Genomic DNA, 144179 nt, shown 5'->3' with positions numbered 1-144179 from the left:
TTGCTCAGGCCATTGTCTTTTCTCCTCTCTTGTCCTTCTTGGCTTCTAAAGTCATACTCATTCTTCAAAGTCCAACATATGTGCCATTTCTTTGATGAAGCCTCCCCCAACTCCAGCCCTCTTCATGAGAAGTAGATATTCCTTCTCTCTGTTCTCCTAGACTTTGAACCCACCTCTATCAGAGTATTTGACAGCAATTTCTTTCCTATTTTTAACCTTTTTAATTAAAGCATTATAATTATATATAGTGGTTGGGTTCATTTTGACAAAGTCATATAATGCAAGGAATTAAATTATAATCCCCATTCCCCCCACCTTTTCCTCTCCTCCCTCCCCCATTCTCTTTTCCTCTTCTCTACTGATCTTCCTTTTGCTCCTTTATTTATTTATTTTGATTGGTATTTTCTACATATGTATAAAGGTGAAATTCCCTTTGGTACATTTATATGTGCACATAGTTTTTATTTTGTTAAATTCATTCCATATTTCTTCCTCTTTCCCTTCCTTCCTCCTCCCTACTTCTCCTTCTCCTACTTATCCACTGATCTTCCCTACATATTTGTGATATTTGATCCCCTTCCACTGACAAAAGAACTAACATCAGCATGCTCAAAGTGATGTAGCCACTTCAATGTCCATAGCAGCATAATTCACAATAACCAAATTATGGAACAGCCCAGATGCTGGTCAATAGATGAATAGATCAAGAAAAGGTGGCATATATACTCAATGGAGTTTTACTCCGTCATAAAGAAGAATATAATATTGCATTTGCCAGTAAATGGATGAAAGAGGAAAACATCATGCTAAGTGAAATAAGCCAGACTCAGAAAATGAAGGGTCCAATACTGAGAGCAGTTTTGACAATCTTACAGAATACCAGGGATCCTTCCAAGGACTACTGTTCCTTCTCAATTGCTAACCCCCTGAGGGTAAGTGATCACTCTGTTTGCCTATAGGATTTATCCCAAAGTCTTCCAATCGCAGAGATTAACGCAGAGATTAACGTACCTACTGATTTCAGTAAAGGGCAGCCTCTGCTCTGGGGCAGAGTGTTCTGGGGACTCTGCCCTGCAGGCAAAACATGGGTGACTGCGGGAGCCAAGTTAGAGCCCCCAGGAGAGAGGCTACTGTCCTTGGTCCACCCTCTGGCCTCAGCTATCATCTTTCTCTCCAGAAGTTGCTGTGCACTCACTGCCACCTGCCAGGTGCTCCCCTGCCTGCCTCCCTGCGCACCATGGAGAACCGTGCAAAGCAGAGAGCACGATGGGACCACCCGGTGCTGGGACACATGTGCAGAGGGTGAGGAGCTGTGGATTCCTCTCAAGGTGAAGTTTAGGCTCTGATGAGCGCCAGTTCACTTCCTTTTCAGAGATGGCAAAACAGGTCATTGTCCTCTAAAACAAAGCACCCCTGTGTGCTCATCTGTGTGGCTTTTTTCTCCCATTTGTCAGATTTACTAGTTTCTCTGTGTGCAATACCTGGAATAAAAGACCACTCTCAGAAGCTCAGGGTTCAAACCAACTTTAGAAGGTGGCCTAGGCAAGACCAGGAGATGTACAAGTGAGGCAGCCTTTGGCCAGGAGCCAAGTTAGAGCCTCCAAAATTCCTATTTAATCATGCATTCCACAAATATTTATCCGTCCTTCCCAGCTATCTCACATGTGGCTCACATGGTCAGCAAAGATGAATCAAACACAATTCAGGGTTTTTACAATGTCCCCAGTGGAAGTAGGGGAGACATAAATTAACATTAAAATACAATGCAGTGAGCAGTATTAAATTGATGTTTTGCACAAAGCTCAACAGGAACAAGAAAGACTCTGCCCCTGCCCAGGGTTTTAGAGAAAACTTCATGCCCCTCAATTGAAGGATGAGGTCAAGATGGGACCTGCTCATCCCCAAACTTCCACCAGAATGAAGTTTGAGAGGTCTGTCAAATAGCATTTATACCTACAGGACCCACGATGTGCAAAGAACTCAAGGACCAACAAGAGACAGTCTCGGTGAGGGAGGAGTCCTGCAAAGCATGAAGAAAACCTCCTCACAGCACTGAAGGTCTAATTCAAGCCTCCCACAGACATGATAGCACAGATACTGCATACCTGGCCACGGGCTGGTTATTAAGGCTAGGGGCAAGTGAGGGGACAATCCTAAGCTGAGATGCACAATCACCTGCCTCAAACACTGGCTGTTGGAAGAACAGGGTCTGGCATGGGCTGCATGTGGATGGAGGGAGAATGCACCAGACAAATGACCACTAAGGAGGGAGTGGGCAGGATGTCTGGAGATCCTTACAGCTGAAGCTCTGCAGAACTCGCCGGGGGATGAATACAGACCGGGATGGGAACACCCACCAAAGGTCCGGAAAGGGAGCCACAGAGACATTCCAAGCTAAAAGAGAGATATGCTCTTACTTCTTTGCTTCTTCTCTTTCCCTGATGTGGGGGACTAGAAAAGAAGTGGTGAGTGGTAAAGACTAGAGACACGTCAGAAGTCTCAGCAATCGAGTGGGTTGCAGCTTAGGTCCTGTAGGAGGAAGGTGAGAAGAGGTGGAGATAAGAGGCTTGAGGAGGTGAAATTAGCAGACTTAGGAGGAGAGACAAGGTCTCAGGGAGACTCCAATTTGTTCCCTTACAATTTGAACCTTTTTTAATAGCTTCTCAGAGATGTTTCCCTTGACATATCCACCAGTCATTTATGCAGCCTTCAGGGGTGGTTTGTAGATGAAAAACTTTCCAGGCTCATGCACATGAGAAAATTACTGTATTCTTGCTCTCACATTTACACAATAACTTGGCTGCAAACAGAATTAGTTTTCTTCAAACCCTGTAGATGTCCTCTGGCAGAAAATTAATCTGTTTTTGTAGGCATTATTCCATAATTTTAATTAGAATTTTGATTTAATTAATTTCTAATTAAAATTTTAATGCCCCAGAGCTCACAGGATTTAATTATTTTTTAGTGCATTTTTATCCGTGGTGTCTTGCATTTTTTTTCCAAAGATACCAAGTTTTCTTTTCTTTTTTAACCTAATTATTTTCTAATCTAATCTATATACATTACTCTATTAGGATAATTCATAATTTCCACTAAGCCCCAGGAGCATTATCCAGGAGGCACAGTACATTTTCTCTTTCTCTTTCTCTACATTCATCTTTGAGTGAGGACGGCCATTATCTAGTTTATCACTTGCAAGCAGACGAGGGACATGAGACAGGAATAGAGAGACCTAAGTGTGTGGGTTGCACAAAAGTTATCTATAGGTACACCACGGATGTCCTTGCACTCAGTGGGCATGAACTAATTATCTTATCATTCACATGGGATCTGTGGCTCGGGAGCTCTGACAGGGCACAAGGAAAATGACCTGCCCCTGCTAAGCTTCTCCATTGACAAAGCTGGTGTTAGGATGGTTATGACCCCAAGACCAAGCTCAGAGGATTAGGATAGGGTTTGAAATCCCCCAAATGTTGCACTGAAACTTAATCTCACTCTGAGTACTATCAGGGTAGAAATATAACCCAAATATGGTATTTAAAGGTGAGGCCTCTAGGAAGTGATTAGAATGAGAAAAGTTCATGAAAATAGTACCCCAGGATTGAATCCTAGTGAGACAGCCCAGAAGAGTCACACACACATACACAAACTCCCTGTCTCTCACCACGCGGTGCCTTGAGCCACTCAGAACCCCTTCAGCAAGAAGGTCATCACCAGATGGCCTGTCAACCCAGGACCTTGGACCTTTAGAATCATGAGCCAAAACAAACCTCTTTTCTTTGTAACTTAATCAGGCTGCGGTATCGTTGTTAAAAACAGAAAATGGACTAATACACAGGGTCTGTCAACTGAAGCCACTTCACGTAGCTTCACATCAGGACAGCTCTGTTACCAGAAGTGTCCCAAAACCATGCATATCAAAAGAACCAGGTGACATCCCTTTCCCTTTTGCCCTACTGCATGGATAGAAGCAGTCAAAACCCACCCAGATTTAAGAAAAGGGCTCAAAGACCCACCTCTTAACAGGAGCCATGTCACAGAGCTGGCAGCCATATCAGAAGGACCCTGGTCCCATGCTGAGGCACTATTTCTCACTGATACTGTGCACCATCAGCTGCCAAATCCCAACCACCTACCACCATATGTGTCCTGCTGCAGAGTGCTGGTTGATTGCCAGGCTCAGCCCTTCCCCAGACCAGCCCCTCAGAGCTGGGGTCCTTCTCTCCTTTGTCTATGGTGGATGGTAGTAGAGGCTGGAGTTGGAGAGTGAGGTCTAGTTATCCACCCCCAGCTCTGCACTAGGTTCACAAAGCAGCTACCAAATCTCCCCATCTTAGAGTTGGACCTTAGCATGGGTTCATGTGCACAGCAGCTGCACCTTTCTGTGCTAGAGGCACTTCTCTGTTGCAGGGCTGCTGGGCCTGACCGACCACTCTGCTGCAGTAGATGCACTGGCATTCCTCTAGATAGTCTATAAAATCCCTATCTACCTGCCCCTCTTCCCAAAGCTCTCATTTTCTCCCTTATCTACAACACTTTACTGGAGGCACCTACAAATCTTAGAATGCCAGACCTCCGTTATTCCACTCCTGCTATAGTATGTAGCTATAGTCCCCCGTTTGCTTGCTTTTCTTTGTTTTCTTGAGAAAATTGTCCTGAAAGGGGGAAAAAAACAAAAACCATAGTCCTCTGGTATTCCGGGTCAGAGGAGGGATTTCTTTTCCCCTAGTCCTGTGCTTTTCTCTGCCATGTGTGGTTTCAAAACAAAATCTCCTGGGAAATTTGGGTGATTTGGCTATATAATCATAAAATCCTAAGCGATAGGATAAGGAAGTAGTAAAAGACTTTAGAGAGCTCTAATTAATTTTAGGCTAGATAAATAAGAAAAGTAATTTCCCTTCATGTGCTTGCCATAATTCCAAGACTTATCAGAAAGTCAGCAGTGTCTTTACAGCCAAGAACTCTGCTTCATGTGTCACCAACTTGGTGCTGCAGAAAAGTACAGAACCAGGCTCCGTGGCGCCACTATCATCTCTTGATCTAACTTGGTAGGTTTTGAGACCACTCTGGCAAGGCAAGGAAGGACAATCCCACACTATCATCAGTAAAATCAACCCCTCACAGAACGGTTCTCAGGGACAGAGGGGCTTGAACTTGGGGACAAAACAACCTCAGAGGGTCCTTATGATGCATCATTTTTCACAGAAAGCATTTTTTCCTTTCAACAAAGCTGAATCTAACACAGTCTTCAAGGTCAGGTTCAAGTCCAGCTTTGTCAGAGAAATAGTCCCTGATGACCCCATTTCTCTACTCAAATTGAACTCAAAGACTCACTGTTTGTGTTTTCTGCATGTTGAATGTCTTCACCCCATTTCGTCACCTAGATGGTGAGATTCTTGAGATCAGGGATTTAGCTCAGTGTCACCCAGGGCTCCTTCCTGCAGAAATGGAATTTCATTTAAAACTGACATGCAGTAACAACACTGCTACCAGGTCATCATGTCTGGTGAGTGAATGGCTGATTGAAGGCTTTGGGGGATGTGATGTTGCCTGGGCTTTCCCAGGATTCCCATTTACAACTCATTTTTCATGCTCTTGGAGTATCCAGTCTGTAAGATACAGGAGCCCTGGCTATAGATATTTCTTTTTGTAGATCAAGCTTTTCTTTTCTTCCTTCTAGTTTATTCTGGGGTGTCTTCTAGAGACCAAGAAGAATTCATCTCCTCATTTTAGGAAGACGGAACATTAAAGTGTCCACTAATCCCTTAGATATGGAATGTCATAACCAAAGGGGGGAAAAAAAGCCAAAGCCTGGTTCTGGAAGTTCTATGATGAACCACAGAGCCCCTCCAACTTCAGTGGGAAGCTCAGAGGCAGCTATGTTTATAGAAAAGGCCAGCTGTCATTTGTTAAGGGGAAGAACACTCGTTTCCAGAATGCTCGACCCAAGATATTTGATAATGGGATCATTAATCTACTCTTTGGTGACCACTCTGACTACTTTCCCTGCCTATAAATTACTTGTAAAGTTCTGTGAAGTTATTTCATTTGGAGGTGTCTTTTGCAAACCATGACCCTGGCCGCCTGTGCCTCTTCATTTGACACCAAGAGAGGGAGCTGTTTCCCACAGTGAGCCCTTCTAGCCCTTCCAGACACACCCGTTAGGGGCACCTAAAATTCCCCTTGGGGTGGCCCACTCCACAGAAGAGGGCCCAAGCTGGCTGGCCCACATGGCTCTTGGAGTATCCAGTCTGTAAGATACATGAGCTCTACACTGTGCCGCTGGACCCAGGCAGGCCCATCCAGTGGCCCAGGGTCACGGGGCTGAACGCCAGGAGGGTTGGGTTTCCCAGCCTCCCTCCTGGAGCCTAATTGTCTTCATTCCTCATCTCTCCGGTCAGAGCATCAGCCTCAACAATCCCCAAGTTCACTCCTTCCCCTCTGATGTGCTATGACTTTAATCTACGACAGGATCTCAGTGTAACTTTAGTCCTTAGCACAGGCAGACTTATAAGTTCTGCAGAAAATAACCCCTTCTATGTGATGAGTCTTCCCTGTGAGGCCTCTCTCTCTCTCTTCGAATGTTTTCTGCTGCTAAACAAAATACCCAAGACCAGGACATTTATGAAGAACAGAAGCTTATTTAGCTCACAGTTCTGGAGGCTGGAGAGTCCCAGAGCATGACATCAGCACCTGGTGAAGGCCTTCTCCCTACATCGTAACATGGCAAAAAGCATCACATGATAAGACTGCACAAGCTTGCCAGAGGGAGCTCTATTTTATAACAAAGCTAATCCCTCAATAGCACATTAACCTAGGAATGATTGATCTATTCATGAAGGCAGCAGGCTTATAACCCAAGCACCTTCCAAGGTTCCCACCTCCAAGTAACATTAACATGTGAATTGGGGGGTTAAATACAAACATGTGGAATCTGAAGAACTTGTTCCAACCATAGCAGTCTCCTGATCACCATCTCCTACCCTCAGGATAGCTGTGCCAGTCCCCAGCCAGCCACCTGCCTGGCTGGCTGCACAGCATTGTCTTACCTGGGCTACTGATTTTCTGCTCACACCCTCTGGCTCACACCTTTGGGCTATGCCTAGCTCCACATACCCCGAGATAGATGACTTTTTAAGATCAGGTCTGGGTCTTACTGTTTCACTGTCAGGGACATGAAGCACTGGCCCCAAGGAGGGAGAGGATTTGCTTGGCCTACAACTGGCATCTAAGTCCTCTGGCTAAAAGAGGACCACCTACAGCTCTCAGGATCTTCCCGACACAGGAAAACTCTGACAGGCCCAACCTCACTTTGATTCTTTTTATCACAAGGACACAAAAATGTCAAGACTAAGGGGCTTTAGTGTCCCTTTATTTCTACAAAATTGGTAACAAGGGACATCTGGATCTCACCCTCAGTGATCCCTACTCTAAGTGGCCAGGGCCCAGAACCACAGTTTACCTCCTCTTTGACACAAAGCAGACGGGATGCCTGCTGCCAAAGGTAAACTGGAGATGATCTACTGAGCAGTGACCGTTTCAAATGGGGAGAGGGCCTTCTGAGCCCTTTTATTTCTTTTATTAGGACTAAAATGACAGGTCCATAGTGACACCCAAGCATAATTCTTGTTATCATTTGGGGCTGATTCAATAAGGACACCCCATCAAAAACTTTCTTATCTCATTCAGGAAATAGGTTTTTCTTTCTGTTCTTCCAGAAGCTTTATAAAGGGAAGCATAAATAATTCCCAGGCAACGTGAGACTTCTCCCAGGACACCTACAAACATCACACATCACTTTCCCCCATGCAGTCTGCAAAGTCCATCTTCCATGAGGAGGCATGTGGCCCTTTGCTGTTCTTTGCTTAAGAACAAAAAGCCGAGTCCTTGCCTGCCACCCACATTTTCTTCCCAAAGAAGGTAATTGGTGTCTCTCTCTCTCTCCCTCTCTCTCCCTCTATTTCTTTCTCTCTCTCTCTCTCTCTCTCTCTCTCTCTCTCTCTCTCTCTCACACACACACACACACACACACAAACACACACACACACAGGCACTTTGCACTAGTGTAAAAATATAAATATCTTAAGATGAATATCAATACAAATGGAAGAAATGATTTAATACAAATGGAAGAAATGATTTAGAGTAGAAGGGGTAGAGAGAGAAAAGGGGAGGGGAGGGGAGGGGAGGGGAGGGGAGGGGAGGGGAGGGGAGGGGAGGGGGGATAGTAGACAATAGGACAGACAGCAGAATACATCAGACACTAGAAAGGCAATATGTCAATCAATGGAAGGGTAACTGATGTGATACAGCAATCTGTATACGGGGTAAAAGCGGGAGTTCATAATCCACTTGAATCAAACTGTGTAATATGATGTATTAAGAACTATGTAATGTTATGAACGACCAATAAAAAAAAAAAAGAACGTTAATGGACCATTGAAGAACACAGATTGTGGTTTCATGGATGCATATTCACCTCCAAATTCATTCAACAGTATACATTGAATGTGCTTTTTCTGGTGTATCAATTAAACCCCAGTGGTATAGTTTAAAAAGGCAGAAGTTATAGAAACATATTACTGGTAGTATGAAGCTTAGAATAAAATGCAAAACTTTTTTTTTTTTTTTAATTGGTCGTTCATAACATTACATAGTTCTTAATACATCATATTACACGGTTTGATTCAAGTGGATTATGAACTCCCCCTTTTACCCCGTATACAAATTGCTGTATCACATCAGTTACCCTTCCATTGATTGACATATTGCCTTTCTAGTGTCTGATGTTGCCGCAGTCTGGCTGGGCACAAATCACGAGCCACCACACAGCTCTGTAGGTTCAAACAGCAATTCTTTATTCCGGATCTCACACCAGCCTCCACACACGTTCAGGGGCAGTCTCGTTCTGCCGCACACTTCACCTACTCCACGAGGCTTTTTCCAAAATCCCATTTGAATCTCACGAGAACTCAACGGGAACAAGCAACAGGAACACCCTAATCCCAGCAGCAATAATCTTCAACCTCAACTTCCCTAAAACCCATATTCTTAAACCGGGAAACGCCTTAAACCGGGAACACCCTAAGCCCAAGGACCGGGATACTTCCTCAAACCTGCAGGATACTTCCTCAAACCTGGATCCACCCTCGATCACCTTGAGCAGGGTCATCTTTCTCAAACACACAAGCAAGGTCGCAGCAAATTTCCAAGGCAAGTCCATTTAACATGGGGTACACTGGCAAGGATTACGATGCGTCAATACCTACTTGGTAATGGCCCTCAGCATCTCCCCCCTTCTGATTAATTAAACAACAAGCAATGTGGCTTAGGACCGTGCCTGGTAGGTTGTCCAATTCAACATGTGGTTCTTACCCGTCATGGGAGAGCTGACCTTTGGGCGTCAACTTCCTGTCTTAGGTTGAATCCACTGCAACCAGATCAACCCGTCACTGACTACCGGTCCAGCATTCAGCCATGCTTGTGGATAGGCCTAAGCACCAGTGGGGGGGTGAGGTTCTTGCCTCACCTCTGTTGGCCCCCAAATTTTAGACCATCACTAGTAGAAGGGAGGAAGACACAGAAATGCCAAGACACCAAGCCAATTGACGGCTCCTTTGGAAAAATTGCGTCACTGGTGACACCATCAGCAAAGATGCCAGTGTTACCACAATTAACATGGGGTGCGCTGGCAAGGAAATTGCATCACTGGTGACACCATCAGCAAAAATATGCCAGCAGTACCACAATTCGCTGCACCAGACGATAGTTCACAATGCATGCAACTGATATATAGTCCAGGCAAGTTCTGCAGGCAGTTCAAAGTGGAAGAGTCTATCAATATGTCCATTTCCTCCCAAAGTAAATCAAGTCCTTGATTGAGCATTACTTGTTGAGTTATATTCATTGATGCATCAGTTTATACAGTTTACTGTGATCATAGAAGCTGTAGTTTGGTTTTCTTAGTCTTCACAGGCACTGGGATGGAGATGGGAATTCTGGCAATGATGTTAAAGAGACATTATCCTGAACAGAATTATTAAATATAATGAAAAGGAAAAGTGAAAGTAAACAAACAGATCTGTTAATCACTTTTAAAAACAATAGCAAGCAAACAGATCTGTTAACCAGCTTTGAAAACAATCATTAACAGCTGTTTACCTAATTTAGATTAAACCACTTAAATCACGTGAATAAAAAAAAAATTCGGATCCATTTTTTCATGAGCGCTCCTCAAATAAAAATATGGACATACACACATACTGACATGCAACACAAAACAGTACACACATAACATACAACACATAAGACAATAATAAGTAAAGGCCTTGTAGCTATACCTAAGTGAAATCTCCATTGCAATGTTTAAAAACTCCACAGTCAAAAAATAAAACACAGTCAAAAAACAAGACTGATCAGAAAAACATTAACCTAGGTTTGTATGAGCTCAAAAAATAAAATAGAACTTTATGATGTGGGAAAAATGCAATAATAAAATAGATATTGAAAAAAAGCACCGTGGTTAATCACTGTCGCAGATGTAAGAATAGCCAAGCTGGAGCTCTGGATATCAGTTGTTATGGATTTCAGTCAAATCATCTTCTTTTTCTGTAGAAATTGTTTTGGTTAACCTCTCTGGAATCCAAATCGGCTGCTGTTCTCCCTGTGGGAACACACAAACGGAACCCCGACTCCAGACAATAACTGGGTCGGGACCTTTCCATTGTCCTGTTAGAATATCTTTCCAAAGTACCTTAGGCTTATGTACATTTTTCGGATACATATGTCTTTCCGCAGCACTAAGTCCTGATGAATCCAAATTTAGAAAGTTTAGAGTAAAAAGGGTTATTTTAAGTTTATCTTTGGGGGATATATACCCCTTTCCAATTCCCTCTTTTTGCTTTAATAAGTACGTTTTAATAGTTTGATGAGCTCTTTCAACTATGCCTTGTCCCTGTGGGTTGTATGGGATTCCTGTTATATGAGTAATACCAAAGGATGAGCAAAATTGTTTAAAAGAGTTAGAAGTGTAACCAGGACCATTATCAGTTTTTAACTGTTTAGGAACACCCACAGTGGCAAAATTTTGTAAGCAATGAGCTATAACATCTTTAGTTTTTTCTCCGGCATGAAGGGAGCCCATCAAAAATCCGGAAGAAGTATCAACTGTAACATGTAAATATTTTAATTTTCCAAATTCTGGCAAGTGTGTGACGTCCATCTGCCAAATATGGTTAGGTATCAGTCCTCTAGGATTGACTCCAAGATTAACTTGTGGTAAAAAGGTCACACAATTTTGACATTGTTTTATTATATGCCTGGCTTGTTCCTTAGTTATTTTAAAACGCTTTTGTAAAGTATTAGCATTAACATGAAACCTTTTATGAAAATTTGTAGCTTCTTCTACAGTAGAAAAAATATGTATATCATGTGTAGTTTTATCTGCTAAATCATTGCCCAAACTAAGGGCTCCAGGCAATCCTGTATGTGCCCTGATATGTCCTATAAAGAATGGATCTTTTCTATCCCAGATTAGACTTTGTATAGTGGAAAACAAAGAGAAAACAGTAGAGGAAGGGGAAATCCTACCAGCATCTTCAAGGGATATAATAGCGTTAACTATATACTGACTATCAGAAAATAAATTAAATACAGAATCTTTGAACATCAGGAAAGCTTGTAAAACTGCATTAAGCTCTACCTTTTGAGCTGATTGTTTGGGAACTAAAAATGTAAAAGTTTGATCAGGGGTAACTACTGCAGCTGTACCATTATTAGACCCATCAGTGAATATATTTGGAGCATTCACGATAGGTGTTTTTCTTGTCATTTTAGGAAAAACTACAGGATGCTTAGACCAAAAAGACAACAAAGGATTAGATGGTAAATGATTATCAAATGAAACATTTGATTTACACATGATTATTGCCCATGTATTTAACTCATTAGCTAACTCATCAATTTGCTCCATAGTATATGGAGTAATAATTTTATTGGGAGAAATTCCAAACACTCCCTTTGCTGCTTTTATTCCTTTGAGTATTAATTGTCCTACAGCCTCAGGATACCTAGTAAGAATAGTGTTAGGAGAGTAAGATAAATGTATCCACAATAATGGACCTTCCTGCCAAAATACTCCTGTAGGAATATTTTTTGTTGGTAGTACGATAAATAATAAAGGCAAACTTATATCAATTCTATCTAAATGCATATTTTCCATATATGTTTCAATAATTTTTAATGCCTTTCTAGCTTTAGGAGTTAGCATTCGGGGTGAATTTGGATCTGATGGACCTTTTAGAATATCAAATAAAGGTCCCAACTCTCCTGTTGGTATGCCTAGATAAGGCCTTATCCAATTTATATCTCCCAACAACTTTTGAAAGTCATTGAGTGATTTGAGTTGATCTACTCGTATTTGAATTTTAGGTGGACGGACCATGGTTGAGGATAATAGAACTCCTAAATAATTAATTGGAAAATTTAATTGTACCTTATCTATTCCTATCTCTAGATTATAATTTTTTAACAAGTTTGTAAGTGTGGCATAACATTCCAGCAATGTGTTTTTATCTTTATGTGCTAGTAATACATCATCCATATAGTGAAATATTTTTAGTTCAGGATTTTGATTTCTAAGTGGCTGGATTGCTTTATTAACATATATTTGACACATAGTCGGACTGTTAGCCATTCCTTGAGGCCGATGTCTTGGGGGGGCACCAGAATCAGGAGGCACCACACAGCTCTGTAGGTTCAAACAGCAATTCTTTATTCCGGATCTCACACCAGCCTCCACACACGTTCAGGGGCAGTCTCGTTCTGCCGCACACTTCACCTACTCCACGAGGCTTTTTCCAAAATCCCATTTGAATCTCACGAGAACTCAACGGGAACAAGCAACAGGAACACCCTAATCCCAGCAGCAATAATCTTCAACCTCAACTTCCCTAAAACCCATATTCTTAAACCGGGAAACGCCTTAAACCGGGAACACCCTAAGCCCAAGGACCGGGATACTTCCTCAAACCTGCAGGATACTTCCTCAAACCTGGATCCACCCTCGATCACCTTGAGCAGGGTCATCTTTCTCAAACACACAAGCAAGGTCGCAGCAAATTTCCAAGGCAAGTCCATTTAACATGGGGTACACTGGCAAGGATTACGATGCGTCAATACCTACTTGGTAATGGCCCTCAGCATGATGTATTCTGCTGTCTGTCCTATTCTCTACTATCCCCCCTCCCCTCCCCTTCCCTCCCCTCCCCCCCTCCCCTTTTCTCTCTCTACCCCTTTTACTGTAAATCATTTCTTCCATTTGTATTATCTTGTCTTACCCCTCCATTCCTCTTATATGACATTTTGTATAACCCTGAGGATCGCCTTCCATTTCCATGCAATTTCCCTTCTCACTCCCTTTCCCTCCCACCTCTCATCCCTGTTTAATGTAAATATTCTTCTCAAGCTCTTCGTCCCTACCCTGTCCTTGTTAACTCCCCTTATATCAAAGGAGTCATTTGGTATTTGTTTTTTAAAGATTGACTAGCTTCACTTAGCATAATCTGCTCTAATGCCATCCATTTCCCTCCAAATTCTATGATTTTGTCATTTTTTAATGCAGAATAATACTCCATTGTATATAAATGCCACATTTTTTTTATCCATTCATCTATTGAAGGGCATCTAGGCTGGTTCCACAGTCTTGCTATCGTGAATTGAGCTGCTATGAACATCGATGTAGCAGTGTCCCTGTAGCATGCTCTTGTTAGGGCTTTAGGGAATAGACCGAGAAGGGGAATAGCTGGGTCAAATGGTGGTTCCATTCCCAGCTTTCCGAGAAATCTCCATACTGCTTTCCAAATTGGCTGCACCAATTTGCAGTCCCACCAGCAATGAACAAGAGTGCCCTTTTCCCCGCATCCTCTCCAGCACTTATTGTTGTTTGACTTCCTAATGGCTGCCAGACTTACTGGAGTGAGATGGTATCTTAGGGTAGTTTTGATTTGCATTTCTCTGACTGCTAGCGATGGTGAGCATTTTTTCATGTACTTATTGATTGATTGTATGTCCTCCTCTGAGAAGTGTCTGTTCAGGTCCTTGGCCCATTTATTGATTGGGTTATTTGTTATCTTATTGTCTAATTTTTTGAGTTCTTTGTATATTCTGGTTATTAGGGCTCTATCTGAAGTGTGTGGAGTAAAGATTTGTTCCCAAGATGTAGGCTCCCTGTTTATCTCTCTTATTGTTTCTTTTGCTGAGAAAAAACTTTTTAGTTTGAGTAAGTCCCATTTGTTGATTCTATTTGTTAACTCTAGCGCTATGGGTGTCCTATTGAGGAATTTGGAGCCCGATCCCACAGCGTGTAGATCATAACCAACTTTTTCTTCTATCAGATGCCGTGTCTCTGATTTAATATCAAGCTCCTTGATCCATTTTGAGTTAACTTTTGTGCGCGGCGAGAGATAGGGATTCAGATTCATTTTGGTGCAAATGGATTTCCAGTTTTCCCAGCACCATTTGTTGAAGATGCTATCCTTCCTCCATTGCATGCTTTTAGCCCCTTTATCAAATATAAGATAGTTGTAGTTTTGTGGATTAGTCTCTGTGTCCTCTATTCTGTACCATTGGTCCACTTGCCTGTTTTGGTACCAGTACCATGCTGTTTTTGTTACTATTGCTCTGTAATATAGTTTGAACTCTGGTATCGCTATACCACCTGATTCACACTTCCTGCTTAAAAAGAAATGTGAAATTTAATAATTACTTTGTGAATCTACATGAACCCTTAATTTACTCACTCTGTGTTGGAGTGCAGTAACTGATGTTCCATGTTCCTTCATAATCCCTGACTTTAATTTAAAAACAAAGCATACTTGCTTATTCAAGGAAAAACATTCTTGGGAAGAGCAACTCTGTTCTAGTTGTAGCTATTTCAATCAACTAAAACATTGCATTGGTTAAATTCTTAAACCACATGTCTTTTTTTCCTTTTCCTTTTATTTTTTCAGTTGCTCCATCTATTTTCCTCCTATTCCATTTTCCATTTCTTACTCATGGTTAATCTCATAAGCAATAACTTATTCCTTCAAACATTTTGTTGACTTCAATGTGATTATATTTGGGGTATATTCAATATTCAAAGATAGAATAAAATTAGGCTGAGGCAGGAGAAGCACAAGTTCAAACCCAATCTCAGCAACATAGCAAGGCCCTAAGCAACTTAATAAGTTCCTGTTTCAAAATGTAAAAAATAAAATAAAAATAACTGGAGTTGTTACTCAGTGCTTAAATACCCCTGGTTTCAATCCCTGGCATAAAAAAAAACTAAATAAAATGATATGTTGGATTCCTAAAAAAAAAAAAAAAAAAAAAAAAAAGATGAATATCAAAATGAATAGGTTTTGCCAGGCATGGTGGCACTCTCCTATAATCTCAGTCACTCAGAAGACTGAGGCAGGAGGATGGATCACAAGTTCAAGCCCAGCTTCAGCAACTTAGCTCAGTGGCAGGACATCTCTGGGTTCAATCCCCAGTACTGAAGAAAGAAAGAAAAAAGAATACGTTTCTACCAGGGGGAAAAAATATTTACAAAGTGGGGAACCACATGATTTTGATGTGTAATGACCTGTCTGAGACTGGAGGACGTGAGTATAGATTTGACTTCGCTCGTTGTTCATGTGGTGACCTTGCCGGTCACTTACACCTCAGACCTAATTTCAACACCTGTCTTTGAGACTGTGCTGATCCAAGCCCAGGTGCATCAGAGTATAGAGGACAGAAGTATCCAGAAGTCTGAGTAAAGAGTAACTTGCTCAGACAATGTTAGTTGTTTAAAGTTATCAAAGTTTCAGTTATTCAGGTTGAAGTCTAGCATTCAGAGATGTTGAATGGCCACATTTGTACTATGAGTGGCTCAAAATGCAGAAGATTTGGATTCTAGGATGATGAATGATTAGTACTTAGATAAAAGGAATTCATAAAGAATAAAGAGAAGTTGAATTTGTTGAACAACAACTATGTGCCAGGCACAAGATTTTGAGAAGATGATGCTAAATATTTACATTCCATTGATGGGGCAGTGGACACTCTAGAAGACAGATTTACCTATTGACACACACCTGATAATTACAGGAGCCAGGTCTCTGCATTTCCAAAGAGAGTGGATTAACAGAAAGAAAAGAGTAGAAAACATTCCCATTGCACTCACTAAAGTCATCAAGACCCCCTGACAGTTCCACCTCCCTGGGAGCTTCTTACACATGTGTTTTTAACCTAGTTGGGCCTGTTAAATTAAGGGCTATTTTCCACACTCTCTCATACCTCTCTGTCTTCTCTAATTTAGTTCTGGGACCATTTTCCTCATCCTTTGCATCCTTCCTGGTCTTTTCTCCTCCATTCCCATAAAACTCTGTGCATGTTCCTGTTACAGCACCTCATCCTGCTGTAGTGGAATGCATCTGCTTTGTACATTCTTTCAGGAAAAAAAAATACTCATGTCTTCCAAAAATATGGAACCAACAACTAATTATCCCACATCTGCTTTGTTTCAAAAGTGGACAAGGCCAAGGTATTATCTCCAGACTACTCGAAAAAGCTCTCAGCACTCTCAGAACTCACAAAGGATATACGAGCAATCATCCTGTTAATAGAATGCGACCTATTTCTGTAGCACTCCCACAGACAGCCTTACAGCCAGCAATTTGGAAAGATGTAGTAAGAAGAAATTGACTCTAACCTTGGTCAGACCGAGGGCAAAGAAAATAATTAAAAATTTTATGCCAAAGAGGGTAGAAACAAAAGTACAGACTGTCCCCAACCTACGGTGGTTCCACTTAGGATTTTTCCAACTTTACAATGGTGTGAAAGCATATCCACATAACCATTCTGCTTTTCGCTTTCAGTGCAGTATTCAACAAATCACATAAGATATCCAACATTTTATTATAAAATAGGCTTTGTGTTAGAAAATGTTCCCCACAAACAATAGGCTAACATAAGTGTTCTGAGCATATTTAAGGTAGCCTCGGCTAAGCTCAGCTCTGATCTTCAGTAAGTTAAGTGTACATGTCAACTCAGGTATACATTTTCAGCTTATAGTTTCAAGTTAGGATGGATTTATAGAGATGTAACACCATCATAAGTAGAGGGGCATCTGTGATTCTTTGGTGCAGAAAAGGAACAGAGAATCATTTTAAAACCTGCATCCCTAAGAAACTGAAGGAAGAAAGAGCAACAGTCCAGCAAGTATCTGCTTCACGATAGGAAAATCGACTCCTGCTGTCCTCGCCTGCTTCCCCTCCCCGACCAGGCAGCCCTGCTCTGTAAAGGTTCACCTCACCAAGGCTAATCAACCTAAGTCTCTCTCTCTTTAAAACTGAAATGGAGTCCTGGCATGCAGTTCCCCTCACATCTGGATTTCAAACCACCTGCTCACAAAATATAAAAGCATAATGGGACTGAATTCAAATTTTTGCAAACTCGGGGGCTCATAACTGAGCCAACTATGCAAATCACAATCAATGTTCAAAAGAGATGTTTTATATTATTTGTTTATCAAACATTAATGATTCGTATCTCAGATTCACTCTCAGATTTTTATCTAATCCTCTTTATTTATTGAAAAGTAAGCTAAGCATGGTTTAGGAAAAAAAAAAAAGACCAGATCCTATATAAAGGTAAAAAATGGAATAGTAAATCTCCTTCACAAACCATGCCTCCAGGCTCCTTGCACAACTTAACCATCATGAAGTTTTTGTGTGCCTCCAGAAATTTCCTTGCATATGCAAGCCCATGTGTTCATTTGTGTTCATGGTATTTATATCTTTTTCATATTAAATGAGAGCTTTCAGTACTCAACCTTCTGAATCTAGATCTCCCCTTTCTATAACAATATATTCTAACACATTCAGACTCACTCTTTCTTTCAAGACAATGCATTGTCTCAAACCCACATAGACTGGCTTTTAAGTGTTTTCTGATTTTTCTGCCTTTGTAGGTAATGCCACACCCTTGCATGTGTGCCTTCTTCATACATATAAATGTGCCTATGGGCTACATCCTTAGAGCACCAATTGCAAGGTCCAAGAATCTGTCCTTTGTTGCTGCAGACTTCTAAATTGTTCTCCAAAGCATTGTACAAATGTGCACTTCTACCAAGGTATGTCAGGTCCTTGCCCCTTATCTTGCTAAACTGGCAATTTATTCTGCCAGGCTGATAGGTGAACAACAATCTTATATCATTTAAGCCTTTTTATTTTCTGTGAATTGCCTGTACATGAACTTTGTCAATGTGTTGACTGATTTTTAGTATTTTGGTGGTAGACTTCTATTTCTGGCTTATGTTAGTTGCATGTTCTTTTTCTGACATAGTTGGTGAATATTTTTCCAGCTTGACTCTGTAATTTAATTTAACTCCTTCCATTTTTCCCCTTGGTGAATTTTCATTTTATTTTTATGTATTTATATCCATTAGTCTTTTCTCTTAGAGTTTCTGGGTCTTTTTTTGCTTGGAGAGGCCCCACCTACTCTCTTGAGAAATTTACAATAAGACAGAAGAAAATGGGGAGATATGCTTTTGTCTGAAAGGAACCCCAGTACACATCATACAGACTATTTTTTGGATCTTGACCATCACCCAAAGGCCTGTGTGTTGACAGATTAGTCCCCAGGGTGGTGCTATAGAATGGTGGTGGAATTTTTAAGAGGTGAAGACTAATGGAAGGTGTTTAGGTCATTTGAGGCATTCCCTCAAAAGGTAAAGTTCTGTTTCATCATGTGATCCCACATGATGTGCTGCCTTGCCATAGGCCCAAAGCAAGGAGGTCAACATAGACAGGACCTTCTGAACTGTGAGCCAAAATAAACCTTTTCTCCTTATAAGTTGATTATTTTAGGTATTCTGTCATAGTAACAGAAGGCTGACTACACATAGGATAATAATTAATTTAATACAGACACAGTATAATTTTGAAGACTTTCCCAAAATTTGAGAAATACAGTAATTTTTTTGAAAACAATAACAAGAAAATAAATGTAGGTGTAAGATAGTTAGGCTTTCCCTGCCAAATGTTAAAAACTAGAATAATTAAATGCAAATATAGAAATAAAAAGTGGAACAGAATAGAATCGAGAAGTACAACAAAGAATAAATGGAAATATTGGAACACATAAATGTAACATTTCAGTGCCACCAATAAATCAGTGACACCAAAAACAGCTGGATTTGAAGAAAAGGAAAGCATGGTCTCCAACTTATATGCTCATGCCTATTTTATCTTGAGTTGTGGCAAATATTTAAATATAATAAAGGAAACTATTAAAGTACCAAAAAGAATGCATTTTTATAATGCTGGGATAAATAAAGCTTTCCTAAACATGTACAGAATTAATTAATGATAAAGGAAGAAATGAATAAATTTGTCTTGGTAAGATATAGATAGTTCTGCAAAGTTATCGTAATCAAAATAAAAAGACAATGTAAAAGTACGAACACACTAACATATTACCTTTTGCAATTGCTTCCCTCCCACCTACTCCACATCCCTCTCCAGTCCCCGCTCCCCACACTCAAGCAGGGCTTTCTAGCAGCCTGTTGTAGTTATTTCCATAGTCTCACTCTGCTTTTATAATCACATAAAAATGTCCATTCATCTTTGTATATTTGTATATATGTACACATATATACATACAACACCAAGATGGTAGGCCAATAGAAAGACAAGGCTCTTCAATGATTGTTGGATTACTCAAATGGAATCATATCATACGTGCTTGCTTTTCACACTCAACCATATCAGATACCTCTAACTTAGTATCTCTTACTGCCTCTCTCTCTCCTGCATAATAGTTTGTGATAAGGATGAACACAATTTATTTAACAGTTCCCTAACTGAAAGTGTTTAGCTTATATCCAGTGTTTAGCCCCTAGGAACAATGTTGTAATAAGCATCTGTGTCTAAAGATCCTTCTGTATGGTGTTTTCTTTTTTGGGCCATAGAGCACATCTACTTATTTTAAAGTTCTCTGTATTATTATGACAAGATAGTCATGGATTCTCCTATAAAGGACTGGTCTTTGCCTTGTTTATTTGGAAATTTCTTTCTATTGCTTTTTCACCCAACTATGTGATCTGAATGTATAGAATTCTTAGGTCATGATCTTTCACTCTTACCCTCTTTAGTCTTTCCTCCCTAAATGTTGCTGTGGAAGCTGGAGGCAAGAAAGATCTTTTAGGCCTTGGAGATGATTATCTTATTCCTGTTATTTATCAGATTTTTATTCATTTTTGAAGTATAGTTATGTCCCCAGAATATGTCTTATGAATGATGATTTCCTATGTTTTCTTCCTAAGACGTGGTGAACATTCTTGACCTAATAATTTAAGCCTTTTGCCATTTCAAGACAGTTTTTACAACCTTTTTTTAAAAAAAAAGGATCCTCCCTAAATATAATTTTCTACTCCAACGTATTCTTTCCTGTATTTCAAGTACACCAATTAATTTATATATTGGAACACATTTGCCTTTCATTTATACTTACCATAGTACCCAAATTACTCTTCCTTTGCATTTTGTATAACTTCTAAAATCTCATCCATATTATACTTGCATTTTGATGTCAATTCTAATAATTTCAGTAGTCCTGAAATGCTGTACTGTATCTGTTCTCTTCATTTATTTATTCTCCTTGCTTCTCATTCTTTCATCTTTAGTTTACAGAGCTCACAGTTGCACTTCCATGAAAATATAAACATTAATTTTTCTTAATTATCTTATTTAGATAAAATATTTAGGTAGCTTATTTATGCAGTTGTTCTAAAAACATTTTTGAATTTTTTTAGTTTTAATTTGTTATATATGACAACAGAATGCATTACAATTCATATTACACATATAGATGTTCTAAAAACATTTTTATCTGCCTTCTGCAAGCTACCTTTCTAAAAAAAATTTTAGCAGAATGTTTCAGATTGTTTTCTTTTTGTTTCTGCGCCCCCCTCCCCCACTCCCAACCCACTTAATATTTTTTTGCCATTAGTCTCAGGTCTACTATTTGCCCCAAAAGAATTTAAGTGAATTGACCTCAACTTTCCTCACTGTTTACTGAAGTGTTCGGCATTTCATTTTATTTCATCTATTGACTTTTGACAATACTTCATTGCATTGCATTTTTAATGATTTCTCTGGAAATCACAATATACTTCCCCAACATTTTCAGCCTGCTTAGAGTTAGAGTTAATACAGTAACACCTTATATGAAACGTGAAAATCTTGTGACACTATGTATAGGTTTGAGACAACATTTGAATCCTACCTTAACTCAAGAAAATTAATGTTGAAGTTTATGTTTTGTTTTATTTGTTCATTTTCTTTTTTGGTTCTTCAACAGTCTAACAAAATAAAATGAAAGAAAAACTCTTTTTTCAGTGCCAAGTTCTGACCCAGGGCCTTGTAAATGCTAAGCAAGCATGCTACCACTGAGCTACACCCTAGCCCAAGAAGTTCTTTATTTGGGGCATTTTTTTCTAAATTCCAAAGGGAAATAAACCATTCCCTCTCACTTCTTGCGATCCTTTCCTATTTGTGGATAGACATGTGAGCATGCATATTCATACACACATGCACATAAACACACACACATAGGCATTCTAGAATATACCTGTGCAAATGAAGGTTTTCTTTCTACATATTCATGTTTTTAAAGATGATTGTCATCTGAAAATCAATAATTTTAGATCTACCACAGACCACCTCATTGTGATGAGGAGTTTGTCACTGAATCAAATGAGGTGAAAAAATGCACTACAGTATATCACACGTTGAGCAGGTTTACCAAACCGTCGGCCCACATTAATGTCCTTTCCTAGTGTATTTTGATACTGTTTTCCCCTAGATGGAGCATAATTCTATGCTCTTCCAATACAATGTAAAGACCATACAAATCAACTCCAAGAAACAAAATGGCACATTTGAAAAAGATGCAGGATTTCATGAATTCACCAAGAAGTGATGGCAGCCTATCTGTTCCCATACACCTTCCACCAAAGAATATGTCAAAACAGTCATCAAAGAGTTTAAAAAAAGGCACTGGACAAAACTGTTGAAATTCTCTAATGTTATTGCAAAATCAACAGGCTTTTTGAGGTACTGGGAATGGGTATTGTTGGCGGCACCAGTCATGCAGTGTACTCAGAATAATCTACCAAAAAAAAAGGAGTTTATGGAACACAACAGATCAACACAGGCTTTTTGAATGATCTATTTTATCACAATTTACTAGCAAGTTTATAGGGGGAAAAAGTGCTTCTTGATGAGAAGAAACCTTTAAAAAAACAAATTTTAAAGGAAAAAAAAACTTCCTATTCCTAGGCAGTTGTTAGTCTTTTTCCTCTGGGAAGACCTAACTTAATACCTTCAGTGATCCTAGTTCTTCAAAAACAAAGATCTGAATTAACACTTGAATTTGAAATCTAGGTGCCTTGCATGTGAAATCTCAGAAGCAATGGGAAAATCTTCAGATGGAAGAGGTAGAAAATCCTACAACAGAGAGAACAAAAGACATAATATCCCCAAATATCTTGCCACCTGTGTGCTCAGTTGTACTCCCATACATGCACATGTGTGCTCCTGTTCTTCCTGCTGCCTGCCCTCCTCCCCCACTCACCAGGGGAAGGTAACCGTATACCCAATCCACACATCTGGCTGCTTCTACCCTAGCTAACTTGCAAATGTTCCCAAGTCTTGAGCTATTGGTTGACTTTACAACCGTTCTGGAATAATGTTCAGTTGGCAAGAGATTTTAAAGCAACAGAACCCCAAGTTTTGATGGATTTACCATCCCCTTCACTTTTGTAGAATGGCTTCCAGTAAAGGGTTCTACTGGAATTGGCCACTAGTTTATTTAAGGTCCAATGGAAGATGAAAATAAACAAGTATTAATCCTGAGAACTTTTTTTTGTGGAATTATGAAAACAGTCTGTTATAAAACACATCCAGATGTCAGCCAAGGCTGAGTCGATTGGAATAATAGCTTCAAGTAAAATCAGCAAAGGTCAGCTAGTCAGGCTGAGGGAGGAAATCTCCAGAATGCCCCCTTCAAAGAGGCAGGGGAGGGTGCTGTTATGCAGCCAGCCTCAAGCTGTGTCCATGAGACATAATTGTTTAAATGATTTATAAAAGAATCTATGAATACCATGGATCAACATAGTTTTTTCAAAAGATTAATTTTGTCACAGCTTAAGGGCAGGTTTATAGAAGACCAAAACAAAAAAGAAGGTCATTTGATAAAAGAAATTTTAAAAAGAGCAACATTTTTCCTCTCAATTTAACCACTATTAAATTTTTATATTAGTAAAAATGAAAGTTTAAAGACATTTAATTATTTTTTTTCTTTTTGGTACCCAAGGTCTATTCTTCCAAGATTCATGTGTAAGAATATTCACTGGAGCACTTTTAAAGGTTCACTTTTAAAACCTGTGAAGTAATCTACATGTTAGTCTGTGGAATATTAGTTTAAATAAGATAGCTTTTTTTAGAACAAAATATTGAACATTGCAGTAGACCTACTTTTGAGAACTGCTGTGAAAACATGTCTATCATATATGAAATAGGAAAAAGCAAGTAACAGCATTAAGTGTATCATTTTCCAGCTATTGTTTTATTAATCAGTCTATCAACATATGTTTCTCTGATTGTCTTTGCAGGGAAAGTTCTAGAAAGGCACAAGCATTTGTAGTGGTTATCTTTGGGGAGTGAAAAGGAAGAGAACAGAGAATTTTTTTCCTTTTTGTATTATACTTTCCTATAGTGTTTGAATTTTTACATTGAGCATGCAAAATGTGCTTTTGTAAAACATTTTTAAACTAATTTAAAAGAGTAGAAGGTCAGGAAAAAGAATGAGGGGTCTATGGAACTGGAAGGCTAACAGGGCATTGGCGAGCTGGTTCTTAAGAGGAAATGAGACCCCTGTGAAAAATATTAACAATCTGTGAAAATGCTAAATATCAAACAGACTGGTCACAAGAAAAATAGTCTTATTTGTTATGCTTTCTCCAGAGAGTGAAAAACTTCCTAAAATAAAACACAGTACTGTTACATTTTTCTACCACCTATTGAGGGATCTGATGGCTAATAGTATCTCATTTATTTCCTTGGTGCCAATTTCACTTTGAAATCTACGTTTTCTTTAAAAGAGAGCATGGAAAATCTTTGAAGCATTCTAGTCTCTGCTACCTATCTAGAGGCTTTATTGGTTGATGTTGGGAACCATTGACTATCAAAGACCTTGAGCGTTGTAGATGGGACATGGTGATAGGTCCACCTTGTGAGCTCACAATGAAGGCCAAAAGGTTGTAGATGGGACATGGTGATAGGTCCACCTTGTGAGCTCACAATGAAGGCCAAAAGGTTGTAGATGGGACATGGTGATAGGTCCACCTTGTGAGCTCACAATGAAGACCAAAAGGATGGGTGTCCCTTCCTCTGGATGCAGAAGGTCTGGCTAGTTGGCAAAATGCCCAGTATATATGCAGGATAAGGCCAATCTGCTGGTTTAGGCCCAAATGTCCCTCCCTGAATAATCAGGTAGGGGTCTTTGTGATTTAGGTTGGATCAGGGAGATTTTTACAAAGAACATAGGAAGTGATACCATAAAGAGTACAGTGCCCAACAGAAATCTAAATTTTATGAAGCCCCAAAAGTGAGTCTGAGGGTGCTTCAAATTAAGAGCTAAAAGTAAAATACTAATATAATACCCAGATGTGGACAGGAGGATTTAGGAACTTGAAGGATAAGGTAAGAGCAGCTGTGTTGGAGTAAGTAGGAGACAGTAAAAGATTCAGACCAGGTTATTGGGTAGCTTGCCTTTAAGTTCCAGACTGGGACTGGTGGCATGTAAGGCCCAGAAATGGGAGGCTCACTTTCCCTGTGTAGGTCAGGAGTCTCACAGCAAGGTTCTGACATATTCTGGGATATTGCTGAGGAGGGAGGCGGAGTTCTGAGTGCCAACAGTAATGGGGGACAAAAAATCCCTTGCCACTACACCTGCCAATACATTTGTATGGCTGTCTCCTTAGGATACATTCACAAGAGAGAGATTGCCAAGCAGAAGCATATGTCCTTTCTAAATTTTAACAGGTACTCCCAAATTTCCATTCAGAAATGTGCTGTTACCTTTCCAGACAGCTCTACCTCTTGGTGTTGTGTCTCTGTGTGGGAAGCCACATTTCACATGTTAATGGCCATCTTGTTTGATTTCTTTTTTTTTCTTTTGTTATCTATGCTTAAGTTCCTTGTCGGTTTTTATTTGATATCTGTTGTGGTTTGGATCAGTGTCCCCCAAATGCCCACGTGTTGAAAGTTTGATTGCCAACCTGTGGCTCTACTGGGAGGTTGTGGGACCTTTAAGAGGAGGGGCCTAGGGGGAGGAATTTAAGCCTTTGGGAATGTGCCCTTCAAGGTGATACTGGAACCCCACCTCCTTCCTCTCTCTCTTCTTTTGCCTCCCAACAGCCATGAGGTAGGCGATTCCCTTCAACGTGCACTTGCCACCATAATGTTTTTCATCACCACAGGCCCCAAAGCAACTGCGCCAAACAAACAAGCTAAAACCTTTGAAACCCTGGACCATAATAATCTTCTTTTATAAGTTGATTATCTCAGGTAATTTGTCAGAGTAATGAAATTTTAAAAACAGCCAGGTTGTCTGGAAATAAGATTCTAAAAGAAAGGTTTGCATACAGAAGGTTTAGCCGATTCTTGGAGGAATACCTGCAGGGAAAGAGGGCAGAAGAACAGGTGGAAACTCACCTGTGATGCAGCTGCAACAGGACTGTAGTCCATCACTGGGCTGCCCCTGGAACTGGAAAAACCAAGAGAAGTTGATCACTGTATGCAAGCTATTACTTAGCAGGAACTGCAACCTTTGGAGAAGCATCTCTTCAGCAGAGAATGATTCCAGGAAAGAGGTTCCATTGTGTTTTCTTAGAACCCAACACTCCTGTCTGCTGAAAAGAAGAAATTCAATCCTAAAGACAAAATATGAGCATGGACCTTAGCATTTACTGCAGTTTGAAATGTCAGTATTCTTGAATATTGGTTTGAAAGAGCTCTTTACACATTAATAATATTCATCTTTTGTCAAATAGTCCCGACTCAGATATAGGGGGTGGGAATGCGGCTGACTAGTTGACCCCTGGGTTCTATGTCCAGCATCTCATCATCTTTAATAAAGAAAAACAACTTTCTTTTAAAATCTTTATTATGATGTTTTGCATTCTCAAGAGGGTTTTTGTGGGATTTTGTTTGTTTAGGTTTTGGGTTCTTTTTTTTTTAAATAAATTAGTTCTTTCACAACAAAGATTACAGGATTATTGTCCTGCACTTCCCTTTAATATTTTATGACTTTATTATCTTACATTTAATTAAATTTAAAATAATTTTAAAATGAGATCTAAATTTATTACTGTCATAATTTTTGTTGCTAGTATTTTACCAAATACATAATGTGCTGGGCTAATATATTGTACTAGGTGACAATCCCTCGCTTATGCTGATTTGAACATCACTTTTATGGTTTAAGAAATCTTCCTACAGGCATACATCTGTTTCTGGACTGTGTTTCTGCTCCATCCTTCCCCACAAATGGTCTCCCCTGAGGTCAGTTCAAGGCTATTCCGATCACTGAAACACTGCGATATGCCTTAATGGGCTGCAGCAATTACCAGACAATTACCCGCTTCTTTTCCAGAATTTTCCTGGCTTTCCTTGAAAGTTTCAATTCTAGATAAACCTTAGAATCTTTGGGTCAAGTTCCGAAAAGAAATCATCCTGGGATTTTGACCAGAATTATACTAGGTTTGCATATCAATGGAAAGAACTGACATCTGTTATAACACTGAATATATTCAACCTGGGGACTGTGCTACAGTTTTATATTTTAAACCCTTTTATTACACTTTTTATCAGGTTTATGCCACCTCTGTAAAAGGAATTCAGACATTTTATCCCCTTCTGCAACCATTCCTGGAACAGTTTCAGTAAAATAATTATCTGTTCCTCAAGTTTCGGTTAAATACTCTAAAGTTATGGTTATTGCACTCTATATAGTCTGGAATTGTAGCAGTAATTTCTGTGGCATAAACAGCTGCTTTTAAAAAGCATTTTGGAGTTTCCAAGGTGTGTCTGCTTATCCTTTTGCCGCCTATTTCTGGATCTGTTCTATTTGAGAAACTTGAACATTGCATGTGCTGCATACCTACAATTTTGCCATTCTGTATGTGCTGAACATCATCTGTGTGCCCCCTCTGTTATCCCCCTCAATTGCAGGTGGATGTCCTTGAATTGACTCTTGGTTTCTCATTTCTGTCCTCATCCTCTCTGTACCTCTGTGATCTTCCTTTTCCTGTGGAAAGACTTTGGTGCTGTACTTTAATAGACACCAGCAATTACAAGTCAATTATTTGCTCAGGCAAGTTTCTGAATTCCTAATCTCTTCATTGCTGCTTCTGTATCCTTTTAATTTAGGGTAACTATGTTTTTCAATTTAAATCCATCAATTCTTGTCACAGATCTTTCTCTTTCCTGCACTTATAGTACTCTTACATTTTCTTGAGAATCTAAATCTGAATTTTCAAAGTAATTTCTCCATTTTCTCAGGGGAAGTCAGATTCCTGGAAGAACATTAGCTCTCATTCCAGATGAAAACAGGTGTATACTAGAAGACCCAAAAGGGTCTACAAAAAAACTACTAGAACTAATAAATGAATTCAGCAAAGTGGCAGGATATAAAATCAACACGCATAAATCAAAGGCATTCCTGTATATCAGCGACAAAACTTCTGAAATGGAAATGAGGAAAAACACTCCATTCGCAATATCCTCAAAGAAAATAAGATACTTGGGAATCAACCTAACAAAAGAGGTGAAAGATTTATACAATGAAAACGACAGAACCCTAAAGAGAGAGATAGAAGAAGATCTTAGAAGATGGAAAAATGTACCCTGTTCATGGATAGGCAGAACCAACATCATCAAAATGGCAATATTACCCAAAGTTCTCTACAGGTTTAATGCGATGCCAATCAAAATCCCAAAGGCATTTCTTGTAGAAATAGATAAAGAAATCATGAAATTCATATGGAAAAATAAAAGACCCAGAATAGCAAAAGCAATTCTAAGCAGGAAGTGTGAATCAGGTGGTATAGCGATACCAGAGTTCAAACTATATTACAGAGCAATAGTAACAAAAACAGCATGGTACTGGTACCAAAACAGGCAAGTGGACCAATGGTACAGAATAGAGGACACAGAGACTAATCCACAAAGCTACAACTATCTTATATTTGATAAAGGAGCTAAAAGCATGCAATGGAGGAAGGATAGCATCTTCAACAAATGGTGCTGGGAAAACTGGAAATCCATATGCAACAAAGTGAAACTGAATCCCCTCCTCTCACCATGCACAAAAGTTAACTCAAAGTGGATCAAGGAGCTTGATATCAAATCAGAGACTCTGCGTCTGATAGAAGAAAAAGTTGGCTACAATCTACATATTGTGGGGTCGGGCTCCAAATTCCTTAATAGGACACCCATAGCACAAGAGTTAATAACAAGAATCAACAAATGGGACTTACTTAAACTGAAAAGTTTTTTTCTCAGCAAGAGAAACAATAAGAGAGGTAAACAGGGAGCCTACATCATGGGAACAAATTTTTACTCCTCACACTTCAGATAGAGCCCTAATATCCAGAGTATACAAAGAACTCAAAAAAATAGACAATAAGACAACAAATAACCCAATCAACAAATGGGTCAAGGACCTGAACAGACACTTCTCAGAGGAGGACATACAATCAATCAACAAGTACATGAAAAAATGCTCACCATCTCTAGCAGTCAGAGAAATGCAAATCAAAACCACCCTAAGATACCATCTCACTCCAGTAAGATTGGCAGCCATTATGAACCCAAACAACAAGTGCTGGTGAGGATGTGGGGAAAAGGGTACTCTTGTACATTGCTGGTGGGACTGCAAACTGGTGTGGCCAATTTGGAAAGCAGTATGGAGATTCCTGGGAAAGCTGGGAATGGAACCACCATTTGACCCAGCTATTGCCCTTCTCGGTCTATTCCCTGAAGACCTTATCCCTACAGGGATACTGCCACATCGATGTTCATAGCAGCACAATTCACAATTGCTAGACTGTGGAACCAACCCAGATGCCCTTCAATAGATGAATGGATAAAAAAAAAAAATGTGGCATTTATACACCATGGAGTATTACGCAGCACTAAAAAATGACAAAATCATGGAATTTGCAGGGAAATGGATGGCACTAGAGCAGATTATGCTTAGCTAGCCAAACCCTAAAAAAAATACCAAATGTCTTCTTTGATATAATGAGAGCAACTAAGAACATAGCAGGGAGGAAGAGCAGGAAGAAAAGATTAACATTAAACAGAGACATGAGGTGGGAGGGAAAGGGAGAGAAAAGGGAACCTGCATGGAAATGGAGGGAGACCCTCATTGTTATACAAAATTACATATAAGAGATTGTGAGGGGAATGGGAAAATAAACAAGGAGAGAAATGAATTACAGTAGATGGGGTAGAGAGAGAAGATGGGAGGGGAGGAGAGGGGGGATAGTAGGGGATAGGAAAGGTAGCAGAATACAACAGTTACTAATAGGGCATTATGTAGAAATGTGGATGTGTAACGGATGTGATTCTGCAATCTGCATTTGGGGTAAAAATGGGAGTTCATAACCCACTTGAATCTAATGTATGAAATATGATATGTCAGGAGCTTTGTAATGTTTTGAACAACCAATAAAAAAAAGAAAACAGGTGTATAATAGGGAGGGTTTTGCTGTTTTGGTTTGGTTTGGACCTTTTTGGAGGGTGGGAGTCCTTTTGACATGCTTATCTTTTCAAAAAGAGGTCTCCATAGCTTTGTCCAGGATCTGTCAGAGACGGCTGGCTTCTAATTAGACTCTAAGATCAAAGAATAAAAATGTTGGTTCCTAGGCATCCATTTTCCAGATGGGTTTCCAGGAGTGTGTGGGAGGTGATAATGGATTGAGAATCGGAGGTAGAAGTGACGGGAGTTTTGAACCCCTTGCTATTTTTTCCCCATATTTCATCCCTGGCTGTCAGACTGCCCTGTAGGAGCTGCCCTGCCACCCTGTCGGGCAGAAGAAACCGAGAACTCTGTCCCTGGTGCTTTGTTTGGCCCGACCCTCTCCAGAACCCATGTGTTTCCTATGTGACTTTCTGCCCCCATGTCATAGAACACACTTTCTCTTGCCTCTTCTTTGAGGACACCAAGCAGATGTCTTCTAAAACATCCTCCTCCTTCCTGTACAAAATTATTTTAGAGAATTGCTCTTTCTCTATGTCCTCCAGGCAACGTGTTATGTTTTCCCCTTGAGCTATAGAAGCATTCCAAGGGAATTTTTTTTTAATGTTTGCTCCTACTTGAAAAAGGAAAAACATGTGTCCAAGCTGGGCATCTGCTGACAGACACAGGATGTAAATTGTCCTGGGTTAGTGCCCCCCTTTCCCTTGGGGATATCCACAGCTTCCTGTGAGGACTGCCTAGAAGACTGATACACAGAGCCCTTGGCCCATTTTCTCTTCAGGACAGTCACTCAGGGGGAGTGGATCACAGACTTTATTAAGGGTATGATGTCCCAGGTGAAACTGCCATGAAAGGAATTTGTGCCCTTAAAAAAGAGCCCATGGTCGCATTTCCTATCTTCCCTTCTGTCTTTGCATGCAGAGGAACAAGATTGGAAGAAAGGGACTTTGTGAGGCTTCTCTTCCGCCTTTGGCAGCTGCGCTCCTCAGATCTCACAGCACCATGTTGGGACAGAGCATCCAGAGATTCACCACCTTGGTGGTCCATCAGAACCATGAAGAGGAGGGCCCCTGAAGAATTTGCCATTTTCAGTGGAAAACAAGTGGCGCTGACTGATTAAGATGATCTCATGGGATGGGCATGTGGCTCAAGCAGTAGCGCGCTCTCCTGGCATGTGTGGGGCGCTGGGTTCCATCCTCAGCACCACATAAAAATAAAATAAAGATGTGTGACCACCGAAAACTAAAAAATAAATATTTTTTAAAAATTCTCTCTCTCTCCAAAAAAAAAAAAGATGATCTTATACTTTGGACCAGGACTTGCTGCACCTTTTTATTATAGTAAGACACCAACTACTTCAGGAATAAAGATGTTTTAATTCATCCATTTAACAGATATGAAGAATGTTTTAAGAGGTGCACTGTCTGAGACTCATAGCATACTATATATGTTTGTAAATAAACTAATGACATAAAGGGGAAAAAAGAGAGAGAGCCTCCAGAGAGCTGCTTTGCCCCTTGCACTACGTGAGGACACAAAGAAAAGGAGTCATCTGAGTCAACAAATAGACTCTCCCAGACGTAGCATCTGCATGCACCTTGGTCTTGGACTTCCCTGTCTCCAAATTGTAAGACATAAATGTATGTTGTTTTATAGGCCATTCAGACCATGATATCGCTTTGGTCAGGGATCTCTAGAGGAAGAGAATTAGGATATGTAGAGGTATAATGATAAAATGGGATTGATTAGATGAGCCTACATGATCAGAAGCTGGATAATCCCATAAGAGCCATCTACACACCAGGAAGCTGGAAGAACCAGTAGCTGCTCAGTTCTAGAAGCTGGAGCCTTAGAATAAGAGGAACCAGTGATGCAGCCCCAACTACGACAGATGGCCTGATCTCCCCTGGAGAACCGATGCGCAGAGCCTACACTAGAAGAGTTCAAGAGCTGGAGGACATGGCACCCAAATGGCAGCAGCCATCCAGGCACCCACTCAAGAAAAATGGAGCTTGGATCCGCATAGGTATGCTCTTCATTTCACCATTTGTTCCATCTTGGTCCCTCATCCTATGGTACAATGCCACCCACATTCAGGATGGGTCTCCCCCTCCGTTTGCTGTCCCACATGCAGTCATCTCTGGAAAAAACCCTCATGGACCGGCCCAAAAGTCGCTTAATGCTAAGCATCTCTCAATCTACTCAAGTCGACAATTTAGATTAACCATCACAGGTATTGTTACAGCAGCTGAATGGACTAAGACACTTGTCTTTTTTTTCCTCTCACTTTCTCTCTTTATATATAAAAATAATATGCACACTATCATCACGAAGAGCTTGTTGTATGCAAAGCACCATGCTAGGGACTGTGTATGTGTTATTCCACTAATACTCGTGGCAGGATGGAGTGATTGAGCAGAGGCCCCACAGTTTATAACTGGTTAGTATAGATTCAATCCCATTGCCACTTTTCAACCCCTTTTGAAGGGGTGCTACAATCTTGGACACATGCTCCTCACTCTGCCCTTTGCCCCATTCTGTCACAGTCTGAGCATTGTTGTCTCAGAATGGATTGACAAAGGCAGGACTGTCAGCAGCAGGAGAATGGCTCAGCTCACCTCCACTCCAAGTGTTGCAATTTGGCCGCTATAAAAAAGGAGATAACAGAATACGCAGAGTAGCAGTCAGCATAGACTAAATTAATCTACAGTAACAAACAGCCCCCAAAGCTCTGTGGCTTACAATAACAAAGATAAATATCTTGCTCATGCTGCATGTCCATTTCATCTCTGCTCCTCACAGAATCCAGCCTGATAGAGAAGTAACTATTTCAAAGATTCCAGTCATTGGCCAGAAGGCAGAGCATTACAGAGAACTTTACATTGTTGAGTTCAATCTCTACCATGGAGGTGAAGCATCATTTTCTCTTATAATTTGCCAAAAGTAATCACATGGCTCCACCTACCCACAGGAGACCTAGACGTGCAATCCTACCATTTGCCCAGAGGGAAGGAGCAGAAAATGTAGACAAAAATGCATTAATTATAGCCACATCTAGCTAGAGTGACATCCTTATAGTCATTAGTATCAAGACCAGTGAGAACGTCCATGTGCCTCCTAGATAGCTGCACCAAGGGAGAAAAGTTTAATGATGCTCAAGAAGAACCACGGTCCTTCTAGAAACTGTGGGAAGAGAAACTTGGAGAAGAGCTACTTCATGGTTTTAATTTTTCATTTGTTTCCTTCATGTGTAAGCTAACTCTTCTACTTTGAGTTATACTCAACACAAAGAATCAGCTTGAGGATTGACACTAATTTTGCAAATGAAAAAAAATTAAGTCAGTATGTCTTGATAAAATTGATAACAAATCACCGAGAGAACTAAGTTGATTATTTCCTCCTTTGGTGAGGAAGTCAATGTTCTTCTGGGAATCGATCTATCTGTACAGAGCAGGTTGTGCAGACTGACAGGCAACAAGAATTCTCAAATTCATTTTCAATTAGGTGAAGGAGCCAAACTACATATCATCTCTGTTGTTCTGAAATGCTGTGAGTGTGAATTATTTGGGGAGGGTGAGTTTTTAATGGAAATATAATATCTGTACTTATTTATAGGGTAGTGTAAATTATTAAGGAAATTCAATTTTCACTGCTGCTATTGCTAAAAATAATCCTATCTTCTCAGCCAGCACCTCATTCCCCTGGAGCCCTCAGATAAAGTCCAGGAGACTTTTCCTCACACAGAGCCCTTGCCTTGGAAGAAATCCTCCATTCTGTGGCTACAACCTCTCAATGATACATCCAAAGTTTCCAAAAGATCCACCCATAGCTTTCCTATGTCTCCATTTGGATTTTTCATAGGTATTTCAAACTAAAATGTCCTAAATTGATGATTTCTCTCTCCTACTCTTTCTAGGCCCACCTCAGGTAGCCACATATTTGTGCCCCAAACCAAGGGGTTATTCTAAACACCTCCTTCTTCTCTCTCATCCAGTTCACTTCCCATGCAATAAGTCTGACCTTTTCTATCTCCACCCATTCTGCTCTCCAGCCTGACCCCATCTCACCATGATAAATCTATTATCAGCCTCCTGATTTCTATAACTATTCCTGACTTGTCTTTGTGCCTCTGCTCTTATCCCTCCCCAATCCTTCTGGACACATATTTAAAGAGTGAATATTTGTTATTTTAAAAGATGAACTGGATCATACTACTTATATCAACTCTATGGTGGCGATCACTTTAATTCAGGATGGAGTTAAAGACCTGCTGACCATCATCCCCTGTACCTTGCACACACCTCTCACCATCTCTCTTACCACACTTCTCCTTAGCCACAGGATCCAGACTGACTGTCCTTCCTCTGTTTTTCATGTGATCCTTTCTCCTGCCTCAGCCCTCTGTCCCATTCCTTCTGCTACATGTGTTTTTCTTCCACTTCTTTGCCTAGCCTCCTCCCCTACCTCCCCTTCAATAATGCACCCAATGGCCCTTCCTTTTGGAGGCTTTCTCCAACCACTCAATATCAACCAAGTTCCCTCTAGATTTCTCCTTTTATTTTCCCTACATTATTTATTACACTTTTAATTATATACTCATTTCCAAAATTAGTCCCAGGCTCTCCCTACTAAGTTGTAAGCTTCACAAAGGGCAAAGACCATGCCTCTTTTGCTCACTGCTCCTCTTTCCACCAAATTAGCAGTCTTTGGCCCACAGAAAACATTTTGAAATACCTGTATACTAAGTGAATAAGTTGACATACCTAATCCCTGGGATATTATAATAATGATGACTCCTCATTCAAATTGTCCCCCCGACAAAAAAAGAACATGACAGATATACAAAGCTGTTTATTACAACACTATTTGTAAAAGAAAAAGGTGAAATAATTCCCATGTCAATAAATGAGATTCGGGTTGAATAAACTATGAAAACACACAGTGGAGAGAAAGTCTTTATATATTGTTACACTAACAAAGGTAAGTTGCTTAAATAGTGAATATAAAATACCTTTTAATTAAGAAAGGAGACAATATAAGTATGTGTGTGTCATTTAAGAATGAAATTTAAGACAATTTTAAAAAGAGAAAAGTAAAAAAAAAATAGGAGAGAGGAACAGAAGCTAAATTCTCTGAATGCATTTGCTTTGTACCTAACTGAAAGAAATTAGCTATACATATTTAATGAGTTGATAATGACAAATAAGTAAATATGAAAAAAAGAATATATATTTTTCTAGCTTTGTATTTTGAAATTCACTTTGATTTCCAAGAAAAATACCTAGTAGCAATAGAAATCAAGTAGTCATGGTTACACCTAACATTCAGATTTTAGTTTCAAAATATTTTTCCAAGCTTCATTGGGGAAAAAAATAGTCTGATTCCAACTCTCATCAGAAATTGTGTGAGATGATTCTAGAATTTTTTAACATACCAGAAAACAAACAAGCTAACCAAAACTATCAGGGAATTGTCAAAAAAGACCTAGAAAGCAATTTGAAAGATTCTCACTGGCCAATACTAGGATAATTATTATTGAAAGAATAACAATAATTGCAATGAGTTGAACTATATCAAAAAAGTTAAAATTCAGGAGTGCATAATGATAGCAAAAAGACTACATTGGTCACACCAAAACTGATAAATGGAAAGAAAAAAAGCATTTATATGGACTTTCTTGTAAATCTATCTTTTGGGAAGACCAACCAGTTAATGGCCAGAAGTTGATCAATAGAAAAATTCTAGCTAATAAATGCAGAAAGAATTTATTGTCTTAGAATATTACCAACTTATACCCCTAATGAAACAAGGAATGTGGCAATGACCATGATCAGCTACAACTCCACACTAAGTGGAAGATTGAGAAGAACTTTTCCACTGGTGAATCTGCACATCCAAATGGAAAAACTCCATCTTTCTCATGTTCCTAGTGATATGCAATAGGAAGGACACAGCAACAAATAGGAAGCATCTGCAAAGAAAAAAAAAATCCAAAACTGATCTATTATCTATCATCAACTTATACAAAACAAGATAGAGGAACAGCACTAGGGATAACTGGATCATACCTCAACATTGTAAAAGCAATCTATGATAAGCCACAGGCCAGCATCATTCTGAATGGAGAAAAATTGAAGGCATTCCCTCTAAGATCTGGTACAAGACAGGGATGCCCTCTCTCACCACTTCTGTTCAACATAGTCCTCGAAACACTGGCCAGAGCAATCAGGCAGACGAAAGAAATTAAAGGCATAAAAATAGGAAAAGAAGAACTTAAATTATCACTATTTGCAGATGATATGATTCTATACCTAGCAGACCCAAAAGGGTCTACAAAGAAGCTATTAGAGCTAATAAATGAATTCAGCAAAGTGGCAGGATATAAGATCAACACGCATAAATCAAAGGCATTCCTGTATATCAGCGACAAATCCTCTGAAACGGAAATGAGGACAACTACTCCATTCACAATATCCCCCAAAAAAATAAAATACTTGGGAATCAACCTAACAAAAGAGGTGAAAGATTTATACAATGAAAATTACAGAACCCTAAAGAAAGACATAGAAGAAGACCTTAGAAGATGGAAAAATATACCCTGCTCATGGATAGGCAGAACTAACATCATCAAAATGGCGATATTACCAAAAGTCCTATATAAGTTCAATGCAATGCCAATCAAAATCCCAACAGCATATCTTGTAGAAATCGATAAAAGAATCATGAAATTCATATGGAATAATAAAAGACCCAGAATAGCAAAAACAATACTAAGCAGGAAGTGTGAATCAGGCGGTATAGCGATACCAGACTTCAAACTATACTACAGAGCAATAGTAACAAAAACAGCATGGTACTGGTACCAAAACAGGCGGGTGGACCAATGGTACAGAATAGAGGACTCAGTAACCAATCCACAAAACTACAACTATCTTATTTTTGATAAAGGGGCTAAAAGCATGCAATGGAGGAAGGATAGCATCTTCAACAAATGGTGCTGGGAAAACTGGAAATCCATTTGCACCAAAATGAATCTGAATCCCTATCTCTCGCCGCGCACAAAAGTTAACTCAAAATGGATCAAGGAGCTTGATATTAAATCAGAGACATGGCATCTGATAGAAGAAAAAGTTGGTTATGATCTACACGCTGTGGGATCGGGCTCCAAATTCCTCAATAGGACACCCATAGCGCTAGAGTTAACAAATAGAATCAACAAATGGGACTTACTCAAACTAAAAAGTTTTTTCTCAGCAAAAGAAACAATAAGAGAGATAAACAGGGAACCTACATCCTGGGAACAAATCTTTACTCCACACACTTCAGATAGAGCCCTAATAACCAGAATATACAAAGAACTCAAAAAATTAGACAATAAGATAACAAATAACCCAATCAATAAATGGGCCAAGGACCTGAACAGACACTTCTCAGAGGAGGACATACAATCAATCAACAAGTACATGAAAAAATGCTCACCATCGCTAGCAGTCAGAGAAATGCAAATCAAAACTACCCTAAGATACCATCTCACTCCAGTAAGACTGGCAGCCATTAGGAAGTCAAACAACAATAAGTGCTGGAGAGGATGCGGGGAAAAGGGCACTCTTGTTCATTGCTGGTGGGACTGCAAATTAGTGCAGCCAATTTGGAAAGCAGTATGGAGATTTCTCGGAAAGCTGGGAATGGAACCACCATTCGACCCAGCTATTCCCCTTCTCGGTCTATTCCCTAAAGCCCTAACAAGAGCATGCTACAGGGACACTGCAACATCGATGTTCATAGCAGCTCAATTCACGATAGCAAGACTGTGGAACCAGCCTAGACGCCCTTCAATAGATGAATGGATAAAAAAAATGTGGCATTTATATACTATGGAGTATTATTCTGCATTAAAAAATGACAAAATCATAGAATTTGGAGGGAAATGGATGGCATTAGAGCAGATTATGCTAAGTGAAGCTAGTCAATCTTTAAAAAACAAATACCAAATGACTCCTTTGATATAAGGGGAGTAAACAAGGACAGGGTAGGGACGAAGAGCTTGAGAAGAAGATTTACATTAAACAGGGATGAGAGGTGGGAGGGAAAGGGAGTGAGAAGGGAAATCGCATGGTAATGGAAGGCGATCCTCAGGGTTATACAAAAATGACATATAAGAGGAAAGGAGGGGTAAGACAAGATAATACAAATGGAAGAAATGATCTACAGTAGAAGGGGTAGAGAGAGAAAAGGGGAAGGGAGGGGAGGGGAGGGGAGGGGAGGGGGGATAGTAGAGAATAGGACAGACAGCAGAATACATCAGACAAGAGAAAGGCAATATGTCAATCAATGGAAGGGTAACTGATGTGATACAGCAATCTGTATACGGGGTAAAATTGGGAGTTCATAACCCACTTGAATCAAACTGTGAAATATGATGTACTAAGAACTATGTAATGTTTTGAATGACCAACAATAAAAAAAAAAAAAAAAAAAGAATGTAACCAGCTGAAAATTGTACAGGACAAATAACTCAGCTTCTTCAGTTTCTTCAATAAATAAATAACAAAAGGGAAAGGAGAAAGAACTGCTGTGTGTGCATGTGTGTGTGTGTGTGTGTGTGTGTGTGTGTGTGTGTACCAGACATAAGGTGTGCACAATCTTTCCTTTTTCTTTTTTTAATCAACTGTGAAAAGAATCATAGAGCACACTGAGTAGATAATATTAAAGAACTATTTTTCATATCTCTAGTGATGGTAATAGTGCATGTCCTAAAGGTAAAATAGTTTTTAAAATAGTTTCCATATATTAGAGATCATAGTAAGCATTTATGGGTGAAATGGTATGTCTGGATTTTCTTTTTTTTTTTTTACAATTTTTTTTTTAAAGAGAGAGAGAGAAATGGTGGCCCGTACTCGGGATGTCTGAAGCTTGGGGGTGCCTCCTGATTCTGGTGCCCCCCAAGACATCGGCAGGAAGCACAACCAGAGAGGTGATGGGTTTTTTGTATATGTATATAGATATATGACACCATTGCAAATGTATTTGAGCATTTGAAGGTCATACATCCAAGATTATCAATTTTGTTGCCATTTGTCATTTTGAAAAGTATTAACAGAACTTTATACTCATTGTGCAATGTATTCTGTATTTCAAATGTTACTTCTCTTAAGGGTACATACTTTTATTAACACAGATGCACTACCTATGCATGTGTGTTCATTTATGTTCAAGTCATGTTTTAGGTGCATGATGGAAGAATACAATTGGCATGTGCAACATTCTATTCATTATGCCTTCTAATTATCATAGCATCTTTACTATAATGAACTAAGAATCCTTGAGTTATACAATTTTATAGAACCAATAAGGCAAAGAAAGATATTTTTTAACATTCCTAAAAAGCATTGTTTATAGATAGTTAAGTGTAAAAGGGAGCCATTTAAAATGTACTTATTAAAAAAAATAATATGAAAATTTAAAAAAAAATAAATAAAAATAAAGAGAGAGAGAGAGAGACAGAGAGAGAGAATTTTATTTATTTTTTAGTTTTTTCGGCGAACACAACATCTTTGTTTGTATGTGGTGCTGAGGATCGAACCCGGGCCGCACGCATGCCAGGCGAGCGCGCTACCACTTGAGCCACATCTCTAGCCCTGGATTTTCTTCTATGTTATTCCATGAGAAAATTAAAGCAGAAATGGAGGGGGTGAATGACAAATGAAACAAGAAAAAATTATAGCCAAATGCCTAACTTCAGTTTCCCTAATCTAAATCTCTACTTCCATAGATCTTAATCAATTCTTAATTCTATCAAATAAGATGGTTTTATAATAATAATTTTAGATATAAATTTAAGAATATTTATAATATCTCCTAAATATCATTCAAGTGCCCCTCACCCCAAGTGCAAAAGATTGGCAAGAACCATACCTAGATCTCTTGCTGGAAAAATAACTCAACAGTAGCCATGAAAACCATGCCTCCTTCACCCCCTAAGCCCCCAGCCTGGGACCAAGTGCTGCAGTCTGCATGAGCTGCTCTTGTAAGGACAGAAATCAAATCACCTGTCTACACAGCTCTGAGTTGTAGGGTCTCCTCTACTTCCAGTTGAGTCTCGGGGGCTCGAGGCAATGTTTTCTACTCCTTTCCTGACTTGTATTGCTTGTACATGTCCTCATACATTGGAGGTTCAATTTAGACACTTTTCCCTGTTCTTTCCTGGGAAGCCACCTCTCCCTCTCCTTTGAGAACTCCTAGCCATGTCCTTTTCCTGTAAGAAAGTTGCCTCGAAAAATTGGTTAAGATAGTTACTCTGCCTTAGCACATGCCACACTTGGAATTCAGTCTCACCTAACAATAAATGTGTTGTTGCCCATGGCCCATGAACTTCAGCCAATCTGAGATCATTGCCAACAGAGAGGATGAACATCTAAAGATTAGAGGCAAGCAAGAATATCAAAGAAGCATCATCTATTCAGCACCAAAGGCAGTGGGAAATTAAAACACTATCAACCAAAATTAAAATACTGAGATTAAAACACTATCAACCAATACCGTCCTGTTCATGGTGACATGAGGGACACAGGATGGTGAAATAAGGAGTGCCTGAACTTGGGAATCACACAAAGGTTGGTTAGAATCCAAGTCCACATCCTGATAGATAATTTCAATAGAGGCAATAACTTCTGCTTTCTGAACTTCAGGTTCCTCCTCTATACAATCAACTCAGAGACCCGACTGTACCCGGTTTGCTATAAAACACCACACACAAGCCCTGAGCACTGAACCCACATATGGAGTCCTGGTGAGGTTGCTTATGAATTCCAAAAGGGTTACTTTGGCAGCTGAAGTGAACATTTCAGGAACATCATGTCCATGCTCACAGCAAATAGTTTGTTCATTTTCTCATCTTGTTCCAAAGTCTTCATTTATCTTTTGGGGTTTCCGGCCTGGCTCTCCAACCCTGGGAGCCTTTGGCCCCAGTCCCCTTCCAAGTGCAGGGCCCTTGCATTTAGCCAGCATCCCAGTCACTTATCTCAATAAGGTCTTGTGGGAGGGAAAACTCTGGCAGGGGCAATTGTATCTGCCATACTGGTGCAGAAGGAAGGAGGAGAGTTGGAAAGCTGTGCAACTCTCAACTCTTCTGAAAATGATAAACGATTTCTACCAAGGCTAAGCAACTTGCTAATTAATGATCTGGTATTAGCACCCGCTGTCTCCGTCCAGCTCATTTGTCTTTCCTATGAGGACACATTAAATGCAGTTTAAGGATCTTGTTCATCCCAGGGGTTTCTTGTTTGCTGCTGTGATAAGGCCTGGAAGGCTTGGAGTTGATGCCAGTGGCAAAAGGTCAGTGTGCTTCACAGGAGTCCCCAAGGATATATGGAATAGAGAAGAAGAAAGAGGTAATATTAGCTGAGGGTCATTTGTGGACTAGTATGAATGTACAAGATCCTTAACATTTCTTAATACATTAAATCTTCAGGAGGGAGATGAGGTAAGCAGGATTATTGTTATTTGTTGATGAAGAAACTGATGATCAGGGAGGGTAAATAGCATATTCAAGGTCACATAACTAGTAAATGCTTCATCTGAGATTTCAGTACAATCAGTTCGATTACAAAAATTTGATTCCTAAATAAAGTCAGCATCATAGACACTGAACAACACATTTGGAGATTCATAGATATAAGGAAATTATGGGCATTATATATACAAAATTCAGGATTTCATGGAAGGGAGGGATAGAATATGAGAAGAACACTAAGGTAGCTTCCTACATTGTTTGATAAGTTCATGAATGTTCATTCTGTATGGAATTTATTATGTGTATGTGTAAGAAAAGCTCTAATATCTTTTTCAAAATCTAAACAAATATCCTCCTGGGCTAATAATATTCACCAAAAATAAGACAAAAGCAATTACAATTATCAAAATTATTGTGCAGATCCTATACTGGGTGTTATTAGATACTCAAAATAAAAAGAAATATAAAAGAAAGTGCCAGTCTGTATCACACAATATAAGAAGCCTATATTAGCATATATAAAATTATCTATCCTCTTAGAGACTTTGTAAGAAGTCATCTGGCCTGTGGTCTATTTCAGAATTTTTTCGTAAAGAAAGGTTGCCCATTAAAAAAAGTCTTGAATTCTCACCTACCTTCCTGGTACTGCACCCTGCAGGCCTGTGGTCTGTGGCCTTATTCCACAGCCTATGACAGGTCCCAGGGAGCTCCACTCTTTTCACCTGGTGTTCAGCATCTAAGGGGTATGGGAAATCACAGGGTAGAGAGGACTTAATCCCTTCCCAAAGGAACATAAAGTCATCCCTCAGGATGGACCACTGCCACCAGTAAATGAGCCAGAACCATTTGGTCATTCAGGCAATTCACTATCACAAATGCAAATCTGTAATTGCCCATCCTGATTCTCCTGCTGGAAGGCCATGTCCAGCCCTGAAACTCATGAATGGTACAACGTGACATCAATGAAGTGAGGACTGTTAGTATCACTGCATCCTTTATTCTAGATGATTTTGTTGTTGTTGTTCTAGAGGATTTTAATGTTCCTGGCTAGGTCTGGACCCATATGCTGGTGTTCAGCATCTGGGATTTCTGCCAGGTCCATCCCTGCCCTCTGTTAGTGTTGGTCTTATCAGATCATAATTTCTTTCTCTGAATGTGACAAGCTTCATCTCAGAATTTACAGGGAAGGTGTCTATGGCTAATAAGTAATGCCGGAGGGGTCAGGAAAACCACAGCTGCTCCCCTCAGTACTGGGAAGCATGTATTAAGACACAATTCTCTACCTACACACGGACGTTGTCAGTGGTAATGGATATGCAGGACTCCAAGCACTTTTCACAATAAGCAAAATTCAGAGATGGCTGCTATTCTCATAGCAGAGAAAACCATGAAGGGACCCAGTGGAAAACTCAAATAGTTTGGGCTGGGGGTAGAACCAGGATCTTCTCATTCCCGGTCCAGCCCTCCTCACAGCAGAGCATGAAGTAGCCTTGTTCCTTAAGGCAATACTCTCAAGTGCACACAATTGAAAACAGTCTGAGAAACCCTCCTGTGTCAGTGCTGACACCTCTTGCTAGTGTTTGAAAAGCAGCTCCAGGCCTGCTCCTGACTCCTCGGTGACTTCAGATCACATGCAGAACCTGTATCTCAATGGAAGGAGCGCTCCCCGAGACTCCACAAATAACTCCATTCTCTGGTACTTCCCACTCCACATTCCATCTGTGGCCATTCCTCTTTCCTTTTTACTCCCCAAATCAATCTCTCCAGAATAAAGGCCGAGTCCAGACACAGTTACGGTTTGGTTTAGATGAAGACAGAGTAGAAGGTGGTACACGGTGTGTCAAAGAAAAATCAGCCTGAGAGCACGGTGCAGAGTCTTTCCCCGGAATAGGAGGATGGGCCGTGATGGCTGCGCAGTGAGTGGTGCCCCCGAATAGAAGAAGGGGCTCCTTCTCCTGCAGAGGTAGGAGACGACCGATGGACAACGGGAATCTCCCGCCTCCTGGCCTTCCTTTGGTTCTAAGTCTTCCCCTGCCCCCATTCAAAATGTGAACGGCCACTAGCACGATGTCACTCTGGCTGTGGGACCTTTCCCAGAGCTGCAGGATGGGGGTGCCCTGCTACTCCGGGAGGGCTCAGGAAAGCCAAGCTGCCCCCAGGACTGGGAAGCGGGCTGTGAAGACACGGTTCTCCACATACACACGGATGTCGTCATAGAAGGACTCTCAGAGTTGGGGGGGGAGGGGGGAATGTAGTGTCTTAAAATGTTTTAAAGCGCCTTAAAACATCTGTGAGCCTGGCCTGGGCAGGAGAAGGAGGGAGCCAGGCCTCGGAGGCCTTCGCAGAGGCCCATTACTACCTCGTGGTCACCAGGCCGCTTCTTTCTTTCTTCTTTCTTTCTTTCTTTCTTTCTTTCTTTCTTTCTTTCTTTCTTTCTTTCTTTCTTTCTTTCTTTCTCTCTCTCTCTCTCTCCCTCTCTCTCTCTTTCTCTCTTTCTCTCGAGATTGAACCCCAAGGATGCTTTACCACTGAGCTACATCCTCAACCCCCACTCTTTGTTGTTGTTGTTGTTGTTGTTGTCATTGACACAGGATCTGGCTAAATTGCTGAGGTTGGCCTCGAACTTTTGAACCTCCTGCCTCAGCCTCCTGAGCCGCTGGGATTACAGGAGTTTGCCACAGCACCCAGCCCGCCTCAATTTTTAACTGAGGATTGGGCACAGTGTCTGATCAGCCTCCTACATGCCCCACTGAAATCTGGGGTAAAGTGAAGGCAGGAGGTACAGGACCTAAGAGTTGAGGTTGAGCCTTTCAGTAATTTTTACTACAGCCTCCTTGGGTCTGCCAGAAATAAACCTAATCAGGTTCACTTTTTGTAAAGTGAATCTTCCCAAGAGAGAATCCCAGCGTCCTTGCCAATAGTCACTAACCTGAACATGTAAAAGTTTGTTGTTTTTTTTTTTTTTATTCCTTTGCAAGGCTCCTCACCCTGGCTCACAACTTCATGCTTTCTGATATTTCCATCATGAATCAACGACAAAAGATGCCAAAGATGATGAATCATCACATCTACCAAATCCTGGATTGTTTGGATAATTTCTCAAGTGACAAAAGACTCACTCTCAGTTCCAACAGTACCAGAAGATCTTGAAGATCTTGACCTATTATTTTTTTAAGTCAGGTAATTCTGTGGGTTTTTTTGTTGTTGTTGTTTTGTTTTGGTTGGGTTTTCTTTTGTTTTGGGGGAAGGGGTTTTTCTTAATAACTCACACTAGATAGGAAGAAAGTCTTGGGTAATCATTTTGTAGCAGCCTCACTGCCAAGCCAGTGGGCAGTGACGACTTCCCAGAATCTTATCTGCCCAAAATTATTATTATCTGCCCCAAATTAAGGGAAGTTTAGATTTCCGCAAGTTGGAGCTGTTCACAGAATAAACAATGCTTTGACCTTTGGCATAGAAAACTACAAGTTAGTCCTCTATTTCTGCTGTTGACCAAACTTCCCCTTTAGTTTTACAAGGGACACAGATCACTTCTCAGATCTCCCTTGTTAGTGGGCCAGAGAAGGTATCAACCACATAGTGAGAAAAAAAATCACAATTGTCAAGTACACATGAAGCTCCTCTAGATTCGTACTCTGTGTGCCAAACACGGGATTCTGTCAAGGATGGATAAAGGTAATGTATGCTAAGAGCTGACAGACGAGTGAGAAAGCAGGCAGAAGATACATAACTGATCAGGATGCAATCACCAAATTATGGACATCTATAGGGGATGACTGGTGAGATTTGGAAAAGTTCTCAGTGGAGATGAAATTAGAGCTGGGCCATTCAGCACAAAGACAGAGGATTTGGGGAAAATATTTGCATGGAAGTAAAATATCCAGCAAGTTTTTGAAGAATTACACAGCATTTAACAAGTGCTGGGTATAGAAATACTAAAATGTTCGCAGCCCAGAAGGAAATATTTTTCCAAGCAGCATCCCTGACGATCATCACCTATCCCCAGATCTGGGGCATCTAAAAAGAACAGCAAAATCACGAGCAACCATGATATATTTGGACTCATCTTGTTCTACTGTTGATCTAAAAGTATATACCAGCTTTATCTAACCATGTAAAAAAGTAATTTTCAGGCCCATATCAGTGCTAGTGGGGCTATCGCAAGAGAAAATGTTTTGTTTGTTTTTCTAAAATCAGAGCCAGTTATCAAAAGACTCAGAGCTAAATCATGAACTGCAAAGCTAATGTGTTAAAAACCAAAGTTGCCTAAGTGGAAACAAGGCAGGGGTGTTGGAGAGATGGGATTCTTATACATTGAACAGATGGAACAGCTTCTCCTAATAGTCCTTCACCTATAAGGCCAACATGATGAAGAGATTACTATAATTCATTTCTTTTTTTTTTAAATAAAGCAAACACATTAAAATAAGTTCTTATGTAATTCATGACAGAGTTGGTGAAACAGAAATTCATGTGAACATGATATTTGAATGAGAAACTTGCTAATAATAAGTTTAACTTTATGTCCCAACCAAACTATTTGTCTTATTCTCAAAGAACAAGGTTATTTCTCTGGTGATTTCTGAAATGCTATCTCAGCTAAGTTTCTTTTTGTTGAGAGCCACAGCCTAAGGGGCCCCAGCAAACTTCCAGCTGCCGGCTAATGACTGGCTCACAGCAGCCCCAGCAACATCTAGCTGATTGGCTCCTCTGCGGTGATGTTCATTGGGCTGTTTCCCTGCCCTTTCAGACCACGGAGCTGCTCATTGGGAGACGTTTTTGGCTCCGCCCACATGACTCAACCAATCGGCCTCAAGAGCTGGAGGATTGTGGGAGGTGGAGAGAGGCTTGTGTGGGGGAGAAAGGCTTGGGGGAAGCCGGTGGTGGCAGTTGGGTTCTGAGGGTTTTTCCTGAGGAGCTGTTTTGTTTGGCGTGTATGGTTCTAAAAATAAAATTCGTTTCTTTTGACAAGTGGCTCCTGAATCGTGCCCAGCCAGACTGCGGCACTTTTCGCATAGTATCACTTTAATGTGATATCTAGGGGGAGGGTTAAAGAGTTTTCGAAGATTCAGATGTCAATATGTTTTGCCAAATGAACTACATGTTTAACAATGTATAATAACATATATAATAATACAAGTCATTATTCCCCAAAGTGAATCTTTTTTCATTAATTTTTATATTTGTTTTAATTATTTATACATGACAGTAGAATACATTTATGCAATTTGATATATCATACATAAATGGGATATAATTTCCCATTTTTCTGAGTGTACATGTTGCAAAATCACATTAATAATGTAGTCACATATATACATAGAGTAATAATGTCTGTTTCCTTCTATTATCTTCCTATTCCCACATCCCCTCTCCTTCTCTCCCATCACTTCCCTCTACCTAATCTAAGGTAATGCTATTCTTCCCTAGTGCCCCCCACCTTATTGTGAATTAGCAACTGCATATTAGAGAAAACATTTGGCCTTTGGTTTCATGGGATTGGTTTATTTTGCTTAGCATGATATTCTCCAACTCCGACCATTTACTGGCAAATGCCATAATGTTACTCTTTAAAGCTGAGTAATATTCCATTGACTACATATACCACATTTTCTTTATCCATCCATCTATTGAGGGACACCTAGGTTGGTTCCATAGTTTAGCTATTGTGAATTGAGGTGCAATAAACATTGATGTGGATGCATTACTATAATATGCTGATTTTAAGTCCTTTGTGTATAAACCAAGGACTGGGGTAGCTGGGTCAAATGGTGGTTCCATTCCCAGTTTTTTGAGGAATCTCCATAATACTTTCTATAGTGGTTGCACCAATTTACAGTCCCACCAGAAATGTATAGTGTACCTTTTTCCCCACATCCTCATAAACATTTATGTTTCCTGTATTCTTAATGATTGCCATTCTGACAGAGTGAGACAAAATCTTAGTGCAGTTTTTATTTGCGTTTCTCTAATTGCTAGAAATGTTGAACACTTTTTCATATAGTTGTTGATCAACTGTATTTCTTATGTGAAGTGTCTGTTCAGTTCCTTAGCCCATTTATTGATTGGGTTATTTGGTTTTTTTGCTGTTAAGTTTTTTGAATTCTTTATATATCCTAGAAATTAATCAGAGGTGCATGTGATAAAGATTTTCTCCCAATCTGTAGGCTCTCTCTTCACATTATTAATTGTTTCCTTTGCTAAGAAGCTTTTTGGTTTGAATCCATCCAATTTATTGATTCTTGATTTTACTTCTTGTGCTTTAGGAATTTGTTAAGGAAGTCAGAAATTAAAGGGATACAAATAGGTAAAGAAGAACTCAAACTAGCACTATTTGCCAATAACATAATTCTATATCTAAAAGACCCAAAAAATATTTCCTTCTTCATCTTGTATTTTAGCAATTTGAGTTTTATCTCTTTTTCTTTTGGTTAGCATGGCCAGGATATTATCTATTTTATTTATTTTCTCAGAGAACCAACTTTTTGTTTTGCCAATTTTTGAATTGTTTCTTTTGTTTCGATCTCATTGATTGCAGCTCTGATTTCAATTATTCCCTGTCTTCTACTGCTTTTGGTGTTGCTTTGTTCATCTTTTTCTAGGGCTTTGAGATGTAGTGTTAGGTTATTTATTTGTTGAATTTTTATTCTTTTAATGAATTCTTTTAATGAATGCACTCAATGCAATAAACTTTCCTCTTAATACTGCCTTCAAAATGTCACAGAGATTTTGATATGTTGTATCAGTGTTCTCATTTAACTCTAAGAATTTTTTAATTTAACCTTGATTTCTTATACTATCCATTTATTATTCAATATTAGTCTCCATTTATATATATATATATATATATATATATATATATATATAGCAGCTTTTCTTTTTTATTTTATCACTGATTTCTAATTTCATTTCTTGTGGTCTGATAGAATGCAGGGTATTACCTCTGTTTTTTGTATTTACTGAGTTGATTTGTAGCATAGTGTATGGTCTATTTTAGAGAATGAGCCATGTGTTGCTGAGAAGAAAGTATATTTGCTCATTGATGGGTGAAATATTATACATATGTTATTTCGAAATTATTGATTGTATTATTTAGTTCTATAGTTTTCTTATTTATTTTTTGTTTGAAAGATCTGTCCAGTAGTGAGAGAGGTGTATTAAAATCACCCAGTATTATTGACTTATTATTATTATTATTGACTCTTAAAATTGAGAAGAGATTGTTTGATGTACATAGATAGATGCTCCATTGTTTGGGGCATAAATATTTATAATTGTTATGTCCTGCTTATGTATATTTCCCTTAAGAAGTATGAAATGTCCTTTTTTGTGTCTTCTGATTAACTTTGGTTTCAAGTCTACTTTATCTGAGATGAGAATGGAAACTCCTGCCTGTTTACGCAGGCTGTAGGAGTGATAAGTTTCTTCCTGTCCTTTCACCTTCAGCCTGTGGATGTCTTTGCCCATCAGGTGAGTCTCTTGAAGACAGCATATTGATGGGTCTTGCTTTTTTAATCCAATCTGCCAATCTATGTCTTTTGATTGATTTAGACCATTAACATTGAAGGTTATTATTGAGATATTATTTGTATTTGCTGTCAGTTTGATTTATTTATGAGTTTTGATTTTTCTTAGTTTCTCATTTAGTTGAATGTCCCTTTTGTGTAGATCCTCCCTTTGCTGATTTTCACTTTTTTTTCACTTCATCCTCATGACATATTTTGTTGAGAATGCTCTGTAGTTGTGAATTCACAACTTTCTAGTTGTGAATTCTTTTAATTTTTGTTTATCATGGAAGGTTTTAATTTCATCTTCAAATATGAAACTTAATTTTGCTGGATATAAAGTTCTTGGTTGGAATCCGTTTTCTTTCAGAGTTTGGAATATATTATTCCAGGACCTCCTATCTTTGAGGGTCTGGGTTGAAAAATCTGTTGAGATCAGAATCTGTTGAGATCGGAATTGGTTTCCCCCTATACATAATTTGATTTTTTTCTCTCACAGCCTTTAAGAATTTATCTTTATTCTGTGTGTTAGTCATTCTCCTTATAATGTGTCTTGGTGTGGGTCTGATGTAATTTTGTACATTTGGGGTTCTGTAAGCTTCTTGTATTTGATTTTCCATTCTATTCTTTAGGTTTGGGAAATTTTCTGCTATTTTATCGTTGAAAAGATTGTGCATTCCCCTTTGGTATGTATCTCCATTCCTCCATCTATTCTGATAATTCTTAAATTTAGTCTTTTCATATTATTCCATAATTCTTGGATATTCTGTTAATGGTTTCTCACCATTTTTTCTGCATGGTCAACTCTACTTTCAAGATTATATATTTTGTCTTCATTGTCTGAGGTTCAGTTTTCTCATCTAGAAATATGGATTTAAGGCAGCACACATTCTACCCTGTAGACCTATAGTGTCCCTGAAGGTTTCCAGCACTATTGCCTTAGCCCCATCTCTATTGATATTGGTGAGACCAACATCAACAGCACCCAGTGTATACACTTTATAGCCTTAAACTTAATAGCTCCCACTAAGGTGTCCACTGCTTTCTCGCATTAAACTAAAATTATGAGTTCAATAACTATCTATAGTACAAACAGAAAATTTGTTAAAACAATCTAAATTTCAGATGGTAGGTGACAGAACAGAGGTAGTATAGTATGCAGTATTTGTGAGGGAGAGAGAGAAAAGCTAAAACTAAAAGTTCACAGGAATAGTGGAAGAGGAGATGACAGAGGTTGGCTGTTGGAGAAACGTTGGAGAGAAAATAGACAAGAGAGAGGAAGAATACAAAGAGAAAAAATTAAAGACATAAGAATACAATAAAAATGAAAAACGCCATTTATATATCATTGTCCTCCACACACTGATCGTTAAAAACATCCTGTTCCAAATATGGTAGAGAGATTAGCAAAATGAAAAATAAAATAAATCTTGCTGGAAAGTCAAACTGTCTGTGTCAGTGTTCAACAGTTTCTCAGCCCCGTCTCTGACGTCTCTTGGGATCCCCAAACCCAGAAAAGCCCTCACAAACCCAGTCTCTATCCCACCCATCTGGGCTTCATGGTCTTCAGGCTTGGCCACGCTGCAGTCCCAACATCTCAATGCTGCTCCTATTGCAGAGAGACCACTAGGGATCCACTCAGGCAAAGGAACAACTCTCAGATGCAGCAGCAAGACAGGGGCCACCAGCACTCTCAAGCAGAAAGACCCCAGGCCTCTCTAAACCCAGAGGCACCCCCACACTGGATCTGCAGGTGCCAACTGGAGTCCCCAGATGCTCTTGTAGTGATAAACCTGCTGGCACCCAGGACCTGGCTGATGTCCCCAAATGGGTACAGCCACATGCAACCAAACCTGGAGTCTCCCACAAAGCAGTCCTCTAAGCTGTGGTAGCTGCGGTAGTGGTGGTGGTTGTTGGCAGCAGGCAGCAGGTCAGCAGCAGCTACGACTGCAGCTGTGGGGGGGGGGTGTCACCAGGCCATCTCCCAGGGTCAGCAGCAGTGTCGGTTTCAGTTGCATCTGGGGCAGTGATGTCTTCTGCGGCAGCAGCACCTAGAAAGAAGACTTCCAGGCGACCTCAGGTTGGCAGCAGCAGAATAAAAGGCAGCAGCAATGGCGGTAGCAGTGCAGGCAGCAATTGATGGACAGGAGATTTCCTGTTCAGTGGCAGAGACCACGGAGGTAGTGTGAGAAGTAGCTACTGAGGTAACTGAGGCCACCAAGGCCGTGCCCAGAGAAGATACCTACAGCAGGGCAGCTGTATTTGCTGTGCCAGCAGTTTTAAAAGCAGTTTTATCCTATATGATATTCATGGAAAGATTCACTGTTCTCTTTCCTGGCTTCCATGGATCCTTCCAGGGTCAAGAGGCCTAGATGCCTGCGACCTTCCCTACCCAGTCTGCTGAGAGATGTGGCAGGCTTGAACCTCTAAGGAGCAAAGAAGATTTCCTAGCACCCAGGCTGAATGTTGCAAAGTGAAGTCCCAGCAGCCCAGCCGGCCAGAAAACAGGGCAAAGCGAGTTGTTTCCAGTGGCTTCTCACCCAACCTGGGCCTTTCCATGCAAAGTGGAAAAGGGGTCCCTTCTCCCCTGCCACCAAGCCATAAGTTGGAAAATGGCTCCAAGGCTCTGTCCTGGATCTCTGTGCCCAAAGTGTATCTTATATGTAGACAATATTTAATTTCCTCAGTGCTATTGTAGAAAAACCATTCTAAATTAATTATAGAAAGTTATATGCCATTTAACTACCTGAAAGAAGGTGTGGGTAATGTTCCTGATTTTGTAAATCTTTTTTAAATTCTCAGAATTATGATACTATATGAACACATCATTGTGGCATAATTTTTTTAAAATTTTTTTGCATTGCTGGGGATAAAACCCAAGGCCTTGCTAGGTAAATGCTCTACCTTTGAACTACATCCCCATCCCCAAAGTATCTTATTTGTATCATTTAGGTTGAGTTTGTCTGCAAGTTACAGAAGACCCAACAGTGCCAGGTTATTTTTCTTCAGTTATGTGGATGGAATAGAAAGGCTCAACGATGTCATGGGGATCCAGGTTCCATCTACAGTCCTGATCCAAGTGGGAGGCTTCTATGCATGGTTACAGGATGCTCCTGAGCTCCCCTAAACTGTGCCCACTTTTTAAGAGGAGAGAAAGAAGGTGGATTTTGAGGGGAGGAACAGATGCTAAAACACAAACCACCTTTATTATCATCAAAAAAAATTGCCTTTTGCTTTAAGTACTGCCTTACAACTTTTGTTCCTAGCTAAACAGCCAGAATTGGGTCATATGTTCACCCACATCTATTAGGGGGTCTGTAGAGTTGATTGACATCAAGGATTCTACCAATAAGAAGTAGAAAATGGACACAGAGTAAGCAATTGATGGTTTGTGCCACAACATTATTTTATTGACTTCTATGTCTTGTGGTAGAACCTTGAATCACCTGGTATAGGTCAAAACTGTCCTAGACCTCCTCTACTTCTCCTACACAGGAAGGACACTCCCTTTAAACATAAACAGTGTCTACCTGCCACTAAGGAAGAGTGAGCAAAAGGGATGTGTGTGGTTCCCAGGTCCAGAGACTGAGCTTTGATACTTGACTTGCAGCTGTGCCTTCCCTGCTGCAGTGACTTAGGGAATAGGTGTCAAGATGGAGCAAATATGAGCCAAGCTCTCTGACAACCTGAACAAGATACAGCATTTGAGCCAGGCACGGTGGCACACACCTGTAATCCCAGTGGCTCAGGAGACCGAGACAAGAGGATCGGGTTCAAAGCCAGCCTCAGCAAAAGCCAGGCACTAAAATACAAAATAGGGTGGTGATATTCTCAGTGATTTCATGCCCCCGAGTTCAATCCCCAGTATCCAAGAAAAAAAGATACAGTATTTGAGTAAGAACTAAATCTTTGTTCTTTTAAACCATTAGATTGGAAGGGGTAGGGCAGTATGGTTTGCTTATTACCATAAAACCTTGCTAACCTGATAGGTTCAAATTGATAGTAATTTATCCATCGTTCGCAATTAAATATATACGTTCATTTGGGGTTTTTTTTTTTAAATAAATAAGTAGGGATACACCAAAATGTAGTATACATTTAATAAACCAGTGGCATTTCCTTAAAAATGTATTAAAAGTTGCATATACCTAAGAAGTCATGCATATCTCTATAAAGGGTTAAGAGTCTACCCTTTTATGACAGTTCACTTCTTAAGATGACAGTGATTTAGAAGCAGAGATCATCTATAGGTATATGAAGAGGAACATACCAACCTCAAGGAATTAAATTGGCTCTTTGAAGAAGATAAGAAAATGAGACCTGGCTCCGAAGGTTGGCCTCTCCTCCATCCTCATAAGCACTAACAAAGTGGTGATTTTTCTATACTAATTTTGAAATGATTTCAGACTTACAAAAATGTTGCAACAAGTACGCAAAGAATTCTGCCTCAACTTCACTGAAGTTGCTTTTCCTCCTAATCTAAAATCTCTGACTTCTTGACGAGTTTGTCCTTCTTAAGTTTGTAATGTTGAAACTCCTCCTTCTATCCCCAAACCTGCTCTTCTTCTCTATCAACATTTTTTTTCCAAATGTATTCATGTGCACCTAGATTACCACAGTTACCATAAATGGGGGCAGGTGACTAGAAAAAAAGCGCACCTGACGCCAGACCACTCCTCTGATTTCCACATTTCTTTCTGCATAACTCTTTGATAAATCTGATAATATCCCACTGTCTACTTGATGCCAACCCTTCAATGTCTCAAATGTACCTCAAACTGAAGCTTCACACAGAGCTTATTTCCCACAATCTACCCACACTGGTCTTCCTGTCTGCTTCACTGAATTTTATTGTCCATCAAGCCAGAAATTGTATAGAACTATTTAACACCTCTCCAAACTCATCTGTCACATCTGAAGTTGAATGTCCCTTTCCTCAGGAGCCTTCTCTAATACAAACTGTCAACAAATATATGAAAAAAATGGTCAACATCTCCAGCAATTAGAGAAATTCAAATTAAAACAACACTTAGATTTCATCTTATTCCAATCAGAATGGCAATTATCAAGAATAAAACTAACAACAAATGCTGGTGAGGATACTTTGCTGGTAGGACTGCAAATTGGTGCAAACTTCTAGAAAGCAGTATGGAGATTCCTCAGAAAATCTGGAATGGAACCACCATTTGACCCAGTTATCCCACTCCTCAAAATATAGCCAAAGAACTTCAAATCAGCATACTACAGTGACACAGCCACATCAATGTTTACAGAAGCTCAATTTTCAATAGGTAAGCTATAGAACCAACCTAGGTGCCCTTCAACAGATGAATGAATAAAGAAAATGTGGAACATAGGCATGATGGAATATTACTTAGCCATAAAGAAGAATAAAATTATGGCATTTGCTAGTAAATGAATGGAACTAGAGACTATCATAGGTAAGTAAAATAAACCAGTTTCAAAAAACCAAAAGCCAAATGCTCTCTCCAATATGCAGGTGCTAACACAAAATAAGGGAGGTGGGGAATAGAAGTTCACTGGATTAGAAAAGGGTAATAAAGGGAAGGGAGGGGCATGGGAATAGGAAAGACAATAGAATAAATCAGACATAATATTCCTATCTTCATATGTGTCAGTAAAACTCCACGTTCAACCACAGGAATCAGATCCTAAGTTATACTCCATGTATATATAATATAACAAAATACATTCTACTGTCATGTATGTCTAAAAAGAACAAATAAAAAGAATTCTTCTCTGGTGAAACTCCTAGACCTGCCCATCTCTACCTTAACTGCATTGATCACAGTTATAATTTAATATCATGTAAATGGACATTTAATATCTGTGTCAACTAGCTCACTGAGAGAAAGAATGATTTTTTATTCTGTTTTCCCTGCCTCCTAACTCATGGTCTTAGTCAATGCTCAATAGGCATCTATTGAATGAATGGTAACTTTGTTCCTAAAAATTCTAGATTCCTGCCCTCCTCAGTGGATCACTTAAGGAGGGATAATCAGATCACTTGACCCATAGTTGAATCACCCCTAAGAGTTCTCAGGAGATGTATAAGGTCAAACAAACACAATTTATGAAGTTCAAATCAAAACTCTTTCCTATATTACCAATATTCCAGAAATCAAGGTCTTCAGATTAGGTAAAAGGCAGAGAGAGCTCATCCTGGTTCAAGCACATACTGGGCATAGCAGACCATGCACACACCTAGAGAAAGAGCATCCCAGGAGGCAGCACAGCAATGCACAGGCTCCAAAGCAGGAGCTCTTCTGGCATATGGAGAAGAGCAAGGCTACCAGTGCCAGGTGGAGTCAGTGGGAAGGAGAGGCTTTTACTGTGCTGCAAAATGCTCCTGGAGACGTTGAAGCATTAGAGTGGCATGGCCCAACCCAAGTTTTAAAGTTTGACAGTAGCTACGGCATGTGAAGAGACTACAGAAAGTGATGGCAAGGGAAGAAAGGGGGAGGCCAGGGTCTCTCCTATCATCCTGCTTCTGGTCTGCAGTTGTGACATTATTCCCCTGAGTGGATATGGGAAGAGATCATTGAGATAGGTAGGAAAAGGAGGTCTAGAAAACATTAGGGGAAGCAGTTCTCTGGTCAGCTCAGAGTGATTTCCACAGAGAATATGTCAGGGCTTGGTCATGTCCTGGGTTTCTGAGCCAGGAGAGAAAGTTGGGATCTCCCTTGGACTGAGCTGATAGATTTGCTCTGTCTCAGGAAGAAAGAGATCCACAGGTCATGTCAGTCATCAGAGTGCCCAAAGGAGCCTCCAAGAAGGCAGTTTAGACCAATGAATGCCTGGTGGCCTGACAGGCAACCACACAGGAACTATGAGTGGAGAGGAGACACATGGGTCCCAGTTGGTATCCCTCCCAAGCCCTCCTGGGCTCAGAACCCTGCCAGCCTCTGCATAGGGTTCTTAGTTCAGTTCCTTAGGTCCTCACATTAATGGAAATTCCTCTGGAACACTCGGGATTCGTCCTATGGTAGGGACATGACCCCGGGATCCAGGGAGGACTGGACAGAGCACCCACTGTGCTTCTTGCCGACTGGGATCTAGAAGTCACTTGTCCCACTCAAGGGTAAAATAGAGTCAGTTATCCTGTTGATCTCCATGAGCTGTTGGAAATACCTGAATCATATGAATGAACCATATGAATCACAGAATAAATATCCAAGGCAAATCTGTTATTACCCAATTTTTTATTGTTTTTTTCTCATAAGTAATTTCATTAAAAGGGATGCAAGGCTCTATGTGGAACTCTTCCCAGGCACCCTGTTCTAATGAAAATCAAGTTTTTAAATCAGGCAGAGTTTCTCCCGTTTTTCTTTTCTAGAGTTTTTTCGTGGCCTTTTATATAGGTTTTTGCAGATTCCATGACTTGAAGAGTCAGGGTAATCCTGGGTTGAGTTTTGGGTTCCTGGTTGGAAGGTATGAAGCCCGATTGGTGATAAATGACTGATGTCGACATATGGGCCCCCACAAAGATGGAAGGAAGAAGCCAGCAGTGTAGTGGCCCTCTGGGACTTCCACCAAGGGACCACGCCTCACAATAAGCTAAGTATTTGGTAGCTTGGAAACAGAATTCCATTCTAGTACTGATGGCCTCTCTGAAATCCTGACAACATGTGCTATGAATAATTACGTCCCTTTGGTCACAGACAGGGTAGGTGAAGGCAGATTAGGGCCCTAGAAAATAAGCAAATGAGAAGCAGACCACGCTGTTCTCCAGGGACTTTCTGTTCCACAGTGAGAGAGGTCAGCACCCTGAGGCAGAGACCTGCAGGTGCTCAGTAAATGCTTGGTGGCGACACTGCTGAACATCAACCTGTCAACGTGGTCTCTGTAAGAACAGCCTGAGAGATTTAGGGAGTAAGTCTGCGGGCTTGATGAAGAGGCCAGAGTATTCAACTGACTTGTTGCAAATGTACTGGGCAGGGCCAGGGGATGCAGGGGAGAGGAGTGGGAAGGGGTATGACCTATCACCTAGCTCCCAGAACCAAAGGACTTGACTAATTAGCATCTGGCAGGTGTCTTGGAAATAGCTGCAGGGCCAGGTGATGTCATGGCCCACAGTAACCTACCCACCTTCGCACCACTACTCAGATAGCCTCAGTTTAATTAGGATGTCAGAATGATGATTTTATTTAGTTCCCTTTATAGGTTCCGGCTCCAGTCAGTCTTGGGGAAAGTTCACAGCTCTCCTTGCAGCTCCCTTCTACCCAGCCACTGTGGTCCGGGAAAGATGGGCTCCCACTACTCCAGGCCCCACCCACGTTCTGGCCACCCACCAGTGCCTCAGTTGCTTTCCTCGGCCAGGCGTGGAGATTTCATTAAGGACTGCTGTTTCCACAAACTTGTAATTTTCAGAGAGTTCCCAAAGGGCTTTATCACTTCACTGGTTCCTGGACAATAGAGTTTGGGTGGCAACTAAGAGACTTCAACTGGATGATTTGGTTTAGATGTTTATAGTCTTAGGGATTAATACACTCTAAATTGTAGACTGAGAAGCTTGGGTTCAAAGAACCACACAACAGAGATTGAACCTCTTATTAACTACTTGGGAACGTAGCTAATAAAAATGTCAGTATTGGTTCATCAGTTGTAACAAATCTTCATTCATGTGAGACATTAATAATGGAGAAAACTGGATTGGGGAGGGATGTATGAGAACTCTATATTTGTTTGTTCAATTTTTTGTAAACCAAAAATCTGCTCTCAAAACGTTGTCTACTAAATTTTTTGAATCTTATGCTAATTCAATAATGTGTCTCTTTCTCATTACAAAAGTAATTCACATTCATTGTAGATATTTGAATATTTTGAAAAGAATATATAATGGAGTCACCCAAAAATATATTATCAACATTTTGGTGTTGATGTGTTTTGCAAACAACAAAACTGGGATCCACAGTTTTGAAAAAGCAGTTTGGAATCCTGCTCCTTTTTTCAGCTTTGTATTGCACTATCAACATCTTTCCATGCCTTAAAATAGCCCTAAAAGAAAAAAAACTCTAAAAGCATACTTTTTAAAGCTGCTTAACATTTCATGGTATGACTATACCATAAAGTGTAGAAATTAAATTCCACCTTGAACCACCCTTGCCCATCTGGTTAAAATTGTCAGAGGTGTTAGTCTGCAGTGCACACCTAGTCCTATGACAAAGAAGTCGGAGAGCAAGAAAGCCCTTTGGCTTTGGTTCCCAGTTGGCAAATTTCTCACACTTCAGGTTGTAAGTGAGCCACAATGCTGTTTAAAATAGAAGAGGAGCTTTTGTCTTCAGAATGCACACGATCTCAAGTGGATTTACCATGTTTGAAAAAGGGAGGAGGCGGGATTTAAGTGTTTTGATCCTTGATATATGTGAAGTTGCTTTGCTTTTCCTGGATCCATGAGCTAGTGTGGGGTCCCTGGGGTGCCCAAGGATCAAGGTAATTCCTGCACTCATTGTGGCACTCTGAGCCTCCCTCCTCCTCAAGAAAGCACACTAGGCAAATAAGTAAAAATAATGTTGTGGCAATACAATTCACTTATAAACTGTGGCAAATTCTTGAAATCAACCTCACTCCCAACCATGCCCATGCACTACCTACAGGAGTGGCCCCTCGGCTCTAGGCAAGCCTGTCAGCCCTTGGCTGGGCCTAGTGATGGGTCTTGTGAGATAATCATCCTGCTCCAGGCATAGAGAATCAAGGTTAAAGGTGATTTGCAGTAGGTTGGAACGTCCAAGTAGATAGAAAGAACGCTGGCCAGAGAGTGCTACCTTTGACTGCAGATTTTACAGCTAATGGGACCTTTATATCAGATCTGGAAGGAGCAGATTCTTACTGCACAAGCCAGTTCTCCTTGAGGCCAAGCAAATCTAGGCACCAGTCCACCCTGACCTTTGCCAAAATATTTGCATCCACAAAGCTGGAAAGAAGAGGGCTTGATATTTTAAATTTGAGAGAAAAATGTGTTTTTTAAAATCCAGGTCTCCTGCCAACGTATCAGGTCTTTCGTCTTGGAGAGTTTATGTTATCAGGCAACACCAAGGAGTAAAATGCGTGCTTCAGATGAACCAGTATTGTCAAGAAACCTACTAAAGTGTAAGGAAAATAAAAAGACAGAGAGACAAAATGTAGAGACAGGAAAAATGGCTACTCATCCAAGCAGCCACAATTATTTTTACCAATAGGTTACATTAGGTCTTTAATGCCATAAGTACATTATTGTTTATTATATCAGTAAGGTTGCTTATTCTGCAGTTACATTTTACATTTACAATATGTAATGTTAGGAGAAAGTCCATTGTCTGAAGTTACCATTAGGCCAGCAGGTCCAGGAGCACCAGGGCTTCGTGAAACATTGTATTGTCTGGCAAGCAAGTTCCTTTATTCCCAGGAGCTGTGTGCCTGAGATCATAGCCAAGGTTGATAAGACTCTAGTACACAGCCTCCTCATGCAGGGCATCACCACAGCAGGTAGACAATGCACATTTATTAGTTATCTTACTAATTCTTAGGAGAAACTCTATAGAGCATTCTAAGCATGGGAAACAGGGTGCCTGTTACCCCTCCCCCCTAGGAGTTTGCACACCAGAGGAATGCTTCCCTGTATATTTCCACCATCAGAATCCCTACAACTGAGCTCCCATGTGTCTGGATCAAGGGTAACCTTTCAACCAGTCCAGGAAAGATTGACCTGTTGATTGACTGAACTCCTGAGAATCATTGGGCCCACAGGCTATCAGAGGCACTTATGGAGAGATGCTTACCTTGTGACTGGGCCCCACATTTAGAGTCTCATTGACATGCCTTTTGGCTGTGGAGCTGAGCCCAGATATTCAAGTCTTCTCTGAAGAGAGATGGAAGGAAAGCTGACTTCAGAGAATATACAAGAAGCCAGGTAGTGAAAGAGTAAATGTTTCCACGGAGGGAGACAGTCCTTCAGGGTCCAGAGGAAACACACTGAAAACAAGGGGAACAGTACTCCTGCAGTGCAGAGACCATGATTGGAAGACTGAGGTACAGAGACAGAGGATCAATTAGACAGCCATCTCTCTCTTAAGAAACTGGCTTCTTTGATGCTGCAATTTTGGCAGGTCTGTTTGATCCACAAGGATCTCAGATCCGCTTGGCCCTAAGGCAAATAGAAGTCACAGCCAGCTGTTCCTTGGGCCTAACTAGGGGCTGCAAGGACTCCAACATTTTACCCCTACCCAATAAAAAAATGAGCAATGTCTTAGTCTGTTTTCTGTTACTATAACCACCTGGGAGACACACTCAAGCCCTAGCAAGTAGGAAGCTTAAAGTCAGAGTGGTGGAGAGAGAGGCTGAGGAGGAAATGATGTGAGCATGCTGACTACACATAGTCCATGGGCAGTTCCCAAGGACCATTGAGGCCTCTGTTCCCCTGACCCCCACGTCAGGCTGGGTGAGAGGGTGACATTCCCACACTCTCACACCAGAGGCCACACAGGCAGACACTCTGGAATATGGAATTTTCCTCTCTTCAGGAAGAGATGGCTGGGAACATGTTGCCAGAGGGCTCTTGAAACCTCATCAGCCAGATGGGGAAAACCACCACTGTTCTGAACGTGCTCTTTCAACCAGGGGTTTCTGAGAGGGTCACTATAAAATGGTAAGAGATGAGGGGTGGGCCACACTCCTGCTGTTGCCCACTGGACCATGAGAAAAACATGCCACAAAATATGAACAGAAAAATGAATGGAACTTGAGAACATTATGTTAAACAAAATAAGCCACATTCAAAAGGTAAAGGGTCCTCTGCTTTCTCTCCTATGTGGAAGCCAGAGAAATAAAGGAAAAGAAAGTGGCAAGTGTGGAGGAAATTTCCTGAAAATCAGAGGGAAATCAGTAAAAAAGAAGAAAGGGACCAGGGAGTGGGAGGAGCGGAGAGAGGGGGAAAGTGCTGGTGAGTGATTTGGATCGAATTATATCCCTACATTGTGTGCATGTAGGAGTATGTGACAACAAATCCCACCCTTATGTACAGTTGGAATGTACTGATAACAATGTGGAAAGAAAACATAAAATAAAACTAAACTTCTCAAATTGTGTGTGTGTGTAATATAAAGGGGGTATAATTTAGAAAATACAAAGTAGGTAAGACACAGATAAAAACCAAGGAATTACAGGTAAAAAGGTGGTGATACTGAACCACTTAAAGTCAAGAAGATGACATTTTTAAAAATTATAAAGACAAAAATTAAACTTGAAGAAAACTGTACATAAGTAAAATGTACACACAAAACAATGTAAAGGATAGAAGAGTTCTTAAAAACCTAAAATCAAATACATAGTAAAGACACAAAAAAATTATAATTTGATGGATTATAGTACAATATTAATAGACCTCTGAACATAATGTTTTAGAAAAACAAACAATGATACACAGTATGTTCCTGGCATAGTACATGATAAAATTAAATATCATACAACCCCAACATGAACACCTATATATATAAATACATGCAAATGCACATCATTATGCATTCATAGAGAAGTGAGGGTGTGGGAACATACACATGCTACATATGCACATGCATGTGTTTAAAGGTCTGGAAGGAATTATTACATCAAAATGCTAGCAGAGGTTAACTCTATGGGATTATTAGTAATTTTAAAGGGTCATTCTTTTTTGAACCCCCTACAATGATTCAGTATTACTTTAATTGCCAGGAAAAAAATGTTTTATAAAAAAATTAAAGGATACTTGAAAATATATCTATGGGAAAATGAGATTTTGTGTTGTTTCCATGTTAAGTTAAAGACATTTAATTTTTACTCTATGAGATGTTACAAAAGAAGGGAATACCTTCAACTGATATTCATTATATAATTAGAGGATCTAAAGCCTATTCATTCGTTTACTAAAAGATATTTACTCTGCCTTAGCTCGTGCCAAGCTCTTGCTCAGGTACAGGGGATATAACAAACCAGGTCATTTTTTCCCTATTAAGAGTTACATTCTAGTTGGGAGGAATATATATAAACAAAATAGAGGGTAATCCAATGGTGATAAGGGATGTAGGGTAAAATAGAGCAAAAGAAGGTTATAGGGAAGCTGTGGCAATTTTAGATGAATAAATGGTAACAGGACAAATCCCTGAGAAGGTGACTTTAGGCAAAGACTTGAGGAGATGACAGCATCATCCTGTGGACAGCCAAAGGGAAGCATGCAGGCCTGGGAAGGGAGTGTGAAGGTGTTCAGGCCGTGAATTCCTGGTTGGTTGGGCAACCACAAGAAGGCTGGTGTGCTGGGAGAAGGATGGAGTAAGAAAGAGGAGCTTAGGAGATAAATATGAAGGGCAACTTAGGCTCTGACTATGAGCAAGCAGGGAGGTCACCAAGAGCCATAATCTGAGAACAGAAGGTAAACAGAAGGTCACACTGGCTCAGGGTGGGTGTACTCTCAAATGCACTTGTGTCAATAACTATTTGCCTTTCAAGGCTCCTAAGAATTACAGAAATGAGCAGGTCAAGGCTTCAACTAAGATGTGAGCTAAGATGAATCCAAATAATCAAGGTTATGTATCATTTATTTCCATGCAATAAATTAGACATTCAAAGTAAAATGAATTTCAAACCACATAACTTGAAGCAACAAAATCTACGACAAGAACTTGAGCAAAGACAGAGAAATTTTAAGTGGATGATTTATAGCAGCCATGAGGTCAATTAAGCACAAATTACTACAAAGCAGGTGAGCTCCTCTGAACTTCAAAGTCTGGGATGTTTTAAGTCCGATGCTTTGTCAGGTAAAATCTAGGACCTGCTTAGTTAAAGGCAGCAGTCTACCAGACATGGTCATGTACACCTGTGATCCCAGAGGCTTGGAAGGCTGAGGCAGAGGGATCACAAGTTCAAAGCCAGCCTCAGCAACTCAGCAAGACCCTAAACAACTTGGCAAGACCCTGTTTCAAACTTTAAAAAAGAGGTGCTAGGGATATAGCTCAGTTGGTAGAGTGCTTGTCTCACACGCACTAGGCCCTGCAATCAATCCCCAGCACCACCAAAAAAAAAAAAAAAATTAAAGGGCTGGAGATATGGCTCAGTCGTTAAGTGCCATGGGTTTCAATCCCTGATACACAAAAAATAAAAAAGGACAGCAGTCTTCCAAACTAGTCAACAGTGTGGAAGCTTCTCTAAATGGATTATGCAATCCGGGCAGCCTTATACGCAGCCAGGGCAAGACAGAAACAGATGACACGCTGGAGCCACTCTTTGACTAGAAACATCTGAAAGAAGTAGACGGAGTTTCCCCCAAGATTAAGGGGAATAAGGGGTGTGGCCAGGTGGTGAAGGTCAGGATAGCAGTGACCTGCTAAGCTCAGAAGTCACACGGGGTTGTGAAATTAGGTAACTAATTTGATGGAGCACCAAAGACATGTCATTGCTTCTCTTCTCGGGTACACAAGGCAGTCACTAGACCTAGAATGAAGGAGCTCCCCAATACGCACAAGGACACACTGAGCTCTAGACCTTCAGGTCTGGGGGCTTCCTCATTGTGATCTCACCTAGGGATGGACTCCACAGAAGTAGGACATAGGGGTCAAGTCTCATACCAAGAGCTGGATAGAAGGACACCTTCCTGTCAAAATCACCTGTCACTCAAGGACTGGATTCCTCTGGATTCAGCAAACTAAAACCAGATAGATCCCCCCATGCCCTGCTAAATTTTCCATGATATGAATGGCACATAGCCATTTCAAGAGAGATCTTGGAAAATTGAAGGTACCCAGGACTTGGAGAAATCTGTGTCATTATTTTAATTTTTGCTCTTCATTATCAAGAGATTGGAGCTCTTGAGTCTTTCTCAAATCATTATTGGTGGAGAATTTGTTAGATTTAAGAAATGTGAGTCGGAATTTTGTTCATTGCTGAGGGCCATTACCAAGTAGGTATGACGCATCGTAATCCTTGTCAGTGTACCCCATGTTAAATGGACTTGCCTTGGAAATTTGCTGCGACCTTGCTTGTGTGTTTGAGAAAGGTAACCCTGCTCAATCACCAGGGTGGATCCAGGATTAGGGTGTATTCCTGCAGGAAGTATCTCCGTCCTTGGGTTTAGGGCGTGACAATAGGAGTTTTAGGGAAGTTGAGGTTGAAGATTATTGCTGCTGGGATTAGGGTGTTCCTGCTGCTTGTTCCCGTTGAGTTCTCGTGAGATTCAAATGGGATTTGAAAAAAGCCTCGTGGAGTAGGATTTGGAATCGGACATATTGGAATTGCCCGTGTGTGTGGAGGCTGGTGTGAGATCAGGAATAAAGAATTGCTGTTTGAACCTACAAAGCTGTGGTGCCTCCTGATTCTGGTGCCCCCCCAAGACATCGGCAGTTCATGAAACCTTGGAACAAGAGAGCTATTCTACTAAATCCTCTCAGGGTAAACCCTCAGCTCAATTTTATTGTCCCTAGTTTCTGAGAATTATTTTAGGGGAAATCCCTGCTTCAATTTGTGGAGTTAATGAACACAACCACAACCATTGTGGTGGATAGGGCCATTCTGGTGACTGTTTTAGTGATCCAGCTCTATCCATTGGATAGGACAGACCCTTTCTGCCTTGGGAAGAAGAAAGTACATCAATACTAGATGGCATGGAGAAGCATATCCTCAGTCCGCTGGAAAAATCTCTGGTCCATCGGTCAACACTATATAGCTCAGAATTCACAGTGAAACATGGTACTTGACACACTCAAGGTTGGAACTTAAAAAATTAAATCCAGTTTTATTAGGCAATCACTATAGCAAAGCATAGAGTCATAATTCATGTTTCCACAAGACACATTGGGCCTTATTTTTCCTTTCCTGGGAATGGTAACAGTCTTTTATAGTTTCCTAGCACTTTGCAATTTACAAGAAATTTCTACATTAATTATTCCCTTTGAGACTGAGATCAATGTGTGAGGTTGTTAAGCAAGGACCACATCAGGAGAGCTAAGTGACTGGTCAAAGACCATGAGACTCAGAAGTGGCAGAACCTGAACTTATGACCCCAAATGAACTCACCCTGGGGAGTAGTCCTTTCCCGTGGACCACCATGCTGAATGTGAGTTCACGTGGCCAGCATGACCCACCAGTGCAGGTGTTTGCAAATATCCCTTTCAAAGGATCTCAACTGATACCTACGTATCTTTCAAAACAAGAAATCTTCCCTGAGACTTTGTCCTATCTTGCAGAGGTGAGCTGGCCCTTCTTCTGTCTGGCATATCTATGATGAAGGGCCCCTCTATTATAAACTCCTTAGGATTACTTCTGAGACAGGTAGAGAAAGAAGAAGTCCTGAGCACGTGGTCTTTGGAGCCAGTTTGCCTAGGATGAAACCCAAGCTTCACCTTCTATTCGTACTTATGAGAAAACCACTTAATTCTCTGTGCCTTCACCATCTGTAAAATGGAGGAAAGAACAATATTGCCAACCAAATAGGGCTATCATAAGGATAAGAGTAGTTGATATATATAAATATCTAGAAAAATAAATAAACCTGTGAAACAACCTAAATATGAATGAACAGTGAAATTGATGTTTTGAATGTAATATAGTCATCATACAATTTAAAAACACCCTCCAGGGGCTGATGCTGTGGCTCAGTGGTAGTGTGCTCACCTAGCAAGCAAGAGGCCCTGGGTTCAATGCTCAGCACCGCATAAAAAAATACAAATATACTAGTAAAACACTGAATTGGTTGAAAATAGAAACATTATGTAGCCTAATTAGGACAGTCACAGCTGCCTAGAGCATTTCTAAAAACTACAATCCCTTCTTCCTCAGCAGAAAACAGGAAATTCAAGGAATTGAATTTAGCGTTCTTAAATTACTTTACCCAAAGGAAAGCATAAGCCTCCAAACCAAAGAGGCAGGCTCGCTATTTGTTAATAAATATTTTACAAACCAAAACTTTATTTCAGTTGAGGCAAAGCTGTCCAGCTGGAACTTCTGGGAGCCTATCAGAAACTCCAAGGACATAGAATAGAAAACCTGAAAGGGAAATCAGGGTATCCTTCCTTGTTTTCTCTACATTATTTGGTTTGGAACAAACTAAACTAAACAGAAAACTACCAACACAGAGGTTGTGTATGTGTTTATGTGTCTATTGAGCCTTTGAAGGAAAAGGTAGAAGTTTCCAGGAACTTTATTAAAGGAAATGGGATGTTTATTTGATAAGCTGTGATTTTTTACAATCTAAAAGAGCAGCTATCAAAAAATAAAAGAGCTTTTGTAAAACTCAAAAAGACCAGAATCTCAGATAATTCAGGCATGTAACACCTGTATACCATATGTAACTTACAAAGACTTCATGTTATTTACACTTTAAAAGATTAAAGATATATTTTTATAAATAAATACTGTAGCAATCTCACACATGAGTGATAGCAGAAATATATCAGAATTTTTATTGCAGTCTTATTACTGTGAAAAATTTGAGCTAGAGAAAATGCAAATGAACAAGTAAATTGGTAAATTAAATGTGATATATTGATACAGGGGAAAATATCAAAAAGAAATTATGTATTCATACAAATATATATGTGCCAACATTGATAAATTTTAAAAACTAAGTCTAAGAAAAGCAAGTTCCATAATGATTTAGTAATATTTATAAAGTAATAACACTTCTGTAAATTTTTTGAAAGCCATGAACTTTCAATGTTATGACTGACAATAACAGTAGAGTGAAGTTTAAATCTCCAAATCCTTAAACTAAACAGAGAAAATATGAGAGTGGAAAAGATGAACCTATGAATAACATCTTTAACCACACTGGATAATAGAGGATTCTCCATACACCTGAGTGAGGGAGGTGGGTACAGACTGTGGTTGGCCAACAGAAGTGACTCAAGTAAGGGACATCAATGCAGGCCAAAGTATCCTACAAGTCATGGGGGGGAAAAAAAAGAAAAAACTTTTTAAAAGACCAACAAAAACTTACATATAAGATTTGTAAAACCTAGTGGAAGGATTCTGGAGAAACACACCTGATAGCCTACACTTACATGTGAATCTTCCTGGAAAGTCCCCTCTCCTTATAAAGAGTATATAACAAAACTAAAAACCCACAGACAACTGAATGACAACATATCTTTATGAACCAAAATTTTAACTGCACAGAACAGAACACTTATCTACATTATATCTACATTATCTGCAAGAGACAAAGAAAATTCTGACAACACCATCAAACAATGAACAAAAAATACTAAAAATATATAAATTATGAAGTAACAAAGACCAATCTGAGAACAGTAGTTGAAACTGGAGGAGGAGTATAAAATTTTTAAAATTATTCTACTCCCAGATAAGAATAATCAAGTCATTTAAAAGGGAAAAGATACCAGATTGAAATAAGACATTTTAACAACATTTTGTGCCAAGTGAAAATGGAATGGTGTATTTAAGATGATTCTGCTATTGGTATTTGGGGTAGAAATGGGAGTTCAAAACCCAATGGAGTCAAATGTATGAAAGATGATTTATCAAGAGCTCTGTAATGTATGGAACAATCAATTAAAAAAAATAAATAAATAAAAGCATACAAAAAAAAAGATGATCAAAAAAGGAATGAAGCCAAAGATTTTATATATAGCAAAATGAATATTTAAATATAAATATTGAAGACAATATTTTATGAAAAAAACAAGAACTCAAGAAATATTCCATGAGTCATTCATGAAGAATCTGCCAGAAGTAAATTGATGTATGAACTCATAGTGATGATTGTCAAAAACTGTTGAGATCACAAAGAAGAGCCCAGATATTATTTAATAGAAGATATATTTAATAGAAGTACATAACACTACCTATAATGTATCCTTATTTTAAAAAATTAATCTGAATGTAATCAAGCCTCTGCATCCTAACTATAAATTTTAAATGAAACATAAGAAACAAAGGGGCTTATCTAATACCACATGGAGAGAAAATCAGTAAATTCAGGCAGGAAAAAAATTTCTATAACCAAACAAACCACTGTATTCAATGAGCAATAGAAACTATACAAAATGAAACATAATATTTTAAAAAGAAAAATATTCTTTTAAAAAGATATTTTTTAAATAAACATATTGTAGGGCTGGGGATGTGGCTCAAGCAGTAGCATGCTCACCTGGCATGCACAGGGCACTGGGTTCGATCCTCAGCACCACATAAAAATAAAGTAAACATGTGTGTCCACCGAAAACTAAAAAATAAATATTAAAAAAATTCTCTCTCTCTCTCTCTCTCTCTCTCTCTCTCTCTCTCTCTCTCTCTCTCTTTAAAATAAATAAATAAATAAATAAACATATTGTGAGTAATCTGTGGCACAGCTTCAAGTCATTGATCATGCATTGTAAATCAAGTCCCTGAAAGAGAAAAGAAAACCAAAAATTGAAAACATTATGACTATAATTGCTCCAATTTAAAGAAAATTATAAATTTACAGGTCTTAGAAGCTGAATGAAACTAAATCACAAGAAACATGAAGAAAAATACACTTGGGGTGGTACATCATAAACAAAATGCTCGAAATCAGTGGTAAACGGTAAATTTTTAAAGTAGCCAGAAGAAAAAAAATGTGATAAAGATAAAGAAAACAGTATATCTCTTATCAAAACAATTCAGGCAAGAATGCAGTAGAACAAATCTTTAAAATACACAAAGAACATTGATTAAGCCAGAATTCTATATCCAGTATAAATGTTTAAAAACTGAGGCAAAATTATTTTTCTCTTTCACATAAAAGTTGAAGTCATTTACCAACCAGTAGGCTCATAATATGAAAAATGATAAAGGAAATCCTTCATCATAGATAAAAATGGCACCAGAACTGTAAAACTACATGGGAAATATAGAGATAAGTTAAAGCATGGATAAAATATGTAAGACCTTTTCTTACTATTTAAATATCACCATACAAAAGAGAAAAATAAACAGCTCCAAGAGAGCAAGGAAATAATAAATCACATTAAAAAATAAATAAGCAAATGAGAAGTAGAAATGGCTCAAACTAGAAGTAAAATGACAGCAAGTAATGTCATAAATGTAAATATTTTAATTCTCCAATTAAAGATACAGACTAGCAAAATAGTTTAAAAAACAAGACTCAATTGCATTTTGTCTCCAAGAAATACCTCACAGGCAAAAACATTCACAGACTAAAAGTCAAAGGAAGGGAAACGGTATTCGAAGTAAACAGAATCTAAACCAAGCAAGAGTAGCCACTTTGATGTCAGATGAAGCAGACGTCAAGCCAAAATTACTCAGAAGAGCCGGGCGCAGAGGGGCACACCTGTAATCCCAGCGGCTCCAGAGGATGAGGCAGGAGGACTGTGAGTTCAAAGCAACTTAGCAAGGCCCTAAGCAACTCAGAGAAACCCTGTCTCTAAATAAAATATAAAAAAGGACTGCGGATGTGACTCAGTGATTAAGTGCCCCTGGGTTCAATCCCTGGTACCAAAAAAAAAGAAAAAAAAAAGTCAAGAACAAGAAAAACTACAGAAAATATACAAATACATGGAGATTGAACAATATTTTTTTTGAATGATGAGTAAATCATTGAAGAAATTAAGACAGAAACTGAAAAATTCTTAGAATCAAATGATGAAAACATAGCCCCAAATCTCTTAGATACAATAAGGGCAATTGTAAGAGGAAAGTTTGTAGTTATGAGCACCTACATTGAGAAAGGAGAGAGTTCAAATAAATAGCCTAATCATGTATCTCAAAGTCTGAGAAAACCAAGAACAAACCAATCCTAAAACTAATAGAAGGAAAGAAATAATAAATATTAAAGCTGAGGTTATTAAAATAGAAACTAAGGGAACAATACAAAGAATCAGTGAAACAGAGTTGATTTTCTGAAAAGATAAACAAAATTTATAAACCCCAATCCAAGGTAAACAAAAGAAAGAGAAAGAAAACACACTTTATTAAATTTGGGATGAAAAAAGAGATACTAAAAGAGCAATAACTGAAATTCCGAGAATTATTAAGGACTCTTTGGAAATTTTACATTTTGAAAAATTGGAAAATCAAGATGGAATGAACAAACCTCTAGATAATATGAAATGACCTATCAAAACTGAAAAAGATATAGAAAACTTAAACATAACAAGTACAAGCACGAGATTAAAGCAGTGATAAGAACTGTCCCAATAAAAAAGGCCTAGTACCAAACATATTCACAGCTGAATTTTACCAGATCTTTAAAGAAAAACTAACAATAATATTTCTCAAAATATCTCATGAGCTCTTCAGTCTCAGGCCTAAGTTGTGGGGACATGGCTAAACGCACTAAGAAAGTCAGAATCGTGGGACCCGCTATGGTACCTCCTTCCGGAAAATGGTGAAGAAAATTGAAATCAGCCAGCACTCCAAGTACATATGTCCTTTCTGTGGCAAAACCAAGATGAAGAGAAGGGCTGTGGGGACCTGGCACTGCGGTTCCTGCATGAAAACAGTGGCTGTTGGTGCCTGGACCTAGAATACCATTTCTGCCATCACAGTCAAGTCTGCAATCAGAAGACTGAAGGAATTGAAAGACCAGTAGAAAGTTCACCATATGGCAAAATTGTGGATTGTTGTTAATTGTATTAACTAGATGTTCTCATGTGAATTGCATTAATATTGCCCTTTCAAAAGATTTTGTAAATTGAAGCCCTTCTAATATGAATTGGAAAATTTCGCTGAGATTTATTGTAATTCAGGTCTTTTTTCCTCAGTAGTCAGATGATAATGGCGTGAAAGTAAGTCTTACGGCTTAGGTATATACTTAGCTTTTTTGTTGTCTTTTTTTAAAAAAAACACTGTTCAACTACTCAGAGATACATTGATATATTGTACAAAATTTGTTTTAAAGGTAAAATGTGCTAAAATACACAAAGGATATACCTAAAAAAATATATATTTCATGAAATTCAAAAAGAAGAAAAATTTCCAAACTGAATCCTGTGAAGACAGTGACACTTGGATACCAAAATCAGGTAAGAACTCCTCAAGAAAACTACAGACTAATATCACTGACAAACATAGATGCAAATCAAATTCAACAACACATCTGAAAGACCATACACCATGATTAAACTGGCTTTATTCCAGGGATGCAATACTGGTTCAACATATGCAAATCAATAAAATATAATATGCCACATAAATAGAGCAAACAACAAAAATCACATAATTATTTCATGGATGCAGAAAAGGGCTTTGACAAAATTCAACACTCTTTCATGATGCAACTCCTGAAGAAGCTAAGGATAAAAGGAACTTGCCTAAATACAAAAGCTGTATGTAGCAAACTCAAAGCAACATCATATTGAATGGGTAAAAACTGAAAGCATTTCCTCCAAAATTAGGAACAAGACAAGGATATCCAGTTGCACCATTCCTATTCAATAAGGCTTATAAGATCTTAGCCAGAGTAATCAGGCAAGAGAAAAATAAAAGGGATACAAATAGGAAAGGAAGAAGTCAAATTATTTCTATTTCAGATGATATGATTCTATACTTAGAAGATCCTAAAGGTCCCACCAGAAGGTTCTAGAACCAACACACACAAAAAAAATAGCAAAGTAGCAAGATAAAAAAAATCAACATACAAAAATCAATAGTTTTTCTATACAGAATAATGTATTGGATGAGAAAACTTTTAGGAAAACAACCTGATTCATAATAGCTACAAAAAAATAAAATACCTAAGAATGAACCTAACCAAAACTTTTACAGTGAAAATTTTAGAATGCTGAAGAAGATGGAAAGATCTCCCATGTTCATGAATAGGCAGAATTAATAGATAAAATGGCCATATTACCAAAAGTGATCTACAGATTCAATGCAATTCCCATCAAAATACTAAGAATATTCTTTACAGAACTAGAAAAAGCAATCCTAAAATCCATGTGGAAGAACACAAGACCCAGAATAACTGAAGCAATTCTGAGCAAAAAGAGCAATGCTAAAGGCATCACAATACCTGATTTTGAATTATATTACAGAGACATAGTAACTAGAACAGCATAGTACTGGCATTTTAAAAGGTAATATATAGACAAATGAAATAAAACAGAATACACAGAAATGAACCCATACACCTACAATCATCTGATATCTGACAAAGGTTCAAACATATACATTGGAGAAAAAATAGCTCTTTAACAAGTGATGCTGGGAAAACTGGTTATTCATACGTATAGGAATGAAGCCAGATCCTTATCTCTCATCCTATACAAAATACAACACAAATGGATCAAAGTTCTAAGTACAAGACCAAGATTTTTTTCAACTATTAGAAGAAAATATAGGGGTAAAAGACACAGGCAAAGACTTCCTGATCAGGACCCCTATAGCTCATAAAATAAAGAATCAATAAATGAGATGGAATCAAATTTAAAAGTTTTTTGCACAAAAAATGAAACAATTAATGAAATGAAGTTACAACAGGATGAGAGAAAGTCTTATCCACCTGCTCTTCTGACAAAGGATTATCCATAATATAAAAAGAACTATAAAAGGTACTTAACCTTAAAAGAGCAAATAACCCAATAAATAAATGGGCAAAAGAAGAAGTACAAATGTCCAACAACTATATGAAAAAAATTGTTCATCATACTTAAAAATCTTGGAAAACAACACTAAGATTTTCTCTTCTTCTAGCTAGAGTGATAACCTCAAGAATACAAATAACAATAGATGCTGGCAAGGATGCAAGGAAAAGGAACTCTCATACACCGTTGATGGGAATGTAAATTACTACAGCCACTATGGAAATCAGTATAGTGAATTCTCAAAATATACTTTACGGAAGAAATACAATCAACAAATACATTTTTAAAAGTTCAACATCTCTAGCAATTACAGAAATACAAATCAAAACTACACTGAAATTCCATCTTACTCCAGTCAGAATGGCAATTATCAAGAATACAAGCAACAATATATGTTGGTGAGAATGGTACACTCATACATTGTTGGTGGGACTGAAAATTGGTGCAACCACTCTGGAAAGCAGCATAGAGATTCCTTGGAAAACTTGGAATGGAACTACATTTAGACGCAGCTATCCCACTCCTAGGTTTATATCCAAATGACTTGAAATCAGCCTACTACAGTGACATAGCCACATCAATGTTTATAGCAGCTCCATTTGCAATAGGTAAGCTATGGAACCAACCTAGGTGCTTTTCAACAAATGATGGATAAAGAAAATATGGTATACATACACAATGGAATATTACTCAGCCATAAAGAAAAATGTAATTATGGCATTTGCCAGTAAATGGATGGAACTGAAGAATATTGTACTAAGTGAAATAAACCAATCCCAAAGAACCAAAGGCTGAATGGTCTCTTTGATATGCAGATGCTAATTTACAATAAGGGAGTGACTAGGGAAGAATAGAGGGACTTTGAATTAGACAAAGGGGAGTGAAGGAGGGAAGGGGTTACAGGTGAGGAAAGATGGTAGAATTAATCAGACACTATTACCCTATATGCAATTATGATTACATAACCAGTGTGATTCTGCATCATGTACAACCAGAAGAATAAGAAGTTATACTCCATTTATGTATGGTATGTCAAAATGCATTCGACTGTCAGGTATAACTAATTAGAACAAATTTTTAAAATTAAGAATAGAAATACCATGTGATCCAGCAATATCACTCATTGATACATATTCAAAGTTACCATACTTTAGAGATATATGCATCCCCATATTCGTACAATTTACAATAGTAGAGTCATGGAATTAGTCTAAATGTCAACAGATGAATGGATAAAGAAATTGTGATGAAGTTTTATTCAATTACAATGAATAAATTTATGACATTTGCAGAAAAAATGGGTGGAACTGGAGACCATAATTTTGAGTGAATAAGCCAGACTCAGAAAGAAAAGTGTCATATGATTTCTCTTATATTTGGAAGTTACAGGTGAAGAAAAAAACAGGGGAAAAGTAAATACCATGAAAATAGAAGGGTGGTCATTAAGTACAAAGAATGGAATGTGAAGAGAGAGGTATTTGGTAAGAAATTTGGGGAATAAAATTGATCGAATTGTGTTTTCTGTACGTGCAAATATGCCACAATGAAACCCACCATTCTGTAATAATTGAGATGTATCAACAAAAATAAATAGCTCTAATATTACCTTTTTAAACAAAAATAACAAAATGTACTGTGGGGTTTATGCAACATATATAAGTGTATGATGATGCACAACTATAGGAGGTCAGAAATGGAAGTACATTACTGTAAGGTTTTATAATATGGCTGTTTCTCAATATACTCAGGGATTAGTTCCAGGATTTCAGAATCCACAGATGCTCAAGTCTCTTATATAAAATGGTACATTAATTGCATATAACATATGCAATCCTAACATTTACTTTAAATTATCTTTATATTACTTATAATACATAATACAATGTAAATGCTTTGTACATAGTTGTTAAACTATATTATTTAGGGAATAATGACAAGAAAAATAGTTTCCAAATAATTTTTCCAAACAGTTAGTTGAATCCATGAATTTCCAATACTGAAGGATGACTATATTTATAAAGTGTTATAATATTATTTGGAGGTAATCTTTGTTAAGTCTTTGTTAAGTCTACCTCCACATAATATTATATTATAGAATAAGTATGTTAGAGTAGTAGTTGCTCTAAAGTAACCATTAAACAAACAAAGCAAATTATAACAATCATAAATCATAATCAATAGTAAGCAAACAAAGAGTCATCTAAAATATCTACCAAATCCAGACATGACAGAAAAACAAGAGTAAACAAATAGTAGAAGAGAAAACTACAAGACAAATAGAACAGTAGATTTAAAATTAACAATATCAATAGTAGCAATTAACAATATCAATAGTAGCAATTAACAATATCATTAAATATAAATGGTCTAAATACCCCAATTAGAAGACAAATTATTAATTTAAATTTACAAAGTAAGACTCAACTAAATGCCATTCTCCAAAAATGTGCTTAATAACATTGAAGAATGCAAAAATAAACATTAAAAATCTATAGGGTTTTTTTAGGCCATTAACCATCTATCCAAGAATGAAAACAGTACCACAACAACAAAAATAATATAAAGCTTAGGATAAATTTCATCAAGTTATTAAACAATTTATACACTTTATTTGTGTAAAATAAACAATTAAACAATTTATTTATATAAAACATTGATTTTTAAAAGTTAAGAATGCTACAAATATAGAAAGATATTCCATGTTTGTGTATTGGAAAAATTAATTCTGTTAAAATGTCCATACTACCCAAAGCAATATACAGATCTGACACAATCTCTATCAAAATTTCAGAGACATTTTTACATAGAAATAAAATTATCAAATCTATATGGAACCACAAAAGAATTTTTCATATAGAAAGAAGAATTCTCAAATGCATATAGAACCACAAAAGATATTAAATTAAACAGCCAAAACAATGAAGAAAGAAAAACAAAGTTGAAGACTTCACATTTCCTAATTTCAAATCATATTACAAAGCTATAATACTCAAAGCAGTATAGTACTAGCATTAAAAACAGATATGTGTTGGGGCTGGGGTTGTGGCTCAGAGGCAGAATGCTTGCCTAGCATGTGTGAGGCACTGGGTTCAATTCTCAGCACTGCATATAAATAAATAAAGTAAAGGTCCATTGATAACTAAAAAAAAAAGTATTTGACACATAGTAAGCACAGAATATATCTTAAAAAAACAGATATGTGACAAATGAAACAGAATAAGTGCTCAAAAATAAACCCAAGAATATAAAGACAGTTAAGTTTTGGCAATGAGGAAAGGACCATCTCTTTTTATAATAGGGTTGGGGAAATTGAAAAACCACATGCAAAACAAATAAAATTGTACTCCCAGCTTACATCATATCCAAAAATAAATTTAAAAATAGATTACATGCATAAATACAAGATCTGAAACTGAAAAACTCTAAGAAGAAAAGAGATGAAAAGTTCAAAATCCTACCAAGCAAGAAAAGCCCAGGACCAGATAGATTCTCAGCTGAGTTCTACAAGACCTTCAGGGAAGAATTAATACCAATCTTCCTCAAATTATTTTATGAAACAGAAAAGGAAGAAATCCTTCCAAACTCATTCTATGAAGCTAGTATCAACATAATACCAAAATCGGACAAAGACATCAGGGAAAGAAAACTTCAGACCAATAGCCCTGATGAATATAGATACAAAAATTCTCAATAAAATCCTGTCAAATCACATACAAAAACATATTTAAAAGATAGTGTGGGGCTGGGGTTGTGGCTCAGTGGTAGAGCACTTGCCTAGCATGTGTGAGGCACTAGATTTGATTCTCAGCCCCACATATAAAAATAAATACATAAAGGTCCATCAATAACCAATAAAAAATTTTTTTTCAAAAGATAGTGCAGGTAGGAGGTCAAGCCAGATCCATCCACAGTGGTGTATGCTGGTCCCAGGTGCACAGCAGGCCTGGTATGCCCCTCTCCCAGTGGGGCAGACACTCACCAGGGCCTAGCCTCTGGTGCAGGACGGCCCCTTCCCACCAGCAGACTACTGTGGGAGGTCAAGGGCATGGCCCAGATTCACCCACAACGACCTGTGCAGGTCCCAGGTCATAGAAGGCCCAGTACATCCCCTAGCAGGGCAGACACCCACCAGAGCCTAGCCTCTGGTGCAGGACTGCCTCTCCTGTCCAGTGGCCTACCGCCAACGGAAGCAAAGATCCAGTCCAGACCACCCACATCAGCCTGCAGGATCCAGGCTGTCAGTAGGCCTGGTTCACCCCTCCCCCAGGGAGGCGTACACCCACCAGAGCCTAGCTTCTGGTGCAGGACCTCCCCTTCCAACCAGCAGACTACCTTGGGGTGGGGTCAAGCCTGGCAGCTCAGATCCATCCACTCCAACTTGTGCAGGACTCAGATCCAGGATACAGTAGCGTTCATTGAGGGACACCAAAAGGGTCTGGAAGCCCAACATCAAGGTGAGGTACAGACAATCTGCACAGGTACTACAAGAATATAGGGAAGAATCTGTAATATCTCAGATCCACACTGCAAGAAAGGAAGACACATAGACAACATGAAAAAACAAGGGAGGAAAGTGCCCCAAACAAACCAGGACACTATAATAACAGAACCCATGGACAGCGAAGTTGATGAAATGTCAGAGAAGGAGTTCAAAAGGTTCATAAATAAAATTATCTGTGAATTAAAGAATGACCTAAATGAGCAAATACAGGCAAAAATTGATCACTCCAACAATGAGATAAGAGTAAATATAGGTAGCAAAAGATTATTTCAAGAGAGAGAGAGACTGAAAAAAAAAGTCAGAAATCCTTGAAATGAAGGATACAATAAATCAAATAAAATACTCAATAGAAAGCATAACCAACAGACTAGAACACTTGGAAGAAAGAACATCAGATAATAAAGACAAAGTATATAATCTGGAAAATAAAGTTGATTACATAGTGAAGAAAGTTAGGAACCATGAACAGAACATCCAAGAATTATGGGACAGCATCAAAAGACCAGATCTAAGAGTTATTGGGATAGAAGAAGGCACAGAGTTTCAAAACGAAGGAATGCACAATCTCATCAATGAGATACTATCAGAAAATTTCCAAAGCATGAAGAGCAAATTGGAAAACCAAATACAAGAGGTTTACAGGACACCAAATATACAAAATTACAATAAATCTACACCAAGGCACATTGTAATAAAAATGCCAAGCAAACAGAATAATGATAGAATCTTAGAAGCCTGTGAGAGAGAGAAATCAGATCATATATAGGGGGAGACCAATTTGTATCTCAGCAAACTTTTCAACCCAGACCCTCAAAGGCAGGGGATCATGGAACAACATATACCAAGCTCTGAAAGAAAAATGGATGCCAACTAAGAATCTTATATCCAGCAAAACTAAGCTTTAGATTTGAGGATGAAATAAAAACCTTCCATGATAAACAAAAGTTAAAAGAATTTACAACTGGAAAGCCTGCACTACAGAACATCCTCAGCAAAATATTTCATGAAGAGGAAATGAAAAACAATGATGAAAATCAGCAGAGGGAGGGATTACACTAAAGGAATATCTAATCAGAGGAGAAACCAAGTCACATTAAATACCAAAAATAAACAAAAATGGCTGGGAATACAAATCATGTCTCAAAAATAACCCTGAATGTTAATGGCCTAAATGTACCAATCAAAAGACATAGACTAGCAGATTGGATTAAAGAAAAAGATCCAACAATATGCTGCCTCCAAGAGATTCATCTCAATCATACCACTCACATGAACTACAGAAGCAAGCAGGGGATTCTATCCTCATATCAAATAAAGTAGACTTCAAACTAAAGTCAATCAAAAAGGATAAAGAAGGACACTACATACTGCTCAAGGGAATCATACACCCACAAGACTTAAAAATTATAAATATATATGCCTCAAAAAATGGAGCATCTAGGTTCATCAAACTCTTCTCAAGTTCAAGAGTCAAATTGACAACAACACAACAATTTTGGGCAACTTTAACACACCTCTTTCATCACTAGATAGATCCTTCAAACAAAAGCTGAATAAAGAAACTATAGAACTCAATAATACAATAAATAATAACTTAGACTTAACTGACATATATAGAATATTTCATCCTTCAATGAGAGAATACACTTTCTTCTCACCAGCACATGAATCCTTCTCTAAAATAGACCATATACTATGCCACAAAGCAGCTCTTAACAAATATAAAAAGTCTAGATACTACCGTGCATTCTATCAGATCCATAATGGAATAAAATTAGAAATCAATGATAAAATAAGAAATAAAATCCACTTCAACACCTGGAGACTAAATAATATGCTACTGAATGAACAATGGGTTACAGAAGACATCAAGGAGGAGATTTAAAAAATTTTAGACATGAATGAGAACACAGATACAACATATCGAAATCTCTGGGACACTATGAAAGCAGTTCTAAAAGGAAAGTTCATTGCATGGAGTTCATCCCTTAAAAGAAGAAAAAGTCAACAAATAATTGACTTAACATGACATCTCAAAGCCCTATAAAATGAAAAACAAATCAACGTCAAAAACAGCAGAAGATAGGAAATAATTAAAATCAGAGCTGAAATCAATGAAATTAAAACAAAAGAAACAATTGAAAAACATTGACAGAACAAAAAGTTGGTTCTTTGAAAAATAAATAAAATTGACAGATCCTTACCATTCTAATGAAAAGAAGGAGAGAGAAAACTTAAATTACTAACATACATGATGAAAAAGGAAATATAACAGACACTAAGAAATACAGAAGATAATTAGAAATTATTTTGAAAACTTGTACTCCAATAAAATAGAAAATATCAAAGGTATCAACAAATTTCTAGAGTCATATAATTTGCCCAAATTGAATCAGGATAGTATACACAATTTAAACAGATCAACTTCAAGTGATGAAATAGCAGACACCATCAAAAGTCTACCAATCAAAATGGGAGTTCATAACCCACTTGAATCATATGTATGAAATATGATATGTCAAGAGCATTGTAATGTTTCGAACAACCAATAAAAAAAGCCTATCAACCAAGAAAAGCCCAGGACTGGATGGATAAACAGCCAAGTTCTACAAGACCTTTAAAGAAGAACTAATACCAATACTCTCCAATTTATTTCAGGAAATAGAAAAAGAGGCAGCATTTCCAAACTCATTCTATGAGGCCAATATCACTGAATCCAAAACCAGACAAAGACACATCAAAGAAAGAAACCTGCAGACCAATATCTCTAATGAATATAGATGTAAAAATTCTCAATAAAATTCTGGCAAATCGAATACAAAAACATATCAAAAAGATTGTGCACCATGATTAAGTGAGATTCATCCCAGGGATGCAAGGTTGGTTCAACACATGGAAATCAATAAATGTAATTCGTCACATCAATAGACTCAAAGATAAGAGTCATATGATCATCTCAATAGATGCAAAAAAAAAGCATTTGACAAAATACAGCACCTCTTTATGTTCAAAACACTAGAAAACTAGGATAACAGGAACATATCTCAATATCATAAAGGCTATCTATGCTAAGCCCCAGGCCAACATCATTTTAAATGGATAAAAATTAAAGGCATTCCCTCTAAAAACTGGAACAAGACAGAGATGCCCTCTTTCACCACTTCTATTCAACATAGTTCTCAAAACACTGGACAAAGCAATTGGACAGATGAAAGAAATTAAAGGGATACACATAGGAAAAGAAGAACTCCAATTGGCCCTATTTGCTTCTATACCTAGAAGACCCTAAAAATTTTACCAGAAAACTTCTAGAACTAGTAAATGAATTCATCAAAGTAACAGGATATAAAATCAACACACACAAATCAAAGGCATTTCTGTATATCAGTGACAAATACTCAGAAAGAGAAACAAGGAAAACTACCCCAATTATAATAGCCTCAAAAAATAAAATACTAGGGAGTCAACTTAATGAAAGAGGTGAAAGATCTATATAATGAAAATTACAGAACCCTAAAGAAAGAAATCAAAGAAGACCTTAGAAGATGGAAATATCTGCCTTACTCTTGGATAGGCAGAATTAATATTATCAAAATGACCATACTTCCAAAAGCACTATACAGATTTAATGTAATTTTGATCAAAATCCCAGTGACATTCCTCTTAGAAATATAAAAGGCAATTATGAAATTCATCTGAAAAAATAAGAGACCCAGAATAGTTAGAGCAATCCTTAGCAGGAAGAGTGAAGCAGGTGGCATCCCTACACCAGACCTTAAACTATACTACAGAGCAATAGTAACAAAAACAGCATGGTATTGGCACCAAAATGGACTGGTAAACCAATGGTACATAATAGAGGACACAGAGACTAACCCACAAAATTACAATTATCTTATATTAGACAAAGATGCCAAAAACATGCACTGGAGAAAAGATAGCCTTTTTAACAAACACTACTGAGAAAACTGGAAATCCATATGCAACAAAATTAAATTAAGCTCCTATCTCTCACTATGCACAAAACTCAACTCAAAATGGAACAAGGACTTAGGAATAAAACCAGAGTCCCTGTGTCTAGTAGAAGAAAAAGTAGGCCCTAATCTCCATCATGTGGAAATAGGCCCCAACTTCCTTAATAAGGATCCTGTGACATAAGAATTAAAATTAAGAATCAATAATGTGATGGACTCAAATTAAAAAGTTTCTTCTCAGCAAAAGAAACAATCTGTGAAGTGAATAGATTGGAAGCATATCTTTACCCCTCACACATCAGATAGAGTACTAATCTAGGGTATATAAAGAACTCAAAAAGCTAAGCACCAAAAAATAATAATAATAATAATAATGACCCAATCAATAAATGGGCCAAGGACCTGAACAGATACTTTTCAGAAGAGGATATACAATCAATCAACAAATATATGAAAAAAAAGTTCATCATTACTAGCAATTTGAGATATGCAAATCAAAACCACTCTAAGATTTCTTCTCACTCCAATCAGAATGGCAGCTTATTAGCTGCCAAACAAACAAAATAAGTGTTGGCAAGGATGTGGGGAAAAGGGTACACTCATACATTGCTGGTGGACTGCGAATTGGTGCAGCCAATATGGAAAGCAGTATGGAGATTTCTTAGAAAATTGGGAATGGAACCACCATTTCACTCAGCTATCCCTCTCCTTGGTCTATACCCAAAGGACTTAAAAACAGCATACTACAGGGACACAGCCACATCAATGTTTATAGCAGCACAATTCACAATAGCTGAGCTGTGGAAGATGCCCCTCAATGGATGAATGGATTAAAAATGTTGCATATATACACAATGGAATATTATTCAACAATAAAAGAGAATAAAATCACAGCATTTGCAGGTAAATGAATAGAGTTAGAGAAGAAAAATGCTAAGTGAAGTTGGGAATCCCAAAAAAAACAAATGCCAAATGTTTTCTTTGATATAAGGAGGCTGATTTACAGTAGGATAGGGAGCGGGCGCATGGGAGAAATAGAAAAACTCTAGATAAGGCAGAGGTGTTGGAGGGGAAGGGAGGGGGCATGGAGTTATAAATGATGGTGGAATGTGATGGTCATTATTATCTAAAGTACATTTATGAAGACATGAATTGGTGTGAATATACTTTATATACAACCAGAGATATAAAAAATTGTGCTCTATATGTGTAATAAGAATTGTAGTGCATTCTGCTGTCATATATAAATAAAAATTAAAAAATAAAGCTTTACTGTCATAAAAAAATAGTGCAACATGATCAAGTGTGGTTCATCCCAGGAATGCAAGGTTGTTTCAACATAGAGAAATCAAAAACAAAAAAAAATGCATCACATCAATAGATTTAAAGACAATAATCATATGATCATCTCAATAGATGCAGAAAAAGCATTTGAGAAAATATAGCACTTCTTCATGTTCAAAACACTAGAAAAACTAGGGGTATTAGGAACATACCTCAACATTGTAAATGCTGTCTACATGAAGACCAAGGCCAATATCATTTGATATAGAGAAAAATTGAAAGCATTCCCTCAAAAATCTGGAAAAACACAAGGATGCCCTCTTTCACCACTTCTATTCCATAAAGTCCTTGAAACTCTAGCTAGAGCAATCAGATGAAAAAAATTAAAGGGATACACATAGGAAAAGAACTCACTATCACTATTTGCCAATGACATGATTCTATATTTAGAATATAAAAAAAATACATCATAGGGGCTGGGGTTGTGGCTTAATGGCAGAGTACTCACCTAGCACATGCAAGGTTCGATCCTCAGCACCACACAGAGATAAATAAATAAAGGTTTTGTGTCCAACTTCAACTAAAAAAAAATTTCACCATGAAACTTCTCGAACTAATAAATGAATTCAGCAAAGTAGCAGAATATAAAATCAATACCCATAAATCAAATGCATTTGTATATATAAGTGATAAATCCACTGCAAGAGAAATTAGGAAAACCACCCCATTCATAGTAGTCTCAAAAATTAAAATACTTTGGAATCAATATAAGAAGAGAGATGATAGTCCTCTACAATAAAAACTACAGAATACTAAAGAAAGAAATTGAAGAAAATCTTAGAAGATGGAAAGATTCACCATGTTCTTGGATAGGCAGAATTAATATGTTCAAAATGGTCATACTACCAAAACTGTTATACAATGTTATGCAATTCCTATTAAAACCCAATGACATTTTTCTTAGAACTAGAAACAGCAATCATGAAATTCATTTGGAAAGATAAGAGAACCAGAATAGCCAAAGCAATTCTCAGCAAAAGGAGTAAAGCAGGAAGCATAACAATACCAGAACTTAAACTATACTACAGAGCAACAGTAACAAAAATGGCATGGTATTGGTACCAAAATAGACACGTAGACCAATGATACAAAATAGAAGACACACAACAAACCCACATAAATATGATTATCTCAAAATAGACAAAGGTGCCAAAAACATACATTGGAGAAAAGATAGCCTCTTCAACAAATAGTGCTGGCAAAACTGAAAATCCATACATAGAAAAATGAAATTAAAAACTCTCTCACCTAAAATAAAATTCAACTCAAAGTGGTTCAAAAACATAGGCACTAGAACAGAGACTCTGTACCTAATAGAAGAAAAAGCAGGCCCAAATCTCCACCATGTTGGCCTAAGACCTGATTTCCTTAACAAGAGCCCTAAAGCACAAGAAGTAAAATCAAGAATCAATAAATGGATGGATTCAAACTAAAAAGCTTCTTCTCAGCTAAGTAAACAATCAACAACATTATGAGAGAGCCTACAGAGTGGGAAAAAATCTTTACCACATATACCTCAGATAGAGCACTAATATCCAGAATATATAAAGAACTCAAAAAACTTAACCCCAAAAAATTATAATAATAACCCGATCAATAAATGAGCCAAGGGCCAAAGCAGACACTTCAGAGAAGAAGTAATACAATCAATCAACAAACATGAAAACAAAATGTTCATCATCTCTTGCAATTAGAGAAATTCAAGACAAAACTACTCTAAGATTTCATTTCACTCCAGTCAGAATGGCAATTATCGAGAATATAAGCAACAATAAGTGTTGGTGAGGATGTGGGGGAAAGGGTACCCCATACATTGCTGGTGAGACTGCAAATTTGTGCAACCTCTTTGGAAAGCAGTATGGAGATTTCTTAATAAACTAATGACACCACTTGACCTGGTATAACACCATTTGACCTGGTTATACTACTCCTCCATACATACTGAAAGAACTTAAAATCAGCACACTACAGTGACACAGCCACATCAATGTTTACATCAGCTCAATTCACAATACCTAAGCTATGGAACCAACCTAGATGCCCTTCAACAGTTGAATGGACAAAGAAAATGTGGTACATATACACAATGGAATATTACTCAGCCTTAAAGAAGAATGAAATTACCACCCCTGTGCTTTCAAATTCCCTGCCTTTTGCATCTCTACCAGCTGGTTCTGAAAGCAGGTGGATTGGAGGGGAGAGGGGAATAGCTGGATGTATTTCTGTGACCTCTTATCTCTTGTGTAGACCTCTATTCACATTTAATTTTTTCCTGGTCACTTAGGCACACTCTATGTTATGCAGTATGAGTTTGCTCTACTGTCATGTAATATCAAAAAAATAAAATAAAAATTTTTTAAACTTCCCAAGGGAAGGAAGGAAGGAGACAGGTAGGTAGCATCATTGAAGCTTTTACAATTATTATATTAATATCAATATTAATTAATAATAACTATGATATATTAATATTATATCAATGCATTAATATAATATTGATTTATATTATATTGTAGTGATATAATATAGTAATATTATATTAATTACAGTATATCAATTATTAATAATAATTATAAAACAATTATTATAATTATTATAAGGGGATATTACAAGCAATTTTATACCAATAAAATTGATAACTTCAGTGAAATGGACAAAGACATGCACTACTACAACTTAAGAAAATATAGGCAACCTGGACAAAAAATAACAATGTGTCTATAAAGAAATTAAAATTGCAATTTCAGTTTAAGTTATATTTGGTTAAAAGAAATTGAATTTGTATAAACTTACATTATTAACAAGATGAGTTTGTAAATTAAAATAAAATACAAACCCAGATGGCTATTGAATTCTAACACTTAAGGAAGAATAATAGAATAATAACATTCTACATAAATTTTTTCAGATAATTCAACAAGAGGGAATGCATTCCACTCTTCAATAAGGCCAATATTATTTTTATCCCAAAACACATAAGGCATTATAACAAAAGCACAGCTGAATATCCCTCATTAACATACAAACACAGCTATGTATTCAACAACAAATACAGAAAATAACATACGTTGGCCCAGTGGGGTTTATCCTGGGAATTCAAACTAATTTAACCATTCAAAAATAAATCAGCATAATTTACTGCATTAACAAATTTTGTAAAATCTCTCTGATCATTCAGTAGATATAGGAAAAAAACTTCTACAAAATTTACAAAAATCAGCATAATTCACTGCATTAACGAATTTTTAAAATCTCTCTGATCATTCAGTAGATATAGAAAAAAACCTACTACAAAATTTACAGCCAGATGCAGTGGCATGTGCCTGTAATCACAGCTATCCAGGAAGTTAATGCAGAAGAATCACAAGTTTGAGGTTAGCCTGGGCAAATCTTTTCTCAAAAATAAAATTTTAAAAAGGGGCCTGGGGATGTAGCCCAGTGAGGAAGTTCTTACCTAGCATGTGCAAAGCTCTTGGTTCAGAAAAAGAACAACAACAACAAAATTTAACATATATTTTAATAAAAATTATCAGCACATTAGAAGGGAACAGTATCAATCTGATAAAGGGCATCTATTCAAAATAATCTACAACCAGCGTTTTACCTACAGGTAAAAGACTAAGTAAGTCTCTATCTCCCCACCTACCAAATGTTAGAAATAAGCCAAGGACGTATGTCCTTACAAATTTGTTTGACAAAAGAAGAGTCTAAGTAGTACAAAAATTCAAAGAAATGGTAAAGCAGTATCCAGATAGATAGGGAAGAGTGAAAAGTACCTTTATTCACAGAAAACATGATCATACATTCAGAAATTGAATGGATCTACAAAATACTAAAACTAATAAGGGAGTTTGTCAGAATTGTAGAATACAAAATCAAAATGCAAAAATAAATTTTATTTCTATATAGTAGTAATAAAATATTAGAATTTAAAATTAAAAGCATCAAATTATGAAATACTTAAGGATACAATGAAAAATACTATGATATTTGGACCCTAAAAATTACAAGATATTCCTGAAAGGAATAAAAGAAGGCATAAATCGATAGAAAGATGTAACCGATTTGTGGGTCAGAAGAATCAATATTGTTAAGGTGTAAGTTCTTCCAAAATTGATTTATAGACACAACACAATAATCCTAGTCAGGCTTTTTGGAGAAATACACAAGGTGATTGTGAAATAAATGTGGAAATGCAAAGGACAAAGAATAGCCAAAATAAAGTACTTAATTCACAACTTCTTATAAAGTTATAATAATCAGCACAGCACAGCATTGGTATAAAGATACACCAGTAGATCAGAGTAACAGAATAGAAAGAACAGAAAATGATCTACAAATATATGGAAAACTGATTTTCCACCAAGATGCAATGGATAAAAATAGTAGCAATGGGGGCTGAAGCAACTGAATGCCCATGGTATTCAGTAAAAATAGTAACTTCCATCCATTCCTTGCATCATACACAAAAATTAACTCAAAAATAACCATAAACCTAAATATAAAGCCTATAAATATAAGTTTTCTGGAATAAAATATCAGGAAAATTCTTTCTGATCTTGTGTTCAAACCATAATCCATAAAGAGATTGATAAATTTGGCCTTATCAAAATTAGTACCTTCTATGTACAACCAGAGATATGAAAAATTGTGCTCTCTATGTGTGATATGAATTGTAATGCATTCTGCTATCATATATAACAAATTAAAATTTAAAAATAAAATTTAAAAAGAAATAGTAACTTATGTTCTTCTTTTAAGAGAAGAAGAATGCAAACAAGACAAAATTGAAGAAGTCAGTGAGGCAGGAGGTATGGCTTAGTGATAGAGTGCTTGCCTAACATGTGCAAGACCCTGAGTTTAATCCCCAGAACAGCAAAATAAAAATTGTTTTAAAGTATATAATAAATAAAATAAAATAGATTTATATCCAGAATTTCACTCAATAATAAGAAAAAAATTTTTAAAAAACACAACAGCAAAATATTTCAGCAAACACTTTACCAATGGACAGATAAGGAGAAAGGATAGGGGAACTGGAAATAAAAGATCTCTGATTGTTTCCTAGTATTAGCAGAGAGTATAGGATATCCCTTGAGGCTGGCAAGTGAAGTTGAAGCTTGAATATATTGAAGACTGAAAAGATTAACAATAAAATAAAAGTGGTATCTAAATTCAACTTAGGAAGAGGAAGGAAAAGAAATAGGTTACATAATAATTTCACATTGCTCTAAGTAAGAAACCAACAGGGAGTATCTACAGAAGAAGGAAACAACAGCATTTATGTAAGTCATTAATATAGAGGTAATTACTATAACATGCAAACCTTCCTGAATGACAAAGTCAGAACTCAACAAAAGCAAATAAAACATGACATGGTCAAACTGACACTCATTAGTATCAATAAATAGAAGTCAGATTAGATCATCTATTATAAGAAAAAAAAATTATCCTACTGATGAACAAAAATCCAACTCTGTAAGAGACACAGTAAGCAAAAAGATTCAGAAGGGGAAAAAATTAAAGGTTGAGAAAGTTCATACTAGACAAATGTTGGTATAAAGGAGAATTCTCACCAAAAAGCAATAAACAGGACCAAGAAAAATGATTTTTAATAATAAAGGCTATAATTTATAATAAATATATAACATTAATATTTGTGTGTCTGAAAACACATTAAGTTTGCCAAGAAGAAATTATAGATATATGTGCAAACACTTACATTAGAATACAGTTTATTCTGTGTTCAGAAAACAAAAATTATGTAATTATTACCCATGTCTTTCTCAATAAATAATAGGTAAGAAATAAAACCAGAGTGATAAATAAGGATTAAAAAAGATATTGATTTGAAAAACTATTAAACAGTGAAAAATAATCAAAAAACTATTGCATAAGTAAAAATAGAGAAAATGCTGGAAAAAGAGAAAAAGCACAACAATACATACAGAACAAGGACAAAGGGGGGAAAACCAATGAAATAGAGAATATTTTAATATCTTAAAATAATACCTTGAAAACAATATAAATAAATTTAACATTATAAATAAAGCATAATTTTAGGAAAATTACTTATTAATCTGAAACTTTAGAGCTTTAGAATCTCAATAACTATAATTAAGAATTTCTGGGATGGGGCTGTAGCTCAGTGGCAGAGCGCTTGCCTAGCATGCATGAGGCACTGGGCTTGATCCTCAGCACCACATAAAAAATAAACAAATAAAATAAAGGTATTCTGTCCATTTACAACTACAAAAAAATTTTTTTTAAAGAATTCTAAGAGATTAACATTGGGGAAGCTGTGGGATAAAGTTTTTACCAAATAATACAACAGGCCCTGATGATTTTATAGGGAAATTTAGCAATCTTTTTCAGTCAGATAATCTCAAATGTTATTTAAACCCTTACAGAAAATGGGGATAGAATTACAACTTCCAATTTTTTTAAAGAGGCCAAGTTAACATTGACATAAATATTGCTCTTAAAAAAAAACACTAAACCAGTTTCATTTTAAATACTGGTTTTAAATACCTTAAATAAAATATGGGCAAATCACATATTAAAACAACTCACTGTGACCAAGTAGGAATTGGTTCCAAAAAAAATAATCAATATTAGAAAGCCTAATCACATTAGTGTATAGTTCATGATCTCCATATGCTATGGTTGAGTTTCTCCTCAAAATATTCATGTGTTGTAAATTTAATCCCTAAATTCATATGTTAACAGTATTTGGAGGTGCAGCCTTTGGGAGTTCATTAGGATTAGATGAAGTCATGAGGGTGGTGCCCTGTGATGTCATTAATGGCTTCATAGAAAAAGAAGAGAAACTTGGGCTAGCACCCTTGTTCCCTCTTGCCATGTGAAGTCCTCTACCGTGTTATGGTGCAGCAAGAAGGCTCCCACCAGATATTAATGATATTGGCATCATCCTCTGGGAATTCCCAACCTCCAGAACTGTAAGCCAAATAAACTTCTATTTTTTAATAAATTATCCCATACTTGGGTGTTTTGGTATAGCAACAGAAAATGAACCAAGACACCATATCTCCAAAGAGAAAGATCAAATCATTCTGGAAGGTGTTGTGCCAGTTATCAAGCTGGGCTTCAAGTTCACCCTTACACTTCCATTCCTGCTCTGTGGTATGGGGCTGGCACCTGGCAAAACATTCCTGCTTGACAGGCTACTCCCCATGAACCTCTGCTGTAGAGAGCACTGCGGGGAGGTGGTTTGGGGGTTTTGCCCATTTGCTCCCTCTTGATTTTCCACTCCAATGTGGTGGTTTGCTCCAGTAGCTGCATTTGAATTCAGTTTGCTATTTTTCCAGCACTTATTCTTCCAGTCAACCAGAAGTCCCTCCTCAGAGTTAGTGTCTGACTCTACAAGTCCCTCCTCTGAGCTCAGATGCCACATCAAATCACATAGTAGACTTCTTCTCACAGGCTCCACGGGTGCCTTCTCTTCACTTTGTTCCCCAACCCAAGTGTGTGAGCTCCTTCACACACTTTCTGCTGCCTCTCAGATATCCTAGTAGCGCTTTCTTGACAAATAGTTAAAAATTATTCAAGTAAAATTCTCCATTAAAATAACAGACACGCTTTCTGTTTCCATTTGACAAAATATGACACACAAGTTATGATTTTTTAAAATATTCAGTTAAGAAAGAATTGACATTGATTTTTTTCTTGACATGATTCCCTAGACACAATTCCACCCTCAAAGCAAGCATCTTACCAAATGAAGCATAGAGGCCTCTCCCACATTGGCACTGTGTTGAAGGCAGTAACCAGGGCAACTAGACAACAGAAAGAGAGCCACCTCAATATTCCATATTCTAACATGTCACAATTGAGAACATGCTGTTCATTAGAAAAGGGCAAAGTCAGCAACAAGGAAGATGGCAGAATAGAGGAGGCTGCTTTCCAAAACAGCAATAGGTAAGTGAAAAAAAGGGGAATTTACTGCACATTCAAAGCAGATGGGGTTCTCAGGAGGTTGAATATAATAAAATAAGGAAAAATACCCTGTGCCAATGCTAGTGCCACTGCCACTGCTAGAGCCAGTCAGAACAGTCCCCCCACCCCACCCTGGCAAGCAAAGTGGAAGGATAAGGGAATTGAAGAAACTACACTTTTAGGAGGCCTGCGACATGACTGGGTACAGAGAGACCAGTATCAAAGACACTGTCAGACCAACGTGAAAGTTGTACTGCATAATATCCTTTTGTGGGAAAGAAGACACACCTCTCCCAGTTGCCTATGGAGGACATTTTGCAGCCACACCATGGAAGCCATCAGCTGTAGGGGCCAATTCCTGAGCTGGGCCCAAAATACAGGCCTGGAAAACCCACAGCATACAATATAGAGCATGCCAAAGTGACCAGGAGAAAATCAGACAAATAGAGGGCTTTACCTGGGGAAATGTGGGTCATGGAAACCCACCCAGCTCCTCATTTCCCCATTGAGTCAGCAGCTCATAGGATCAGCTGGGAGTGACACACTCAGCTGGGAATTCCAAAGGGCTGGGGCTAGAGTGACTGAGTTTGGAGATGAAATCCAAGATACCTAGAAATATGGGTTCTACAATCAATAAGTGGGCCAAGGAACTGAATAGACACCTCTCAAAAGAGAATATAAATCAATCAACAAATATATGAAAAAAATGGTCAACATCTCTGGCAATTAGAGAAATGCAAATCAAAACTACTCTAAGATTTCCTCTCACTTCAGTCAGAATATCAGCTATTAAGAATATAAACAACAATAAATGTTGGCAAGGATCTGGGGAAAAGGTGGGACTGCAAATTGGTGCAGCCAATCTGGAAAGCAGGATGGGGAATACTTGGAATGGAACCACTATATTGGCTTATACCCAAAATATACCCACTTCTCAGTTTATACCCAAATGACTTAAAAACAGCATACCACAGGGACACAGTCATACCAATGTTTATAGCAGCACAATTCACAATAGCTAAGCTGTGGAATCAACCCAGATGCCCTTCAGTAGATGAATGGATAGGGAAACTGTCAAAGTTTCCCTATCCATTCATCTACTGAAGGGCATCTCACACACACACAATGGAACATTATTCAGCATTAAAAGAGAATAAAATTATGGAATTTGCAGGAAAATTGAGGGAGTTAGAGAATACAATGCTAAGTGAAGTAAGCCAATCCCAAAAATCCAAAAGCCAAATATTTTCTTTGATATGAGGATGATGACTCATAATGGCAATGGGTGTGGGAGCATGGGAAGAATGGAGGAATTTTAGATAGGACAAAGGGGAGGGAGGGGAAGGGAGGGGGTGTGGGGGTAGGAAAAATGGTGGAATAAGTTAGACATCATTACCCTGGGTACATGTATGAAGACATGAATGGTGTGAAAACACTGGTTTGTACACAACCAGTAACTTGAAAAATTGTGCTCTATGTGTAATATGAAATAAATTGCATTCCGCCATCATATATAACAAATTAGAATAAATAAATAATTTAGTAGAAAAAAGAAATATGGCTTCTATGGGTGACAAAAAGGGGACAAAGAATTGGCTCCTCTGTCACATGAGTGGAACCCAAGGGAGATTCTCTTCCAGCATGAACCAGCATTTTCTGGGCCCTGGAGGTACACAGGTTTAAAATCATCAGATTGCCATCTGATGAAGAACCTGGAGCCTAACTAGGCCTAAACCCCACCTTCAGGAGCTCCACCTATAAGATTTCCTCTCATAGAACAATACAGCTGCCCCATCCTGAGAGTGGAGCGAATAACAAACTCCAGCCCACTCAACACTCCTAAGAAGGGAAGCCAAGAATTTTTTGAACTCCAATGGAAGCAATTTAAATTTTCATTAAGAATTTTTTCTTGGGCTGGGGATGTGGCTCAAGCAGTAGTGCGCTCGCCTGGCATGCGTGCGGCCCGGGTTTGATCCTCTGCACCACATACCAACAAAGATGTTGTGTCTGCCGATAACAAAAAAAAAAAAAAAAAAAATATATATATATATATATATATATATATATATATATATAAAATTCTCTCTCTCTCTCTCTCTCTCTCTCTCTCTTTAAAAAAAAAAGAATTTTTTCTTTTCTCCATTATGTGCTCAATGGTTTGTAGACACTTATACATACATATAAATATGTATGTATATGTCTGTTTTTTTCTCATTTCTAGCACATTTTGGAAGGCAGTTATTTTTCATGCCTCATCTTTTCAGAACAAGGATATTTATTTAGTGTATTTCAGTTTTCCTTTGTATTCTTTAATTTTTTAAATTTTTACTTTATATATTTTTTCTCTCACCTGTTTCACTTTAGTCTTACTCTTTTCTTCTGCTAACAACCAAGTATTATTTTTCTCTCTTACACTCTTCTTTTATTTTTTTACTTATATTTTCTCTCCTCCCTCATAATCATCACATCCTACATCTCTTCTATTATCTCCCTGTTCACTCTTTGAAACTGTTATTGCTTCTGCAAACTTATTGTTTTTACTGTGGGCAATAATTGATCACATCATTACTGGTTATTGTGACACTTAATATCATAGATGTCATAGCAGAAACAGTTTGGATTAATGCTATATATTGTTTGCATTGGCTGTTATTATCTGGGTTCCCCTAAACTGTGAGTTATTGAAAACATTCAGGGACACTATGAGACCACAGGGTAGAAATTCTACTGCGTTGGATCCATACTAGAAGGGTACACACAAACAATATAAAAAAGTAAGGTAACAAACCATCCAAAGAAACCATAATACTTAAATAACAGGATCTATCCCTAACACAGTGGGAAAAGTGTCAGAAAAATGAGTTTATAAAGTAACCTTAAAGTTGATCTGCAAGATAAAGGATGGTTAAAGGAGTGAAATAGGAGAAAATATAGGAAGTAAAAGATCACTTCAATAGATAGATTATGGGGGAAAAAACAGAAATTCTCAAAATTAAGAAATCAAGTTAAACCAAGTTAAAAATTCATTGGAAAGCATCACCAACAGAGTAGAACACTTGGAAGACAGAATTTCAGGCAATGAAGACAAAATATGTAATCTCAAAAATGAAGTTAACCATAGAGAAAAAATATTGAGACCATAAACAGAACTTCCAAGAAAAATAGTTTAACATGAAAAGACCAAATTTAAGATTTATTGGAATAGATGAAGACAAAGATACCAACCAAAAGAATGTACTATCTTTTCAATTAAATATATCAGAAAATTTCCCAATCCTAAATTAAAAAACAGAAAAGCAGATAGGCGAGGCATACAGAACCCCAAATAAAAAAAAATTAAAACAGACATTCACCAAGGCACATTATTATGAAAATGCCTAACATACAGAATGATAGAGTTTAAAGGCTGACAGAGGAAAATGATAAGTCACATTTAGTGGAAAACCAATCCAAACCTCACGTAATTTCTCAACCCAGACCCTCAAAGCTAGGAGGATTTAGAATCATATATATCAGCTCCGAAAGAAAATGGATACCAGCAAAGAATAATATACCCAGCAAAACTGGAGCTTCAGAATCAATGATGAAATAAAAATCTTCCACAATAAACAAAATTTAAAAGTACTTACAACAAGAACGCCTGCTCTACAAAATGTACTCAAAAAACATTTCATGAAGTAGAAATTAAAAATACAATTTAAAACCAGCAAAGGGAGGAAATATACTAGAAGAAGAGTTAATCAAAGGAGAACTAATTCAAATTAAAAATCAGAAATAAATCAAAATGACATAAAATGAAAATCACATCTCAATAATAATATTGCATGAAATGGCCTAAACTTATCAATCAAAAGACATAGACTGGCAGATTGGATTAAAAAAGACCCAACAATATGTTATCTCCAAGAGACTTACCTCATAGGCAAAGACATTCTCAGACTGAAGGTAAAAGCCTGGCCAAAAAAAAAAAAAAAATTACCATTCACATGGATCTCATAAACAAGCAGGGGATTCTATCCTCATATCAGAAAAGTGGACTTCAAGCCCAAGTTAATCAGAAGAGACAAAGATGGTGATTTCATACTGCTTAAGGGAATTATACAACAACAAGACCTAACAACCATAAATATTTATGCCCCAAACAATGGAGCATCTACATAAATCAGACAAACCCTTCTCAATATCAAGAGTCAAACAGACCACAACACAATAATATTGGGTGACTTTAACACATTCCTCTCATCACTGGATAGATCCTTCAAACAAAACCTAAATAAAAAAGCTATAAAACTAAAAAGTAAAGTTACTAATTTAGACTTAACAGACATATATAGAGTAGTTCATCCATCATTGATGAAAACATTCTTCTCAGCAGCACATGATCCTTCTCTAAAATAGGCCATATCATAGGCCACAAACAGCTTTTAGCAAATACAATAAAATGAGATAATACCAGGCATTTTATCAGAACACAATAGAATAAAATTAGAAATCAATGATAAAATAAAAATATAAGCCAATTGTACACCTGGACACTAAATAATACTCTACTGAATGAACAATGAATAGCTGAAGAAATCATTGATGAAATTAAAAATACTTAGAGGTAAATGAGAATAGTGACACAACATATCAAAATCTCTTAGAGACTATGAAGGCAATTCTTTCTTTTTCTTTTTTTAATTAATTTTAATTTTTTTTACACAAATGAAGCACAACTTTTCATTTCTCTAGTTGTGCATGATGTAGAGCCACACAATTCATACAATCATATCCATACATAGGGGTAATAATGTCCATCTCATTCTACCATTTTCTCACACACATTCCCCTCCGCTCTTTGCCTTCCCCTCTGCTCAATCCAAAGTTCCTCCATTTTCCCCTTGCCCCCGCCACCCATCATGTATCAGCATCCACTTATCATAGAAAACATTTGGCCTTTGGTTTTTTTAGATTGGCATACATCACTTAGCATGATATTCTATGAAGGCAATTCTAAGAGAATTTTCATTTCATTGAGCTCATTCATGAAAAAAAAATAGAAAGTCATCAAATAAATAACCTAACATTACATTACCCTTACAAAAGAAGAACAAATCAACACAAAAGCACTAGATGACAGGAAATAATTAAAATCAGAGCCAAAAAATTCCAAAAAAAAATCAATGAAAAAAAATGTTGGTTTTTCTTTAAAAAAAATAAATAAAATTGATAAATCCTTAGCCAAACTAAGCAGGACAATGAGGGGAAAAAACTCAAATTACTAAAATTCATGAAGAAAAATGAAATATCACCACACAAATTACTGAACTAGAGACAGAAACTATTTTGAAAATCCGTACTCCAATAAAATAGAAAACTTGAAAATATTGACAAATTTCTAGAAACATGTGACCTACCCATATTGAATCAAGAGGGTATAGAAAACTAAAACAGATCAGTGTCATTTTTTATTTTTTAATGTTTTTAAAATTTTTTTTGTTGTTGTTGCTGTAAATGAACACAATACCTTTATTTATTTATTTTTATGTGGTGCTAAGGATCAAACCCAGTGCTTCCCACATGCTGGGCCACACAATCCCAGCCCATAAACAGATCAATTTCAAGCAATGAAATTGAAAATGCATGCCATCAAAAGCCCACCCCCCAAAAAAAATCTAGGACCAGGTGTAATTCCAGCTGAGTTCTACCACAATTCAAAGAAGAACTTAAACCAATATTCCTCAAATTATTCCATGAAATAGAAAAGGAAAGAAGCCTTCCAAAATTATTGTATGAAACCAGTATCACCCTGATACCAAAACCAGACAAAAACACATCAAGGAAAGAAAATATCAGATCAATATCCCTGATGAACTTAGATGCAAAATTCTTAATAAATTACTGAAATTGCATACAAAAACATATTAAAAAAGAAAGTTCCCCAAGATCAAGTGCAAGGTTGGTCCAACAAACAAAAATCAATAAATATAATTCATTGCATCATAGACTTAAATATAGGAAACACAAGATCATCTCAAAAGATGCAGATAAAACATTTGACAAAATAGAGCATCCATTCATATTTAAAACACTAGAAAAAATAGGGATAATAGGAACATACCTCAACATTGTAAAAGCTATATACATCAAACCCAAGGCTAACATCATTCTAAATGGAGAAAAGCTGAAAATATTCCTCCTAAAAGCTAGAGCAGACAAAGATGCCTTCTTTTACCACTTCTTTTCAAAACAGTTCTTGAAACTCAAGCCAGAGCAATTAGGCAAAAGACAGAAATTCAAGCAATACAAACAGGAAAATAAGAGCTCAAGCTATCTCTATGCTGATGACACGATTCTATATTTAGAAGGAAAAGAAAAACTCCACTAAAATATTTAGAGGACACCAAAAAACTCCACTAGTAAACTTGTAGAACTCATCAATGAATTCAGCAAAGTACCAAGATATAAAATTAACACCCATTAAATCAATTGTATTCCTCACGTGGAGAGAGCCTACAGAATGATAGAAAATCTTTTCCATCTGCACCTCAGAGCATTAATCTCCAGGATATACAAAAACTCAATAAACTTAACATCAAAACAACAAATAACTCAATTAATAAATGGGCTAAAGAACAAAACAGGCACTTCACAGAGGAAGACATACAATTGGCCCACAAATATATAAAAAATGTTCAACATGTCTAGCAATTAGACAAAAGCAAATTAAAAACAAACTAAGCTTTCATCTCATGCCAGTCAGAATGGCAATTATCAAGAATACAAGCAACAATAAAAGTTGGCAAGCATGTGGGGAGAAAGGTACACTTATACATTGCAAATTGGTGCATCCACAATAGAAGCAGTATGAAGATTCCTCAAAAAACTTGGAATGAAACCACAATTTGACCCACTTGTCCAACTCCTTGGCATATACCCAAAGGACTTAAAATCAGCCTACAACAATGACATGGTCACATCAAATATTTATAGCAATTCACAAAAGCTAAGTTATGGAACCAGTCTAGGTGCCCTTCAACAGATGAGTGGATAAAAAAATTGTGTATATATATTCACAATGAAATATTATTCAGCCATAAAAAGAATGACTTTACGACATTCACCAGTAAGTGAATGGTTCTAGAGACTATCATGCTAAGGTAGCCAGATATGCTAACTGAAATAAGCCAATCCTACAAAACTGAAGGTGGAATGTTCTCTCTGATATGTGGACGCTAACACACAACCAGGAGGGAAGAAAAAGAATACAAGTTCAGTGGATTAGGCAAAAATGAATGCAGGGGAGGTGGGGGGATGGGAATAGGAAAAGACAGTGGAATTAATTGGACATAACTTTCCTGTGCTCGTATATGAACACACCTCAGTGAATCTCAACATCGTGTACGACCACCAGAATGGGATCCTAATTAGAATAAGATATACTCCATGTGTATTATAATATGTCAAAGTATACTCTACTGTAAAGGATATCTAAAAAGAATGAATAATTTAAAAATAAACAAAATTTTTAAAATAAAACCTAACAAAAACATAGTTTATAGGTGACTGGGGTTTTAAAAAAAGATCTGCATCAAATAGGAATGATATGAGTGTTGTCATATTAAAATGGAGTCATTTGTCTCCACCTGTAACAAAAATAAATAATGTCCAGATGCTGGGGGGGGGCGGGGAATGCAAAGTACATAACAGGAATCATAATATCTACCTTATGTGTAAGACATGGGAAAAATACAAATATAAATGGATCTTCTTGATTTGCGAAAGGGTATTTTTGCATTATGATTTTGTCAAAATGTACCCAAATACTATGTATAATTATAATGACCTAAAAATAATACTAAACCCCCCCCAAAAAAGGAAATACCAATAAAACAAACCAAATACTGACTTTAAATATTTGTTACATTAAGAGGGAGATAGAAATGAAGTAGAGAGTGTTTCATAATGGAAACTAGACATCTGAATATTTAGATTAACTTCTAAAGTAATCCAAATTCCTAAAACAATTCTCAATCAAAAAAAAATAAGCCTAATTGTCTACCTGGTTGGTAACAAACCCATACAAAGAAAAAACTTACTTCCAGTGACTTTAAAGCACTATTGTGAATATTAAAACTGGGTAATTCCCAAACTTACTTCCCATGCTGCTATCCACACCAGCAAATGGCTCCTGTTACATCTGTATTGTCACTCTTCTTGCTTCCAAATTTAAATCTCAAGTGGGTGCATATCAGAGGTGAACCATCCACACCACCTGGAATCCATGGCAACTGGCAAACACAGCTTTTTCTATTCTGCACACAGGAGACTGTAATTGAATTGAGCAGAATAATCTGTAGAAGGAGCCACCTTGTAAACTCAGGCTTTCAAATGCCCTTGATTGGTCTCTTGAAGATTTGATTTGATGGCAACCTAGGAATTAAAAAAAGCTTAAATTGATAATATATAACAAAATTATATCAAATAGCTAAAAGTTATGTCATTTCTTTCATCCTGGTAGATGCTTGAAGCCTTTATAGAAAAAATGGATACATCTAAAACACCCTACACCCGACACTACATGGTCATCCAGATAATCCTGCCACGACTGGAATTCCAATGATGCCATCAGGGTTCTAGTTTGTAATGGGCAGAACATAATTCATTGTTTTCATTAGATGTAAATTATCGTTATTGATAACATTTTCAATAACATCCTCCAAATTCTACCTATTGTATATTCACTCAGGGAATGACCATAAAATTAGTCTAAACCCCACAAAAGGAAAATAAAAGCTAAGTTTCTAAAAATAAAAACTCAATATTTATAAACCCAGCTATGGGTTGGCAACATATGCCTATAACACCTTCAGGGGGGTAAGAACCAATCCTGAGATGTACTTTAAAAATAATTGCTGGCTGACGAATTTCTTATTAGCTCAATTTCCTGACCCAACAAATTCTCTCTTTACATGTATGTAAGTATATGCTCTCATGTGTTGCACCTATCCCACACACATACACAGTATTCTTCCATTTCAGTCTTGCACTGTTCACTACTGGCCACACACCCTTAGTCAAGTTTCTTAGCCTCTCTGGGCCAGTTTTATCTGTAAAATGAAAGTAATGAGTGTTCTTCCCGTTTGTTGTGAGAATGTGAATGAGTTAATAAAAATCAGGTTCTTTGTCAGGCAGAGGTGGTACATGTCTATAATCCCAGCTATCAGGAAGTTGAGGCAGGAGGATCATAAGTTCTTCAAGGATGGCCTAGGAAATTTAGAACCTGTCTCAAACAAAACAAAACAAAAGGACATGGGATGCCTCTCAGTGGTAGAACTCCCCTGGGTTCAATCTCCAGTACCTGCCCCCAAAGAAAATCAAGCACTTTGGAGAATGTCAGGGATATACTGAGTTCTATGTAATTGTTAACCATTATCCTTTCATTATGTTCATTGTTATTGTTGTTCTTCAGTGCCAGCAGATATTAAAATAACAATGATTCCAAGTAGAGTCAGTATTCATGTGTCACAAATAGTTCGGATCAATTATCTGAAGTCTAAGATAATATCTCCCCATTTGGAAAAGAAAAAAGAAAAATGTTCTCTATTTGGCAAAAATTACATAACATATTCATAGCGGGGGGGAAAGAAAGAAAATCTTTTTCCACAGTGCTGAGTTGGAAACTAACCACTATCCCCTGAGCCAAACACAAAGGACTATGCATTTCACCAACATTGCTCCTGGATCTTGAAAACACATCAATTAAAAATATACTAGACTGACCAAATAAAGAAAACATTTTCCTTAGCAGTGATCAACTCTGCCCTGATTACTTCCTCACCCATCAGCCAAGTCTGAAAGTCATTCATGGCTCAGAGGAAACAGCTCATCCTCAGACAGGACACAGACTGAACCATCCAAACAGCAACTCAGAAGCCAGGGAGTTTTACCTTAAGCACACTATTCTTAAGCACACTAATATAATAAATGTAAAAGAAAACGTGAGAGCAAGAGGCTTTTGACTGACTCTAGATCCTGACATCTCAAAATGTAGAAAGTGCACTAAGTGAAGAGAGAGAGGAGAAAGCCTTTGAGTGAACACTAAAATCTCACTGGTCTTTGGAGACAGGGAAGTCGGGGAAGGCAGAGTAAAAACAGCCTGTCATTTCCATGAATCAGTATGCATGTTAGTCTACTATGACAGGCTATCTTCCTTTCCCTGTGGTTATTTCAAAAATTAAAAGAATTAAAAGACTTGCTGGGCATGTAGTACATGCCTATAATTCCAGCAACCCTGAGGCTGAGGCAGAAGGAGAGTAAATTTTTAAGTTTGAGGCCAGCCCCTCAGTAACTTGGTGAGACCCTGTCTCAAAATAAACAATAAAAAGGGCGGAGTTCTATTTGGTTTTATAGTTCTATTTGGTTTTAAGTTTATCCCATGGGGCTCAATCCACAGTACCAGAAAAAAAAAAAAATATATATATATATATATATATATATACACACACACACACCTAGAAGTAAATTTAAAGAATTTAAAGTTTGCAAAAAAAAATATGTGCCCACTCATATTCTGACTTGATGGTAAGAACATACCCTTGTCTCTTTAGAACTTCACACATTTGAATAATGAGAAATGTCCAAATGAAGCAAAATATTCTTACAAATACATGGGCTTTTCTAGAACTTCCACTGTGAGGAATATGAATCAATAATATTAAACTCTAAAATCTTTTTTTCCCCTTCACCAAGAAGAGGAAAAGAATTTCCATCAAAAATTACTAAATTGTGTTGCTGTTGTTGTTGTTTACCACCTGGACATTCTACCTTGTGATACATTGCTAGAAGTTTCTCAACAAAATAAAACTGCTTTCTGAATTGCTACTTTGGGCATGAAACATCAACTGATCCTTAGTAAAGGAAATAGTACCAAGAACATATGTGATTGGAGTAAAAGAACTAGAAAGCTGAAGGATTTATACAGGACAGTATCTTATTTCACAAAATACATTTACAGTCTATCAAAACTTAGAGAGTTGTGCTCACTTTAACAACATATGTACTGAAATTGCAACCATACAGAGATTAGCATGGTCCCTGCACAAGGACATGCAAATTTATAAAACATTCCATATCTTTAAAATGTTCAGGAAAGTACAAAAATGTAAAGCATTCCATTCTTTAACTTTACAATTCTTTACTGTGGAATAGCTCAGAATGTCTGTTTTAAGTAACAGAATTGATAACCAGGAGAGGAAATGTAATTTGGATTATAAAATTCTTATTTTAATAAAAATTTCTTAAAGAAAGGGGAAAAACTTCAAGAGTTAATAAAAGTCAATTTTTTAATATGTGTCTTTGAAATCTCCCGTGTTCTGGGTTGGTTTGTATGTTTGCTTTGTATAGTTCTATTTGGTTTTGAGTTTATCCCATACATATTTGCCCTTATAATAGACATGTTATTTTATTTGTGCCCTCTGTCTTCTGCTTTATGTATAGTGGGGTATGTGATATAGGTATATGTTTAGCTATGCTATAAATGAAAAAAAAGAATAATTTCTTTTTGGAGAAAAATAAAGGAGAACTTTTTATTACCTATAGGAGAAAAGAACAGCAATATTCATCTTAAAAGCAGATCATTGTTGTTGAAGAAGGATTTATCTAGTTAGAAATGAGAGCTATATAAGGCAAAACTACATAATGTAGCTGTAAAAGGTGGATTCATCATTTCCCCTTACTCCTTTAAGAAACCACACAAAAGCAAGCACATAGCTCATAAACACAACTGTAAACCCCATCTTTGAAACAGCAGGGAAAAATCTGAAGCCACTAAGCCCCACAAAATTGGCAGGTCTTCTAAAAGCATTTGAGGCCAAACACAAGACAATGCTTTTTGCATTCCTTTTTTAAACTGATACATAATAATTATACATATCTATGGGGGTACAGTAGGATAATTCAATCCATGTATACAATGTGTAATGACCAAATCAGAGTAATTAGCAGGCCTTGGAACTCTCTTCTAGTTCTTCATAAAATCTATAACAGGTTGTTGTAAACTTTCTGCAATCTTTTTGACACTTTTTGAAATAATGCCTGCAGCTATACATCAAAAAACAAAAATCTGCAGCAGCAGAATTCTCCTGGTAAGTGATAAAAACTGAAGTGCACAATTCATTACCTTTTCATTACCCCTGAGGGAATTGGATACGTGGGAATTGGGTGCATGCATAAGAACTATGTTGGACACAGTTTGGTCACAAGGCTGGGAAAGCAACAGAAAACTGGTTGAATGAAGAAACGGCATGGTTATTTAGCTTCTATTTAGCTTCTTTTGCTGTACAAAGAAGTAAAGGAGTCATGGCCAAAAAGAAAAAAAAAATCAAAACTTTGCTATCAAAAAGCAAAAGAGAGGAATAACGTAGTGCCTAGTAGAAAAGTAAACAAAATAACTTGGACAATTCACAAAAACACAAATTAAAATGCTTTTAAATACTGGAAAATATTTTCAATCTCCCTCTTAAAAGAAAAGCAGCAATGTTTTCACTTATCAGATTGGCAAAATTTAAAAGTTGTGTTGGCAACTGTGAGTGATGGTTTAGGGAAATAATATATTGCAGGTAGATGGCAAATTGATATAAGCTCAGGGGAGGGCAATCTGGCAATAGTGCTCAGGATGTGAAATCCTTTGACCTAACATGCCACTTCTAGGAAGTGAGAGATGGTATTTTCATGAAGTCTGAAAAGAACCTAAATGTTCATAATAAGCGACTGAATAAATTATTGGGTAATCATATGGTAGAATAATATGCAACTTCTTAAAGGAATGAAACAGATCTACATGTACCAATGTAGAAACCTCTTCAGGATATACTGTCGAGTTATAAAACCTCTTCAGGATAATGCATTTTCATTATGCTACCACTTACATATGAAAACTCATATAAGTCAAGGTATTTGCTTGTATGTATCAAGAACATTTCTGGAAGCTGACAAAAATGGATATCTATAAGGAGAAGAAAATGGTGAATCACACCCATGAAAAAGTGCGGGATCGTGTGTGTGTGTGTGTGTGTGTGTGTGTGTGTGTGTGTATACATTCACATAAATAAAAGAAATATCATAAGTTCTCTCTGTACTATAAGACTAGGGATGATTTTTCTCTTTTTTCTGATTGTGTTCTGAGTTCATAAATACTCCACAGTGAACTGAGTTGCTTTAAGAAATAAGATTTTTTTTTCCCCTGAAATTCTCAATTATGTTCACCAAACAAAAATACTTGGTTAGTCCATTCAGTTTTTAAACACATGTTTTAATTATGGGTCACAGTGAGATCAGAGCTGGAGTCCCCATGGCCCAGCATTCAGTGGTCACCACAAGCCTGGAATGCCCACCAGTCCGGGAGGCCCCTTCTACTGGCAGGGCGGAGCATTTGGGGACAGAGTTCCACTTATTGTTTCTCTCAGGTAAAGGTCTCCCCAAATGGTCCTGTGATCAGAATTAAAGGCTTGGAGCTATTTTGGGTTGCATTCTTGGCCCTCAGAGACAGGTTTCCTGTTAATGCTGTTTTAACTTAGATTGTTTGGGTCTCTCCAGCAGGAGACCAGATTTAGATCAAACACACAGGATCCTCCTGCTGAAACCAGAAGGGCCTGGAACACCCAGGGAAGTCAAAATCCCTGTTACTGGAGGGTGGGAAACGGGATGGAGGTACTTTCTCTACTGCCTGAGGAGGCCCCAGTGAAGAAAAACCAACCCGCTTACTCGGAGCCACACAAAGCCAAGGTCACTCAGCCAGCAGCTTAAAGGTCAAAGCATCCTGGACCCCCTGCGGAAGGCAGGTGCCCATTCCAGGGGCCAAGGTCAGGGTAAAGAGGCCCACACAGTGATACTGGAAGCACCAGTTCTCACACAAGGCCATTTAGGGCCTACCACTGGTCAGTCACCAATGGGCCAGGAAGCCCAAGAGCAGAGAAACATGGAGGACTCTGGAGGCAGGAGCTGGCCTGGCCCCCTCTCAGACTCAGTCATCCTGGAAGATGCTCTTATTTAGGCAGGAAACGATCGTAAGGAGGGTCATCCCAGGGTCAAAATTATTTCATACTCAAAGAGGAAAAAAGGATACACCCTTGCAAAGGACATTGAGAAGTCTCACCTCCCCAGCCAGAGAGAAGAAAGAGTGAGCTGCAGCCTGTGCCTGTACCACTGTAAGGTACCTCTGAGGTCCACCACATCCTGAGCTGGGGGCACATCTGAGTCAGGCAGAAAAGTGCCCATCTGGTAACCAGCTGCCCAGGGTAGTTGAGTGGGGCAGGACTGTAGGGGGACCTACTCTTTCTTCCATGTTTTGGTTCCGTATTCCCTCTGCAGGGCCAGGAGAATGGCTGTAACATTTGAATTAGGCTCTTGACATTTTTCACAAGAGCCCAAGGATGATTATAATGAAATCTTCAAGATGGTCTTGGAGCTTAGGCTATAACACGCTGACGTTCTACTTCTGAAATAGCCAGGCTTTTTCCAAGACCTTCACTTTGAATGTGTGTTTGAATGTGGACCTGGGGAACTGGCATCTTCAGTCTCTTTCCTAACACAATCTAAAAATCATCCAAGTGGTGGTGGGAAGGTGGCCCATGGCATCCAGCCTCAGCCTTTTAAGAAAGTTTTCAACTCCATGGTTTGCAGGCTGGAAGTTTCTATCTGCCAAAGGTAAATAACCTTCCAAAGACCAAAGTGCAGTTTCTTCCTCCAAAACCAGAGGAACCTGGCCAAAATGTCTTCTCCCGTCTTAGATGACAAACTGTGAAGAAAAGTCTTGATGTCTGGCAAAAGGTCCACCTCCTCGTACACTTAATAAAAGAAAACCATGTGCTAAAAACAAGACAGCCTTTTGCTGAACAATCCTACATCATTGGCCAACTGCTCCAAATGTCAGAGAAGCAGCTTATGCTTTAGTTAAGCTGAGAGACAAAACTAATGTGAAAAGGTAAAAAAGAATTCAGATGTCAGGAGAATGACCTCTCAAAAACGACTTTTCACCTGAGCACTCAAAGGCCAGAACTCTCTACCAGTGGTCTCACTGGAAGCCAGGGGCGCACTAGAACCCAGGGGGCCAGGCCTTACCCAGATCAATTAAGCCAAGATCTGGAAAGAAATGGGGGGACTCTGGTATCTATTTATACCTCCCGGGTTATTCGAATGTCCAGTTTGGATTGAGAACCATTTCACTTGAGTTGACCTTATCAGAAATGCCTTTCCCCTCTATGACCTCAGGCACCTTTAAATAGGTCTCTATTGGTGGCGCCCAGGGGGCCGACTCAAGCCTGTCAGAGGCCCAGTTGTAAATACATCTCTTCTCTGGAACTCTGGAACATGTGTAAAAGATTTTCCTTTCCCACCAATTGCACTCTGCACAACTATCCAGCCAGCCAGGCCAGCAGGATTAACCTACCCTTGGCAGACCAGGCCAGGCCTGATGGGCGGCAGCACCTGACGCTGGTCACACCCTCCACTCCAGCCAGGCCCTTGCTTGGGCCTGATCTTCGAGTCATCTGGAAGTTCTGGGTCTGGCTGGAGGCCTGATCAGGATCAGTCAAGAGAATTGAGTTAATTGGGACAAAGCTCTGGACTGGTTCCCTGGTAAGCCGTGTAGTTTATTTTAGAAAAGTGTCTTCATAGACACTCTGACAGATCAGATGATCCAACCGTGACACCCTGAGACTGGGAACTGGGAACTATCTGAAAACCAGGGCTTGACCCACCTTAGAAAAGTTGCTCTATCTAGCATTTCAATTTCCTAACAATGATAAATTTTCACTTTGCAGGACTGTTGTAAGAAAAATACTCAAAAAACAAAGTAATAAATTATAAAATAAGAATGCAGGGGGTAATTATTATCATAATTCAAGAAACATCCAATAATGCTTTAAATCGATCACCCATCAAACTGTTTCTCAGGCATTCACATGTATGAAACATAACAAGTTGAACAGTTTAAACATGGGTGGATGACTGTGTGACTATATCTTAATGAAATTGTTTTTAAAAATCTTTATCCTTTCATCTGTCTGAGAACTGGTCACACTTTTTGGCCACTGGTAGCTACATCTCCCTTTTGTAGGAAAACTGGTCCCTCACAAGGCAATTCCTTATGTTCCATGTGGCAAAGATATTTATGGGGATTTGACCCCACCTAAAGTACCAAGTGTGGGCCCCAGTTGTCCAAAAGCCCACCATTTTACCTTGTAACCTTTTGTTGTTATTCTAATTTGTTATACCTGACAGTAGAATGCATTTTGGCACCTTGTATATAAATGGAGTATAACTTCTCATTCTTCTGGTTGTGCATGATATAGATCACACCAGTCATGTACCCATATGTGCTCATAGGGTAATAATGTCTGATTCACTCTATTCTTCCTATCCTAAGTCCCTCACCTCCTCTCACTCCCCTCTGTCTAATACAAAGTCCCTCTATTCTTTCCTAGCCCCCCCACCACTGTGAATTAGCATCTGCATATCAGAGAAAACATTCAGCCTTTGATTCTTTGGAATTCAATTATTGTGCTTAGCATAATAATATCCAGTTCCATCTAATGACAGGCAAATGCTATAATTTCATTCTTCTTTAAGGCTGAGTAATATTCCATTGGGTATACAGACCACATTTTCTTTATCCATTCATCTGTGGAAGGGCACCTAGGTTGGTCCCATAGCTTAGATATTATGAATTGAGCTGCTATAAATACTGATATGGCCGTGTCACTATAGTATGCTGATTTTAAGTCCTTTGGATATATGACAAGGAGTGGGATAATCTGGTAAAATGGTGGTTCCATTCCAAGTTTTCTGAGGGTTCTCCATACTGCTTTCCAGAGTGGTTGCACCAATTTGCAGCCCCAGCAATGTGTGAGTGTCCCTTTCCCCCTACATCCTTGCCAACATTTATTGCTTGTATTCTTGATAATTGCCATTCTGACATTTTTTATATGTTTGTTGATCAATTGTATTTCTTCTTCTTCCATTCTCCAGTATCTGTTCTGTTCTTCTGAAGTATCTGTTCTGTTCGTTTTCTCATTTATTGATTGGGTTAGTTGTGTTTTGTTTTGTTTTTTGTTTTGTTTTGTTTTGTTTGTTTGCTTGCTTGCTTGTTGTTGGTGGTGATGGTGGTAAGTTTTTTGAGTTCTTTATGTCTCCTGGAGATTAGTGCTCTATCTAAGGTGCATGTGGTAAAGATTTTCTCCCATTTTGTAGACTCTTTCTTCACGTTATTGATTGTTTCCTTTGCTGAGAAGAAGCTTTTTAGTTTGAGTCCATCCTATTTATTGATTCTTGATTCTACTTCTTGTGCTTTAAGGAAGTCAGTTCCTAAGCTGACATGGTGAAGATTTGGTCCTACTTTTAGTTCTATCAGGTACAGGGTTCTCTGTTCTATGTTTTTTATCCACTTTGAGTTGGCTTACATTCAGATGAGAGAGAGGAATTTAATTTCATTTTGCTACACTTGAATTTCCAGTTTTCCCAGCACCATTTGTTGAAGAGGCTTTCTTTTCTCCAATGTATGTTTCCAATGGAACTTCTGATCCAGCACCTTCCTCTTCCCAGAAATCATTGGAAGCAGTCAAAAAAGAGACCTTCCATTCCAATTCCTACTTTAAACATTTCTTAGCCCCTGGACTCTACTAAACTTCACCTATATGATATCTGGACCATACTGTAGATGTTGTCATCAAACATGACCTCCAAAATCGCCTTCTCTGTTTTTTCTTCGTAATCAACTATCTTCATATTCTTCTCACTTCCTCATCCCCACACTCCTGTTCTATGGCATTCAAATTCAGGACTCCCCTTTCCAACCTGAACTATATACTGTGCTGCCTTGTTTAATAATCTGCTTTAATATGCATAACTATCCTTTTCTACTTTCCTAGTATGTTCCTGCTCCTTTTCCCTGAAGTGCCTCTTCCACATTCTTACCACCTCTTCCATTCTCCAGGCATGGCTCTCCACGTGGCAGGACCTCCGTCTCCTTTTCAAGTCATCTTTCTTTCACTCTCACTCAGATGTTCAGCTTCTTTCCCACAGTCTATGAAAATGAGTATGTGACGTCTTCCCCGTGTTCCCCATGGTTAAATAAGTACATTTCTCCATCTGCTATTCTTTTCTAGCTGCCACCTTATTACTCTCATTCACTCCACCATCAAGAAGCTCAAAATACTTGTCTATGTTCCTTGTCTCCACTTCCTAACATTTCCTAACATCAACAGTCTTCCAGCCCAAGATACATGCTCCAGTGGAAATCTTCTGTTTAAAATGACACCAACCCTCTATTTGCTAAATCAAATGGATCTTTTTCCAGTCACACTCTTACCTGAATTATCTGACACATGTGGCCTGGTTTCCTTGGTATTTCCTGCTCCCTTGGTTTCTGGGATGTCTTTCCTTCTAGGCTGCATTCCTGTCTCCCTGACATGCTTCCTCTGTCTCTTTCTCTAACTCAACCTGAAGAGTTGGGGTGCTCCTCAGTACCACCTGTGGCCCTTGTCTCTTTTCATCCTGTGTACCTACCCTCCTGACTTCATCCAGTCCCAAGTGTGCAAGAAGAGGTGACTAGGCACATCTGGAATCTTCAAACCTGAAGGTTCTAAAGAAAGGTCTGGCCCTTGCCTGGTTCCTGGGAGAAACCTCTAAGTCCTGTCCTTAGACTATCCTACCTAATAAGAATGACTGTTTTTCTGGGGCTTTGGGCTATGCCAGACAGATTATGCTAATAACATGATTTATTGTGGGGACTCTGGGGCCGAAGACTGAGTAGCTGAGGCCAGTCATGTGAGCACCCCATACATAGATGACCCACCCTCATAAAACCCTGGACACCAAAGTTCTGGTGAGTTCCCCTTTAACATACCACTGCTGGGAGAAGGAAGCAATGTCTGCACAAATCCACTGGAAGAAGACACCTGAACTCTCGTGCCTAGCCTCCCCTGGCCTCTGCTCTCCAGCTTTTGCCTTTGCTGAAGGAGGATCATCTCTTTCAATGTAATAACCATGAATATAACAGTTTCTCTGGGTTCAGCCTCTAGTGGATCACTAAGGCTGAAGATGGTCTTGGGGACCCCCAACCCAGCCCACCATGTCATTAACAGTCATTTGCAGTTGATTCATAGGTTCATATGTGTTCTGTACATCTCTTCTGAGCACCAGTTCTACACAGAAATTACATCCAGGATGTCTCAGTGGTGATTCCAATTGTCCAAAGTTGACCTCCTTATATTCTATTCCAAATTCATTTCTTCTCAAACTTTGCCATAAACCTGGCCCCCCATGTATAAGATCTGGCAGTTTCCTCACCTCCTACTCTTCCTTGCCTGACCAGCGAGTGATACTTATCAACATCCTCAGTCCTTCCTTCTTACAATTGCCCATGGATTCCCTCAATTGTGGCGCCCATTGATGGCATTCCACTGGCATTCCATGCTGGTCATCTGGCAATTTTATGCTTCTTGGCCTGAATTCATGCTATTTCTTCTGCTCAGAATGCAGATTCTCTACCTTTTTCATTGGGAAAACACTAACTCAGCTCAAGATTTACTCCAAGTAATGCATTTAGTGACAATGCCCTCTCTCCCAAGCCATGTAAAATTAGCACCCCCTCCACACATACACACACAAACTTTTATCTATGTTCTCATGATATTTTACTGCATTTATAAACTTACATGTCTGTCTATATTTTGTGCTCAGTGAGAGAAGTGACCTATATACCCCAATGAATGAATAAGTGGCATTTAGGATATGGGCTGGTCCCTCACTGTGGATCTGCTGTTGGCTCCATCAGTTGTCCTATGTGAACAATATTTTATCTGTCCATAAAATGGAAATAATGATACAATTACAACATAGTTTTTTTAAAAGATAATAATAAGTAAAAGTATTAAATACAGATAATTCAAATACTACTCAAGATACTTTACGTATATTTTAAACTCAATTTCATAAGAATACTATGAGATAAATATTATTTTCTCCCTAGTTATGAAATTAAGATTCAAAAACTGAGTGGCATCTTTACATTAGCAACACAGAGAGTTTATGATATACTGGGGGTCATCAGTGGATGCTTGTTCCCATTCTATTCAATGCTAAGAGGTCACGTGAGATAATGGAGAAAGAAGGAAGGCATGCTTGTCCTGGGGAGACTACAGAACAGAAAAGCTGAATTCTTGACACTGTTTTGTAACTTCCAAAGAAAAGATATAATTCCAAACCAAAGCAGAAATCATGACTATAGGGTGATTCTTCCAGTCAGTATGCACTTAGTTTGGATTAGAGGATTCACGTTTTCTCCACTTCTCAGATAAACCCTGACTCACAATCTCTCACAAGTGTTTGGTCAGTCCCCATTACATTCCACTGAGATTCTTTCAAGACCAATGTTGCTAAGTTCCAATTGTAGTAATAATAACCATTACTTTAGTAATAGAAGTAATAGTGATATTAATTGAATACTTACAGCCAGGGCCTGGCTAACCACTTCAATTAACACATATTAACCCTTTGAGATGATTACAAGCAGCACCAGCAATAGCAGTAGCAATAGCAGTGTTACTAGTTGTAGTTATATCTAGTGTTAATGAGTAACTTACTATCTGCCAAGATCTAAACTAGCCCTTTATAATTATTAGCACATTTTTCACAATGAAATAATTAATAATAATATTATTATTAATATAATATAGTAATAATGTAATATAATAATTATAATAATATTATTCATAATATTATCTACATATGGAAAGTAGACTCTGTTTCTGACCAAGAAGGAATAATAAGGCTTGAACCAACAAAAATAATGTACAAGATATATGAGACAATAGTTTTTCAAGACATTCTACAAAGACAATGTAAAACAGTGAACCCTAAGAGATAGCAACAAATGAGGTGCAGCCATAAAGAAGAATGAACAAATTATATTTTTTTTGTAAATGGATGGAAATGGAGAAAATCATGCTAAGTGAAATGAGTCAGATTCAGAAAATCAAGAACCAAATATTTTCTTTCATGTGGAAACTAGAGCAAAATAATCAAAAGAAGGTGGTGGGGAAGTGGATAAGCTATCATAAAGATATAGAAGATCATTGGAGTAAATGCAGGAGAATGAGAAGGAGGAAGGAAGGGAAAGGGAAAGAAATATGGAATGAATTTAAGAAAATCATGTTATATACATATATAAATAAACATTTATATACATATATAAATAAACCTAAAAGAATTTCACCTTTCTGTATATGTAGAAAATATCTATCAAAAATAAAGGAGTGAAAGGAATATTGATAGAGGAGAGGAGGGGGGGATAGGGGTAGGGAGGAAGGAGAGAAATGGGGGAGAAAAGGGAATTGAAATCAAATTCCTTATATGTGTTACTATGTCAAAATGAACCCAAATACTATATATAATTATGATGTACTAATAAAAACACTGTTATTTTAAGCCTCTAATTTCATTGTAATCTGTTTCAGTACCATTAGAAACGAATACAACCAACATAAACTAGGCAAATAATATAATCCTGCCAAGTGGATTGAGAATACATTTTTACCAAGCCTCTATATCTAGTTGCTCATTTTCAGATGAAAGAATATGTTTATCTGGTACACAATAGGTATTCAGAAAAAAAACAAGCTGCAAAAAGCTCTATACGTCTAAAGGCTTATGTTTTGTTAATAATCCGAAAGTAAAGAAAAAGATAAATTGTAAATAAGGAAAACAAAATTCATGGATTAAAATATGGTTTAAAAAAGAAAGAAAGAAATGAGACAAATCCCTACAATTGCTGCAGCTCACTGGAAGCCTCTCCAAGTCATAGGGAAAGGAGAAGAACACCAGAGGAATCCAGAACTCTTAAGTTGAGAAACCAAAAGTGAGGATAGCAAGACAATTAGACTCTGTAAAACAGAACACAGGTAGAAAACAGCTTTATAGAGAGGGAACTCAGCTCTGCAGAGGATCGCTCTTGAATATTCAGCACATACATGTGAGAAAACTAACCCATGCCTGGGGAAGAGATCAGAGAAAATGGTAGCTGGGGTTCACACAGGACCAGGAATAGTTCTCAGCCCCACCAGTCAGACCAGAAAACTTCACGATTCAAGGGTTATTAACAGAGTATTTAGAGAGACTAGGCTTAGCAGTGGGGAATAATTAGTCCAAGATTAAACCCTCTTCTGGCCTCATTCAACAAAACTTAAGAAGTAAAACTGTTTTCAAGTAACTCAACTGCTCCCCAAACAAAGCCCAAGAATATTTTTGGAATGCATGCAACAGGTTACAGGGAGAAATTCGCCAAATCAGATACCCAACTGAAACATACCACAGGCAGAGAGGTAGAATGCACAATAATAAGAAAAATCAACCAATCAGCATAGACCCAGAACCAACAAAACAAGGACACTAAAACAACTATCATAACTGCACTAGGTATTTTCAAAAGTTAATTGTATGGAAGACACAAAATAGAGGCAAGTTGAACTTCTAGACACGAAAACTGCCCTGTGTGAGATGATAAAATGAAAACTATGCTGGGTGGCATGAACAGCAGATTAGACACTGCAGATGAAAAGGTTAGTAATCCTGAGGATACAGAAACTTTCCAAAATATAACAGTGAGAGATAAGAGTTAATCAAATGAATACAAAGTGGAGGAATAGAAAAAATATTCTGAGAAATCATTTCTGAAATTTTCCAACCTGATCAAAACTATAAACCCGTAGATCAAAGCTACCGAACAAATCCCACACTCCAAAAACATGCAGAGGCTACAAGACACATCATCGAGTTCTTTACCCAATAAAAAACATGTTTAATAAGTAAAAGCTAAATGAATACCTTTTTTCAGAAATAAACAACTAAAAGAAGCCATTGCCAGCAGACCTGCACTACAAAAAATGTTAAGGACATTCTTGAGGCAGAAGGAACGGACCCTGGCAAGACAGATCTGTGAGTGAATGAAGAGGATCCAAAATTGTAAATACAGGAGCAAATATCTAAGACTTGTTCTTATTAACAAAAATAACAACAATGTAATGTGGCACTAGTAACATATGTAGAAGTGAAATGTATGGAAATAATAGCACAAAAGGCCAGGAGGGGAAAAGGAAGTACACTATGGTGATTCTAGTACTGGTCACAAAGTGGGGTAAAAATGCTGGAGGAAAGACTGTAATGAGCTAATGAGGCCCACTATAAGCTTAAAGCAGCCCATTAAAGTAAGAGAAAAAAAGAATCACAGCAAATAGACGGAGAGTCCTCAAGTCATTTCCTGACTGTGAGCTTAGTCCCACATGATCCAGGAGGAAGGAATAGGCAGCTGAGAGAGCAATAAACGCCAAGCCCGGGCTTGGGTTTCCCTCCTGGAAAGACCCTACCTTTGAAATTGCAGATCTCTAATTACAGTTCCACGTGCTTCTCACCCTCTAGTATTCCTGCCTCTTGGAATACATCTTCTTTTTCCAAAGAGCAAGGATCAGAAAGGCATTCTCTCATTCTCTCCTGTGCTTTCGAAAACAATAAAGAATTTTACACCTTTTTAAAAGCTGAAGACTCAGGTAAAGAACGTTAAGGGGCAATGCCTGGAATAAACACCTGGGACATCACGGTGGAGAGGCCTTGAGGGTGAAGTCAACTTTTCTCAAAATGCCCAAGCATCACAATCCTCCTTCTACTGACGTTTCTCACTGCCCTGGCCATGGAAGAGATAGGAAGCCACTTGTTTGGCTGGGCTTCATCAGTCTTGGATTTTGCTGAATGGCATATATAAGATGTAGGGTGGCACAGAAAGCTGGTAAAAGGGTAAGAAATTTGGCAAAAATTAAAGGGGCAAAAAATAGGAAAACTGAGTCAGATTCTAAGGAGGGAAAGACTGAACTAAAAATGTTGTGGGATAATATTTGTTGTAACTTCCTCCTCCATCTCTCCCAGGAATGTCAGGAAATATCTGCATGGCCTCCACTGGTTGGATTTGGGGTTTAATGATAAAGAACATGCAGGAATGGGCTCAGGGGAGGCACAGGGTGCCAAGTGACACATACATGGATAAATTAGTTTTGTATCCATCTATTTTTTCATTGGCTTCTTCATTCCTTCAATAAATATTTAATAAGCATCTTCTATGTGCCAGAAATTGTTCCGGGTGCTTTATATTTTACACTATTACATCATGTACCACATAGCTATTTTTCAGTCAACATATGCCTCAGTGGTCCCATAAGAATAAGATTATGATGGAGCTAAGGAATTCCTATTGCTAGTAACATGATAGTTATTGCAACATTCTACCGCAACATATTACTTGTACTCTGGCAGTGCTGATGTAAACAAAACTACTGCATTGCCCATTCTATAAAACTATGTCATGTACAATTACATACAATTTATAATGCTTGACAATGATAATAAACGACTATGTTTGTGTTTGTCAGCTTTCCATCACTGTGACAAAATACCTGAGAAAAACAATTTAAAGAAGGAAAGGTTTTTTGGCTCTTGGTTTCAGAAGTTTCAGTCCCTAGTCACTTGGCCCTGTGGGTTTGTGGGGTGAGGCAGAATATCATGGTGGCTGTGACAGAACAAAAGAGGAAGAGAGAAAGTCCCAGAGCCTGGGGACAAAATACAAACCTCTATGAACTACTTTCTCTAAGGGGTCTCCACATCTTACAGTTTCTACCACCTCCCAATAGTATCACCAGCTGGGACAAACCTTCAACATACAAGCTTTTGAGAGACATTTAAGATCCAAACCACAACAATGTTACTTGATTATGTATTTACTACTATAATTTTTAATCATATATGTGAATGCACTTCTTCTACTTACTTAGAAACAAACAAACAAACTTGGGCAAGTTCAGTGGTAAAGCATTTGCCTAGCAACCACAAGGCCCTGGGTTCAGTCCCCAGCACCACAAAAAATAAAAAGTAAAAAGTAAATTTAATAAAATTAATTGTAAAGTAGCCTCAGACAGGCTTTTCAGAAGGGATTCCAGAAGAAAGCCTTGTTATCATGAGAGTTGACAGCTGTGTGACATTGCCCCAGAAGCCTTCTTGTGGAACAAGATGTGAAGATGACCCCTATATAGGCCAAGGCTAATGGGCATGTTTGTGTCTTAGCTTTTTAAAAAATCTGTAAAAATAAAAATAGAATTTAAGTAGGTATACCATATAGTCTAGGTTTAGTTAAGTTACTACCATCTAGGTCTGCGTAAGTACACTCCATGATGTTCACCCAACAAAATCACCTAGTGACTCATTTCTTAGAACCAGTCCCTGTTGTTAATGGATGTATGAATGATATCTACATTGCTGCCAGAGAATTCAATTAATTCCAAACAGAATGATCAAATATATAGTAAAATGTTAGAAAGTGATGCGTACAACAGGAAAAAAAAAAGTAGAAAGGAGAGAGTGTGATTTTTGACAGGCTGGCTAGGGCCCACTCCCTTGGTACAGTGACATTTGAGCTAAGATTAGAGAGCATGGGAGAGCAGGACCATATTAGGAAGGGATATCAGTGCAGAGAAGTGGAAGCCAAAGTCCAGAGACAATGTGAATGGGACATCAGAGGAATCTGCCAAATTGTTTCCAAAGTGGCTGTGCTGTTTTACATTCCTACTATAAAATATGAGCATTCTTCAGGGAGTGATGAAAATGTTCTGGAGTTAGAGAGTGGGGATGATGGGACACCTTACAAATATACTAAAAAACACTGAATTATACACTTTAACTGGGTGAATTTTATGATACGTGAATTATATCTCAATTTTTTTAATGTCCCAAAGCAGGATTGTGCCTAGCATGTTGGAGAAACAGCCAAGCACCTTATGCGGCTGGAGTGGAGTTGAGGTGGCTCCAAGGTTGTGAAGTCAAAAGAAAAGCCAAGGTCAGAGGAGGAATGGGATCACAGAACCTAGTTAGCCTTTCTAAGACCCATAGTTTTTGCACCAATTACATGGGGAATCGCAGAAGGGTTCTGACGTGTGTAGTGACCTCATATGATATACCTCTCAAGGATCAGTCTGGCTACCGTGTTGGCAAAAGTTACCAAGGAACAAGAGTGGAAGCAGGATGACCATTAGGAGTTCACTGCAGCAATCCAGAGAGGGAACACACACTTGGGCAAGCTGAGGGAGAGCAGCAGGAATGATAAGAAGGGTCTCGAGGTTTGGAGATCCAGCCCACAGGATTCGTTGATTGAGTAAATAAGAACTATGAGAGAAAAATGGGAGTCAAAAGTGGCTCCAAAGCTTGTGGCCTCAATATGGGGAAAACAGAGATGCTATTAACTGAGAGAGAGAGAGACTGCAGGCCAAGCAAGTTGCAGCCAGGGAGGATTCCATAATTGTGGAAACTTTGAGTTTACAAACTTCTCCTAGTTGAGATGTATGATAGGAGGAGACTGATGTGCAAGTCTTGAGTTTAGAGAAGAGATCCAGACTGAAGACACAAATTTAAGCTCTGTTAGAGGCTGACGAGATTGTCAAGGCCATGAATATGGATACACAGGAGTAGCAAGGCCTGAGACTCAGAGCACTCAAATATTAAGAAACCAAAGAGAAAAGACACTAGGAGAAATACAATAAGTTTCTAAGGAATCAGGAGGAAACCCATGAGTGTGATACCTTGAGAGCCATGAGAAGATAGCACATCAGAAGGATGTGTCAGATGATCTCATGGGTCAATTAAGAGAACTCAGACGTGATTATGGTGCTGGTGAACTTGATGAAAGAAGTTACTGGGGTGTGATGGGGACAGAATCATGATTAGTGGGGACTTAAGAAAGAAGAGAGAGAGTCTGTGTGACATAGAAGTATGCCAAGTTTTCTTAGAACACAAAAAGGCATCAATCATAAAAGAAAAATGATTGATTAATTGGACTCTGTCCTTCAAAACACACTACTTAGGGAATATTCCAGATGAAAATTGTAATAGTTGTCAAAGATATTCTAATACAATGACTATGCCCAAGAAAGGCAAAATGAGGAGAGGCAAAAAGATTTTTTAAAGCAGAGTCTGGTGATTATTCTCTGCTCTCCGCCCATGAGAAATATTAACCTCCTGAAAACAAATATTTTCCAAAAGGATCATTCATTCATTTGCCTTAGAAAAATGATAATTAAAATGCTGTGTCAATTTCAAATATTGCATGGGGAAAATTTGTTGATAATCTTATGAACTGCAAAGGGAAAATTGATATTTGGGGATTTGTGGGGGGAATGTCAAACATGAAGGGTTTGTTGTCAGCCCTGTGAGCAGCTACAATGGGGGCACCAAGTCTTCCATGTTGAAAGCATGACCCCCAGTTACAGCGAGGTTGAGAGATGAGCTTTTAGGCAATGATTGGATCATGAGGGTTCTGACAGCATCAATGGATTAGTTCATTAACAACTGAACAGACCACTGTGAGGCGGGAAATAGTTGGAAGAAATATGTCATTATGGTAGCCTTGAATCCGAGTGTCTTCTCTCAGCCACTTCCTATTTCTGTGTTACCTGCTTGCCATGATCTGAACAGCTTTTCTCCATACCCTTCTTCCGTGATGTTTCTTCATTAGAGTGGACCTACCATGGACAGAATCCTCTGAAACTGAGCTAAATAAATGATTCCACCTCTAAAAAAAAAAAGAAGAAGAAGAAGAAGGAGGAGGAGGAGGAGGAGGAGGAAGAGGAGGAGGGGGAAGGGAAAGAAAGAGGAAAAAAAGAAAAAAAAACACTAGAAAATTAAAAGGTAAGCTGCACACTGGGAAAAAATAGTCTCCTTCATTTGACAAAGAACTTCACTCATAAAGAGCTCTTCTACTCAATATGAAGATGACCTAATTTTTAAATGCCCCAAATATTTGAATAAATATTTCACAAAAAAATATCTGTACAAATAATGAATAAGCTTGTGAAATGGTGCTCAATATTTTTAGTCATCAGGGAAATGCAAACTAAGACCACATTGAGATACTACAAAGGAGTTGAAATGGCTAAAACTTAATAGACTGACAATATCAAGTTTTGGCAAGTTTGTACAGCAACTGGAACTCTCCTACATTATTACTAGCAGGAATGTAAAATAGCACAACCACTTTGGAAATCAATTTGGCAGTTTCTTAAAATGTTAAACTTAAACCTAACATATGACCTAGAAATCCCATTCCTACATATTCATCCAAGAGAAATAAAAACATATGTCCATGCAAACCATTATTCCAGACTCAGCATGTCACTGCTTCCTAGTCAAAGCCCTAATCTTGATGTAGCAGACCTACTAATGCTGAAAATCGAACTTTCTCTGGAGCTATGCTATTCTTCAATTTTCCAGTATTTCAACTGAAAGCAATGAGCGTTCCTTCATGCTGCCAAAGAGACCCTCTGGCTTTCACACTATTCAACTTACATTGGTGATTAATCATTCTCAGGATTTCATTGGTTTCCTTCAAGGTGTTGATCAGCCCTGTCAACAGCCATTTGATTCCAAAGACCTTATAATGACTATCTCTGGCCCTCAAACCCCTGACATAACCACCTGAGATATTGCACCTGCCAGCATTCCTCCTTCCACCAGAACACTGTCCCAATTTATCTCTGTTCAAGGTCTTAACAACAGTACTTCAACTTCACACCAAAACCTTCAGTGCCCCGCCTGCCTTCAGTGATGTGATATTCATGGCTAGTTGGCATAATCCATTTTCAAAATCCAATTTTTAGATTGTGTTTCCTAGAACCTTTTAAGTACCAAATGTCTTGGGGCTTTTCTTATTGGGATTACCAAAAATAGTTTCTAAAACACCAAGATTTTCTGGCAGAATGATTTTTAGGAATTAATCTTGGGAGTCACATTTATAAGGGGTAGAGAAGCAAACTGGACAGAGGATGAAGTTGAACTGCAAGGTGTTTGCAACAGAAAGCCCAGCAATCTTATCAAATTTCTGGCTGTAGACTGGCTCTTCAGTGTGATTCTATCTTCAGATCACAGGTGAGAGCCTTTATACCTTTCTCCTTTGACCGATGATCAGATGCAGGTTGCCCACAGGAAGTGTGTGACCTGGGGCAAAGTAGATAGCAATTCTCAGAGAAGGATTTGATTAAGAACCATCAGCTGCCTACGACAAGTGTTGAAAGGAAAACTCTGTGGCACACAACAGCATCCACTACACTTGGGGTACTCTACAACACCACTATGAGTACAGAAACACAAGAAGTTTTGCAAACATTTTATAATCAGGAGTGGATAAATACTTACCCATATTTCTTTTCCCAGTCCAGGGCTTTTTTTTTTTCTTTTACTGAGAGTAAGGCAGAGGCTAAGGAGTGTATACCGCTTTCGATTTAGTAAAAATAAATGAAGAACAGATGGCAAGAGGCTCCAATTCTAACTCAGTACAGATATGGGTTTCAACCTGCCTCCTTGTCTCCATTTAGCCTGAATAGACCTCAAAAGAGCTCACAACCTTGCTAAAAGGAAAGTGAATAGTTTTTACTACTTAATACAATGAACAGTAAAAATAACACTCACTGAGTACTTTATGCATCAGATGCTGTCCCGAGCACTCTGTACACATGTGTACACACATACATATATGTACATAAGTGTATCCACATATTTGTATAACAGACATATGTATCTACATGTATGTATGTATGTATAGACATATGTACCCACAAATATATTAATTTAACCCTCAGAACAGCCCTCTGAGGAAGACACTACAATTAACACCACTGCAGATGAGGAGGCAGGATACGGAGAGATGAAACTAATTTGCCTGGCATTTTTATAGGTCAGAGAATGATGCCTTTAAGTTCCAGTTCATTTATTCTTCGTGCATCTTTTTTTGTGACTTTAGTCTTTGAGTGCCCCATAAATGTGATCATTTTTCCATGTGTATATCATAAAGATTCTCATTATGAGCCTCATTCACTGGGTAGAAGATTGGGGCCATATTTCAGTATGAATAGCTCTCACAGATCATAGCACCAAGATCAAGACCATTTAAAACCATGGTTGTCTCAAATAAATCTCTGGGTCAGCAGAAGGGCAGCTCCCCCACAACAGGACTAGGTGGAACTCTGTGTGTGTAAGACGCAGCTAGTTAAGTGGAACATGCTGTGGGGGGAGGGGGAGAAAGATTGGCACAAACAAGGGAGCCAGCTGTGCCTTGTGCCCTGTGCTTGCCCTCAGGTGGCTGAATCCACAGCCCTTGGCTCCTCTCGCACCCCCACACTGACAATTTCCAAACATGTATACCCAGCCCAGATCACACTCCCCAATGCCAGATCCAACACTGAATAACCTGATGAACTTCTCCACACTGACGTCTGAAGGGACATGTGAATAGCTCCAAAAATGATCTCACTTTGTTTTTCTTCCCCATAACCACTTCCTTGTGTTCCTGTTCTGCTATTGGCACCATTATCTACCCGCCAACCCCAATGAATACATAGGATCAACCTAAATGTCATTCTATGACATTATCCCCTTCTGTCAGTTCACAATCCCATTAACCTTCCAGCAAGAACAGAACACTCACAAAACAATTACCAATACAATTGTTTCCCCTATGTACTAGGATATGTTCCAAGACCACCAGCCGATGCCTAAAAGTGCAGTTAGCACCAAACTCTACATACATTGTATTTTTTTCTTGTATATACATACTTATAATAAAGTTTAATTTATAAATTAGGCACAGCAGAAGATTAACAACAATTACTAATAACAAAATAAAAATTATAAAATATAGTATAATAAAATTGCTTGGCATCACTAATCTTGCTTTTTGGAGGATTTTTCAAGTACAATTAGGGTTATTTAATGTAAGCACTGCAATATTGCAATAGTCAATCTGATAACCAAGTTGGCTACTAAATGATTTAATGGATGAGTTGCATGTGCTATATTGACATGCTAAACAAAAGAATGATTGACAGCCCAGGTGGGCCAGAATGAGACAGCATGAGATTTCATCAAATTACTAATAACCATGTGCAATTTAAAACTTACAAATTGTTTATTTGTGGAATTTTCCATTTAATATTTTTGGACCACAGTTGACCCAGGGTAACTAACAGACAGTGAAACTACAGATTTGCAGGAACTATTCTAGGTTTTTTTGCCAGTTCTCCAAGCAATCTTACCCCATCTCTGTCTACAATCATGAATTTTCTCTATAAATGGTAAAGTCTGGAAATTTATGATTTCTCTCATCTCATGTTCCAATGAGAGACAATGTCAATGACAACATCAATAAATTTACTAATGAATAACAAAGCAAAAATGGTATCTGATAAATTACTAAATCACAATAGCAGTTATTCCCAATAAGAAAATTCAGCTGAGGGACCTAATTTTTTTAAAATATATATTTTAAAATATGTGTCCATATTGTTTATTTTTTGTATTTATTTTTTAAATTTAATGTATTTATTTATTTATAATATTTTTAGTTGTAGATGGACACAATACCTTTATTTATTTATTTATTTATTTATTTATGTGGTGCTAAGACTCAAACCCAGGGCTTCATACGTGCTAGGCAAGCGCTGTATCACTGAGCCACAACCCCAGTTAGTTATTCATTTTTATGTGGTGCTGAGGATCAAATCCAGTGCCTCACACGTGCTAGGCAAGTGCTCTACTATTGAGCTACAGCCTGAGGGACCTAACCCTAACCCTGAGAGAACTATTTTTAAAATACAGTCTTCTACAGTAGAATGAATCTAACATAATTTTCCTATATACACATAAGAAAATACTTAAATGAATGCCTCTATTGTGTACACACACAAGAATAGGGTCCTAATTAGAATAAGATGTATTCCATGCCTATGTAATTTTGCCAAAATGGATTCTACTGTCATGTATAACTAAAAAGAACCAATTTTTTAAAAATGCAGTCTTACCCTAAGCTCACATATGAAGACACAAATGGTGTGACTCTACTTTGTGTACAACCAAAGATATGAAAAATTGTGCTCTATATGGGTAATATGAATTGTAATGCATTCTGATGTCATATATAACAAATTAAAATTTTTTAAAAAATGAAAGAAAAAATAAACATGTTGGCTTTGTCCTACACAAATTTTTTTTTAATTGCAATCTTTTGGATATACCTCAAGTAAGATAACCAGATAAAATACAGAATGCCCAGTGAAATTTGAATATCAGGTAAACAATGAGTGTTTACTATAAGTATGCCTCATGCAATATTTGAGACATATTCATATTTAATAAAATGTTTGTTGCTTATCTGAAATTTAAATCTAGCTAAGCATCCCATACTTTTATTTGCCAAATCTGTCAACCCTAACAGGTCTACAAAACTAAATCTCTTGGGATGAGCTCAATAATCTAAAATTTCGTCCTTACAGAATTCTGGTCATCATTCAAGGTGGTGATGGGTAGCCTGACATGGGGACAACAGTCCTCCCTCAGACTCAGAGGACCCAATGGAATCAAGGAGGACTATTGCTAAAACTTTGCATGGAGTCTGGATGACAGACAAAGCTGGCTCATGACTTGCTTTGTGGCTTTGGGGAGTACCATGGAATGTCAGAATTAACAAATAAACAAAACCAAAGTCAAAGGAATTCTGTCCATCAGCTGCCTTCTCTACTTACCAGCTGTACAAACTTGGAAAGCCACTTAAACCCTGTGACCCTTATGCATTTATTTTTTTATTAAAGAAATATTTACCGAGTGTACTTTATGTGTGAGGTCTTCTGCCAGGTCCTGGAATATAATGATGAACAAGGCAGGTGTGGTCCTACACTCATGGAAGACACAAAGATACAGTTGACCTTCTGCCTCAGATTCAACCAATGCAGATTCAAAATATTCAGGGGAAAAAAAAAAACTGTCTGTACTAAACATGTACCGCTGTTTTTCTTGTCATTATTCCCTAAGCAACACCATATAACAACAATTTACCTAGCATTTGCATTTTATCAGATATTGTAAGTCATCTTCATATGATTTAAAATATACAGGAGAGTTGCATAGGTTATTTGCAAAATCTACACCATCTTACATATTTGAGCCTCCACAGATATTTGTAGCTGTGGTAGTCTAGAATCAATCCCCTATGGATATAAACAGATGACTACCTAACAGATAGATACATAACTAAAAGTACAAATGCCATAAAAGAAAGAAACTGCTGAATGAAGAGAAGCTAGCCAAGACAGCAGTAAGCAAGGGAAGCCCACTTTGGACATTGGAACCAGCATAAGCCATGAGCCTTGGTATATTAATCATGTCTTTTATTTTCTGTGCTCTGGTGCACTGACATCTGGGACCTTGCACACCCAAGAGGGACTGCCCCTCCCAAGGTTGGGCAATTCCTAAAAATGTTCAACAATTGTACTATAGACATCTTTCATATACAAACCCACAAATCCAGAGCCCAGATTCCAACCTCCTCCTTTAATGAGCTTTCCTATAACACTGCTGAGCTCACTTATAGATTTCCAGGTGTTTTTGCAGATTACTTGAAATCTTCCATGTAGATAATCATGTCCTCTTCAAATAGTAGTATTTCTTCCTTTCAGACCTCTGAGTCTTTCATGTCTTTTTCTTGTGTTACTGCATCAGTTGAAACTTCCAGTATGATGTTGACTAAGAATAATGAAGATAGACAAGAATTATCTTTTGCCCTATCTTAGGAAGAAAATGCTATTAGGTATAATTTGAACACAGCACAAGAAATGGCAAAATAGAGCCTGGGAACCCACGGCGGACGGGTGGAGTTGAGCACCGTGGAGATCTGGCAGCATAGAGACGCAGGCTTACAGATCTTTTAAGATTAGAGAGCGCTGGACTGAGACCTGCATCACTGCAGCGCACAGGAGCTGGGACCCAACTCAGGACAGAGTGGACCAACACCCTAGCCCCCCACCACTTCACCCGACACCCTGGGGCAGAATTGGGTGGTCACCATCTTGGAAAATCTACCCCATCACCTTTGGGCGGGTGCAGCAGACAGCGAGATTGGCATGAGAACAGGTGTGTGAGTCCCAGCCGCCCCCTACCCAGCTGTGATAACTCAAAACCTTTCTCACCGTCTCGGTGGGCATGGTGCTCAGAGGGAATAGGACAGAACAGGTTGCCATTTCCAAGTCCCCCTCTCCATAGCTGTGATGACTTGGTGACTACCTAACACAGAGAGGGCGCTCAGTGGATCAATGATTTCTCTATTGTTTTTCTGTTTTCGATATCATTGATATCTATTCTTATCTTTACTTCCTTATGCTTGCTTTTTCAAGTTTTCAAAGTTGTTGATGTCGGGCTTAGATTATTGATAGGTGACTTTTCCTTTTTATAATACCTGCATCGAATGATATAAATTTCCCTCTTGGAACCAGGCACAGTGGTGCATGCCTGTAATCCCAGCGACTCAGGAGGCTGAGACAGGAGGATGGCAAGTTCAAGTCAAGCCTCAGTAACTCAGTGAGACCCTGTCTCAAATTAAAATATAAAAAGGGCCAGGGATGTGGTTTAGTGGTTAAGTGCCTCTGGATTCAATCCCTAGTACCAAAAATAAATAAATAAATAAGTGATTTCCTTCTCCGTACTGTTGTAAATGTGCCTCCATAAATTTTGATATGTCGCATTTTCTTCTATGCTCAGTTCAATGTATTTTTAATCCTTTTGAGAGTTTCTCTTTGACTCATGGGATTCTTACAAGTGTATTGTTGAGTTTCCAACTTTTCGGAATTTTTCCTATCATTTGACATTTTACTTCTAGTTTGATCCTGTTATGTTAGATAATGTACTCTATATGATTTCCATTCTTTTAAATTTGTTGAGGTTTGTTTTGTGGCTCAGGATATGGCCTATCTAATTACATACCTTGTGGGACTGAAAAGAACATATATTCTGCTGTTGTGTGCATAGAATGTTTCATGAATGTCAACTGAGTACTGTTGCTTGATGGAGTTGTTCTTTTACATTCTTGCTGATTTTCCATCTAGTTGTTCTAGCAATTGTTGAGAAAAGGGCATTGAAATCTCTAACTATAATTGTAGAAATGTCTATTTTTCCTTTCAGTTCTGTTAGTTTTTACTTTATGTATTTTGTAACTTGTTTGAGATGGCTATATCTTCTTTGTGTGTGGACCCTTCATTATTCATAATGTCCCTCTCTGTTTCTGATAGTTTTCTCTACTCCAAAATGTACTTTATCTCTTATTTATATAGCCATTCCTGCTTCTTCTGATTAATGTTTGGATAACATATCCTTTTCCATCTTTTTTCTTTCATTATGTTTGAAGTGTGTTTCCTATAGACAGCATATATTTAAGTCTTGTTTTTTAATCTACTGTGCCAATTTCTGGTTTTTATTTGCTGCATTAAGACTATTTGTGTTTAAAGTCATTACTGGTATGTTAGGGCTTGAAGCTGTCACTCCATTTATTGTTTTCTGCTTTTCATTTCTCTGTTTTCTTTTTCTTGCCTTTCTGTGGGTTACTTGAACTTCTTTACAATTCTATCTTACTTTATACTGGTTTGGGATGTAAAGCTCTGTATAGCTTTGTGCATGTGGCTGCTCTAGTATTACATTATAAATATATAATATCAGAGTCTGCTGGTATCATTATTTCATCAGTTCAAATGAAGTATAAGCAACTATCTCTTGAAAGTACATTTACCCTCCTCCATTTATAACATAATTATCTTAAGTTGTCTACGGCCACCCCACATAAAAGGATGGACCCCACCCAAAATTTGGTTTAAACATCAAAACCAATGATACCACACACATCCCAAAAGAAAATGTGAATGTTCAAGACTCACATGATGAGGCTTTCTGAGGACAGAACTGCATAAAGGCCAAAAATGGCTTGAAAGAATGGGAAAAGGAAACTGGCTCAGGATTCTCATGGTAGTTAGGCAGTAGGGATGGAGTGAGGGTTTGAAACATGTGGTTTGAAGCCCGAGCCTCATCTAGTCCTTAAAGAGAGAGAACCCAAGCTTTATTATCAGCTTGTTCAAATGTGCAGTAGAAGCAGAAAAAGGAGGCCTTCTACCTTGAGGAGTGTCAGCCATGAAACATTTTTTTTTTTAAATGGAGTCATAGAACAATGAAGAAAGAAATTGAAGAAGACCTTATGTGGAAAGAACTCCCATGTTCATAGAAAGACAGAATTTATATTGTTAAAAAGGTCATATTATCAAAAGCAATATACAGATTTAGTGCAATCCCCCACCAAAAAATCAATGATATTTTTCACAGAATTGGGGGGGGGTTCCTAAAATTTATTTGGAAGGTAAAAGACACAGAACAGCCAAAGCAATTCTAAGCCAAATAAACAATACCAGAGGCATTACAATATCTGACTTCAAATTATACCATAGAGCTATAATAACCAAAACTGCATGGTACTGACAAAATTAATAAATGAACTAAGCAAACACTTTTTAAAAGAATACAAATGATTTACAAATATATGAAAAAATGTTCATCAACTTTAGCAATAGGGAAATGCAAATCTAAACTACATTGAAATTTTATTTCATTCCAGTTAGAATGGCAATGATAATAAAATGATGAAGTTGATGTAGAGAAAAAGGAACACTTTTACACTGTTGCTGGAATTTTAAATTGGAACAACCATTATGGGAATCAATATGAAAGTTCCTTAAAACACTAGGAATAAAACAAACATAAGACCCAAGTTTATCACAACTCAGTATTTATCCAATACTGAGATAAGAAAAGAATTAAAGTCAAAAATGATGGTGGAATGTGATGGACATTATTATCCAAAGTACATGTATGAAGACACAAATTGATGTGAATATACTTTGTATATAACCCGAGATATGAAAAATTGTGCTCTATATGTGTAATAAGAATTGTAATGCATTCCACTGTCACATATAGATAAAAAAATTAATTAAAAAAAAGAAATAAAGTCAATGTACTCTAGCCATATAAGCATTCCCATGTTTATAGCAGCACAATAGACTCAGTAGATACCCTGTGGAAATAGTCACCCAGACTATGGAAACAGTCTAGGTATCTGTCCATGGACGAATGAATAAAAAAAAAATGTGTATATGCATAATGGAGTTTTATTGGCCATATAAAAGAATGAAATTGTACAATTTGCAACAAAATGTATGGAACTTGAGAACATTGTGTTAAGCAAAATAAGCCAAACTCAGAAAGTCTAGGGTTATATGTTTTCTTTAATATGTGGAAGCTAGAGAGGAAAAAGGAAAAGGAAGTTGGGGGGAATCTCATGAAAATCAAAGGGAGCTTATTTTAAATAGAGGAAAGGGAAGAAGAGGTGGAAGGAGGGGAGATAAAAGGAAAATTCTGGGGAATAACATTGACTTAATTATGTTGTTATACCACGGGCATGAATGAATGCCTAACAACAAATCCCGCCATTATGTACAATTATAATGCACCAATAAAAAATATGGAAAGAAAACTGGAGTCAGACTCTATGACATCATTATTTTGAAGCCAGATTTACAGATAGGTAGTTAATGTAGTTAGGTAAATCGGGTCTAATATTGAGTAAAATCAAGAATGAAGGCCATATCGAGAATGGAGTCCAGGAAAAGGGGAATTGAAAATGTCCCCAAGGCCCGGAGCCCATCCCAAGGAAATGTTAATGAAGCAGCTCAGAGCAAACATGGAGATGCCAATCCAAAAGCCCTTCTTCCCTTCAGCCCACATGTCCCCCATCCTTTGGGCCTTCCCACTTACATCACTACAAGATACAGAACAAAGGCCAGGAATTCGACAGGAATGGGGGAAAGCTGAAAGAGGACCTTAGCTATAAAAGAGGGAAGATCTCGCCCTTCCACCGATTCCACCTCTTGGGTCCTCTTCTTCCTCTGCTGTCCTTAATAAAGCTTCTACTTTCCACTCTAAACTTGCCTCAGCGTGCTTCTCTGGTGTTATACTTCAGCATTGGGGAAGCAAGGACTCGTCACCGGTAAACAGCAGTAACAATTTCCTCTACAAATATAAAGTTTGTCTCACTCCTATTTTCACATCAAGTAGATATTTTCCAGTGTGCTATTTCAACCCCCTTGGGTTTTTTTTTTTTCCTTATATTATTTTAGTTATTTTTTTAGCAGTTCTCTTGGGGGTTATAATCAACATTCTAACTTATAAGAATCTAGTTCAGACTACTACCAACTTAATTTCAATGGTATATATATGAAATTTTATCCTGTACAGACTGATTCTCACCATCTACTTTTGTGTTATTATTGTCATCCTTATGTTTACATGCCTATTGACATAGTTTTATGATTATTGTTTTGCATTGTTCTTTTAAATCAAAAAAGAAAAAAAAAAGAAACACAAAGCACATTTATACTGTCTTCTATATTTGTATATCATGCAAATGCCATGGTTTTGAACAAACTTCATCAGCTTTTGTTTATTTAGGAATGTCCTAATTTCACTTCTGTTTTTTAGTGTAGCTTTGCTGTATATAAAATTCTTGTTTGACAGACTTTTTCTTTCAGCATTTTAAATTTATCATCCCACTGCCTCTGTCTCCATTTCTGAAGAAATATCAGCTATTAATCCTATTGAGAATACCTGGTATATGATATGTCACTTCTCTCTTGTTTCTTTTAAGATTCTTCAGTTATGACAGTTTGGTTATCATGTGTCTAAATGTGGATCTTTTTAATTTATCATACTTGGACTTAATTGAGCTTCTTGTATAAAAAGAGAAATGTTTTGTTATGCTCAAATTCGGGACCCCCAAAAGACCAAGATCAATGTAAGCAGCAGAGAAGTGTTTATTGTGAGCTAGCTCAGTCCTCCATGGGCACACAGCAACTGGTCACGCTGAAAGGCCCCAAGCCCAAGGTTTGCAGCAGTTTTATACTTTACACTCTTTGGGGAAGGTAAGGACTTCACATACATCATAGCATCTCTTAGCAAATCATCACACACCGCAGGAAAATCATAAAACAACTCTAAAACATGATTAGCACAGTCACTGGTGGGAACAAGTTGGGTAAGGGTGATTGGTCAGTACAAGAGGGGGATTTGTTTGAACTGATTGGTTTAAGCCAAGAGGGGTGTACATGCTGAACTACATGGTTTCCCAACACGTTATCAACCACCATAAACTACTGGGAGGGTCATCTGGCAGGTATTTCCCTGTCTCATGCTGATTGGTGGTTGCTAGGGGGTTGCTATGGATCCCCACCTAGCCTGACTGAGTCAGGGACACCTGGTGCCACAGATCTCTCCTGTTATTTGTAGATAAACAACTCAGCAGGGTGGGTATGTGCCTAGGAGTGCTGGGAGGATCTTTCCAAGGACAAGGGTCATGCCCCCTTCCTTGGACAGACTGCTCTGAGGTAGAGGCTGGTTTCTCAGTTTCTCATCAAACTTGGGAAGTTTTCAGTCATTATTCCTTCAACTATTTTTTCCTGTCCCCTTCCCTCCTTTCTTTCTGGGAATCTCATTAGGCATATTTTGTATGTTTAATGGTGTCCCATGTGTCTCTTAGGTTCTGTTGATATTTTTTTATTCTTTTTTGTTAAATAGACTGCGCATCTTCAGTTCACTCTAATTTGTGTTCACTAATTATTCTGCCAACTCAAACCTGCTGTTGAACATCTCTAATGAACTTTTCATTTCACATATTGTAACTTTTTATAGTTTTATTAATTTTTAAATATACAACATGCATTATAATTCTTATTACATACATACAGTACAATTTTTAATATCTTTGTATATAGAGTATGTTCACACCAATTCATGCCTTTATATATGTACCTTTTTTGCATTACAATTCTTATTATACATATATACCACAATTTTTCATATCTGTTTATATATAAAGTATGTTGACACACAATTCAAGTCTTCATACAATATACTTTGAATAATGATGTCCATCACATCCTTGCTAATTCCCTGCCCCTGCCCTTTCCCTCCCACCCCTCTGCCCTATCTAGAATTTATCTAATCCTCCCATGCTTCTCCTCCCTACCCCACTATGAATCAGCCTCCTTATATCAGAGAAAACATTTGGCATTTGTTTTGGGATTGGCTAATTTCACTTAGCATTATCTTCTCCAGCACCATCCATTTACCTGCAAATGCCATGATTTTATTCTTTTTTAATACTGAGTAAAATTCCATTGTGTATATATGCCACATTTTTTTTATCCATGTATCCACTAAGGACATCTAGGTTGGCTCCACAGTTTAGCTATTGTGAATTGTGCTGCTAAAAACATTAATGTGGCTGTGTCCCTGTAGTATACTGTTTTTAAGTCCTTTGGGTATAGTCTGAGGAGAGGGATAACTGGGTCAAATGGTGGTTCCATTCCCAGATTTCCAAAGAATCTCCATACTGCTTTCCATATTGGCTGCACCAATTTGCAGTCCACCAGCAATGTATGAGTGTACCTTTTTCCCCACATCCTCTTCAGCATTTATTGTTGTTTGTATTCTTGATAGCTGCTATTCTGACTGGAGTGAGATGAAATCTTAGAGTAGTTTTGATTTGCACTTCTCTGATTGCTAGAAATGATGAGAATTTTTTCATATATTTGTTGATTGACTATATATTTTCTTCTGAGAAGTGTCTATTCAGTCCTTGGCCCATTTGTTGATTGGGTGATTTGGTTTTTGGTGCTTAGCTTGTTGAGTTCTTTATATATCCTAGAGATTAGTGCTCTATCTGATGTGTGAGGGGTAAAAATTTGCTCCCATTCTGTAGGCTCTCTGTTCACTTCACAGATTGTTTCTTTTGCTGAGAAGAAACTTTTTAGTTTGATTCATCCCATTTATTGATTCTTGGTTTTAATTCTTCTGCTATAGGATTCTTATTAAGGAAGTTGGGGTCTAATCCCACATGATGAAGATTAAGGCCTACTTTTTCTTCTATTGGATGCAGAGTCTCTGGTTTAATTCCTAGGTCTTTGATCCACTTTGAGTTGGGTTTTGTGCATGGTGAGAGATAGGGGTTTAAATTCATTTTGTTGCATATGGATTTCCAGTTTTCCCAGCACCATTTGTTGAAGATGCTATCTTTTCTCCAGTACATGTTTTTGGTACCTTTGTCTAATATAAGATAATTGTAATTTTGTAGGTTAGTCTCTGTGTCCTCTATTCTGTACCATTGGTCTACCAGTCTGTTTTGGTGCCAATACCATGCTGATTTTGTTATAATTGCTCTGTAGTATAGTTTAAGGTCTGGTAGAGAAATGCAAAATGCTTCACTCTTCCTGCTAAGGATTGCTTTAGCTATTCTGGGTCTCTTATTTTTCCAGATGAATTTCATGATTGTTTTTTCTATTTCTATGAGGAATGCCATTGGCATTTTGATTGGCATTGCATTAAATCTGTATAGTGCTTTTGAAAGTATGGTCATTTGATAATATTAATTCTGCCTATCCAAGAGCAAGGTAGATCTTTCCATCTTCTAAGATCTTCTTTGATTTCTCTCTTTAGGTTTCTATAGTTTTCATGTATAGATCTTTCACCTCTTTTTTTAAGTTGATTCCCAAGTATCTTTTTTTTATTTTTTAAGGTTATTGTGAATAGGGTAGTTTTCCTCACTTCCTTCTCAGAGGCTTTGTCACTGATATACAGAAATGCCTTTGATTTTTATATCCTGCTACTTTGATGAATTCGTTTATTAGTTCTAGAAGTTTTCTGTTGGAGATTTTTTGGGTCTTCTAGGTATAGAATCATATTGTCAGCAAATAGTGCGATTTTAAATTCTTATTTTCCTATACATATCCCTTTGATTTCTTTCATCTAATTGCTCTGGCCAGTGTTTCAAGAACTATGTTGAATAGAAGTGGTGAAAGAGGGCATCCCTGTCTTGTTCCAGTGTTTAGAGGAAATGCCTTCAATTTTTCTCCATTTAGAATGATGTTGGCCTGAGGTTTAGCGTAGATAGCCTTTATGATGTTGAGATATGTTCCTGTAATCCCTAGTTTTCTAGTGTTTTGAACATAAAGGAGTGCTGTATTTTGTGAAATGCTTTTTCTGCATCTATTGAGATGGTCTTATGGTTCTTATCTTTAAGTCTATTGATGTGATGAGTTACATTTACTGATTTCCGTATGTTGAACCAGCCTTGCATCCCTGGGATGGATCCCACTTGATCATGGTGCACAATCTTTTTGATATGGTTTTGTATTCAATTTGCCAGAATTTTATTGAGAATTTTTGCATCTATGTTCATTAGAGATCTTGGTCTAAAGTTTTCTTTCTTTGATGTGTCTTTGCCTGGTTTGGGGATAAGGGTGATATTGACCTCATAGAATGAGTTTGGAATTACTGCTTCTTTTTCTATTTCCTGAAATATATTGAAGAGTATTGGTATTAGTTCTTCTTTGAAGGTCTTGTAGAACTTGGCTGTGTACCCATCTGGTCCTGGGCTTTTCTTGGTTTGTAGGCTTTTGATGGCTTCCTTTATTTCCTCACTTGATATTGGTCTGTTTAAATTGTGTATATCTTCCTGATTCAATCTAGGCAAATCATATGACTTGAGAAATTTGTCAATGCCTTCAATGTCTTCTATTTTATTGGAGTATAAGATTTCAAAATAATTTCTAATTATCCTCTGTATTTCTGTAGTGGCTGATGTGATATTACCTTTTTCATCACGTATGCTGGTAATTTGAATTTTCTCTCTCCTTCTCTTTGTTAGCATGGCTAAGGGTTTGTCAATTTTATTTATTTTTTCAAAGAACCAACTTTTAGTTTTGTCAATTTTTTCAGTTGTTTCTTTTGTTTCAATTTCATTGATATTAGCTCTAATTTTAATTATTTCTTGCCTTCTGCTGCTTTTTCTACTGATTTGTTCTTCTTTTTTCTAGGGCTTTGAGATGTAGTGTGAGGTGATTTATTTGTTGATCTTTTCTTCTTTTAAGGAATGAACTCCATGCAATGAATTTTCCTCTTAGTACTGCTTTCATAGTGTCCCAGAGATTTTGATATGTTGTGTCTATGTTCTCATTTACCTCTAAGAATTTTTTAATCTCCTCCTTGATGTTTTCTGTAACCCATTGTTCATTCAGTAGCATATTGTTTAGTCTCCAGGTGATGGAGAAATTTTTATTTTTTATTTTGTCATTGATTTCCAATTTCATTCCATTATGATCTGATAAAATGCATGGTAGTATCTCTACTTTTTTGTATTTGCTAAGAGTTGCTTTGTGGCATAGTTTACGGTCTATTTTAGAGAAAGATCCGTGTGCTGCCGAGAAGAAAGTGTATCCACTTGATGCAGGTTATAATATTCTATATATGTCAGTTAAGTCTAAGTTATTGATTGTGTTATTGAGTTCTATAGTTTCTTTATTCAACTTTTGTTTGGAAGATCTATCCAGTGGTGAGAGAAGTGTATAAAAGTCACCCAAGATTATCGTGTTGTGGTCAATTTGATTCTTGAACTTGAAAAGAGTTTGTTTGATGAACATAGCTGCATGATTGTTTGGGGCATATATACTTATGACTGTTTTGTCTTGTTGGTGTATGGTTCCCTTGAGCAGTATGTAATGTCCATTTGTAACCCTTTGGTTCTTTTCTAGTATTGATATTCTCTGTTTCATGGGACTTTGGTTCCATATACTCCTTTAATTCTTTAGATATGGTTTTCTTAGTTCTTTGAACATATTTTAGGTAGCTGATTTAAATCTTATTTAGCAGTATAATGTATGGACTTCTATTGACTGCTTCCTCCCCCCACCTCCCGCCATATATCATTTCCTGTTTCATTGCAAGTCAAAACTGGGCATTTTAAATAATATTAACATGGCTTCTTTGGAAATAAGTGTCTGTTCACTACCTGGGATTTTTTTTTTTATTGCCATGTGCTGTTGATGTTGCTCTTATTTGTTTGGTGACTTTCCTGAACTAATACTCTAAACTCTATTCTATGTCTTATGTGACTGCAGAATTCTCTACTCAGTTAGCCTGGTGGGCAGATAATGATTATGCATAGCTTTCTGTTACTGCCTGGAACCAGTAAGTCTCACTGTCTTTGCCAAGGGACTCTGTGTACATTTTGGAGGATGCTTTTAAATCTCAGCTAAGTAGTTGAAAACTTTGCCTCAGCCTTAAGTTTTGCTCTTCAGAGCCTTGAGGTCAGCCAGAAGGAAGAGTTTAGAGTTTACTCGGGTGGGTCCTAAGATACGTGCAGCCCTGGGCATTCAAGTGGCCTTCTACATTCCCAAAAAGGAAAAAGGGCTCTAAAAAGCCTCCTATGGACTTCACATCACACAATTTTTCCTTTTGCATTTTTTTGATTGTTATTTGCCCAAACTATTTTCACTACCCTCAGGTAGTTGTGAAGCTAAACATCACCACTGATTGAATTTGACAATTACCCTGGGGAAAAGATCTGAGACAGATTAAATAAAGACAACTCTCATGAGTGGGAAATCCCTTACAGGCCAAATGGGGACAGTTCTCTGGGAATGGGTCTCTGGGGTAGCTCTAGTCCCATTCTGGTTCCTCCAGTGGTTTCTAGGCCACTGGCTTTTACCTTTGTTGTGGGCTGTAAGTTTCTAAGGCAAATCCAGAGCTGGGGAGGGAAGCTAAAAACAGGGCAAGCAAAATGCCACAAAGCTCGTTGTTCTTACCAAGATTCAGATGTTTTCTTGAGTAAATGCTCCCCAGACTGTGGCAAGCTTTGCTAATTTCCAGAGTTCTGACAGAGTTAATTTCAACATTATTGACAATGTTCTCAGTGGTGTTATGGGGAAGATGTTCTGAGGTCTCTAGTCCACCATTCTCATTAACACCCTTTTCACATGCATTTGGAACTATAGTTTTAGCTTTATTTGTCAAACATAAATTAGGAAACTCGGGAGAAAGAAAAGCCCATTGCATTTAACTACATTTTTGTTCATGATATTTTTTTCCTTCCTAATACTCAAAGATTTCTCCTTTTATGGATTTCCATTTAGAGAAATTCCTTCAGTCATTCTTTGAGATTAGATCTGGTGTCAACAAAGTCGTAGTTTTCCTTCATCTGGAATTTTTTATTTCCCTTCATCCCTGAAAGATATTTTCACTGGATATAAATATGGATTGACAGTTACTCTTTTTTCTCAGAACTTAACTATTGTGCCACTTCTTTCTGGTCTCCATAATTTCGATTTTCATAAATCTACTCTCATGTGAAAATTTTTTCCTACAGGTAAGAAGGTATTTCTCTCTCTTTGCTTTCAAAATTCTTTAAAAATTTTTCAAAGATCTTACTATGTTATGTCTTGGTGTGAATTTCTTTGAGTTTATCCTACTGGGCTTCACTCAATCTCTTGAACAATATAGTATTATGAGCCCTGCCAAATTTTGGAAATTTCAAGCATTATTGTATGGCATACTTTTCCAGTCCTATCACCTCCGTTCTCTCCAGGAATAACTATTGCAAAACACACTGGCCTGGCACAGTGGCACATGTCTATAATCCCAGGGACTTGGAAGGCTAAGGCAGGAGGATCACAAGTTCAAAGCCAGCCTCAGAAATTTAACAAGAACCTAAGCAACTTAGCAAGACTCTGTCTCAAAATAAAAAATAAAAAGAGCTAAAAAAAAAAAAAAACTCTTTTTATCTTTCTGACATAACAATCATTTCAGCAACTCAGTGAAAAATCGCCCCTGGGTTCAATCCCCAGTACCAAAAAAAAAAAAGAGAGAGAGAGAGAGAGAGAGAGAAAGAAAAAAATCATACTACATTATGTTGTATTACTCTATGATAAGTGTAGTTGTATTAAGAATTTTTATCTATAGTCATAAAAAAGGATCTAATTTTTATAGATTTTGGAATCATGATTGTGGTAGCTTTATAAAACAAATTGTGGGAAATTCCAATTTTCCCTACATTCTGGGAAAGTTTAAATCAGACATGAAATTATATATCTTAATAGAAAGCATTTCTCAAATCTACTTGGACTTTTTTTAGTGGATACTATCAAAGTACTTTTCTTACCTATTCTGTGTTTTGGTTTTGGTTTTGGTTTTTTTAAAATCTGTTTAATATTCTGCTCCTATTAATTTTGATGCTTGCTTATTTTGAGTGGCTTCTATAACAAAATATCATAAATCAGGTAGCTTATAAACAACAGGAATTTATTTCTCGCTCTTCTGGAGTATGGGAAATCCAAGCTCAAGGAGCCAGCAGATTCATTGCCTGGTAAAACCTGCTTCCCTGGTTCATAGAGGGTGCCTTTTCCTCCTGTCCTCAGACAGTGGATGAGGCGGGGAATCTCTCGGACCTGTTTTATAAGGGCACTAATCCCACCGAGGCCTGCACCCTCGTGACTTACCTCCCAAAGCCCCACTGACAGGTCGCTATGGTGGCACAGGCACCTTAGCCACAGCGGGGCGGAAACACACTTCACTGGTACCACGGCTGATCCGCTGACTGAAGAGCAGATCGCTGAATTCAAAGAAGCTTTCTCCCCGTTTGATGATGGCACCATGACAACAAAGGAACTTGGAACTATCATGAGGTCACTGAGTCAGAACCCAACAGAAGCCGAATTGCAAGATGTGATCAGTTAAGTGGCTGCTGATGGTAGGCACCACTGACTTCCCAGACTTTTTTACTATGATGGGTAGAAAAATGAAAGATATAGATAGTGAAGTGGGAATCTGGAAGGCATTCTGAGTCTTTGACCAGGATGGAAATGGTTATATCAATGCAGCAGAACAACGTCACGTCCTGACAAATTTAGGAGAAAACTGACAGATGAAGCAGGTTGCAGTGGCGCACTCCTGTAATCCCAGCGGCTCAGGAGGCTGAGGCAGGAGGATCCTGAGTTCAAACCCAGCATCAGCAACTTAGTGAGGCACTAAGCAACTCTGTGAGACCCTGCCTCTAAATAAAATACAAAAAAAAAAAGGGCTGGAGAAGATGTGGCTCACTGATTGAGTGCCCCTGAGTTCAATCCCTGGTAACTTAAAAAAAAAAAAAAAAAACTAACAGATGAAGAAGTAGATGAAGTGATCAGAGAAGCAGATACTGATGCAGATGGACAAGTCAGCTATGAAGAATTTATGCAGATGATGACTGCAAAAATGAAGACCTACTTTCAACTACTTTCCTCCCCCCAGAAGAAATCAAATTGAATCTTTTACTTATAGCTTGCAAAAACAAAAAGAAAGAAAAAAGCTCATTTATTCATTCTATTTCTATATAGCAAAACTGAATGTCAGAAGTATCTTCTGTCCACACACAAAATATTTGCATGTATTGGTTAGTGGTCCTGTCCCCTAAAGATCAAGCTCCATAACAGTTTTACAATGTAAATACTGTACTACCTTAATGATAAGGAAGCACTTAGAGGACTCCTTAAAGTTCCATATGCTAATGATTAATACACTGTTTGGGATGGCCAGTTTTTTATGGATGCAGCTTGATGATTGAGCACAATCAGGCATTTGTATTAAGATCAAGAAATGAAAAACCAAATTCGAGACCTATCAGATGGGTTCTAATTCAATTTGTTAGCATAAATTGTCATAGCTTGTTTACTGAAAACATGTTTAAAATTGGTTTACCTCAGGATGATGTGCAGAAAATGGGTGAAGGATAAACTGCTGAGACTGTAGCCTCAGTAGAAGGATGGTCCTCTTGTACTTCATGTGCTCTGACCCATAGTGACAGTGACACCCTGGTGGTATGCCTGCATATGTTGGTTTCGCATTGTCTTCATTGCGTTAGAGTGAAATGGGTGTCAGGTTGTCATTTTTCACACAAGTTTTTAATAAGAAATCTTTATCAAGGAAGCATCTTTGGACTGTTTTTAAAATCTTCTGAACCATGACTTGGAGTCAGCAGAGTAGGCATGGCTGTGAACTACAGCACCATCATCAACATTGCTGTTCAAGAAATTACAATTTATGATGTCCATCTCATTCCACCATTTTTTTACCCCCATGCCCCTTCCCTTACCCTCCCACCCCTTTGCCCTATATAGAGTTCATCTTAGCTGATCAACACATCTAAAGTGGGAGCCCTCAACTGTGGAATCTGATGTTATCTCCAGGTAGATAATGTCAGCATTGAATTTAATTAGCTGGTATCCATTGTGGCAGAATTATTTGCTTGCTTGCTTGCTGGTAGGGGAAAATCCTCACACCTTTTAGGGTGATAGAAATGTTGAGAGCATAGAGGGAAAACACTTTTTTCTAATAGATCCTATATCAAATGTGAGCCAATCAAAACATCCATTATGATTTTTCCATAATTCCTAAACATAAATATGCAGTATATTCTTTTTTATCCATTAAAATTTGATTTTCCTTATAATTATAATTATCATGTAAAAGTTTTATGGTAATTGTTACAGCAAAGAGGAACCTAAGGAGAAATGGTCATCAAATGTAATGTGGGATTCTGGAAAGAAAAAGGAAGGTAAGGAAAAACTAAGGAGATTTTAGTTAAATAGAGGCTACAGATGATAATAGTATACTAGTATTTATGAATTATATATCGTACTAACATAAGATTAATTATAGGGGAAAGTAGATGTGAGGTATATGAGAACTCTCTGTACTCTACAGTTTTCCTGTATATGCAATATATTCTTGAGAAGATTCCTCATGTTGAGGGAATTGACACTTATTTTGCTTTTCCTCAACCTCCATGGAGAAATAATTTTTAAAAAATTACAACATTTAGAATGAGAGATGACAAGTACTGAACATTTACCTGGGTGGGGCATTGTGCTAGGCACTTAATATTGTATTGTCTCAATTATTTTTAAATGTAATTCTATGAATTAATTGTCATTAATGTCCCCATTTTACAGATGAGGAAATGAAAATGTAGAGAGTTTACCAAAACTGTCTTACTATAATACTTTATGGAATAAAAGACTAATCTTATATAGTAAAAATTTTTTCAAAAAAGAAGAAATTAGAATTTATGTCCATTCCAAATTGCAAATGCTAGTCTTTTACCCCAGTAAAAAGACCAGGGCTGGGGTTGTGGCTCAATGGTAGAGTGCTCGCCTAGCACATATGAGGCACTGGGTTCGATCCTAAGCACCACATAAAAATAAATAAATAAAATAAAGGTATTGTGTGCAACTACAACTAAGAAAAAAATAAAAACAAAACAAAATGAAAGCCCATTAACTTGGGGGGAAAGCCCATGACTTACCCCACAAATGCCATCACCTAGGGCGTCAGGATTTTAACATAAGAATTTGGGAAGCACACAAACATTTAGACTATGGCATAGTTTAAATCTTTTTCTAGAAAAGTATCTATTTCTCTATCTTTCATATATAACATCATTGAGTAACATATTACTTATAATTTTTAATATCTCTATTATATTTGTGGTTAGTTTTGCTTCCATTCCTTTTCCTTAATCAAGCTTATTAGGAATTTGTGTATTTGGGGCTTTTAAAAGAACCCACTTTTGCATATCTAATTTGTTTTTTACAGAAACTGTCTTTAATGTAAAACTGGGACTATTTTAATGCCATTAATTCCAACTTTGATCTATATGAGTTGCCTCATTTTACACGGTTCATTTCTTTGTTCTCCAGGTTTATGACATAGGTGCAACCCCTTGTAGCTCCTCAAAGGTTAAGGCTATATGTGATTCATTTTTATTTTTCTTCAAAATGCCAATCATGTTGCCTGGCAGAATGTGTTTACGGTGACAATAACTGGATGAAATGACTGCTACTGGATCTCATGGTCCTGAAAAATCTTCTCATCAATGCCCACATGGAGAGGATACTGAAAACAAACTAAGAGAAACGTGTCTTTGTTTTTTCATAGTTTAGTTTCCCAGGTATCAGATGTAGGGAAGGCATATCCAGGAAAAGCCTGGAAGTCAAACAGTGGAAGGTCACGTGGAGGTATCATCAAAGAAATGAAGGCTGCTAAATCATTCCAGTTCCTCTGGGTCCAGCTCAGTTCCTGTTCTAGTCCTTTCTCAGCTACACATTCAGCCTGTTACAAAGATGAAAAAATCCAGGAAGGAGGTTCTTTTACTCAAACATGCCTGTACTACAAACAAGAATATTCCCCACACTTATGTAATTAAAAGAAATTATGACCTAACTCCTCCCCTACTCAGGCATCTGAAATGATGCTGGAGACACCAAAAGTCGAATTTGGGGAGTGGGAAATTAATCATGGGAGCAATAAAAACAACTCAGTCTTGTTTGGGATCCCTTGTAAGGTACAAGTTTCAATGATTTGCTAATTGCCTCTAAACTCCTAAAAGCTAAGTAGTGATTCTGTTTGTTCTTCCAATTGCCTAACCATTGTGCCCATTAGATTGGACCTGCTCAGCTGATGGCCCCATGTGCTATAAGAATCATCCATGTGAGACGTCAGAGTTTCCTGGAGAACATTTTTCTGGATAATGATTGAAAAATTTCTTCCATCTTTCTGACATAACTATCATTTCAGTAACCAACACTTATCGGCCCCTTTATGAATTGGGAGGATTGAGCAAAGGGTAAAGGTACACTCCCTCCTTTGAGACTGGGGGCACATGAGTGCCTTAGAGACACAAGCAGCTCTTAAGACTTATAATTTCATCCACCTTACCTCAGGCTCACGGTGAGTCTGAGTTTGGGCCCAATTCACCTATGGGTAAATCTGAAATTCACTCCACAGCATTCTTAGGAGACAGTTGTTCAATTTCTTATTCTAGTGATGGGGGAAGCCACCAGGTGGCAGGCCCACTAGGCATCTACCCAGACAAGGCCTCTTTGTATTGCTCACACCTGCATCCCCAGTGCTTGGCTCCCAGTGGTACTTAATATATACCTGTATCTCTAGTGCTTGGAACTCAATGGTGCTCAGTAAATATCTACTGAGCATATGAATGGTAGAACTTCTACATTCTTTTGTTGAGTTAATCTCTGACTCCTTCTAAATTCTACCCTTGGATGTGTTTCTGCCCTTTGAGTCACCCACCAAGACACCTTGTTATCCAGAGAAGACTTAGATCTGTGGTCCCCCAAAAAAACGGGCTACGTCTATGTGGGGATAAACAAAGACTCAAAAAGACATACAGACATAGTTTTGAGAGAATACATTTCCACATTCATAGGTAAACTTCTCTAAACTGATCCACTTGGGATGGGACTTTACAAATCAGAGATCTATCAGCAAGGTCTATCCCTCAACCCCACACCAATCCCTACCCTACTCCTGTCACAAGGACTCTTTTTTCACTTTGCTAAAGAAAGACACATCTCTCATTCATCCCAAATATTTTTCTGACACACTGGCCAGTGTGTAAGTGTTTGAAATGTTTGAGTCACATAACTAACATTTCAGTGAGTGAAGTAGTACATAACTTTGTAGGCCACATGGTGTCCAATTCTTTGCCTTCAACAAAATTGAAGACGAACCTTATCAATTTTTCAGCTGATAAATCACTGAAAATAATGTATGATGACAGGTCACTCTTTGATTCTTGACAATAACTAGGAAGGAGTTCAAAGAACTAAGGGATATCTCTATATCAAAATTCCATTCTCATCTATTTATATAAAAGAACAAAGGTTCTCAAGGCTTAGATTCATAGAAGCTAAAATTAAGTAATGTTCATCTTTGTATGCATGAACTAATCTATAAAAATATCCCAAACATCTCTTTAAACAATAAATTTACCATAAAACTTTACTTTTATGTACCATAATTATCCATACTTATAATATTTTAATGTCATTTTTATCAATTGCATTCTAATAATAATTGCAATGATGATTCAACTTATCATAAATATTCCTGACTCCTATTAGAGTCTTATAGTTACATAAATTTCTAAAGGTATTTACATTTATATGCATATTTTTGCTGCAGGGAAGTATGATAATCAATAACAGACTTTCAGCCATAAAAATCATATTACAATGATATTTAATGGGGGAGTATAAAATGAAAATACAATTCCAGGATAAAAGGAACAAGGTTAAGTTTCCAGCTATTCAAGAGCTAGGCTCAAATATATTTTCAAATCGATAATGATATCAAATTACAAGGTATTTAAATTTTATTAGATCTATTTAAGAGTATTGTACTATTTTTATTTTAAATTTGAATAGTTAAGATAAAAATTACATTCCTTGTAATTATAAAAATATAAAATAACTCAAGTGTCATCGTTAAAAATGAACATAATTCTTAAAATTCCTGGAGGATATACAAATAAATTTAAGCCTGAGGGCCACAGCTTTGAGGTGGTCTCAGGCCTCTGCTGTCCATCTCACTGGCTACTCTGGATCATATTCCAACCACCTTTTACCTGGAAGACAGCATGAGTCTTTCAGGATCTTTCCTCTCCTGGACAGTCTTGGACTTGCAGCCAGGGCAACCTCCTGCAATAACTCTGGTATTTTGGTTCCTTTTTCAGAGTCTTGGTTGGATGTCATCCCACCCGTGATTTATTACCCCCAGGACTCTAAGCTAGGTCAAATTTAAATTGGGATGAACCTACTGGAAAACATTGACGTGGGTTTTGCTTTATCTTGTTCAACAAAGAGTTCCACATTTAGATGGCACAGAAAAGAGGTAACAAAACAATAGCCAGATCAGGCTTGCAGATGGGCTGAGTTTGAGACCCACTGAGTTTTTTAATACAGACGCTTCTCTATTTACAATGGATTTACACCCCGATCTTTGCAAATATCTTTGCAGTCAAAGTGCATCAGATACACCTAAACTATTGAACATCAGAGCTTAGCTTCACTTATCTTAAATGGGCTCAGAACACTTTACATTAACCTGTGATTGAGAAAAAATCATCTAGCACAAAGCCCGTTTTATAATAATGTGTGAATGTCTTATGTAATTTATTAAACACTGTGAGGAAAGTGAAAAACAGAAGAGTTATATGGTGTTACATTCTCACACTGTCATAAAGTAAAAAAATATATATATCCTAAATGGAGCCATCATAAATTGAGGATTGTGCATATGTTTTCTCTCATGTGTAGAAGCTAGAGAGGAAAAAGAAAAAGAAAGGTAGGGGGTTGTCTTATGAAAGTCAAAGGGAGATCAGCAGAGGGAAAGTACCAGAGGGGGTAGAAAGAGGGGAGGGAGGGGGAAAGTGTTAGGGAGTGATATTGGCCACATTATATTGTGACATTGTGTGAACGTATGAATATGTAGCAAAAAATCCCATCATTATGTACAACTATAATACACCAATAAAAAATGTGGAAAGAGAAAAAAATAATCTGGAGACTATCTGTATCTTCAAGAAGCATGCTAGGAGCTAGGTGCAGTGGCGCACACCTGTAATCCCAGCAGCTCAGGAGGCTGAGGCAGGAGGATCTTGAGTTCAAAGCAACAGCAATTTAGCAAGGCACTAAGCAACTCAGTTAGACCCTGTCTCTAAATAAAAAATAGGGCTGGGGATGCAGCTCAGTGGTTGAGTGCCCCTGAGTTTGATCCCTGGTACCAAAAAAAAGGAGGAGGAGGAGGAGGAGGAGAAGGAGGAGGAGGAGGAGGAGGAGGAGGAGGAGGAGGAGGCGGCTAGGTCAGAGCTCCCACATGGCAATTCCATTGAGTGGAGATGTCACTGCCTTGTGCAGGGTGCCCCACCCAGCCTGTTTTGCCAATCATGTGTTCAATGCCTGGCAACTGTGTCTGAGACCCAGACATGAATTTTTTTTCTATGTAATATAATAGCTATATGATATTATCACTTTATCATAGGTATCTTAAAACATGCAACATTCAGATGACAATAGGATGATAATATTGGTAAGAAAATTTAAAACAAAAACACACATTCCGTCTCTCCAGAGAATTCTTCCTGGGTCATCATCAACTCTGGTTTCTCTAATCCCTCTCTGCTCCTCAGCTCCCTGTGCCATCTCTAGAACCCTGACTACTTTTTCTGCCTGGGTCCCCCAAATGTGTGGATGAAGACAAAAATCTGCAGGAGACTAAAGTATTTATTCCATTCATAGGTCACCTCAGACGGAGCTGGAACTGCAGAAGACACCAGAGTAC

The 144179-nt window shown here is 37.9% G+C and overlaps 4 pseudogenes; all 4 read left to right on the top strand.

The window, feature by feature from the left end:
• The first annotated feature begins 30858 nt into the window (after positions 1-30858).
• LOC113190306 (cytochrome c oxidase subunit 7C, mitochondrial-like) lies at positions 30859-31223 on the top strand (annotated as a pseudogene).
• Positions 31224-70157: 38934 nt separating this feature from the next.
• Positions 70158-70426, top strand: LOC113190333 (large ribosomal subunit protein eL43 pseudogene; annotated as a pseudogene).
• Positions 70427-90075: 19649 nt separating this feature from the next.
• On the top strand, positions 90076-137306 carry LOC113190338 (calmodulin pseudogene; annotated as a pseudogene).
• LOC113190348 (U6 spliceosomal RNA) lies at positions 101212-101312 on the top strand (annotated as a pseudogene).
• Positions 137307-144179: the final 6873 nt, after the last annotated feature.

Source organism: Urocitellus parryii, chromosome 5, assembly GCF_045843805.1.
Source record: "Urocitellus parryii isolate mUroPar1 chromosome 5, mUroPar1.hap1, whole genome shotgun sequence".
Lineage (NCBI taxonomy): Eukaryota > Metazoa > Chordata > Mammalia > Rodentia > Sciuridae > Urocitellus > Urocitellus parryii.
Note: the sequence above shows the minus strand (reverse complement) of the source record. Positions and strands in the feature narration are given on the sequence as shown.